The following is a 128,376-nucleotide window of genomic DNA, read 5'->3' on the forward strand; positions in this document are numbered from 1 at the left end:
TACTTCTATTTAACGATGTTTCAACCAGCTGTTTGAACGCTATCGCCACCTGCTGGCAGCACGTTTTGCAACTTTGGAAAAAGAAATAAAGAAAAAATATGAGAATCTAAATAATCGCGAGATATTTAAGCTGGTATCAGCACCGAAGACATGTCATCCTTCTACTGCTGCTGAAAATACACCTGTAAGTATATTAATATATATGCATTTATATATGACGTAACTTCTGTTTAAAACGTCACTAAGATGGAGCTGTTTAGTGTGTTTAGTGTCCATCGAACCATGCTCAGTTTTGTGGGCGTGTTAGTACGCCAATTTAGTGTGCATGGCGCACTAAATTTCGCATACTAAGAATTGAGACGCACTAATGCACTAAAAATACTAACTTTTAGTACGCTAGTATGCGATTTGAGACACAGCACTTGAGCAGAATCTTCTGGAAGGACAGATGGATGGAAATGGGGAGGAGAGACAAATATATTTTCATTTTATTGCTGCTGATTTTAATTTAAAAATATGATTTGACAGTGAATCTGCTCTGTTGTTCTCTGTTTCCTTGTTTAAAAAAATGCTTTAAATAAATAAAACGTCACATTATCAGCCATTCACAGCTGCACTCTATTGAGATAATTGAGGATCGAGAAACAAAGTGACCTCCTGTGTTTACCGGAGTGAGACTAAGAGCGCTCGCACAATTCCTCCCTTTGTCGTTTAGCTCAATTACTCCTTCCAATGACACAATAGTTTATTTTTGCTTATTGGATTTGCACCTGAGGAAATTGTCTCCCGGGTAAAAGCAACATGGATCTTATTGGACATGAAGTGAGGTGTTTTAATAAAGAACAAAAAAACATCATCGTTTTGCTAACATTAAGTGCAATATTTGTGTCGAGTGGGACTTTGAAGGTTTGAATGGCCTGAAGCGTGTTGGTTTCTTGAGTAATATGTCCTTAATTGAGCCTCTTTGAAAAAGCTCTGGTTGTGCTGCAGGGCATTAGCTCGCTCCGTGGTTCTCTCTTTCTCCCCTCACACGTTTATCACAACAATGTCAGACTATTTATAGATCACCACTAATGATATTTAATGGTTTCAAGTGTTGTGCCTTGAAGCACAGAAAAACACATCCATGAACACTTTTCTTCTTCTGTGAAAGTGATTAAGAAAAGTTGCCTGACATTTGTAGTTCATGAAAAAAACAAAAAAACATTGTTGGTCAAAGTAATTATATTTGTTTTGTTTAAGCGTGTAATTGATTCACTCTTGTGGCTCATTATGACGACATACAGTATGTTGTGCTTCAATGTGTACTTGATTTATTATTTCATTCATATTCCTTGTAAAACCCTTGTTTATCTGGTATTTATATATATTTGATCTACAATTACAATCATGCTTTTTTTTAAATTAGTTTCACTAAGCAGATCCAGAGTGATCACTGCCTTGACTATATTGTGAATAAACGTTTTTACTGAGTAGCTCCACTAGGACTAAACAAATAACGAAAAAAAAAAAGTATTTTGACAGTATTCTTGACTTGATAACTTCTTATCAATGTATCAAAATTATTTATATTTCAATATCCTTGTCATAATATAGCCACATATGTCGATGGAATTAAACAATAATAAACATTTTAACTATAAAATACATTAATAACACTGTTCAAAATCCATATTAAAAAGCACGAAAAAAAAGAAAACACCAATATTATACACAATAAATTTAAATACTGTATATGTACATAATCTTACTATGTATGACTTGTAATTTTGTATCGTTAAATACATTTTTTATTAATGTTACTTTATATCAACTGTTTTAACCATAATTTCATTTTCTTAAATGATGTGCAAATTGAATGAGTAGTCTTCTTTGTCCTCCATCCATTCTGGAGGCCCCTCTTTAGATTAGATTAGATTAGTTTAGATTAGATTAGATTAGATTAGATTAGATAGACTTCATTAATCCCTCTGGAGATCTCCTTCGGGAGATATGGTTTCCAGTTCACAGCAGACAATAGTTTCATAAAAATAAGAACAAGAACAACGTGCAAATGAAAAGAACAAAGTACAAGGGATGACAAAGTGCAAATATAAAGAGCGAAGCTCAAAGAAAAGGATACAAAGGAAAAATGATACAAATTTTAACGTACTGTAGAATAACTTCCTTTCAATCCACTCCGCTTGAAAGAGTTTATAACTTTATTTAACCCTTGGGTTATTCCAGGGTCAAGGTGACCCTAGGGGATGTCCCCCATGCCACGAACAAACTCAAATAATGGACGTTACCGTCTAGAGGTTCAACTTTAAAACTACAATTATGAACATTTCCTACATGAAAAACCAATTGTTTATTTTGGTGAAAAGGAAGTCACTAAACAGAACTACTTCGCCATCATTACTGAATAATATTTCTGGAACCTTTTAAGCTTAAGTATTGCAAACCAGTTCGTCAAACTAACGCTAGACGTGAATTTCACGATATAAGAATTTATTGAGATAAAAAAAATATTCATCCCTGTCCCCTCTGGGGCTCAGCACATTTGTCTGCAGACGACTCTAACGTCGAGAAAGCAGATGTTACTGTTTAGTGAGCAGCAGCTCCTTCCAGAAAATGTGTTTGCGTTCAAAGAAAGAGGAATCATGCATTGTTCTGTTCAGTCTGTACCAGCTTCTTTCAGCTCCGATTTATAAATCGATGTATGATTAGTCTGAACGCGCAGGCGTATGAAAATGGTTAAAGAAAAGGGTCAAATAGAGCGGAGCCTTGCATAATAAACACAAACCTAAAAAATAGAAATAATTAAAATTATTTTGAGTTGAAGGAAATAAAAGAAAACCTTGAATAACATCCATGACATAACAAGTCTGTTGACAATTTTGTCTGATTATTTTTTTCCTTATACAAATAAATGAAAAAAAATGCTTCTTTCAAACTGATTTTTTTTTTAATGCAATTACACATAGAGACACACAAAATACACTTAGAAAAACTGCTGTTTTTTGGTTTAAGTTTTAGCAAACATATGTTGTAGTGTTTTAACCTTTTAATTACAGCTTTAAATTATCCACATCATTAAACACAATTGTTTCCATTTTCTCTTTATCTTTGCCATCGACTTTAAATACAAATAAATAAATAAATAGTCAATGAATTCATTGTCTGACATAATTAACGATTATAACTACTATACAGTTTATTTCAACTTATTTTCGGCGACACTTTAAGTTTAACGTTCCTCTTATCGCCATGTCAAGCTGCACCTAAAATACATCTCTGCTCAAATCCCTCCATCATATCCACCCCTGGGCCTTTATATATTTACTCCTTCAATGTTGTGATGATCAAACATCAGTTTGCAGGCGGAGCCAAGACCGTAATCTCTGCACCTCCACTGTTTTACATCAGATTATCAGCGTCGGTTTTATCTTTTAGGGGAAGTGCTGAGAGAAATCATGCTACATCCTGATTTGTCGCTATGACGACACTGGAACAAGACGTGACAACCACTTGAATTGAGATGAAACAGCCGCATCTGGACTCATATCCACTTTGTTTCTTCCTTGACAGCTTCTCTCCATCATGCCACGCCCTCCCAAGCATCCCGGGTCCACTGTGCCGAGAGCCGGCCTGATCCTGGCCGCGTTTCTGATCCTCGCTCTTCAGGTAAGATTTATTCTGTTAAAAAAAAAGAAAAAAAAAGTCCTCTTTCAGGGACGGAGCTGCCCGAAACTCGTTCATGTTTCATTCTCATCTACAATTTTCAGTCCCTGGCAGCGGCGCTGGTCGCTCCACTCTGGGCTCAGACGCACTTTAAACCCGACTTTTTATGTATGACGGAGAAGTGATGAGTCAGATTTCTTGCATATTATCTGCACCTCTTCAGAGTTCATGCTGGAGTTATTGTTCAGTGGTGAGATGAAGCACCACTAAAGCTCTTGTTCTGGATTATCTTCTATTGTGAAAGGCACCTGCCGGTCTCACACAATGATACTACTATTCACATTTACATCCATGCATCGAGCTCTGTTGTGTGGAGCCTCATTTATAATGTAACACACTTGTGAAACTAAACAATTAAAACTACTCATCATCATTTTTTCATCTGAATTACCTGAAGTGCAGCTCAAGGTTAAGTATTGTTGCGCTCGTTGTTGTGATTGTTTCCATTATCTAGGGAAACTGAAAAAAAGTACTACACAATTGTTTAATTTCTGGAATAATTAATGTTCCGATCATATATGTAGTTACATTATTAACTACAAATCTTATGACTAATGTTTGTTTAGTCACTGTTTTTCTTCTAAATTTCAGAGTTTTCAATACAAATTTAGGAAAACTAAGGGGGCAATGAGTGAAAAATTGTGGAGGCACAAAGATGGTTATGGTATGGATGGACTGATGAAGCTTCATGAAACAGTGTCATGTTGTTTAGAGGTCAATAGGTGGCGCCATCAGTTTAAAAATGATGTGATGTTTCATTACAATAGTTGTCCAAAAAAAAGGAAAACAGTGCAGAGACCGCCATCTAGTGGACTCTGAAAATAATGACACTGCGTCATGAAGCTTCATCAGACCATCACTAAGTTATGGTGAGTTAGTGACAGGTTGCAAGTTGTGCGTCATGAGACTTACAAACAGAAAATAAACCATCAAATGCATTAAAGCACATTTATTTATACACTGTCATAGATGGGGTGATCAGTTCTAGCGGTGGTCAGGTTCATGTGGTGGAGAAAGGGACAAAACAGGAAGTAACTATACAAAATAAAACGACAATACAATGGAAGGATGACTAGTATCATTAGTTGTACCAGCCATTCAAATAATGGAGACGGAAGAAAAAAAGAGTTATCTTTTATTGTAATCACTCTATTTTAATGAAGGTGGTTTAGACTTCTCTGGTACTGATAAGAGGAACTATAAGAAATATTTTTGGATTCGAAAAGAGAAGAAAAAAAAAAGATGGCGGATCATTATGGTATCGTCAATGGATGGGAAACATCAACAATAAAAATAAGAGCCACAATATTGTGGAGGACAAATAATAAACAGGAGACTTAACCCTTGTTTTGTCTCAGGGTCAAGGTGACCCACAAGGGATACCAAGAAAAACATTTGTTTTCAGGCCTCCGGGGTCACCTTGACCCTGAGATGACACAAGGGTTAAATATTAAGACAATATTCTAAAATAAGCAATTCTAAATAATCTATAATTGATATTGGTTTTATTTTATATTTGTATTATTTTATTATTTGTTTACTTTGAATCTGAAACAAATAGGAATGTACAAAGCAGGAAAAAGAATAAATCCCAAATAAAAACTTTTCTAAATAATACTTTAAGAAGAGATTTTGTTGAATTGGAAAAAAACATTTTCAGTTATTTGTCAGAAACTTGATCTTAAGTTTTACTGTGACCACCCAGGCCACATTTTACTAAAATAAAAATACTTTTGTTCTGTTCAAAGAGGAGGTGAAGACCATCGTAGTAACTAGAGAAGACGATGGAGGTTCAGGTGGAGAAGTCGGACCTGCTGTGGGTATCCTTGATCTAGTCGTTCCATGGTTCTGAAAGAAACATTCTTGGCGCAGCTAATGGAAACTCTTGAAAATTCTAAATCAAAATAAGTAAAAACATACATGCATACAAAAATGTTTATTGTCATTTTGAGCATTGACACCAGACTATCCCGTCCACTCCATGTCAAGCAGGAACATTGTTTCTCTTCTTTTCTTGTGAAACTGAATATACACCTGGAATAATGATGCTCCCCCTGAGGTCGAATCGATGTGGATTTTGTGCGTTTGTTTCTCAGCGTTCAACACAAACACCATAGCTGGAGAATCATTGAGGCGCTCGTCATTGTTTCCTCCTTGTTCATCCATTCATCATGGTCGTCGACAGAATTTACAGTAGCGTGTCTCTGCAGGGCGACGCTCTCGCGGCTCCCAACAAGCTGGTCCGAACCACCAGAGTGAGGAGGCAGGCTCCGGCCAGGGATCCGCTCTCCTCGGCGCCGTCGAGCAACCAGACGCTGCAGGAGCAGCCGCTGGTCTTCAACCACGTCTACAACATCAACGTCCCGCTGGAGTCGCTGTGCTCCGTCGACCTGGACTCTTCGGCGCCACCTGGCTCGGGTGAGAATAGAGCAAGATGGAGAGAATCGCTGGTATGGGTTTTCAAACGATTTGTCGTGTTTGTAACAAGGCCCTCGTGCTGAGCTGGGATCCAAACCCGCCGTTGAAGGACCGTTGGATCCAGACATGCCGACCGAGTTCACAGAGCAGACGCTGGACGCTGATAGTCAGGTAGGTTTAGCTAGCTAGCTCCACGTTTAGTGTCTCACTTTGTCTTACATTTTGGAAACCGTTTCCAAAAGTAGAAAAGGAAAAGTTTTTGTCACATTCCTCCCGAAAATGTCCGAGGTTTGTCACTGCGTGTCATCAATCCAGGTAGTCTCCACCTCCAAGGGACTTTTTGTGTAAACAAAGCAGTGCCTGATCACAGGTGGCTGGAGGAGGAGTGAAGCCATTATTACGTCATAATGGACTCCGCTCTCATAACCTCTTGTTCGCTGAGATTTCAGACTGGGGAGAACTTTATAATTGTAATTCAATTTGTAATAACTTCAGGACATGGTCATAATTAGGGTCTTACTGCATCTTGGAGATGAAGAATTCAACATTTGCAACATGTGAGTCAGGAGATTTGGGTTTTCACATTAGTTTCCATATATATAATAATTACGAATATAACTTGTTATAACCTTTTGTTCCTATTTTTTTTTTACCTTGAGTAATATTAGAGTAATATTGACTTTTTTCAACTTAATTGTTTATATCATGGCATCCATTTAGAATCAAAATCCGAATCTGAAAACGTGTATTGCCAGTGTTGTAAACACAAAATTGGAATTGTTTCTGGTGCCAACATACAATTACATACATTTAATTTAAATAAAAATGTTGTTTTTTTGGAGTTATTCTAATTTTCCACTGTTGTTCAAACGTGTTAAAATTCAAGAAAAATGATTGTATTAATCTGTTTTAATGTGATCTATTCATTTAAATTACACACTTCATAAGGGGCCACACTATGGGCTGTGACTCTGGTTAGGGGCCGTACATCCAAATGAAAGAAAGGCCCCGAAGAAAAAGATCCATAAGATGATGGAGGAAAAAATATAATAATATCAATGAATTAAAACAATGACAATATGGAAAAATGAACCTGGTATTGCTTAAATTATACTCACTACTATTTTTTGTTTTTGAGGCACAAAATATAAAAGAAATAACTAAAGAAAATATTTTGAAAAAAGTTTAAAGATGCAAAACCAGAAGTTATTTGAGCTATGTTTTGGGATGACATTTTAAGACTACTAAAGATGATCAAGTTCAAGGTGAAGGAGGCTGATGGAACTAATGATGGAAAATAACAAGAGAAAAATAAGAAGAAAAGAGTCTCAAGGTTTGACACGTCTGATCTCTTCCAGGTGACCTTTACTCACCGTATCAACATTCCAAAAGCGGCGTGCGGATGTCCGGCTACGAATGCACTTCAGCAGCTGGCCACTAGGGTGGAGATGCTGGAGAGGGAACTGTCCATGGTCCGAACTCAGTGTGGGTCGGGATGCTGTGGGGACAACTCCGCCATGGGTCAGTATGAGTCAAATGAAAGAGTGGATGAAAGAAAACCATTAAACCGAATCGCATTCAAGCTAATGAAAGATGGACAGCAAGTCATTAGGTTCTTTTTGTCGGCGTGATTGTGAACGCGGCGCCACATTCAGAATCATTTTCGGCAGTAATTTCTGCTCCGGGAAGAAATCTGAGCTATTATGTGGAAATGTTCCACACAGCTGGAGGTGCTGCCGTGGTTTTTTTTAAAGAGGGTTGTAATTCAACAGAATGATTAGATGCATTACGGCTGAATGATTATATTTGGCGACACCCTCAACCCCAATCAAGTATCTTCAAAAAAGCCTGTGACAATGTGATTCTCCTCGGCAGACTCCGAGCTGAATGTGAATAAGGAGGAAATTCTCCGACGATTAGCTTTTTGGCAGCTTCGGAAGCAAGACGACATCATTTATCTCTTAACGCCACACAGTCTGTTTATGGTTTTTAAGATGAATTATAACAAAAATAAAATATTATAATGTACTAATTAGAGACTCTAATGGGTAAGGTATCGGGGCCAAATCTGGCCCATCAAGTCATTGTATGTGGCCCAACATCAAGTTGATAATGTTGGTAACGTGACGTATGAAGGTTCCAGTGGTGGAGCTAAGATAAGTAACACAGATTATTGAAAACAACAATTCCAACTGTTCCTATTGTTGTTCTGGAGGAGTTCCATTTTATGAACATTATTGAAGCAAAAAAAATTAAAAAGACACAAAATATATCAATTCTCTGAGCCCATTTTGTACCGCGACATAAATGAAAAAGGTGGGATTTAAAGAAGTACATCAGGTTAGTTCCATCTGAACTATTTGTCATCAACCTTTTTGGTTTCTGACACACAGTTCTGTTTTAACTGAAATATCAAAAAGAAAATTATCTTTTCAGAATCAGAATAAGAAAACTTTTTTTCGTAGAGGTATTACAGAATATAAAAGTGAAATTAAAAAGTAAATAACACACAATAAATTGAAATGAAATAAGAGACAATCAACCTTAAATTGGCATATGAATAATTAAAAATTAAAAATAAAAAAATACTAATATTATCATTTTATCTAATAAATAATATTAATGATAAAAACATAAATCTATGTACATATGGTAATGTCTAACTGTGTTGTTAAAAAGAGCTCTGAATAACAAACATGCTCAGTTTCTTGTCAGGGAACTTACTTTTTGTGTTGTCAACAAACACAATTCTTCAACCAGCCAATGTTTTATTAAATTTACAGTTTCCTGTGTCATGAAAAATGAGCTCCTTGGCGAAGGTATACTGCGTCTTAGTGCTTTTTTAGATGTTGAATGCGATCAATTGGTTACAAATAAGTGATTTGTTTGTTCTCCAGGACGTTTCGACTTCTTCCCCGGATGCAGCGGCCACGGCAGCTTCAGCTTGGACATTTGCGGCTGCATCTGCGAGGACGGCTGGTCGGGCAAGAACTGCTCGGAGCCCCGCTGCCCGGACGACTGCTCCGGTCAGGGGGTGTGCATCGAAGGCGAGTGCGTGTGCGACCGCGACTTCGGCGGCGACAACTGTTCGGAGCTGCGATGTCCGTCCGACTGCTCGGGACGAGGCCTGTGCATCGACGGCGAGTGCGTGTGCGAGGAGTCGTTCACCGGCGACGACTGCATGGTGGGACGGTGTCTGAACGACTGCTCGGACCAGGGCCTGTGCGCCAACGGCACGTGCCAGTGCCGGCCCGGGTACGTGGGCGAGGACTGCTCCCTCGTCTACTGCGCCAACAACTGCAGCAAGAAGGGAATCTGCAAGGACGGTTTCTGCGTTTGTCAGGAAGGCTTCGCCGGAGACGACTGCAACTCTGGTGAGTTTCTCTCTTTTGAACCTTCAAATCCATCCGAGCTTCAATGTTTTTTCTCAGCCTAATATCATCCCCTGACTCACAATCAAAGCACATCTGCCGGCTCAAAGTGTTTTTACAAAACTGACAGATGAAGGCAAAAGAGCAACAAAAACTTAAAGAAAAAAAATCAGACTCATGTATTGGAAAATCTTCAAAACAAGTTCAGGATCCTCTTTGCATGAAGAATAGGACAAACATCCAGAACACATATAACCTGCAAAAATATATTATGACATTATAGATATACCATTCTAACACTAGAGGGAGCCAGAAAGGCCATTTAAAATCCTTTTGATTGGGACTTTTAATTTTCTACCTGTACATTTGTTTCCAAAACAGTACCAAAAACAAAGCAAAAAAGTACAGATGCGACAACCACACAACAGACAAAAATAGAATGAATTGAAAAATGATTTATCACAATAGTTCCAAAAATAAATACATTTAAAAAAACGAGTTATATTTAAGGAAACTCAAAGCCCACCACAAGTCGGGCATAACATAACAACTCAAGGAGACTACAAATCAAAGAATAACACACACTTTGAATAAAATGACAAAAAGTAGAGTCAGGCACAATGAGGACTAAAACACTATGAATGAGAAAAAAGTAATCCACGAAGAGAGAATAGAGAACGTACATACCAAGAAGTGACGATTATAATCTGGAGCCTGTTGCTGCAGGAGAGGTAGCTGTAAGATCTGCTGTTGAGGTGTTGACTGTAAGATGAGCTGCAGCTGCTGTGAGAGCCACAGGCGCCCTGAAGCTCAAGAGGACATGAGCCAAGACATGACAAAGAAAACCTAAACCAAGACTATCAACCACTGAGACCGAGATAAGAACCAAGACCATGAAATTTGGTCTCAAGAACTACAAGTGCATATTACATGGTAATAAAAACTGCTGGACAGGCATACATTGAGATTTGATTTGTATTTTTAAATAAAAAATTGAATTTATGGACATACCTTTAATTATTATACATGGTATAATGCTTATGTTGGGTGGAAACATTCTGTTGCTGATTTTTAAAAATCTAACAGAAGTTAGTAAACAATAATATGTCCAATTTTTTACATTTTTACTTTACATTTTTTAAAACTCTTTTGAGAACTGGACTTGACACAAAATATTTCTCTAAGGGGCCCCATTATGTACTGTGAATGCCATGAGGGTTCAAACAAAATAGGTGTTAAAATAAATGATTACTTATAATAAAAGTATACAAAGAATTCAAGCTAAATCATTTCATTTTTAAAGCTCCTCAACATATCATAAAAATAAATAAAAACAGAAGCAGCTTTTTTAAAGTGCATCAAAAGTGGATGTACTTGAAAAAAAGTTTTCGCTCTTTGGTAACAACCATGTTTTGCTCAAAGTTGCCGAAAAACAGTCAGTTTTTTATGTGAAAATCTGACACCAGATGGTAGAGGGTTGAAAGAAGGAGACATGAATCATGGATATTCAAATAAGAGGATGTTGTCAGCAATCATTACATATTTTCCTAGTGTTGTCTGGGAGAACCTCTGCGCTGGGAATGCTGCAGGAGAGTGTGAGCGTGCAGCAGAAGGTGTAACAGCCTTCATTTGTCAAGAGTCACACTCGTTCTGGGAAGGGAGCTGTCGCTCCAATCTCACATGCTTTTGTTCAACGCCGGGCCTCCCTTCTTAACTCTCTGATCCTCTCCCACCACTGGGGGCGTCACTCACCAAGAGTGAGGGATGAGGGGTGACAGAAAGGAGTGATGAGTAGGAAGAAGGGAGAGAAAATCATTTGGCTTCAGTCGTCAGTGTGTCTTCTCCATATCTCCAGCAGGTTAGGGACTGTGAATTGGTAATTTTGTTCCAATTAGTGTCCGAAAAAATCCAAGGCACGCAGCAGAGTGAGCGGAATAACAGAGCAGCTCCGTCTCAAGAAAAGTATAGAGTCTGATTTTCCTTCAATTATGACGTTCTATAGTCTCCCGCCTGTCGGAGAGCAATAGCAGAATTTAAATGTGTCTCTACATAAACACGCTAAGTAGAGATCAAGTTGTTTTGAGGGGCGTTCTATCCTGACAGCGGAGGTATTCCACCTCCATTTTAATGACGCCTCGGTGGGAAAAGAGTAAGAAAACAAAACACTGACTTTCTCGTTTAATCTGTTTTGAGACAGCGATGTCTGGTGTTTATGTTTCCTAATAGCTCTCGAATTGAAATAGCGCCACCTAAGAAGAAGCTATTGGTGGATCAAAGGAACAGGCAGATGGATGATGGGAAAAATGCAGTAGTTCATCAGATCAAATGATTAAGTTGAAAGTTTTTACAAAGGTTTTATTGACATTATTTAGTTTATTACGATTGCTGGGAAATATTTTTTATCAGCAATATTTGTTTCAATGACCCCGTTTATCAATAGTGGATTGACTTCTTTGTATTGATGTTTCCGAAAATATTGAGAAATATCCTGCACATTTATTTAGTAATTTGTGGATAATATACAATAAATCTAGCGTGTGAGTCATTCACCTCAATTTAGAGGTCAAATAACAATCTAATGTATGTCTCCGACCTTTAAAAAGAGGGAGGTTCAAAACATGATATTAATAGAGCATTTCATTTGAAATTTTGACAAACAGATATATTTATTAAAAATAACTCTTCGTCATCTTCCACCAAAGTTGCATCGAGGGGTTCTACAAGGAGGCACACATATTCCCCTCCATGCTACTTCTTACAGCTCTTCCAGGGTGATCTGAGTCTTTGCCAGGCCAGCTATGAGTCTCTTTAGTGTGCACTATGTTTACTTATGGTACCTATAAAAGAAAAAATATCTTCAAATATTTGACCTGGAGGTGGTCGCAGGGTAGTGGGTTTTGAAATGTCTCTGGACACAGATTTGAGTACACAGAAAATACTATGAGACATGTCCTTTGTTAAACTTCCCATTGCACGTTTCCATTTTTTCGGAATACTTGAACACCAGATTACGATCTGCGTATACTACGTCCAACCACCAATTAAAGTTAAAACAGTTTTCAGTTTGTTAAAGCCCAAACTGAATAACAATATTACATTTTCTTATTTCGATTTTGTAGAGTTAATAGTCTGAGGTCTAGTGGTCGCATCCATGACCTTGTATGTCTTTTTTTGCTCTTCAGATGCTCAAAATAGCAAAAAACAGAGAGGGAATATCAGAGTGTCAGAGGACCCAAACACAAAAACAGTCTTAACCACAATAGCGTATACAAAATTCTTAAAAAAAAAAAGTATTCCAAAAATGCTAATCCAATATGGGCTACAACTTGGGCAAGTACTAAAACAGAATCAAAAATCCAGAACACAGCAGTCATGGTTACGGCTGGAATGGAATTCAGACCGGCAAGCTAAAAAAAAGTTTAAAAAAAACGTACTTAAACAGAAAACACTGACAACTTCAAGAACAGTCTCAGGAATATCCAAAATAGCCAAACCTGACCTTAAGCTGTGTCTCAAATCGCATTCTTGCGTACTTAAACTTAGTACTTTTAGTGCAAAGGTGCGTCTCAATTCTTAGTATGCGAAATGTAGCGCGCCATGCACACTAAATTGGCGTAGTAAAACGCCCACAAAAATGAGTACGGATCGATGGACACTTTTTACCCTAAATGGCCGCCATCTTCGTGACATTCACGTTGTAAGTTACGTCACTACCACTCAAATGGAGGCGGCAAGAGAATACGTTGAGAGCGACACCCCCTTGGTTAATAATTCATCTTTATACCGATGTAAGTTTTTCATGTCATATTTTTAGTTTCTCATATTTCTTGATCAAAACGTGCAAAACGTGCTGCCAGCAGGTGTCGCTGATAGTGTTCTTACAGCTGTTTGCAATCATCATTAACAAGTAGTAGAAGAAGAAGCTGTTGTGTCTTTTCTTGTTAGTGCATGGCGGCAGTGTTTGATTTCAGACATATACTATCTGTTGAGAATTTGCGTTATAGTTAGTACGTACAATTATCCTGATTCATACTATGCTAGTGCACTAAAATAAGTGTGCGATTTGAGACCCAGCACTTCGTCGGGAGATGCAATCCACTAGGGACCTCTTCCTGTTTTGGAGGTGAGACCTCCAATAATGAGCTCAGCCGTGCACACCCACCTCCTGCTATCAAGGTAGAAAAAAACAAACAACAGAATAGTAAGTAAACTAAGAAAAAAGGTATAAGGATCATGACAACTACTGCTTTAAAAATAAGCATTTTACTGTTATTTTGTCCCCTTTTTAATACAGAACTAGCATTGTGTTTTCAAAAAAAAGAAAGATAACTCTGGATACCTTGTAAGAAGTGACCTTTTTGTTTCCACGCTGCTAAATGTCCTCCTGGTGAACCAACGTTTAAAGTTACAGCTGGAGTTGACCTCAAACTCTGCTGGACTTTCAACAGTAACCGCTCCTCTTGCTGCCATGTTGAATTGTGTCTCTGGAATGTACACACAAGGACATAAAAGACCATGAACTGTAAATGTTGAGAACGACAAGTGATCTCATTATGTGCTTATTTTTAATCATCTACCGATCAACAGCATGTCCTGGTGTCACTAGGGACTAATCGTGTTTTTGTAACATTACTACCTGCCAAAGTACCGTCAGAAAAATTTAATTAAAATCCTTTTTATACCACACTTAGTGAAGAACTAAGAAGAGATTAAGAATTTAGAAGATATGTCAGAATTAACTGTTTGTCGGTAAAACAAACAAACAAACAAAAAAAAAAAATGGACATTTTTGGTAAACAATCAGAAATGTTGATAAAACATTTTGTTTTGTTTTTTTCCTTTTATTTGATTCTTGAAAGTCATCTGTATCCAAGACGATTTGGAATGCATTTCAAATGCTAAAAAAGTTTGGAATCATATTGAAACAAATACATGCCATAATACTGATAAAAACAAATACCATACTTAATAGTACTGTTTCATTGCATTTAGGGTTCAATGCTGTTGTTTTTTTTAAATCAGACATTTTTTTTATAATTTAAAAAAAGTAGCAGTACATTTGAACACAAGTGACTAACCACTAAGGTACTCTTACAGCAGGTGGTGGTGTGTTGAAAAAAAGAATATTGCAAATGATATGTCATTTAAAAAAACATTATTTAAGGACAGGTTATTCCAAGAAAAAAAAAAAAAAAAGATTATGTCATGTCATTAAAATGTTCCCTTGGACCTTATCAACCCTCACTTGTTCAGTTTCAGTGAGCTGGTTGAGCAAATTGGCAAGAGATTGTCCATTATAGGAAGTTCCCTGAAGGTAAATGAGTCCTCTGATGGCGTTCTCACCTCTAGTGTCAGCCGCACAATTCAAAGTTTGAGCTCACTAGATAGCACTCGTTCTGCCCGTAATAGAATACTGATTACATCTAATGAGACCTCTGGACTCCGGGCGAGATTCCGGAATAACCTTGAGTCAGTCTGTCTTTGGAAACAATAGCCCTGTTAGTTTTTCATAGTTTGGGTGTGAGGGAGGGAAGCGTCGGGGTCGATTAATCAGGAGCCGTGAAATTATTCCCCTCCAAAAAGTTCAGTTGGAATAAGCCACAGTAAGATTGTGCAGATGAATTGAATGATTCATTTTTAATTGAAAGTGGAATTTAATTATTTTTGTAAGTCAGTGGGGATAATGAATATGATAATTATGTTTTGGGGTGGAAAATGTATGAAATAATGCACGTTAAAATTATGTATGAAATCTATGTAACGTATGGAAATACTGTGATACCTAATCCTGATATTAAAATGTCAAAAATACAAATAATAAATAAACAATGTGGAGCAAGAAGTAATAATATTAAGAAATCATTTTGTTGCATTTTATAGCACACAGACAGACATTTTAAAAGAAAACAGTAAGGCAAGGATTTTAAAACTTAAGAGAGCTACAACAGTTAAAAACTACACAACATGAATAGACTAATGAGTATATTTTTGGGTGATTTTTAAAAACTTTTGTTGTTGATTTCAGTGGTTGGTTAAAATGACCTGCCTGGTGATTTTAGCTATTGCAATAAGATTAGCTTTATTCCATAAAATGAGTTTTCTTTAGATGAATATAATATAAACAAAATCAATAGTTAAAAAAGATTTTTTTCATTGATTTTAAAGGATTAAAAGACGCTGCATAACATTCATGGCGTAGATATATTTATTATTCATTTCAAGATGTTGCTTTCATCTTGACAGTTATCTCTTATTTTCTTAATGAGTCGTACTAGACATGTTTTCCACCGAAAAATCTATGTTGATCTCATGCCTCAGGAGCTAATGTTTGTATTTTCCTGCAGCTTCCCCCTCAACATCCACTACGTTGTCATTAAATCTCTGCTTCTGCGGCTCACATAACATCACCACGAGTTTTATTATTCCCCACGTGTACGAGAAGAGGCTCGGTCTGATTGATGAAATAAGCCAACTTAAGCGAATGCCGCTGGAGTTTTCCCCCGGTGTAGGTTCACTGTTTCGGACTACTTTCCAGCGCCCGGCCATCTGTCGAGTGCGTGGAGGCGGCTGAAATAGCCACTGAAGTGTCCAAAGAGTCTCCTGGGAGGACTTGAGGTTGTGCCGTAGAGCCGTGCATCACGGGAGGAAGAGTTGATGAGAAGGAGAGGTTGTTTATTACACATTTACACCTGCCTCCAAATCCTCTTTCGCTCTTTTCCTCGGGATTTATCTCTCTCTCCATAACACTGCAAATGTTCTTAATGTCCACTTCACGTGTTGAAGTGCCTTTATCCGCTGACTCTCTCTCACCTCTGACTGTGTGGATTCGTCAAGTTACGGTCAATCATGTCCACATGTTGTCCTTCAGTTTTAATGAGGAGGCGTCAGCAATTCAGATTATAAATAGAAATACACTCATACACATTTAAAACTCATGTTAAATCAATAAAAAAAGGCATACAATTGAATAAAAACCAACAAAGTGTTCCACTTATTTATCTTGATAGTTGAATAATGGAATTATAATGTATGGATATAATCCTCTGCAAGGAAATTCATCTTTAAATCAGATTTATGGTCTCTTAATGAATTGTTAATCTACTTATTTAATAGTTAATCGTACACTAAACTAACCTTTGGATCCACCAGAGTTAAATTCTTATCTAAACTGGCCCACATTTGATTTAGATTATATAGTTTTGTAATGTTTTTGTGTTGTTTTTATTTAATCTGTTCCATGTACTTATTCTCTTTTTTTGTACTTGTCCTTTGTTTGTAAACTGTCTTCGTAAACACGCGTTTAATAGATAAAATGTATTACTATTATCTTAACTATATAATCAAAGCTTTCTACTTTTATTTCTAAACCCTCTGATATTTTGAAAGATGGAGTCCCTTGTTCATCTCATAATACCTTAGATTGTTGATTCAGACTCAGGAGAATATCATGTCATGGGTGGCAAATGGCCTGCGAGCCACAAGTTTGGGACCCCTGTATTAAAGAAAGTAGGTGATATTTCTTATCCGACATCTCTCTGGCGTTCTCGTCCTGACTTCTATTCGTCCTTCTTTGGCCTTCTCCTCATGGTTTTCTTTGTGGTTTTTGTTAGCAGGGAGAGTCATAAACTCTCTTGTTTATGCTTCCACACTGACATTCAGCTCCACCTCCATGCTACAGATTCTGATTCAGTCACGTTCACACTCACGGTGCCACGAGCTGCTTCCAAAAAAAGCTTTCTAGTGTTTTTGTCTGAAGAAAAATGCTTTTATTTAATCATTCTATGATTAAAAATGATGAACATCTCCTCTCCCTTGTTTTCTTTCAAAGTGGCTCCTGTCATGAACGTGAAGGTACGAGGCGTGACGGATCAGGTGATCGACCTGGAGTGGGAGGGTCCAGTGGTTCTGACAGACTTTCTAATAACATACACGCCCAGCAGTCCTGGAGGTGAGTGTGTTTTTTAAAATTAATATCATTTTAATGTTGTAGGATACACCCTTCTTTATGATGTTACTGTGTTTATTCTATGTTGATGCTGGACTTAAAACTAAATAATAAATTACAATTATAATAGATCGTAGAATCTCACTTTTTCACTTGGTTTAATACATAATCATGATTAATCTGGTTGAACAAATCAATTTAATTGGTTTACCAACAGCAAAAAAAAAAGTAAAGAAAAAAAAGAAATACAAATTCCCCCCCGCAGTGTACTTTTGGTCGCGGTGAGAAAGTAGAGCACAGACCACCTGTGGAGTAAAAAGTAGTTCTGCAACTCTTGCAAAAATGAGCAGTGCAGGTGTCCTTGTATTTACTGCAGCAAGACTCACCAACAAAATAAAATAAACAACTCAATAACCTTTCATTTTGTCTCCTGGTGTGGTCATGTGATCAATCATTTCCTGTGGTGCATTCAAAAAATGGAATACGTTTGCGTTTTTGGTTTTAAAATTTAAAATTATTTAATCATTTTAGTGAATCTTTAGTCGATAACATAATAACATATTTTGAAAGTATCTTCATCTCTTTGTGAGTCTGTTTTTGTAGCTGGTTGATGCTACTAGCTGTGGATAAATATTCCCTTCTGTCTGGAATATTAAACATTTATGGAAATGTGATAAAAATGAAAGAAAAATGGATTGTCAAGCGTGTCAGAGCACTTATCACAGTTAAAAAGCTCACTGTCAAAAGTTCATGCTACATTTTCAGTCTCGCACCAAAAGTGGTAGCGTAGCTAAAATATGTTTGGTTTTCATTCTATCTGATGTTTATAGGATCGTTCAGGCAGGAAACGAGTGATAAAAGTAAGTTAAGTTAATTTACAAAATAAAATAACTTTTGCAGATGATTAATTGCTTTTAATTCATAATATTACTTCATAATCAAGGGGAGTTGACACGCAAATCCATTCGTCATGATGCCCCTCGCTTCTCAAAAACCCAAATCAACTGTTTTAATTGACAGCTGACAGATCCAATAATATTTTTTAATCAATTTGCGAACCTTTCGACAAAGAAGGGGGTCCGTTGGTTTATTTTCTTATTCGTGAGGGGCTGGTCCAATCATCTGGACTTTCACAAACATCGCTTCTGTGACTGTGAAGTGTCAATTACATTTTAAATATTCTTTTATCTACACAAGAATAATGTTTCAAGCGTCATACAAAAACTTTGGATTTATTTTCTTTGTCTGTCAGGTGTGCAACTGGAGCTCAGACTTCCTGGAAACACCACCACATGCAGCATCTCCGGCTTGGACGCGGGACTGGAGTATAACATCAACGTGTTCGCCGTCATCAACAACAGCATCAGCGCTCCGGCCAGCATCACCGTCTCCACCTGTAAGTTCTTCCAGTCTCACGAGTCACACAGATTTTAATTTGCTGCACAAAAATAGTCGACTCGCTCTCCATCACCGGTGCCCACAGAGGAAGAGACTCGGCAGCTGCTCTCTTCCGACTGGTTGCCGTTCCCTCCTGTATCGCCTGCTTAATGTCACTCAAGCTGCAACACACACATGAACACACAGAAAAACTCCTCTTGTCTGAGCAGTGTGTGTTGATGTCAGGTCAACTGCTGAAATATTTATTCACTGAATGAATGTTCGAACTCCAGCCTGACTCAGCGCCTTCCAGCAGTAGTTAACATATGTAGCCATTAGATCAGCTTTGGCTCCTATTTGCAATCTTTCACTGAAGAATTAAGTTCCAGTGTTTAAGTGAAGGCAGGGAGTAGTAGTCGAACGTGCTGCTGTGATTTAATGCTGATGTAATGAAGTGGTATCTAGATTTAATGATTTATAGTGATAAAATACACAGAAACTTCAGAAAATATTGTGGTTTTAACTGTTTTTCATGACTAAAAAGCATAATTGATTATACCAAAATCATGTGTGCACTAATTCAATTTAATATGTAATTTGTTTTAATGTAATTGTATTGGGTTATTTGAGTGTAAAATGAATAAAAAATATATGTATTTAAATTATTATAATATACATGAAGTCGCGTCAAAATAGAGCATATTGACATTTTGTGTATTTTTATAAAGTATTTTTGCCTTAATCTTCACGGTTAAAATTTTATTGTACACTCATTAATACAATATCTTAAATTCATTTTTTTTAAACTGTTTTTATTTCCATTTGATGCTATCCATTTAAATCGTATCATTAATAAATATATATTTTAACTTTTCCCTTTTTTATGATTCATTGACTCTCATATTACTATAAAAAAATGTTATCATAACGTAATCCTTACTATTTATATATGTATGTATATATACTGTGTATGCATTTTTTTTTTTTTTTTTACCAGTTCGCTTGGATTTACTTTTATTATTAGTTCTACTAGTAGTAGTAGTAGTAGTAGTAGTAGTAGTAGTAGAAGTATTAATATTATTAAAATAAGTATTATTATAAGAAAACTATCAAATACCATATATTCGATACAGTATTGTATTCCATTCCAAGTTTTTTATTATTATTATTATAGGAAAAAAATGTTTAGGAAATTTATATTTAAAAAATTTGATGACTGCTCATGACAGAACATAATATGGAACTCCAAAAAGAAATGGTCCAATAATTGGTAAATAATAGTAAATAATAAACTCTGAAAATGGAGGAGCGATAATAAATTGGGTCAACAATTGCCATATACAGAGAGGAGAATTAAATGCAGCAGAGAGGACCCGTGTCTTGGAGGCGAGAGAGCAGTGATTTATGGGCTGTGGGGGTCACAGTAGAACAATAATACATCTCAGGCTTCCTCTCCAGACCTCTCCAATCCAGACGGTTTAGTCTTCAGATCCATCACGGAGACGTCAGTGGAGGTCCAGTGGCAGCCCTTCTTCTACTCGTTCGATGGATGGGAGATCAGCTTCATCCCAAAGGTAGGTTCAACCAGCACTTCATCTAAATGTGGCTCTTCAAGGCTGCTGATGTCGTTTCGGAGCAAGACGTGGCTCTAAAAGTACAGTTGAACTTTAAACCCACTTCAAATTAGACAGGCGGATTGTCTTTAGCTTTTTAGCTATTATGCGGATCATCCATTAAATCCTTTTTTTTTTCAAGAGTAACCCTTCACTAGACTCAAGTGCATCCAAATCCAGAAAGGAAAAACCTTTTCCTTTTTAATTCGGGCCAGAAACTCAGGTAGTGTTGGTACTCTAATCTCATGCCCTCTCGCAGTAATTGGTTTTCTCCTCTGGGGGAGATAGTCTTTGTCATAGCTGGCTGAAAGCTCTAAATCTGGTATTAAGATCACTGCCTTATTTATTTCAAGTACTTTCAAGGATTTAAGTTTCTGAACGTGTGACCCTTAATTTCACTTCAACCTCCCCTTTCCTTTGATCAACAATATTCTTCCTCTCCCACCACACACCGCGCTCAACCCTTCACTCCTCACCTTTGGGCTCTCTTCTCTCGGTTACGCTCTCTTGTCCTGCTGTGAAGGTAACCTCCAGCCTTTTTCACAATCCCTCCTTTTGCTTCCCCTCTCCACACCGCCGTATATCTCTCCACACTTTTTTTTTTTCCTCTCCTCGTTTCAGCCGCCGGGGGAAATCAAATTATGAGTTGGCTGTTCTGCCCCCTGTGGCTTTAATCCCGCAATGGGGATTGTGAATTTTTTGACAATCTTGTAATGGAAGGAGGCATGAAGGCTGAGGCTTCTGTGTGCAAACACACGGCCGGCTGCCTTAAAGGAAGGAACCAGGCTGGAGAAGAAGAGTTAGAAGATATGCTTGGACTTAAACTTTCAACCCTTTCTTTCAAGCCATATGGTGGACTTAAATTACTACATTTTCGTTTACTAGAAAGTTAGCGAAGCGTCGTGTGCTGCTCAATTACCGATTATTAAAGGTTAATTGACAACCACAGAGTGAGAAGGATTCATTTTTTCAACCATGGCATATGTTGTTGTGGGTCAACACATATTAATTAACTTTAAATGTGTCCGTGCATTTCTTCTTTCACATCGTTTCTACATATATCTTTTCTAACTATTTTCCCATCATTATCTTGACTTTAAATTGACCAGAATTTTAAATAAATCAAAAACATTGTATAGAAAAACAATATTTAGTTTTACTTTTTGTCATGTTAGGAATCTGACCTAATGCTTTCACTTAGAGTCACATGTTTTACTTGTATACAAGAGAGAGAGTAGAACAGAGTTTACATGTCCGTCTGAATTCTGTCTGAAGCATAAAGCTGTTAGTTCGCTGTTATATCTTCTTCACAGTTTCGCAAGCCGTTAATTATCTCACTCCAAATATTTCAACCGAACACACACTTGAATGAGTTATTATCCTCAAGGTCGTGTGGCTTTTACTTTTTCAGAGACCTGCCACGAAGACATCTATACTCCCACATTCCTCACTCGCGCAAACAGAGATGAAAACATTCAATCACATGTGTTATTATATGGTTTATTAAATTAAAACATACTTTAGCTAAGCTATCCCTTCACTTCACTTCACGTTTTAAGAAAGAAGAAAATCCATATCAGCTGATACCGCTGTCATTAGTGGCAGTTGTTATTGTACAATCACTCCTTATGGGCCAATAGGTTCCAACTACGTCTCGATGGACTCTCAAAATGACCCGGGGGGCCACCTGTGGACCTTTGCATTTATTCATACGGCCCTCATTAAGGCCTAATTGAAACTATGAATGGTCGTTATAAATGTTTTTGACAACCGCCTGTTCATTTTTAAATTTTTAAAATGAGTATTCATTACTATTTAAACCAAAAATTAAAGCAAAATATGTTTCTGTATGTTGCCTACATTTTCTATTCTAGTTCTTGTGTCTTGTGAAAAAATTGCTTTTATATTTGTCCGTAGTTATTTTATGTGTTTATATAAATAAAAGTAAGTATATACAATGACAAAAAATATAGCTTGATTTTATATTGTCTTTGCACAATTGCAGTTTTTTAATATAATTTGACAGTAAATTGAGGCAATTTTTTTTATTTATTTTATCTTTTGTAATGACTGCACAACAACCATTTTTTCTTGATTTTTTTTAATGATCAAACAACGATTCGGTGACCTTGCTATGGCGTTTCGTTGTCAAGATGTGTTCACTGAAATAGTTTTTTTATAAAACAGAAGCCTAATGGTCCAAAAGTGGAAGTTACTACATAAGAATACATAAGTACAACAACAAGTTTGGTGAAGTACACGGGGAAGCATGGCTCCATGATTTGTGATATTTGAGATATTATACATTATTTACATAGATGCTATATCACAATCTCTGTTATTGCTGCTTCTTTTCGCCTTCAACACTGCAGAAACTGACCAGAAGCTGTTTCCTTCCTTTTGTGTCTTCTTGTTTAGACTATTGAAACAGTTTGTTTTTGTGACCAAACAAGGAGGCGCTGTCTCGCCTGCAATTAATACAAAACTGCAGATTTCTGACCCGCTCTAGTAGAAGAACTCACATTTCCCCGATCCTTAAAACTCTTCACTGGCTGCCATTTTCTTTCAGGATCAATTTTAAATTTCTGGTTCTTACTTTAAGATCTATTCATGGTCAGACGCCTCCTTACATCAGTGATCTGAGCCAGCCTTATAGCCCAGCTCGGGCTCTGAGGTCTGTGGATCAGAATCGGCTGATGGTTCTTGAACACACTTCCGGACCAGAGGAGAGAAATCCTTCCAGGCTGTTGCTCCTAAGCTTTGGAACGATCTTCCTCTCTCTCTCTGTTTGATGGATCTACTGACTCCTTCAAGAAACATCTTAAGACTTTTTTATTTGTGCAGGCTTTTCACAGACTCCTTTATTGTCTTATGTGTCTTGGCCTTTTAAAGTATATATTTTAATTGTGTATTGTTTTTGATTGTCAAAGCGCTTTGTGACCCTGGTCTAGAAAGGCGCTTTACAATTAACAAATAATAAAAAATAATAAGTTACTTACTTACTAACAAATCTCTTCACAGGCGTAAGAATTGTGTCAAACTGATCATCACTACAAAAGAAATGTTGATTCACGTTAACATATCGTGTTTATCAGAGAGATTCTAAAAAAAATGGATTTCCACCCACAACAATCTCTTGAGACCGTCAGTCAGAAAAATAGAAGACGGCCAGTGAGAAAACTCTGATGAGGTCAGAGGAGAACGGCTAAAATGGTAGAAGAAGATGGTCAAGCGGCAGCAAATTCAATTACCCTGTTTTAGATCGAAGGTCAAGAGAAGAGCGTCCCTGAACGCAGCATGTAAAAACTCCTACAGGTTGTTTTAAGTAGCGAACATTCACCACTTGCCAATAAATAAATAGAATTGGATAGACCTGGACTTCTGGGAATCTAAATCTTGTATCTACAGGGATGCCGTGATCAAGGTTCATTTTTTTGGCGTACTATTTTTTTTACAAGGGACGTCCACAAAGTCGGAATCAGCTTTCATTAGAATCTCTTCAACGCTCCACATTTTCGAGGTCGGAGAAGAGGGTTGGAGATTCGGTGGAGTAGCAACATCTCACCATCAGTGTGAAGCTGTAATGCAATACAAAGTAAACAATGGTCTGTTTTCAACTTTTGTCCAATCTTCGCTGCAAAATAGTCGTTAAATTCTGGACCACTTATGGGGAAAATATAGCCAAGTTACAACGTCGACCCTGATGCAAATGCTAGCATTAGCATATTTAACTTTTATTATCATTTTAAAATGTCCATTATAAGAAAGCTGTTAGTAAAGCAACCAATCCCATGATCCCACTGTGACTTGTGCCGTTATTATTTATTCCCCTACATTATTTTCCAAATCCTTTGGTTCTTCCTTGCATTGTTAACCTAAATCTAAAAAAAATACATCTAAAAACACAAAAAACAGAGGTCAAAACACTAAAACAACAAATTAAGGAAGAGAAATACTGTTGCCCAAGATTAACTGTATCTGTAAACGTTGTTATATTGAATTATTATTTTAAATGACAATTCAAATTGAGCTGTGACGTACAGTAGGTGACTGTAGTTTTAGAAAAACGTTTATTCATTCATTCATCCCCAGAGGGGAAACATACTTTTATGGAAAATCCTGGATGTACATGATAGTTTGTAACACTATCAAATTTAATCATGTGTTCCTTCTTTCTTTCCAAGCTTTTTACTTAACAATTAATGGAAATCTGCTCATCCATTGTCGAGGTATTTCGCTAACAGACAGTGAGACAAACGAGTAGTTTCTTGGCTAATAAAAGAGTATTGCGTTGAGAGAAGCTGCCAAGATGCATAATAATTAACATGTTTGATTCATATGTGAACCAGGCAAAGATCAACGGTCGCGACATTAAGTGTTGCTTGTTTATATAAGAGTTGCGCTATATAATCCACATCTGCATCAATGAGCAGTTAATTCACATGTGGAGCAAATTAATCCACGTGTTTTAAAGTGACATTAATTGTTCTAATAATGTGGCGCCACAATTACATCGTATATATTCATCTAATTAGGCACTTTTATAGAATATTAATTCACAATGACACAATCACCTTCCATATTTGATGGCCGTGTAAATCTCAATCACCTCGTCGTCTTCAGCTCGATCCCTCCGGCCCGTTATCAAAATGTTTTAATTGCTAATCAAACAGTTTCACATTCTTGTCACCTTTCGGCACTACTGAGGAAAGGTGATCGCAACACTTAACCAAGCAATCTACGTTGTCGTTCTTCATCCGAGTCACCTTGTCGCTGGCAGGAATTACATTCAATTACCAGCAGAATGGCTCAGGAGGATGAACACGATGTTCTCTTATTATGACTTATGTGGTGCAATTGAGCTTTTTATTCCAGGGGTTTGTTCAACAGCACTTGTTAAAAGCAACACAACATTAGCAATGTTGTCGCTCCGGTAATTTGGTTAAAGCGATTACAGGGATTACATGTGTAATTACAAGCTGCTGCAGGTTCAAGTTTGCACTTCCGCGGCTTTTTTGGATCTTCGGAGGCGCGGTAGGTGTAACGCCTGTCATTTGGCAGGGAGTTCATGTACAATGCCAGCTCCGAGCAAGCAGCTGGGAAAAGCATGGACTCCATATGGATGAATGTCACGCCTGTGGAAAGGTACAGCGCTGCTCCTGCAGAATTAAAATCAACAGAGGATATAGAATGATTTATGAGCAGCAGCTGCCGTTTGACGTTCATACGGCAACCCATCATCGTTTTGACGATTGATCTGGTACAATTCAGTTGAATAATGTTCTTCTAGTTCAGTGTTTTTCAACCACTGGTCCGTGGCACACTAGTGTGCCTTGAAATTGTACCTAATATGAGTGAAGTTTGAATTTTGGGTGAATTATCACTTTAACCCAGAAACTCAAATCCAAATGGTTGGATTCAACTTTACAAGAGTTGAAAAAGTTACTTTTTTTTTTTTTTTCAAACACTCAAAAGTTCGTTTTTTGAACAGTAAAAATGAATGTAATATTTTTTTGTATAGAAAATGATGAATCTTAATTGGTTTTAATCATTTCCAATTGGAAGATTTAAAGCTCATTGGATGCATTTTTCTTTACACATAATTTGAAATTCCCATTCCAATAATTTATAAAATAAAGGTTCTTCATTTCATTTCATTTTATTTGTAGCCTTTTAAATTCAATATAAAAATGGTGGTACAATAGTGCCATCTTACCAGACAGAAATGTTGGTATAAAAATCGAGGACTTAATTAAATTGACAAAAATCATAAATTCCACCATTAAGTTACAATAGTTGAAATCTTGCTTTGAAATCCTACATAATTATTTGACACACCAGTGCTCAGTACTCTTTTCTTATTGTCTGTTTGCACTATTATACCAACATGTTGTACTGGATTAAAAGGCTATGAATTAAATAATATTTAATTTTGAATTATTTGAATTAACATATCAAGCTCTGAAAATGTGAAAATGTTTTACACAATATTCACATGACTTTAATAAAAAAAAATTTAAAAAGGCTTTAATTATACAAGGTCATTATTTCAATTATTCAATAAAAATCACTTCAACCTTTAAGCTTATAAATAATTGAAATCAATTATTTAAAAAGAAAAAAGAAAAACAATAGTTAAAAACAATAGCAATAATTCAAAGTTTCAACACTTGAAATTTCACCATTCAATCCTTTCAAGGCACTGATATACTTCCATACGACACTTTCTTCTCTTGGTTTTTGTAAATGGTTCCCATAACTCTTTAACCTTTAAGAATCTTTGACTCTTTCAAGAATCATCTTAAGACGTTTTTTCCTTGATTTTCTGGAACTCCTGTGTTGTTCTCAGTATTATCTTGACCTTTAAAGTATATACTGTATTGAATAATGTTTTGATTGTTTAAGCGCTTTGTTACCCTGGCCTGGAAAAGCGCTATATAAATACAAATTACTTACTTACTTACTTAAAATGGCACAAATATAAATATTAACTGATATTGCAATTTCATTATTTCCTCTGCAGGACAATGATGGAGGGATGACGGCTCAGCTCCCGAGTACCATAACTTCCTTCCTGCAGACCGGCCTGAGGCCAGGAGAAGAATACACGGTGAACCTGGTGGCGCTCCGAGATCAGGGCCGTAGTCAGCCGGTCACTGCCACCGTCACCACAAGTAAGAATCTATGTTGAGTCGTTAGACAACTTTCAAATGAACATGTTTGCACTTGTAAACTACATTATATTTGTAAATAGAATGACTTCACACGACGATTTTCCCTTTTTTTCCCAAATCTTTATGAATTACATCATCATTATTTTTTTAATAATAATTTTTGCCTCCCTGGTTTACTAGTTTACTTCCCTGGTCATCTTACGCCCATTGACCTTTCACACAAAACTTGTTTGAAGTGCCAAAAAAAATACTGAAAGAAAGCATCTCAACAATAAGCTGAATCAGCAAGATTCTTAGACTGGTTTTCTTTTGATAAGATTTTAGGATTCAGGGTTAGTTTTTCAACACATTTTCGCACGTTTTCTGGTCTTTTTCCTTTTCAAAAATAGACATTTTGACATGTTAAGAGTTATGAAGATACATATCTGATGCTACAGGTATTTTGGACTTGTACCTCTCTTACTTGATGGGCTGATGAAGCTTCATGAAGCAGTGTCAACATGATGTGATGTTTCATTAGAACAGTTGTTTGAAACAAAGGGAAATAGTGCAGAGACCGCCATCTAGTGCACTCTGAAAATAATGACACTGCTTCATGAAGCTTCATCAGACCATCACTATCTTTTACCTGCATAAAGGCTATCTTAAAAAAAGGCTTGTATAAAACAAAATACTATATATATATATATATATATATATATATATATATATATTATATAAATAAATAAATAAATAAATATGTATATATACAGTATATATATATATTTATTACTTACTTTATTTTTTCAATTCATTTCAAAGTGATCTATTGTGAGTAAATATAATTGTATTACTTCACCTGTTGTCTGTGCTTTTTCTTTTGTACGCTGAGCAGATCATCATTGATCATTACATTTGATAATTAATTGTATTTTTATTTTTCAAAACAAGCTAGCTCTTTGTAGTAACACTCCAATACTCATAAAAGGCAAAGCTCGACCCTGCTTGTCAATCATTTACCTGTAGTCAAAGAACAGTTTGATGACAGAAGTCAATGTGAAAATACATTTCTGAAACCTCCGATGATGAATTGATTCATCAAATGAAGAAGAGGAGAATTGCCAGGAAGACGGTTCAGCCACAGACACGAGGGCTACACCGGGAGATTATCTCGAGAGCTGATACTTAAACACTTAATCATTTGTTGTTCTCCTCTCATGAAGGTGATAATCTTGTGCTAATCCTATTCATTTCATGTGATGCACTTTCTATTCCAAGTGCTTATTATTCAACACATGCTTATTAGATTCCTGTCTTTGTACACCCACACTACCAAACAGAGTTTTTTTTTTTTACTTAATATCAGTCTTTTGTATCATAGTACATAATGTGTGAGTGAAATATCTCCTTTTATTTTCGGGTGAAACCACTACTTTGTTTTGACAGGTTGAGTCATACATTGTGTTTGTTATTGTTGTATGGTTATTTCCATTCAGAGATTGGAATAGCAAACCACTGCTGACTTTCACTAGAATAACCTAAGATATTCTATAGTGATTTTTACTACATAAAATGAAGGGAAATATCTGGTTGGTTCCTGTTTATACTGGGGTTATGATCGAGAAAAGACCACCCCAATGGGGGTGCGAGCATGGAGGAGAGTGTGAGATACACACCTAAGGGATAAAAAGCTCTTTGCTGGCTGAAGGACAGGGCAGCCCAGTAAAGTGTTAGACCGACAGGACTGACTTCAGAGCAGTGTCACGGTGGCAAGCTGGAGGCGACCTAAAGAGCTGTTCAGGGCAACTGCCAGCACTGTGGAGAAGCAGTAAGTGGTGGAGTGGAGACAGTCCTGGCTATCATAATGGCACCGGTTCTGACATGAATAAATAATGTCTTCTACAAAGGTGAGAATGTTTTAGAATGGAAACAGTAGTTCTCTGTTAGACATAAAGAAACACCGCTGTGTTTTAGTTTTGGGAGACATTTTACGTAAGTCCTTATCGCCAATAATAGCATTGTTATAAAATTACTTCTCATAAAAGTTTTTTTAATAGATTAACTAATGTGAAAAACCCATTTTTTCCGACTTACTCACATGTTTCAAAGGTTGAAGACTTCTTCTCCAACATGCAGTAAGTCTCTCATCATGACAATGTTTTGAAGTAATACTTTATAAAGGTGTCCCTCAAATATCAGCGAATGAGTGGTTACGCGAGCAGAATCCATTATGATATGATAATAGCTTCACTCCTCCTGAAGCAGTGATGAACACCCTCCTTCTAAGTCCCTTGGAGTTGGAGACTTCCAAGATTTATGACGCTGCGTGACAAACCTTGATGCTTGACCAATCACAGCAAAGTGGGCGTGGTTATGATAAACAAGATTTAGCTTGAGAAGAACCAAGTGTTTTCAGTGGGCGGGGCTTAAGCCCATTTTCTAATGTAAATATTTCAATGAAAAGAGAGGTTTGTACAAACAGACACAATAGAGTACAATAGAGGTACAATATCTATTTAAGACACACTTAAATAAACGCATTAGTTGCCCTTTAATATAACCTAAAGAATAATCACCCCTAATAATTATGTTTTAATTCATTTTTTGTAATACTAAAAAAAAAAAATTTATAACATAAACTTTCATACAACACTTTCTAAACAGATGTCGGTGAGGTTTAGTCTATCTCCAACCAAACAGAAGGAAATGGTATGAATTGTTTTTTTTACCACAATAGTAAAACAAAAAAAAGTTTTCAAGTGTCCACATCACAGTCCAAAGGAAGCTCAAAGTGCACCACAAGTCGGGCGGAGAACAAAAACTCATGGAGACTAAGAAGACAAAGAGAGCAGTGATTAAAAAAAACAACAAGAAAATAGTGCAGAGACCACCATCTAGTGGACTCTGAAAATAATGACATTGCTTCATGAAGCTTCATCAGACCATCACTAGTAAATGTACAAACCAGGAGGAGACGATTATAATCTGGCGCCTGTTGCTGCAGGAGAGGTGGCTTAAAGCTTTGCTGCTGAGGAGGTGATTGTTTGACGAGGTGCAGCTGCTGTTAGAGCAACAGGCGCCCAAGGAACTCAGGAAACAGAAAGGATTTACAAATTGATTCTCCAAGAATACAATATCACAATCTGAATCATACTTCCTGTCAAAAAAGAGTTTGGTCATACTTCCTGTCCAAGAAAAGTTTGGTCATGCTTCCTGTCAAATAAAAGTTTGGTCATACTTCCTGTCCAAGAAAAGTTTGGTCATACTTCCTGTCCAAGAAAAGTTTGGTCATACTTCCTGTCCAAGAAAAGTTTGGTCATACTTCCTGTCCAAGAAAAGTTTGGTAAACATTCTTCGATATGGACTGTTAAAAGATTTCGGCCCCTGGAGTTATAGAGTTCAACACCTCTGCTTTAGGGCATTTAAGGCAAAGCCCAAATTCTGGGAAGGTATCTACGAAGGATTGCAATGTCCTGGTCAGCTGTGATAGATGGATTCTGAAAGTAATCTTCCGTAATGTTTGACATCAGCCCCAGTCAAAACATTTTCTCTTCCCTGGCTTCCTTTTGCGACAAGTAATTAGATAAGCATCAATAATGAATGAAAATCTCTCATGAATGTTTCACGGCGGCTCACTCACCGGACAGTATTGGATAAAGAAATAGAAAAGACAAATTTGAAGACGCTGAATTATTTATAGCAAAGATTTATTCAACCTTGGAGACATGAGGGACAGGAGTCAAAGAAAAAGTGCTGCTTCTTAGCAAATGTCCACCTCAGGTGGGTTTTTTTCTTGGGCGACACTATAGTGGGCAGTTTCTAATACATGGAGGATCAGGCTGGCCTAGAGGATTGTCGATATCTGAGCGGTTTTTCATCTGCTCCTAGTGGAGTAATATCCCATTCTGTTGCAACTTCCTGAGCAAAATAGTGCTCAGTGCACAGCAAAAGTTGACAAAGTTAAGGCAACTGTTTCTAATGTTTAATGGATTACATCACCTTAAAAGAAAAAGAAGTTAATGCTAAGATAACACAAATCTTATAAACCTTATGTCAATGGAATATAAAAAAGAAAACTAGATAAAACTTCATAAAAAGTTACGAGTGATGCTTTTTGTCTAACTTTACAAATCCCTTAAATATTGTAGTGCAATATATTGGGCAAAAAACACTTCGACCAGTATCACTGACTGAGTTCCATCATATTAGTAAAGTCATATACCCAGAGGGCAGACACTAAGGACTTTACCTTTTTCAGCAACTTAGTTAGAATACGTTTAAGGGTGGTGAATTGGTTATGTTGATTTTTGTGTTAGACAAAGTATTCTGTACTGAGTGCTGCTTATTTATAATTGGTATCTCTGGGTCAAGGTGACCCGGTGGCCCGAAAGACACAACTTTTTCTGCACCGATCATCATATGCAATGGATGCATTCGTGCAAAGTGTAAGAACAAGTCTGGAAAACACCCATTACTTAGCGTTCCTTCTTAATGGAACTCTTCTTAACATCCTTAAGAACGATCTAAACTGTAAGAAACTGCCATTTTATGTAGAAATAAGTGTTAAAGCAGCAATAGGTTACATTTTGAAATTATTATTACATTTCATGTTTTGTGTAATTATTTGTTTTCTTTCAAACTAGTCATGACTAACTCAGTGAAAAATGCTCTTGACTATGTATCACAGAACTCTATCCCAGAAAGTTTATGGATCTTGTTTACAGCAGTTTCTGGGTTAATATTGTTGTTGTCAAGTACTAGTCAAAGACACGTAGAGCCTTTTGGAAATTATGAGGGAAATAACACCAGAAACTATAGGAACATCATTGCTGTTGCACTCTACCTACACTAGGAGGAGCCAGAAACAATGTTTTCAATCTTTTGTAGCTTTATTGTCAAGATGTACTCGTATAAGAAAAAAAAGAAGAAAAAAAAGAGGAAATAAGTCGGTATGTAAATAAAGGTAGCCATTTATCCTTTAAAAATATATGTTGAAATTTTTATGAGGAAAAGTGTAAATTTGAATGTTTTCCTTCACATCACTTGTCTTCCCCCCTCACGCTTGTTGTACTTGGAACCATTCCTGTCTAATTATTGTTTTCCAGTCATCAACACCTTTAATCACAGCTTATGTTTTTCACTTCAGCAAACTTTGTTTTGTGTGTTTTAGTGCAATTCTCTGGAAAATAAGCATTTCTGATCCAGATTGACTGAATCAAAATGCCTTAAGCGACATGTGTCTGAGTTCCAACTGCCTGTGTTTTGGTTTTCTATTTTGGGCTCGGATGTAGAAGCAAAAAAAAAGCACCGAACTGGGATTTTAATGAAATTATTTTTTATTCCAAAGTTACTGAAGAGCAACAGTTTTGTTAAATATTGATCGATATTTGTTCACCATTTCTGAACGAATTAAAATAAACAAAATTGTTTCCTAATTATACTGATGCAAATTCATTTCCAGCCTCTGGCGTCTCATTTGTAGCTCTGCAACAACATCTTCTTGTCTGCAAATAAATAATAAATCATTTGACTTATAATTACTTTCAGTTGAAATTTACATCTTGAGGCTGAAAACATTTTTCAGAACTATAGGCGCTGCGGCGAGAAAAAATAATTTGCTGGACAGAAGATAACAGTTGTTTTGGATTCTCTGGGTCATTACACCAAAACAGGATTTGTTTTCTTTTCAAGTTCTGGAGCCCTCGAAAAAAAGTAGTTGCGAGTGAAAAAGTATCGAAATAAAATAAGATCGGAACTAAGTTAGGTGTTGTTCAAAACACTATGCATGTCGATCAATGTCAATATACAGTAAGGTAAGGTCAATATTAACAATTGTTTTTTAGTAAAATTTACGTTTTTTGCATCTCACACTTGGACAGTGTAAAACTGTGTTGGCTATGACAAAGACACTGTTTCTTTGCCACAACATCTAGCAGGAGCGACGGCCTCAAGCTGGCTTATTCAAAACTTTTTCTCTCTTTTTAGTTGACATATCTGTCTAAAACTTCCCACACTGTAACATGTAAAAATATAAATTACAATGTATAATAATATATTAATAACTGAATGTACAGTGAATTAAATGCTAGCTTAGCTCTTGAATTATACATTTAAATGAAAAAACCTACAGTTTCTAACATCATTATGGATTTTGGACGCTGTAATGCTACCAAATATCTGCTTTAAATTGTGCTGCCGTTGTTATTTTATTGGCCATATTTGCTCCCTTTACCTGGTATAACTACCACTTCGGTCCTGTACGTGATTTCCTCACATGCTGTAAATGTAAAGCTCCTAATGAAAGCTTATGAAAACTTTAACTGAATGACTGGAACACATTTTGTACCACACATAAAACATGTATATTATGTATATTATTAAAAAGACGCACATAACTTTCACCCCAACAAAATTTTTAAGGACTACATGTGACAACGACGCTGATTGGCTGATGACCCATGTCAGTTTTTTATACATTTCAACATTTTCCCTTTTCAAAATAGAACATTTTGTAATCCCTGTTAGTCCCTTCAGATTGCATTGTACAGTTACCAGTGACTTATTTTTAGTGGAACCCATTTCAGCCAATGAGCGGTGTCCTTACATTGGGGTGAAAGTCACATGTGTTTTCAGACCAGGAAGTGACAGAGCGGAAAATGATCTAATTGAAAAATATGGTATTTTTACACAGTATCAGCCTGAATCTCTGCTACGCCATCTACTGTTGGGGAGGTGTGGGTGTCGTAGTTTACATTAAAAATCGTTTAGGTTGAAAAATTATGTCAGAGGTCAAAAGATTGCGATATATTGTACCGTATCTGTATTTCACTACTGTGAATATTTGACTGAAAAATCTATTTTTTTTTCTGCTTGAAACAAAAGTGGTTAAACTAGTTCAGTTCAGGTTTCTGTCTTTATTGTAAGGCAGCAGTTTTTTATGGTCAAAGTGAACATCAGAAGACAGCGGTGCCGACAGGGCAATAGTAAAACACCTTGATGAGTATCTGTTGGTCCTGCAGTGATTGATGGTCCGACCCAGCTCATCATCCGGGACGTGTCGGACACGGTGGCGTTCGTGGAGTGGACCCCGCCCAAGGCCAAGATTGATCAGATCGTGCTGCGTTACGTTCTGGTGGGAGGACAAGGGCCTCGGACGACCTACCGCCTGCAGCCCACCCTCAGCCAGTACTCCCTTCAGGTGACTCGCCGTCACAAGAAAAAAAACGTCTCAAAAATGACTTGATGACGATGTTTGTGTTCCTCAGGTTCTGCGTCCAGGCTCCCGCTACGAGGTTTCTGTGAGCGGCGTGAGGAAAGGGAATGAGAGCGGATCCATTTCCATTGAATTTACTACCGGTGAGGGCTGACAGGAAGCAGATGTGTTGTTTGTCACTCACCCAACACCCTCAGACCCTCGATCTGTCTCCGCGACAGTTGAGGGCTCCGAGCCAAGCGTTTACCATAGTCTGTCACAACCACTAATTGTCCTTCTGTCAACGTTTATTAACCAACATGCATGTGTTTAATACTCTTTAAACATCCACAGTAACATTTTCAAATGTTGAGTTTTGTATCCTAATATACAGTATTTTCACATCATGACCATGAGTTTGTATAAAAGCTTGTAGAAATGTGTTTATAATGACAATTCATTGATTTATTTGATACAATTTGACTATGAATTTGTATAAAAAAAAATCGTAAAAATGTGCTTTTAAGGACAAATAATTGATTTAATTGATACACCATGACTATGAGTTTGTTTCAAATATTGTAAAGATGGGTTTCTAATGACAATTAATTGATTTTTTTGACTCGTCACGACTATGAGTTTATATCTAAGCTTGTGAAGTTGTATTTATAATGACAAATCATTGATTCATTTGACACAATTTGACTTTGAAATTGTATAAAAGTTCGTGAAAATGTCCCTATAATGACAATTTATTGATTTATTTGACACAATTTGACTATGAATTCATATAAAAACTCATAAAGTTGTTTTTGTAATGACAGTTAATTGATTTATTTGACACATCACGACCAAGAGTTTGTATAAAAGCTACTAGAAATGTGTTTACAATCACAAATAATTGATTTATTTGGCATAATTTTACTATTAATTTGTATAAAAGATAGTAAAAATGTGCTTATAAGGACAATAATTGATTTATTTGAAACACTATGACTATGAGCTTTTATAAAATATCGCATAGATGGGTTTCTAATGACAATTCTTTGATTTATTTGACACATCAAGACTATGAGTTTTTAAACATGCTCATGAAGATGAGTTTATAATGACAACATATTATTCATTAAAAAAAATATGATTATTAGTTTGTATAAAAGCTCGTAAAAATGTGTTTATAATGAAAATTATTAATTTATTTGACACATCACGCCTATGAGTTTGTAAATAAGATCTTAAACATGTGTTAATTATAACAATGTATTGATTAATTTGATGAATACTCATTAAATACTTTAAATTCCATGTATTTATGTTTAAAGAAAAACTTTTTGCAAAGAACGTAAAAGGTTTTGAAGATAGAAATGTCATTTATTTTTCTTGATGAGCTTCATAACAGTGAATAATGTGTTGCTCTGCAGCTTATTAATCATGGAAAATTACGAGGCGCACTTTCACGCATACATTTAGGAAATTGTATCATCGCAGAGTAGAGGATGAATCGTAATGAGAAAAACAGGTGCAGCGTTGAGTCTTGTTTTGTGTGTTTTGACCACAACCTTCCCTGACGATCTCAGTCTCAGTGTCCCCAACTTTGTCAGCTTTATCGTTCTTCTCAGAGATCGACGCCCCAAAGAACCTGCGGCTCCTGACCAAGACGTCCACCAGTCTGGAGCTGGAGTGGGACAACAGCGAGGCGGAGGTGAGCGGAACAAATCTCCACATAAATCCTCATGGTTTTAAGTAAATGATCAATATAGGATACGCAGTTGCAAGACATCACACCAACAATAATGATGATAAAACAAATAAATATATTCTTTATTTATTGTTTTCCCAGGTACTCTGAAGTTTAATTCTGTATTAATTTAAAACGGGTTTGAAGTTTCGAAATGAAAGTTCAATGATTCATCAAACTAGTTAACAGCAGCTGGTGTGACTTTTTTTTTTTTTTTTACAGCAGCTGTTTTTGATGCTTGTTGGCCAGACAAATATATTCCATCTGTTTTATTCAGCGGTGTTCCAGCAGAGGTCTGACGTCACTGTCGATGCAAAACAGACAATTTATTTGGTCCTCCAACTGTGCTCTGCTTCAAATATATTCCGGGTCTGGTTTAATTATTCCCTTTTTCTCATTTTCTCACTTGTCTTTGGACTTAATAAGTGCATGCAGGGCTAACGCTAAATAGCAACATGCTAGCAGATCTTCTTTTTTTTTTCTTCTTTCCATCACTTCCACAGCTAAAAGTTTTCTTTGAGTGATAGAAACACACTTCAACGTGACTATTTCAATTGAACCAAACTGTGTTTCATTTCAATTCTGCATTAACGAGAATACCCACTGTTTTTACTGTGTTTAAATATTATAAAAGTTCTTGATTTAAATATTCTATTTTAATAGTGTATATCCAGAATAGACAAGGGCCGGACCTAATTGCTGATGCCAACAACCAAACAGACAAAAATGGAATGAGTCAAAAATGTTTAATCACAATAGTTCTAAAAAAAAAAAAAAAAGATCAACTGTCCATATCACACTCCAAAGGAAACTTAAAGCACACAACAAGTCAGGCAGAGAATAAAACCTCAAGGAGACTGAAAAAACAAAACAAAACAAAAAAAACGTATCCTGGATAAAACGACAAAAAGTAGACTCCAGCACAGGGAGGACAAAATAAATATAAACAAGAAAAATGTAATCCACAAAGAGAAAACAGAGAATGTTCATACCAGGGAGTGACGATTATAATCTGGCGCCTGTTGCTGAAGGAGAGGTAGCTTTAACCTCTGCTGCTGAGGTGTTGATGGTTTGACGAGCTGCAGTTGCTGTGAGAGCAACAGGCTGACAATATGCTTTTAATATTATTTTCAAAAACATATAACAATAATTAAAGAGATGAAAAAATGTAATTAAAAACGCTCAGATCTCCTGCAAGGTTATTAATTTATCCACACAACAAAAATTAAAAAAATCAATCTAAGAGTTCAAAATGGGTTGTTAGCGAATCTTAGCAATCTTATTTTTGGATTGTTTTTGTGTTTTTGTTATTTTGTTATTTTGTCGGCCCACAATGCAAAATTCAAGTAAATCTAAATTCAAGTAATCTTTTAACATATAATTAATTCAATTTTATTTATTTTGTTTAGTACTTTAATCTGTATATCTTATTATTTGGCCATTTCTTTTCTTTTTATTTGTGACTTGACTAAATACAAATTAGCATGATCTGAAAAGGTACAGATATTGTTGCCAACATTAATTTGTACCTGCATTTTTTCTTTACTCGTGGTCATATTGTAAACTGTTATCCAGAGGGAGGCATTATGATAATCAAGTTATGGTGATGTTGCTATTCATTCCTACATCCTTATATAATCCCAATGACCATCTATTATAGTGTGATCTTATTCTGATGCGTTGATGTCTCATTTCTGCTTCAGTTCTTTGTAAAAATAACCCTCAGTCTTTTATTAAATAGAGCTCTCGTTGTTGTCTACAGGTGGAGGTCTACCAGGTGGTGTACAGCACCTTAGCTGGAGATATGTACGAGAAAGTCATCGTACCTAAAAACGAGGGAGCCACCACCAAGACCACCCTCTCAGGTAACAGAATATATAGCTTTTTATGAATAAAATGACCTTTTGTTTCAACACCTTCACTTGTACTTCAGATAGTTCAACTGAAGAATGTCTGTTTTATTAATATGGCTGAAATAAATCTCACTTTATCTGCTGGCGACTCTTCATTGAGCGTTCAACAGACCAAATAAATGGTCTTACACAAAATTAAAAAGTATTTTTTCCAAAAACCTGTCTATCTTTTTAATGGATTAAGCTGCACTCCGTAAAGAAATATAATGTATTTTAATGGTTAATCATGTTTTAAAAGGCCATTAGATTTATATTCCTGCTCCCTGATGAAAAGCATGATCTTATGATGTTTTATTTAGAAAATAATAAATATATACATAAATATTATTAATATTTATTATTTTGACCAACATCATATAACAAGCACCCAAAAGGTCAATAATATAAGGTATAATTCAGTATTGTAAGTACTTTTATTTGAGTTAAAATAAACATGATATATACATTTATTGTAGCAATTCGTCTTAGATATATATAATGTTCATATTTTTCCCCTTGTCAGACCTGCTTCCCGGCACCGAGTATGGAATCGGCATCTCTGCCATGAGGGGCATGAACCAGAGCACGCCGGCCACCATGAACGCCAGGACAGGTGAGACTTTATCTCAAAAATGGAATATCGATCCACTCAGCAATCCTCAGCGCTTTAGTATTCTGAATACGACTGAAAGTTTCTGAAGATATTGAAGCGCTTCATGTTAAAGCCAAAGTTCCTCTTTCAGCTTCTCTGTCCGAAGATAATGTGCAACGCTTCGCTAATGGCTCCTTTATAACAGCTGCACTGGATGATTGAATGTATTCAGATTTGTTTGGCCGAAAGAAAGAAGACTGTGTGCGTGTAATGGCCCGAGTGCACATAAGTGCAGCTCTAATTGTTCCCATCATGTCATCTACGAATACATTCTTGCTCCATTTGCAGTTATTCTAATTGATTGAAGGAAAGTGGCACCTCCGTGTGGAAACATCTCTTCCTACTTCATGCACTTCTGTTGAACTTTGAAATGATATTTTTCATGTTGAACACTCTTCAGCTCATCATCATCATGTATCACTAGCCGTTGTAACTACAAGTTAAATATCAATTTTATTTTCAGAGTCCACTGGATGGCGGTTTCTGCACTATTTTCCTTTTATTTCTTTTCTAATGAAACTTCACTTTAGTTTTAAACTTATGGCGCCACCTTCTGAACTCTAAACAACATGACACTGTTTCATGAAGCTTCATCACTAATAAAATATGATGCTTTTGTACATCAGTACTAAACCTAAACTGAAGGTAAAATATTAAGGATTTCAATATATATATATATATATATTTTTTTTTTTTTATTTAATTGCAATTTTTACTCTTATTTTCCTTTAAAACCTCTGACTATACCCCGTTTAATTCACAAAAATAATTATTGTTTCTCTAATCCATTAATTTTTTTTTGAAATTCAAATCTTCTTTTTTTTTTAACTAAATCTGACCTACTTGACAAAAACAAAATGTTTCAGTGTGTGTTTATTATTTATTATTTTAAATTTAAGGATTATTTTAGAAACTATACAGATAGTTCATCATTTGGATTGAAATTAAAGGCCCAATTAATATTATGAAAACTCTTATTTCTGGCTCCCCTAGTGTTAGAGTAATTTAACTGCTGTATAATTTTTTTCTTAACACTGTGTATGACCCATTAATGTATAGTAGTTTGTTTGTCACGTGACACTCAACTACATGGGTCTTGGCGATGCAAAATTAAACCATCATTACAGGAAATATAAAAAGACAATATTAAACTCAAAATGTAACACGGTGTTGATTTGATATAAATGCTAGAACATACGTGTTCATGTCTTATTGTTGAACTTGCCTTGTTAGTGATGGTCTGATGAAGCGTCGTGAAACAGTGTCATTATTTTCAGAGTCCACTAGATGGCGGTCTCTGCACTATTTTCCTTTGTTTTGAACAACTTTTCTAATGAAACATCACATCATTTGTAAACTGATGGCGCCACCTACTGACCTCTAAACAACATGACACTGCTTCATGAAGCTTTATCAACCCATCACTAATATTTGCACCTTAAAGCTGATGTTCTGTCGCCATGAGATTTGACAAATATAGTACGTAAGTAATGGTAATTTGTAAAGCGCCTTTCTAGACAAGGGTCACGAAGCGCCTGAACAATCAAAAGCAATACACATTTAAAAATACCTACACATATTCAAAATTTGAATTTCTTCACACTGCAGATCAGGTGACTGCTCCTCAGCCAAAGAAGAGAGCTCCCCCACTGCCCTCCCCACTCCCACTCACTATGTTCCCTCCTGTGGTGCGACAATTATCGCTTTGTTTACATAACAAAATTAGTGTCCACGGGGGGATTTTAGCCAATCGGCTCTTGGCTGCGCATGAGAGGGCAAAGCTTACGCTCTCTCAATCTGCTGTGAAACAAGACTTGACATCCAGACACATTAACAAAAGTACTCTCGACTTCACACAATGGAAGCCTCTTGAACGTGAAGGTTTCAGTGGATTGCAGCAGGATGTTGAGTGTAAACATCAGCCTTTTGTACCTACACAAAGACGTCCTCTTACCGGCATGTTTCCTCCTTTCTCTCAGGCCTGGACGTACCCATGGACCTCACTGTGACGGCCTCCACAGACAACAGCATCACTCTGGCGTGGGGTGTGGTTCAGGGTCCCATAGACCACTACAAGATCACGTACACGTCATCGTCTGGTCTTATATCTGAGGTACTGAACGGACTGACCGTATGAGCTCAAATCACACGGTTGTTTATCCTCTCCCTCTCAAGGAAACTGTCCCTAAAGACATCACCAGCATTACTCTGTCGGACCTTGAGCCGGGCACTGAGTACACCGTTACTGTTGCTGCCAGAAGAGGAAGGCAGCAGAGCACCGCCGCAACCATCGACGCCTTCACAGGTAAAATTCAGGATTAGAAAGCTTCTGTTGAAGATAAAGAAGATCAGAAAGACTTGTAGGTTCTAATCCGTGGATAAGAAGGAGATAAGGCAACTTCAAGGGCAGAACAGAGTCAATTTCTGGGGGTTTCTTACGATAAAGACATAAAAGATGGACATGTTTAGAATAATAGTGGGCATTATCGTGGATGTAGAGAACAGAAGAGGTAAATAATTAAACGCTGCTAATGAGCTCCTCTTTTAAGACTTATTTCACCTGCTTTGTTTTTGTCTGTCGACTTAACCCATTCTAAACAATTGGAATTGTAGCTTTTCAATTCCCCATCATGCATACCTTCATCATTCAATCATTATCTCCATGTCCAACATGTCAAATACACAATTATGACAGTCTTGATTGAAGGTTGGTAGTTTTTGAAACTGTCTAAATAGATAGTGTAAACCCTTGTGTGAGCTCAGGGTAAAGGTTACCCGGTGGCCCGAAAACAAATAGTATTTGAGGTATCCCTTGTTTGCCTCTGAGTCAAGGTGACCCAAAGGCCTGAAAAAATGGGTTGTCGTAACCCTTTGTTTTGCCACTCACCCTGACCCACGGACAACACAAGGGATACCACAAACACATTCTTTTTCAGGCCTGTGGGTCACCTTGACCCAGAGAGAACATAATGGTTGATAATATATTTAATTTAAAAAAGCATTTTATTGTTTTGTAGCCTCAGAATGTAATGATTTGCAGATGATGTGCTTGTGTTAGTAGTATCTTATCTGAAAGTTTCACAACTTTTGTGTGTAATGTTTGGTTAGAAATAAAAAGTCCAAAACTCACAATTCAATTAAAAAAAACGGTCACGTCACAGAAATACTTTTTATGTGTTCCATCTTTGGTTCGAGGGGGAAGATGTCGAAGGGCCAGGACACGCTGTAGATACTATTTTTCTTGGTTTCTTTGGAAAAGAAGGTTCTTCTCACTTGATTTATGTTTCCTAAATTGTACACGATCAGTCAAAATTAAATACAGTTAAACTTGTCAAATCTGATTAATCACGTGATTAGTGTAGGTTAGTTTTCATTTATGAATCACAATTATTTTTCAATATATTTTAATCATGTTTTCAAATAAATATAAGAAAGAAGGCGATTTATAAATACAAGTAATAAGAAAATGTACCTTAAACTGAGTATACAAACACTTAGAAATGTTTATGTTATTGTCTATAGCATCTATAAAGTTGTTTCATGAAATAATACATTGCTTCAAAACCGGTACTTTTAATTTTTTTTAAATTTAGAAAACCTATTTTCTTTGTTATTCAAACGCTCCACTAGGATCACGATATCCCTGACTGTACCAGTGAGGGAAACAACAATCTTTCTCAAACTAGTTTGGTTGATTCTTGACTATTTTCAGCCATTAAAGCTCTGATGTCATGATATCAAGCATTCGATATGTTGTTCAGCCCAGTTTCAATTTCTCACTCTCACTCTCCATCAACCATCAAGTTCTCTGTTCATCGATGCTTGACCGCCTCATCATCAGCCGTCGACGTACACTTGTTTGACCTCTGCTTCCTTCCTTGACGCTCTTCATCTGTCTTGTCAGAGATACAGTAAACGTGAAGTCAAATATCAAATTAGCCTTCATCTCTCTTTCCTCGGACACATCTGTGTGTGACATCGACTCCTAGTGAACATTCCAAATATGATCAGTCGCCTCTCTTCCCATCGCCTGCTGCCTGTCCTTCAGTGTTATTGCTCAGGAAGCAAATTGTTTTTCCAATAAAACTTCGCTCTGCTTACGTTGTCACTGATTTAAAAGAAAGTGATAAAGTTAATATACTTGAAAAGCGAGCGCAGACCTCTGCCAAGCCACATTCATTAAGCTCATGTTCAAAACGTGACACCTTTTTTTAGCTTTGAAAATTTTGTTGATAGAGGTAAGCTCAATTTGGCAAGCATGTTCAAAGCTCCAACAACCAGCAGTAGATACGAGCTTCTTACACTGCAGCTCCTTCTGCACCACAGTGATTAACAGATCTTCACTAAGCTGTGGCTCCAGATATGAATCCGGAATTTCGTCTGATCTCCATCTGGGAAAATCGGAATAATCATTCTTGAATTCTTGCCGCTACTGGTTCCTCTCATATCCAGTTTGACTGTTCTTCATCATCATCATCATCATCATCATCATCATCATTATCACTCTTCATCCTTGGGCTTTCAGTCTCATCACCATTCTTGCCGCCGAATAATCTCCATCTTCACTTCCTTGTCATCGCTCTAAAGACTACGGCTGGTTTTCTACGCTGTTTTGGCTGGTGTTTACCTGTCCGGTGATCTTTGACCCCCGTTCCTCCAGGGATCAGGCCCGTAACACACCTCTACTTGTCAGAGGTGACTTCCGACTCGGTGTCGGTGGCGTGGAATGCTCCGGCGCCACCCGCCGACCTCTTCATCCTGAGCTACAGCTCGGCTGACGGGACCGACACCTCCAAGGTGACGCTGGAGGGCTCCAAGACGAGGTCACTGGTCCAGGGTCTGCTGCCGTCCACTCACTACACCGTCAGTTTAATCACCATTCAGGGGGAAGCCACCTCTGAACCCATCACGGCGTCACTTACGACAGGTGAGCCGCAACAAACTCACTGACGGTTCTCGCTCAGTGATGGAGTACGACGTGCGAGAGAAACAAAGTGTTTAAACGTAACACCTTGTACTTAATTTACTGATAAACTGATAATTAACTTCTCATAGTTTTCAACAGTTTTTTGTAAAGATTGCTCAGACAGTATAGAAAATAGCAGAGGGTTGGAAAGTTGAAAAACGCTCCAACTCAACTCTTTTTTTGCAGAAAGAATATAGAAATGTCTTTGTTTTCATACGAGAGATGTTTCCCTTCAGATCATCAGGTACTTGCCTTGAGAAAAGTGGATTTTAAATGTATCAGATGTTGAAATTGATGATGATGATGAGGATTAATATGATGATGAGAATGATGGAGATGATGGTGATACAGATAAGAATTATTTGAGTCTTAAGGGCCATATTATCTATTTTGACTGTTGTCAGGGGCCGTCAAGCCAAAATAATAACATGATATGGAAGAATATGATTTGAACGTTACTATTAGTGAAGTGACAAGAAAATAAATAATCAAAATGACTAAAATTAAAGCGTAAATATGTCATAATAAAATAATTTGTAATTTCGATTTTGTTATCTTAGGGGCCACAATATTTATTTTGACTGTTGTCAGGGGCTGTCAAGCCCAAATAATAATACCAAGTTACTCCTTTTTTAAGCGACAAGAACATAAATCATCAAAAAGACTAAAAATCAAGTCTTAATATGTCATAACAAAATAATATAATGTAATTTCGATTTTCTAGTCTCAGGGGACACGTTATTATTTTGACTGTTGCCAGGGAACGTCAAGGCAAAGTAACAATATAATATGAAATAATATGATGTGAAAGTTACTACTTATTTAAATGACAGCAAAATAAATCATCAAAAAGACTAAAATTGAAGTGTAAATATGTAATTACGAAATATAAAAATGTTATTTTAGTTTGTGTAGTATTAGGGGCCACTTTATTTATTTTGACTGTTGCCAGGTGTCGTCAAGCCAAAATAATTATATGATTTTATAGATTTGATTTGAAAGTAACTACTTAGTGAAGTGACAAGAAAATAAATCATAAAAAAAACTAATTTAAAGTGTAAATATGTCATTATAAAAAAAGACAATATTATTTATTGGGTTTATTTTATAGTATATTATACATTTTATTTAATGCCTTCAGTCAAAAACATGATGTAAAAAAAACATTGTATTAATAATTTTGAAAGATCAGTGACAAAAGAAGTAATATATATAATAAAAGAGTTAATAAAAGTTATATTTTGACTTTAAGTGGTAATTGATAGTAAAAAATAAGTCCAAAATTAAATTCTATTTTTTATCTACGGAAACATTTCTACACCATCATTCTTTGGGAACATATGGCACCCTTGACCCAGGCCTGTCTTAAAATGATTCATCTTTATTAAATATTATTTTGAAATGCATGCTTTGAGTGATACATATTATTCATTATTAGTTAGCAAGTTGAAAAAAATAACAGCAATAAACTTCAAGTTTAGAGTTAAAAAAAAAAAAGATTTAAAGTTGAAGCATACAAATGCAGTGAAAATAAGGAACAAACTTCAAGGGACGGCAACATATATATAAATATATAAATGACAAATTGAATTAAAAATATATAAAGATATTAAAGTATTTATAAATATAAATGTTGAAAATGTCCAAAGGCTTTTTAAATGCAGCTCCACTCAAAATAGCAAGGGAAGCAAACGTTGTATCTTCTGACCATGTTGAAGTAGTTATTAACTCCAATCCTCTCCGGTGCTTTTAAACGTCCTGTATTGATCTCCAGCCTCCTTCTCCGAGCACATCCATCCTCGTGTGATGATGGAACCGTCGAGTGGTTCTCAGACAGATGTGAGCGCCCCCCCGCAGCTGTCTCTGGTCATTTGCGCTTCACCCTGACAGTAGAAAGGAGGCGCTGAGGAGAGGCCGCCCTCCGGATCAACTCGGATAATTAAGCAGACTTTTAGCCCGTTTAATGCTGCGTTGGCTTCTTTGAAAAGGAGCTGAATGTCTGTAAGTTTTAAACACAGTTAGAGGAGGATGATTTATGGGGAGGGAGAGCTTTTCTGCCCAACAACTGCAGGAATCTGTTGGCTTAGAGAGTCTTATTCTATTAAGAAGTTCTTAGAAATGCCTGAGATGAAGGTTAAACTCTTCAATTGTCTTGATGACTTATTCATTACTTACTCATTCAGACACTAAAAATATACTTACAAGACCATACATTTGGAAATATACATCATATAAAGGGAATACAAGTAGCTGAAACAAATGATTAACAACATTAATGCATTCAACAGTCTGTGAGATAAAAAACAATCATAATATAAAATATAACATGTTAAAATATATGAATTATAAAATAAATATTATTGAGTATGAATAAGCTGCAGAAATATTCAGTTTTGTCGTTTTTTTTCAAACATTTATATTTCATATTTATATTTATAATCAACAATTATTTGGTTTTAGTTTTAAATATTTGGTTTTATTTCAAAATTGTTTGATTATACTTGATAATTGTTTTATTACAGTTAAAATTTGTTTGATTATAGGTAAACATAGTTCGATTATAATTGAAAATTGTTTGATTATAGTTGATAATTGTTTAATTAAAGTTGAAAATTGTTGGATTTTAGTTGAAAATTGTTTGATTATATTTGAAAATTGTTTGATTTTAGTTGAAAATTGTCTGATTATTGTTAAACCTTTTTTGATTACAGTTGAAAATGGTTTGATTTTGGTAAAAAAAAAATGTTTTAATTACAGTTGAAAATGGTTTGATTAGAGTTTAATTGATTGATTGACTCCTTTGAAACACCCATATCTTAGCTCTACCTTTACCTGTTCTTAAAAGTCTTCTTACGTCCTTAAGAACGTTCAAATTTCGGAAAACTCAACCATTATCTATGAACGAGCGTGCAGAAGATAACACATTTCGCAGTTTGTACATCCTACACAAACTCCCCGGGACAACATCCAGCTTTTACTGCAGAGAGAAAAGAAAACGATTTAATACCTTTCCAAAACACTCTCCAGACTCGATAATGTCTTGGTCTCGGTTGGTGTGATCTTGACTACGACACTATAACGTCTTATATCGAATAAATGTATAGTTATATGTATAGTTAAAATGTATGCTTGTATAATACTGTACAAATATACTGGACACTGATAAAGGGATAGGATGAGATAGAAATGTACCAAAAACAATAGATACATTCAAATCCTGTTGGCACTTACTCATCTATATAAATGGTTCAAAAGAACCACTCAATGGGCTGATAATAGCAATATCAACTCACTAATAATCATTTAATTTGTAAGACACTTTAGAAAATCTCAAAGTGCTAATGATTTTTAGAAGCTTATTGTGTTTCCCCAAACAGAACAGGTGTATTTGCTGAGGTGATTATTCATAAGTAACCTTTAGCTCCGAGATATTTCCTAATTAGGAAAATATCTCTGCAGGAATAATCAACGGTTTGTAACCCAAGAAGAATTTAAATGAGTTTTTTTTTTTTCTTTTTTTCTCCCTCAAATAATGGCTCGCGCCGCTGATGAGTTTTTCCTAATGCACATCGTGCTTTCCCGAATGCATCTCATCCAACTTCAAGTGCTGGAATAGATTCCTAATCTTTTCGCCGCCTCTCTTTGTTCCCGGGCCTGTCGTTCCTCTAGTCAGTGGCGACCTGCCATCAGCCTAATTGTTTGTGCACATTGTTTTGGCGGTAACCTTTCCCGCCGCCGCTTCACCGTCTCCGGAGACACATAAAACAAATCAACCGCGGGAGAGAATTCTCCTCCGTGTTTGCCTGGATAGTCATGAATCTTTGAAAACTTTGATGGACTCTAATGTCCTTTGAAGGTGTCTTTTTGTTTTTTTTGTTTTGCCGCTGCGCTGGAATTAAATGTGATTTCACAAACCAAGGACGAGTTATGTAAATGAAAACAGATTAAAAACAATGATTACTGAAGCAGTTTTTTTTTGCTTTCAAGGGTGCTATTCTCCAACGTTTTCAAAGCTAATTCATGCACTCACAGGATAATGGTCGGCGTAATCGTGCTGCCGGTGTTTGAACGCACTCGACATTCAGCCGCGGGTGGGAAATGGTCCTTGTTAACTCTCAGCCACACTCCTCGTTCCAGGCATGGACCCTCCGAAAGAGATGACCGTGTCGGCTGTGACCGAGGATCTGGTGACCATCTCCTGGATCAAACCGCTCGCTCCGTTTGAGTACTACCGGCTGTCGTACCAGTCGACCAGAGGTGATGTGTGTTTGCATGAACATGTATTTTTGAGGAGGAAAAAAACGTTTAAAAAGCCAGACCTTGTGATGCTGATCAGAGGTGACACAGGTGCTGCTACCTTTTCAAGACGGCGTCTTCGCTGTGCTGACCACAGGTGTACCGCAGAAGAATGTTACCACGGCAACGGCTACGTGCCAACTCACTTTCGTAGTAGCTTATTTTCGTTCTTTTTTATGTCAGTTCAAGTAAGTAAGTAAGTAAGGGTTATATGTAAAGCGCCTTTCTAGAGCAGGGTCGCAAAGTATATATACTGTATATATAAATATATGCTTTAGAAGACCAAGACCCATAAGACAAAGACAGGAGTCCCAGAAAATCCGGGAAAAGCCTGCATGAATAAAAACGTCTTAAGATGTTTCTTCCATCAAACACAGAGGGAGATGAAGATCATTCCAAAGGTTAGGAGCAACAGTCTGGAAGGATTTCTCTCCTCTGGTCCAGAAGTGTGTTCAGGAACCATCAGTAGATTCTGATCCACAGACCTCAGAGCCCGAGCTGGGGTGTAAGGCTGGATCAGATCACTGATGTAAGGAGGAGCCTGACCATGAATAGATCTGAAAGTAAGAACAAGAATTTTAAAGTTGATCCTGAAAGGAACTGGAAGCCAGTGAAGAGTTTTAAGGATCGGAGAAATGTGAGTTCTTCTCTTAGATCGGGTCAGAATTCTCACTGCAGAGTTTTGTATTAACTGCAGGTGAGACAGTTTGTTTGGACACGAAAATAAACTGTTGCTATAGTCCAAACGAGAAGACACAAATGCCTCATAATCTTCCTAAATTTAGAGATTTTTCTCATTTGAAGGAAACAGTTTGTGGTCAGTTTTCTGCAGTGTTGAACTAGAGACATGTCTTTGTAAAATACAACACCCAGGTTTCTCAGGCTCAGTTTGACAGACTGACCTAAGTCACCCAAGTACTGACTCAACCCTGGAACCTTACCATCAGGAGCAATAACCATAGTTTCAGTTTTAATACATAAATAAATATACATACAATGTTTTGCCCAATATTATTGACATATTGTACTATATACAGTTGTCCCTCGTTTATTGAACATGTTGACAAACAATTATGAAAATACTCTGTTCAAAATTAAGAAGAATAATATTATGAACATACCTAGCTAGCATGACATGTCAAGAATGTAGTGAACTTGTGTCTTCGCAGCAACAGTAACAATAAACAGAATCCACAAAGAAGAAACCATTCCATCTTTCACTTGTTTAATTACTTGCAAACTCAACATTGCTTTGCCGCCCAGCCAACCAATACCAACCAACCACAACTGCTGATCTTTTTTAACGTAGCAACATAGACGTAGAATTTAAATACAGTATTGTAGTGAATCAGCTGTCACTAAATGTATCAGTGTGTAGAGAGGCATCATGGGAGTTTACAGTTTTGATGGCAGCATAAATAAGGTGGTCGCAGTAATTGTCTTGTCTCAATAAGTCCTGAGGTTATGTTTTTGTTTCAGTGCTGTTTAAATATATCATCTGTTTATAATAGAGAGAGAATGACGAGGAGTTTAGTAGTTACTACAGTTTATTAAAGTATGCTTTGCTGCATACGAAAAACTTAATCTGTGAATCAGCGAAAAGGCGAAAATGACAAAAGTTTTTGCCTACACTAACTCTCTGCTTCTATATTGAGTGTTACGTTTGTTTGTCTGGGAGCTTTCGTGATGTTTATTTTGGTTCTTGTGCTGTTTCCTCCAGGCCGGGTGGACAGCATGGTAATCGACAGTGACATCACCAACTACACCTTGTCCAGCCTGTTTCCTGCGACTGAATATGAGATCAGTCTCAACGCTGTCAGGGGGAGTCAAGAGAGCAAAGCAGTCCGCACGGCTGTCTTCACAGGTGGGAGCAAACACTGTGCCATGAGCTGATGCTGTCGCTGCTGTGAGGGAACTACTGGAAAACAACTGTTCATGACTTCAAGTCAATTACAAATAAACAAATTGGCCAAATTAAAGATTTCCCTAAGAAATCACTATAAAATATTTAAAGTTATGTTTGAAACATATCAACATTTTTGCTTGAAAAAAAAGTTTTGGAGCAAATTCAAAAAGCAAAAACAGTTTTGTCTAAGTTTTGTTTGGCTTTTTTTTTTTCAGATATATTTTCCAATTCCTTCATTCGTTAGATTTACTTACATAAAACTTTTTTTTTAAGTATTAAAAAAAGAAATCGTGATTTTAACAACTTTTTTTTCTCGGGGCAACATTTTTATTCGTATATAAATAGAATATAATTAATATATTTTTGTTTCCCCTAACAATTTCAACATTTAATTACTGAGCACCTTTGTACATTGTTAAAATATGCTGTTTTTTATAAACCCAAAAACATATGAATAATAAAGAAATACTTGTTCATAACACCCTTTTACACCTTTTCTGCCCTTAATATATTTTATAAATACTGCTTATATTCAATACCGTTTTTTAGCACTTGAACCACTAAAATTGCACAGCCACATGCAACTTTATGAAAACGAAAACACCATATGAAAAATAAAAATGATAAAAATAATAACAAAAAGACATTCATTTTATCTAGACAAGCACTTGTTTACACCTTAATACTAAAATATAATTTATCCCTAATTTGATTTAATAAATATTATTCAGTTTTTAAGCATTTAACGAACACAGCAGGGGGCCCTTGCATACTTTAATTCAACTGTACAACAGATAGAAGTGGTGATAAAGAATGGGAGCTTTGGCTGCAGCTCTCACATATCCTCAAAAACATGTGTGGATCCACATGGTAATCCAGAACACCACTTGCATTAAATTGTTTGTTCCATTATAAACATTTTCTAAACGTTATAAACTCATTTTTCGATCAAGTAACCACATTGAAGTGCATTTGTTCCAATAAGCAACCGTAGCACTGTGGTGGTTTGAAATTCCGGAAAAAAAACACTCTCCCATTATTATTTTTTGCTGAGTTGGCAGTTTATTGCTTTAAGTTGTGGGCTCTCATTGTTCGCCATGAAGACATCCAGTAATACGTCAGAACCAGCAGTGCATCGCTGCTTATTGAATGATTAGAATCGCTGAGATAATGAGATAAAAAGTCGAAGATTCACAAAGTTTTTATTTGCCATTCCATGTGTTCCATGACGACATACACCATGAACAACATTTTTTGTAATGTGAAAAAACGATTGCGAGGTGTTCGGACGAATTGTATGTTGAAGAGAATTTGAGGCTACAGCTGACATCGCAGGAAGCACAATCTTCTCCGAGCACAAGCGGAGACTGCCCACTCCATGACCCAGTAATTGCTAACCTGCTCTCGGCTCCATCTCACCCTCGCTCTTTCTCTTCCTCGCTCACGTTTTACCGTTGTTTCTTCCACCTCTCATTCCCTTCTCTTCAGCCCTGCTCTCCTCCGTCTTTGTTCTTATTACGCACACTCTCTTCTTTATGTGTGTCTTCGTGTTGTCTTCTGGATTTATCTTAGTTGTGTTGACAGAAACTCTTAAATTAGAAGCAAATCATAAAAAAAAAAACTCTTCTTCTGCACATAAATTAAAGAATCCAATTTCTCTGTGTGGAAGTTCTGCTAACCAAAGATTAACACTCGCTCCCACTGGCTGTATGCATAATGTTTGTGTGTGTGAGTGTTATTGAATAGCAGAACAGAGAGCAGCAGAAGGTGTGTTTGCATGCCAATGAGAGAAAAAAAAAAAAGAAGGGATTTTCTTTCCCATCTCTGCCTTGTTCTGCCCCCGCATTTTTCTATTATCGGACCATTTTTTTTAACAATCCCAGTGTGCTCGCACAATAAGCGCCGCCGTCGGGGCCGTAATAGGCTGAAAAGAACATAACTCTGAAGTCAAGCTTGTTAGAAGTGGTAAATAACATTTCCTCACTCCACACAATGTGCATCCGGGGACAGTTTAACAGCGCTTTTGACAACATAAACAAGGGATTTGGAAGAGTAATCCTACATTGGAGAGCCAAGTGTGTAATAACTTGAGTAATGCTACTTTATTTTCTTTAATCAGTTATTGTCAGCGGGGACGAGAGCGTAGAGAGACACAGCAGGTGCTGTTATTGTTTGATAAATGGCGGCATGTTGTCTCTACGTGGACTGTGTTGAGGCTTATTTGAGGTAAGCTCCGCTGCTCATTACCAGTGGGTTTGGACCGCAGTGGCCTTTTGACGCCAGTCAAAGTCTGCAGACCAATTAATACAAATACTCACCTTTATAGGATTAAATTGGGTTTTTGCAAAAGTGAGTTTTGTTTTCCCGCGTGGTAACGTCTGACTTACAAAGCCTTGAAGAAACACTATGTTTAATAAAAAAAACACTTTTACTATTAATTATTTTGAGGAATCATGACTCAACGTAAAACTCGCTATTATTGCAGTTACACTGTATCAACACAGAGGGGCACCAGAAACACAATTTTAAAAGCCACAAACAGGGCTTTTAATGATGCTAAAAACTGCTTTCCCTGTGAAAATAATAATTTATTTTAATCATTTTCATGGAAACAAAAATACTGCCAAAAAACTGCAATTTATTATCTCGAGGGGAGATTCTGTGTGACCAAAATAGACACAATGAAGAAATAATCAGCAGATATTAGTTTTGACCCGACTAGGAAAGTCCTCAGAACAAAGTTTAATGATAATAATACACTAAGATATTACCATTGTCAAGAATATGAATTGGATTTTTTTTCCTGAAGAACCAGGCATACAAGTAATATAACTCCATAATAAGAAATATAAAACAGTCAATTGCTCTAACAAGGTAACAATATATATTAATTTTCTCCGTCTAGATACTCCACAACACTCTTCACATGAAAACTCTTTGAATTTATTTATTTTTTAATGGAAGAGGAAAATAACAAATTTGTATATGATACAAGTAAATTAATACAACATTTAAAAAAAAAAGCTACAATCTATCAAACAAATTGACTATTTATCTGTAAGAAAAAAGAAGACAAAATGTCTATATGTTAAAATGAAAGAACAAACGAGTAATATATGAAACAGAAATCACATAGAGTCAGAAGCAAAAGTGTAATGTTGACCAAATATATTTAAACAGTTGAAACCGTCTGATGATATCAGACATCTTGAATTTTGTTTTGTTTTTATTGGCATGCTTTGCAATAAAGACAAGCCATCATCCATTGTTGAACTTTTTTGAAGCTGCAGTATTTCTTCACTTGAAACTCCATCTTGTTAAATAAACTGTGTATGTCTTGAAAGAAAAATGTAAAGTGTAACTTCCATTTGAGTCACAATCTAGCTTTGACAATGTTCAGGAAATGTTGCTGTCAGATACTGCAATCAAAGCACCTCATTTCCTTAGCTGTGATATCGAAACAAAACATTGCCCTGTTAAAAAAAAGGCTGCAATACATTTGTCTTGTCTATTCTTTATTTTCATCTTTCCTGCAGAAGACTGAATTTTTCTACTGCTGTTTAGATACATAAATGGTGCATCACATTTATCTAATGTTGCTGCCATTGGCACAGATCACGATTCTCACCAATGCATAGGTATTATTAAAGGACGAAACATATTCTACTGTTCTCCAGGATATAATCCACTGAGATGGTTGGTTAGTTCCTCCCTATAGCATGAAAGAAGACCTCATGAACCTCAAATAATCGGTGAAAACTGGGCAGCACACCGAACGGTCGACACAGTCTAGGTTCAGAAAACACTAACGAAGGGTGACTGAAAAGGGTTTCTATGGAGCGGGCAGACATTTTCTCTTGGCAGCAAAGGGATTTCTAGTGACAATTTATTTTCTCTACTTCACACCACAGTTGCAGAGAGAAAGAGGCGTCTAGCCGGAGACACATTTCAATTTCCATGTTTTGTTGAGTTTCTTTATTCCTTAGTAAGACAGAGTCAGATTAATTTACTATTGTTAGTCTTTGCTACTGGTTAACACCCTGCGTGTAACTTTAGGGTGACATTCCAACATAGAAAAACACAATTTAACGAAAAGTTAAATGATGGCAGAGAGACAACTTCACCATTTAGTTGATTCAGTCGCCTGTATCCTCTCGTCCTTGTCCAGGATCAATGTTCTGAATGAATAAAAAGGTATTTATTGTCATCTCCTACATATATGATTTGATGCTTATCTTACCACTGATCATGTCTGTGTTTTTTGTGCTGTCAGTCTGAGAGTGTCGCTGAGATAATCACATCTACAGCTTAGCCTTCAGGGACGATAAACACATTTATCGTTCAGCGAGACTAGAAGATGTCATTCAAAGTGTCAGTCGGGGGTCGAGTTATCGTCTCACTGATGAGGAAGTGAAGAAAACACTCATGAATAGAAAGTAGGACATCGCAGAGAGAGCCATCATAAGATGTCCTCAAACCGCCATTGTGATAGTTGTGTCATTCATTATAGATTTACAGAATTTATAAAATATAAATTTAATGAATAAAGAAAAAGATATAGGTATGTATTTTTTAAATGGCGAAGCATCAAGGTCATGGATTGAACAACGATTCTGGTGTCAAATTGGATGGAAAGGTGTAGATTTATATTCACCATGACATTAATTATTTAATAAAAAAAACTCAAATTTATATTTTTTATCTTTTTAACCCTTGTATTGTCCTTGGGTCAAGGTGACCCGAAGGCCCTCCTCTAAGTAAAAAGGAATTTCAGGAAGCCAGGGAGATCGTCCACCTTGACACCAACACAACACAAGGGATACCACAAAAAAACGATTGATTTCAGGGGCATTTAAAATAGTAAAACATTCACTACTTTTGCCTTTAAGTACTTGGGTGGGGAGGACAATAGAGGAAAAAGTTATATTTAGAGCTGAACTAGGATTTAATGAGTATAGCGTTAAACAAAAAAACTGACAAACAAATTATTTATCACATGAGGGGTGCATAAATACATTTAAATGGTTCTCTATAGAGGTATAACAAATACATAATAATAATTAATTTATAATATATGCTTTTGGCTTTCAAATCATATTTGTATCATAGCTATTTTAGGGTTTATATTTCAATAAAATGTCATTTCTTAGATTTCATTTATTTACAAAAAATGTGCAAATTCCTAATTAGAACGTTTTTTGTTGCAATTTAACTTCAGACCGCTTGATGACAGCAGTCATGTGAGAAAAATAAAATCCTGTGAGATCCTGCGAAGACTGAGGACGAGAGGATACAGTCTTTTAAAGCTGATGTTTGGACTTATTTTGGTTTGAAAAACAAATTAAACGTAGTATTGTGTTACGTATCGTAATTATTTTAAATAAACACACATACTGCATAAACATATACTGTCATTACAGGGGAAAAAATGTATTCTAAAGCAATTTCATAATTTGTCGTAACCTTACTACTTGCACTTATTAACAAACACATAATGCATTTGTACTTAAAAAAAAAGAAGATATATACTTATCTAACTTCATATGATCTAGATAGTAAGTAAGTAAGTAAGTAAATAAGTAAGTAAGTAAACAGGGACCATGGTCAAAAGGTGCTTTAACAATCAAAACAATATACAGTTAAAATATATACTATAAAGGGCGAAGACACATAAGACGAACACAAGAGTCCCAGAAAATCAAGGAAAAGCCTGTACAAATAAAAATGTCTCAAGATGTTTCTTGAAGGAGTCAGTAGATCCATCAAACACAGAGGGAGAGGAAGATCGTTCCAAAGCTTAGAAGTATTCACTTAACTTCACATAAAAAAACGACTTTATTGTCCTCAAGCAGACATTTTATTCCACTGAACTTCCCTTGGTGCAAACAGTAGAATCAGTTTCTAGTTCAGTTTAGAATCACTCTTTATTAAAGCAATTATTAGTGGAGGGGGTCCACTAATTTGTGCAACAGCAAACATTATAGACTAACATATTCAAAATACATGTAAATACAATTTACAATTTGACTATAAATATCGTGAAAGTACAATTAAAGATTTAAGTTTTAAAACAGGTTTGTAGTCTGATTGCGGAGGGAATGAAGCTGTTGTTGTGGCAGAAGGTTCTGGTCTTGATGGAATGCAGTCTCCTGCCTGATGGCAGAACTGTGAGGAGTCCAGGGTGAGGAGGGTCGGCTGTGATCCGACCTGAACTTGTCTTGGAGATATACAGGTCTAGAAGAGACAGTGGTCTATATGTTCACCCAAACACACACAGATCTCTCTACGATCTCACAACGTGTATATACTCCTAAAAAAAAGGCAGAGAAATAATATTACTGCAGTACTTTGATTAGGTGATTTCAGGGTCGATGTCAGGGTCGTCACTGAATAACCATCTCCTGCTCTTTGATTGTTGCAAGTGAAGAAGGAGAGAGCAGTGATGGGACTATCACACTCTTTGATAAGAGGAGGGTCTCCTCCATCAAGCCCTAATCAACCAGCCATCTTGAAAAAATAAAAAGTTTCTCCTCCTAACAAGCCCTCTTTCAATGTGACGAGGACACGGCGACATTAATCACCCCATCTGCGCGTAGATGTGGAGCACATGCTGCATTGTGCTGTCGTGACTTCCGCTGTGCCACGCAAAAGCTGGAGGAAAAATTGGGGTTGAAACACCGGGGTTAAAGGTATAATTAAATTCAAACTCAATTTTGGCATGTCCAGCAGTCTGAGTACGAAATGAGGTAAAGGTTGCGGCGAACAGGAGGATATTTGAGACTTTGTGCTGCATAATGTATGACATCATTTCGGTGTATATGTGAAGGATGGCCGGTTCATAAATACATCTCACGTTGTCCTTATCTGCAGTTCAGTGGAAACAGAGAGACTTGAGCATATGAATCAATAACGTGGTAATTTAAATTGATTATTCATATTTAATTTTAAGCTCTATGGACTTTACATCAGGTCCTTTTTTTTCTATGAATATGTTTAATTTAAGTGGTAATTTTGGGGGTAACTGAAGGCTGTAGATGTCAAAGAAGCGTAACTTACTCTGTGACTTCATAGAAACTATCGCTGTATTAGGGAACATTTATTTGGTATTCAATGAAAAGCTAGGACCGATGGCAGTTACACAAGCTTTAACTTGTAAAAGCTTCAAAAATACTAAGGTATCTAAGTGATGGACTGTACCTTCACCTCAGTCATGAACCTACATCTCCGCATGTACAGCATCAAGAACATGGATACAGTGCTTCTGCCATGTATTAAAACATAAATAAACAACTTTTTGAAAAGCTCTTCTGAAGTGAAAAGGGAGCATTGCTGAAGGTGTAGAATACACTGATAAAGCTTCATAAACAATATCATGTATTTCTGAGCTCAGTAAATGGTAGTGAAGGTCTGATGCACTATTTTGCTTTGTTTTGAACAACTGTTCTAATGAAAGATACGAGAAGAGTAACCGGATGTTCCTTTATTGAATAAGGATAAACCAAAGCAAAAAAACACTTTTATAGCCCAAAATGGGCTATACAAATACAGTTTTCTTTGACATTCAAAACTGAAGTCCCACAGTAGAATAAAATATTAAAGGATGCAGGAGCCTCCATGTAGGCCTGTATACAATGAGTACTAACAACTCAATCAAATCAATGAAAACTAACACATTTATTTACCAGTGCATATTTGACTTAAATGCTCATGCATATTGACAAAAATAATTAAAAACATACTGGTCTCTAACCAGCCAACATCTGGGAAGATGGCAGCATTGTCCCAGTTTAATTGTGATGGCACTGTAGGGGGCGCTCTTCTTCAAGGCACTGAAAGCCTTCAGTAGCCAAAGTTCTAGGTAGTGCAAGAGACAAACATTTCAAGAGTTGTCAGGGATTTGAACCAATGACCTTCCACACCAAAAGCCAGGATCATACCACTAAACCATCAAGCCATGAGACACAAACTCTTTTTTTTTCCCCCTATACCTTTAAATTCACTTTAGAAGCATGAGCCAAATATGAACATGGTTTGACTCAGAATTATATTAAGCAATTGTTCCTGTTCTTTTAATTGTGTCTTTGAGTTCTTCATAGGCTTCTAAAGAGATGTCTTGTTGTCTCAGTGCATCAGTGAATCTGTGATCGATCGCAGGGTCTAGTTGAGGAAGCCGTGATTTGCATTTAACCAGGATTGGTTTCACCTGATCAATCCGTGCCTGCTCATCTTGGTCTTTGATCAACCAAGTAAGCCTGGACGCTCTTGTTTTTGATTTATCAAACCCAGCTTACCTACTTATCCTGGATGTATAAATCCTACAGGCCTCAGGTAATGTTCATATATAAGGCGCTCCGGATTATAAGGCGCACTGTGGTTTTTTAAAAAATTAAAGCATTTCAGTGCGGAAAATATGGTATAGTTTTTTTTTAATCGCTCGTGTTTAGACTGTAAATAAGTTCTACTTATTTTTAGGGTTTCCTTGTTTCATATGAAAAAGGTACGACGTTGAAAAATAGCACACCTCTACGATACCTATTCATTGTAAATGAGAGAAAATTATAATGCAGCTTTTGTCTCTCGGTCACTCACTCACTTTTCTCTTTGCTCAGTTAAAACTATTCTTATAGTCTTTCTGTTTAAATGCATTTTTTATAGTTTAGGCTTTTATTCAACATGTATTTTGTGACTAGATTAGGGTTGAAGACATACACTTGTGTTATCTCAGGGTGATCCGTAAACATTGACCCAGAGATAACACAAGGGTTAAGTGTTTTTCAGTTTAATTCCCCCTTCTAATATGTGTTATCAAGTTGTTTAATTGTTTCCCAATTATAGATCGAAGTATGCTATTAACAGAGACCTTAAAAAAAAAAGGCACTCCTCTGGGTCTTGTTTTGAACTAAATGTGTTTTCTGTGTCCGTACCTGTAGCCATGGACATGCCATCTGAACTGACGGCACTTAACATCACACCACAAGGAGCCCTTCTGAGGTGGACCCCGCCACTGTCAACTGTGGACAACTACGTGCTCACCCTCACCCGGAACCAGGGTAGGTCCAACACGTGTACATGCATATTTTATGAATATACTTCCTTTTGAGGTACATTTATATGTTTGCTTTCAGTGCAGGGCAATTGAGACGCGCATTGAAGATGAAAATGTGCTCATACCATGAAGCTATTTTACAATTTGAGATCGGTGTTAGCGTCCCCGGAGATGATTCAGGTCTATTTATCTTGTTTCCGGAACACAATCGTTGTTGGTGCAGCGCTAAGCCTCAGTGGAAAAATTGCTGTTATTAAATCTCACGTTACTGATTCTGCTCGCGCACTGAGATGGTTTATAGATGGCCCACAGCTGGTTCCTTTTATGATCTGCTCTCTGAACTACAGAAAGTGGAAATTGGCCGAGCCCTTTTCCTCCAAGGGGATATAGATCACTCAGAAAATATCTCATGATTAGAAATCAAAACTTTATGTCGAATCGTGTCGCGTGATTTAATCTTCCGTTATAGAACTGAATAAAAACAACTGGCTCAAACATGTGTCGAGGAACATCCTAATGGTACTATCTCACTTTTTACAATTCATGCTAAAAGTTTTACTGTCGGCCAATATGACCGGCCGCTCTTTTAAAACCCTTTAATCCAATAAATTCAGATATAAAAACGAATGACATCAAATATTCCTTTTGTCTTGCATAAGCATTTATGAATGGGGCGTCTCAAGTATAAACAGAATAGGAAGATCAATGTTTATAAACTTTAACCCTGCAAACTTAATCGTTAGATCTGCTTTAATCTCTCGTGTCCTAGCACTGAATAATATACATTCATGCTGAGAGATTATCAGTAATTTAAAAAACATATCATCAGGATTTGAGTTTTGTTTTGTGCTCTAGACAACTTTTCCGAGCCAAATGATTCACTAGAGTTTACTACAAACTCAACTATTCATCACCTGTTATTTGAGTATTTCAACGTTTTTTACACATTTACAGAGACATTGTTACTGTTACGGCGGTTGGTTTATCTTCAAATATTAATCACAACAAATTATAAGATACACATTTAAATCGTTCAGCCGTTGATCACGGATGATCTGTTGGTCTTTGGAAGCTTCAGGAAGCAACAACACTAACTTTTCTGCGTCGAGTAATAACCCTCTGTCATTTATCTACACGACGTTACAGTTACACATCTTAATATGTATCAGTTAAACATAAAAATCACTCATTCTATTACTATAGAAAAGCAGGTCATTGTGGGGGACATTAACCCACAGAGGGGGGACTATGTAGGGGTTTCTTGCTGGTTTATGTTCCAGAAAGAGTGTACATGTGGACAAAATGACTGACTGAACTTGTTGACTCCTGAAGGTCTAATGAGTTTAATGATCTGTTTTTTAACCTGCTTTTAATCTAATGAATTGGTTCAAATATTTTTGTTCAATATTCTTTTTTAAATTACTTTATATTAGAGATCTTTTTTCAGCAGCCTATTCTATTCTGAAATAAGATTAAGGGGCAAGGTATTCAATGATATCTCATTGAATTCCAAATTATATAAAAGTGAGAATACAGCAAAATAAGCAAATATTAAAAAAAATAATAATAATAACACCAAAATATGAATAATATCTCACCTTGTTAAAGCCTGCAGAGTCCGCTAATGGTCGGCTGTCGGTGCAAATCCTAAAAAGTTCTGTTATCCCTCATCCGTTTGTCATCTTCTTTGGTGTTTTCTCTCTAATAATCTCTAAACAATCCTTTGTACCCCAAAACATATCTCCACTTAATCTAAGATTACACACATGAGGACTCTAGTAAATCTTAAATTCACATTGGATTATTTTACAACCGTCAACAACTTCTGAAGGTTATTAGTTTCACTTAGAAAGGCGGTTAAAAGCCTTTACATGCTGATCCTCACACAAATATCGCTCACATAAAACGTGATGAAATGTAGAAGAGTTGGAGCAGTATGAATACTTTTTCAAGCTACTGTAAACCTTGGTTCTCTCTTAACGCCCTACAGAAGAACTTCTCCAACAGCTTTATGCTGCAACACCTGGCAACGATACCTTGATTTAAGGGTATTTTATCTGTAAAGCAGAAAGTTCTTTAATATTTAATCTGCTACTAAACTATATCTGTTAATATTTTATGAGAACACATTTACAGAGTTTCAGAGTAACACAAAAAAATCAGTGTGTTATTTCATTGGTTTAATAATATTACATTCATAAACAACAATAAAAGAACTCTTATTTAAAAGGGTATTAAACTTAATTATGTTAGGTTGTTGGAATGAGTGTGTGAAAATGGAGGGCAAACGAGGCACAGGGGGGAAATAACTTCCTGTTTTCGTGTTTACTTACTTTACAAGAAGAATTGTCGTTGTTGTTAAATAGTCTTAACATCATTATAGTTTGTATTATATACTTGTTTTTGTTTTTCGACCATGTAGATGCAAGTTCATAATGCGCCCACATTGTCCTTGAGTTTGATTCCTTTGTTTTAAAATCGCTCTTTTCATCTGTCCTTTTAAAAGAAAGAAAATATAGTCTTTAATGTCATTATTTGGAGATACAGATACAAAAGAAAGGTGTAGTAACAGCATTAATTCTGCACCAAAATAGCGACATGCTCTTCTTTCTAATATGTTTCCACTCATCTAATCTGGACAAAAAACATTTGCACTCGGCTCTCAGTGCCAATGCGCAAATTACACGCTGGATCTCCGCCAGATGATTTCAGATATGGTATCTTAATGCTGGACACATCTTTGGAATCCAACACCAGCCAGGGTTTAGAAGAGCGCACTATAAGTCGTGATTACATTCCCTGGAGTATCAGTGTATTAAAGTGAGGTCAACCGACTTCATATTTCAGTCGGCTCTGCTCTGCATCACTAAATAAAACATCAATTTTAGAAGATGGTTAAGGTAGGTCGACATGAGGAGTTCATTTCTGGCCAAAATTAATTCCATAAACAACTGAAGAGCTGTACAGTACTTAAGTCTGTGACAAGATAACATGTGAATGTGCCATGTTTAGATCTTAACAGGACAAATGGTTCAACACTGGATTGAATTTTTTTTTTTTATAGACATTCTATCTTTAAAGACCACGTTAAAGAAACACGTTTTTAAACACGTTTTTAAACCTGTTTTTGTGTTGTTTTTTTCCGCTAGCCAGTCTGTTTGGGTTCTGTTAAGGGTTTGTACAGCCAAAGGGGCTGAAATTAGTAATGGTCTGATGAAGCTTCATGAAGCAGTGTCATGATGTTTAGAGGTCAGTACGCGGCGCCGTCAGTTTAAAAATGATGTGATGTTTCATTAGAAAATTGTTCAAAACAAAGGAAAATAGTGCAGAGACCGCCATCTTGGGGACTCTGAAAATATTGACACTGCTTCTTGAAGCTTCATCAGATCATCACTACTATTCATTCCTAAATTCTCTCTTAACAACAATGCATTTACTAACGTACTGTTGTCACAGTCCATGTCTATGATCCTGAAAAATAGTCTGTCACAAGATGACAAATTACTATTCTATCTGAAAAGGACATACCAAGGCAGCTTAGTGTAAACTTGCGAGGTCGTTTTCAAAAATACTGTACATTTACGTTGGCTTATAAAGTTCACAAAAAATGCAACAGCGACAACACAAAAAATAAAGCCATGACCAGTTGGGTTAATGCAACAGGAGACAAGATACTTAACCCTTGTGTTTTCTCTCGGTCAAGGTGACCCACTGGCCTGTATACAAATGTGTTTGTGGTATCCCTTTACCTTGACCCAGAGACAAACCAAGGGATACCTCAAACGTGTGTGTTTCCGGGCCACCGGGTCACCTTGACCCAGAGACACCCAAGGGTTAAGAACCAAGCACTAAATGACGCAGAGTATTTGGAATGAATGAAGTTGATAAGGTATGTTTTCCTTTTCTGGCTGACATAAATCCTTGACATTAAAATTGTTTTTCTGCTTCTTTTCTGGTAATCAATAAGCAAACTTAAGCAAAAAATGTTTCAAAAAAGTTCATGAGAGTCTGTTACGTTTCAAAGAATAGTTGTCATCTGAGTTGTCATTCTGCAAAATAAAAGCAAAACATATTAACAAGCTTGAAATGGCGTTAAGCTAGGAAAGCTTTATTTATATTTATAATAAATTAAGTCTATTTTTTTAGTGAATGCCATACTTAAAATGATGATGTGTGTGTTTCCAGTGATGGCAGATACGTTCCTGGTGGAAGGAAGCAAACAAGAGCACCAGCTTTCCAACCTGCTGCCTAGCACCGCTTATTCCGTGGCCCTCTACGCCTCCAAAGGACCCCTCACCAGCGGCACCGTCATCACTAATCTCCAAACACGTACGTTTTCATTTCCTTAATCTCCTTTCAGAGTTTCCTCACCTCCTCCTCCAGGTCGAGCAGGAAGCTTGCTGCCCTTCGGGGACGCTCTGGTTTTATTGACTCCCCCAAAATATCCGCGTGCAAGGTCTTTCACTTTGACGAAGGGTGAATTGCTACAGCGTCAAATTGTTCCCAAAAGCAAGAGGAGTTTAGATTTGGTAAATCAGAAACAAAGTCGGCTCCTCTGGGGTTTTCTAAAGAAGCGTGTAAAAAACGGTTTGGGTAGTTTTCATCTTGCCTGATGCATCATTACATTAAGTGGTTTTGAGTTGATAAAAAGCTGATGAGGCGGAATTATGGGACAGAAGATAATACGTCTCTAAGTGAGTTGATGTGTTAGCTTTTAGCGCCGCTTCTCTTGATCGTGGATTCAGGCTTTGAATGGTGAATATTTAGCAGTGTAATGCCTTCAATGATGCTTTGATTTCATGACATCTACTCAAGCTGTTTATGGATTTTTTTATGTGTCATGTGGTGTGTGTACAGAAACGTGGTGTTTACAGTTGAAGTAATACTGCATATATTCTTTGAACATGCACATGCACTCTCCTTCTGGTGTCTGTTTTTGTTTGGTTGTTTTGGCAGTTTCACAACTTGACTGACATTTTATACCTTTAGACCAAAATACTGATGAAGTTTTAAGGAATAGATGTCTTGGATACTGACAAAGAAGTGTCTCAGAATCTCTTAAAGAATAGATTTCCCTGCTTCTTTTTATACATATAGATTTCACAGTGAATTTAAAGTGTGATCTAAAAAACAACGATCAATCCAAACCCAAAGTATTGAGATATATTAGATATTAAGAAAATGAAAAAAGCTTGTTGATGTCTACATTCTATTTGAGCTTAGTGTTTTTCTTCATCCCTTTGCTGCAATTACAGCGTTAGTCAAAGGAGGATGTAAATTTGTCAGACAACAACAAGCCGTTTCTCCCACAATCTTGTTGCCGTGGTTGCATTTTCGCAGATGGACACAATTTTTAATACATAACTGGTGAGTACTTGTCAGGCTTCTGAAAATATGAGCGATAAATCTGTGCGAATTGTCTCGGTTTCTAAGAATCAATCCGTCTCGACTTACTCTTCATATATATTGTAGCTGTATCTGTCTTCTTACTATCCATCTTTCCACCCATGGGTCTATCCATCCCCCTTTCCAGCAGTCTTTCCTATCGCCTATTCATCTGTCATCCATCTGTCATCTATCTGCCATCCTTCCATATGTGGTTCCGTCAGTCTGTCCATCCATCTTTATATCCATCAATCCTTCATTCATCTATTCAAGCTTCCATCCATCCATCTGTTGATCCATCCATTTATTTATCCATCTGTCCATGCACACATCCCTACATCCATTTTTCCATTTATCCAACCGTCTGTTAACCAATTAATCTACTATCCATCCATACATTCTCCCTCCTTTCATCCATCCATCAATCCCTCCCTCCATCAATCTGTCTATCCATTTAAATGTCCATTAATCCTCCATCCAACTGTTTGTTCATCCATCCATCCATTCATCTCTCTGTGCATCCATCCATACATTCCATTTTTCCACTGAACCGCTGAGATAACCAATTCTTTCACTATGCATCATGAGCCTTCATCAACCCATCCATCCATCCATCCATCCATCCATCCATTCATCCTCCAACCTTCCATACATCGTTCCGTCAATCCGTTCATCCAACCGTCTGTCCACACATCCATCCTCTATCCTGTTCAGCTATTAATTCATCCATCCACATTTTTTTTTTCTGGCCTGTCCTGGCGCTGAAAACGTGAGAGACAGATGTCAGCCATGCTCTGGCGTATCTTCATTAAATTACCAGGGTTTCCAAGCAACTCTTTGATGAAGCAGTCACAAAGCGGGTGGCGGAATATCTCTTTCCCCAGAATTTAGAAGAGTTTTGCATAATTAGTACCATTTGTCATAGTTATAAAATGTTAATTCTCACGTCGCAATGTTTGAGAAACCAGAGTAAGAGACACTGCAACTGTGGCACGAATCTGCGGAAACTTACTAGGAGCTAACTCAATATAATTTTCCAACTTTATGATGAAAAAAATAAAATGCATATGAGAGAGTGAAGTATCAGTAAGGGAGAGGCAACTTCTCCATAAGTTTTTGATAATCAACCATAAAATTCATAATCTTACCTCAAATCTAAGATGCACTATTGCTTTGAGGTTTTAATGAAAAGTTAAATTCATAAGATTCAAATCCTTAGATGTGAAACTGTAGTTAAATAAGAATCATCTGCTCAATGTCAAGTGTTTAAATGACGATGACAATTGAATATTATTACATTCAGTCTGATTCTCAGCTGAACTGAGATGCTCTTTTACAGGCAGCGTGAGATAAAGTCAAGAGTTGATGATGTGTTCCACTTCAGTTCGCCCGCAGCACAGCAAACTTTTTTTTTTTTTCTATACAAGGAATAGAAAAAGTTTCAGTCAGCAGAGGAGTTCAAGTCCCTGAAGAATTACCAGAGCTACCTGTCCTGCACTCGCAGCGAGGATGGATTACAGGGAAGGGAACCAAACCCGGGCCACATGTTCGCTGCAGAAACACATAAACGAGGCTCCAAACATTCTATAGCAATGATTGGAGACAAGAGTTAGGCTGAGAGGGAGATACTGTCGTGTCAAGGAAGTCTCGGATACTCCTGGAAATGGAACAAATCTATTTTTGTATTTTTATTGAACAAAATGATTAATGAAAATTTAATGAAGCTTCTTTACTCTTGTTGTTTTGTCCATGTCTGCACCAAACTAATTTAAGCTTATGTTTCAAGCTAAATTATATTATGATTTAATATAGTATTTAGATGTTTCTTTTCTAATTCTCGCAAATGGTACCTCCAGAATTTAATTAAGTTAATTTGATGACCTAGAAAGTAATGATGAAGCTTCATGAATGGTTTCATCATTTTCAGAGTCCACTAGATGGCGGTCTCTGAACTACTTATTTTTGTTTTGAACAACCGTTCTAATGAAACATCACATCATTTTTAAAGTGATGGCGCCACCTACTGACCTCTAAACAACATGAAACTTCTTCATAAAGCTTCAACAGAATAGAATGATGCCTGTGTTTAATATAAGTTAAGGAACATTGCCTAAGGATGACAACCATAATTAAGAGGTTTCAGTGAAAGAGTCTTGGTAGAGGAGGACAAACGCAGGGATCCTTAAGAAATATTGAGCCTCCAAGAATAAAATATCGTAACCAAATTCATAATTAACGTAATGGACAGTTTTGTAATTATACCTTTTGTTCCCTCAATTTGCACAGCTAAACGATTTTAGTCCAAGGGATCTGTTACATTGGACATTTCTGGAGAACACATCTGGATTTTAAACACCCAACAATTACATGAATACTTATCTTTTAACAATAGAAAATTACTGTAAGAAAACATTTTAAGTGGATTACTGTGCCTCGACTCAAGTCAATCATTCACTCGTTTCTTTTCGGTGCCACTTAATCCCTTATGGAGGTTGTGGCGGGGCTAGAGCCTTGTGCCATCTTCTTCGGACAATGTGGTGGACACTGGTATAGGACGCCAGTCTATCTTGGGCACACAAAGACAAGACTCACAACCATTCACACACACTCCTATGGACAATTTCCCCGAGTCTTTAATCAACCTCAGTATTTTTTGGAAGAAAACCAGTGCCTTGAGTAACAAACTCTAAACAGAAAATCACAATTTGGTTCCCTCATGACCTGGAAGCAAACCAGCAACCTTCTTGCTGTGAGGTGCTAACCACTGCGCCTCCATGTGGCCCAGACTCTAGACATATAAAGTAAAATTATTGGATATTTTCTACTCAAAATTGTGAGAATACTCTGTAGCGCCACCAAGAAGGCAAAAGGAGGTAAATGCTTGGGATTGAGTGAGACTCTCCTGACTCTAGACTTGCATCAGGTTGGTGCCGCAGTCTTGTTGTTGCCAGCTGAAAGTATGTTGTAGCAGAGAACGGGACACTGGAATCTTAAACCTCTTTAGCTATTGAAGAGATGATGATAGCTGTTTTTATCTACACCCTCAACTTCAAAACCATTCTGGAGAGCTATCGACCTCTCATCCACCCACGGACTCTTCTCTTATATCAACCAGACATTTATAAAATGTTTCTTCAAATAAATCAAACCACAGAGGTCTATATTGTTCTTCAAGTTCAGTTGTGTTCAGTCAAGTGCCATCAATGGAAGAAGCAATATTCTTGCTTCCTAATCATAATCTCTGCTGCAGAGGTTCGGAATTATCTCCACATCCTTAGGGAAGTGTTGTCAGATGAGCTCCTCCCAACAGATGCTTCCATGTGTGAGACAGATTCTGACTCCTCCCAGCAGGGGGCAGCTCGGATCTCCTGACATCAGAGGCATCACCCTAAGCTGTTCATTAAACATCCTAATTGAAAGTGTGTTCAACTCACAGGCTTCTTTTTTTTTTTTCTTCTTCCTTTAACAGCTTGTTTTTTTTCTTCTGCGTGTTCCACTTCACTTGAACATGTCACAGTGGGAACAGAGTGTGAGAGGAAAACAGGATTGAATAGATTGGTCTTTGTCATGTTTCTCTGATTTGGTCTCAATCAGACTCCGTGGCAGGAATGTTCCCTTAAAAGCAGATGAACGTTCTGATCTTATTAAACCGCTGAGCTTCAGTCGACATGAACGGTTGCACATGTGTGTGTGAAAGAGTCCTCTGTCATTGCTGTTGCATTTCAAGTTCAAGTGCTGTTGAAATCCCGGAGCGTAAAAGGTCAGCGGAGACTCCAGCTGTCAGATTTTGTTGTTTTACGAGGGGATTGGTGGTCCTGTGCGAGTACAGAAACTCTCGGGTCTTATCAAAATGTAGCCTTGTGGTTTTTACCAGCAGCAGCCTTGTTGTGTTGTTGTACCCGCTCGCCTCAACAGAAGCACTCGGCCGCCCTCCCCAAAGGCTTGCATTTAAGTTACAGGTTTGGAAAATACAGGATATTTGTTGTGGCTCTCTATAAACTCCTCTGCAGCCTCGGTGTTCCTCTCCTATCAGAGGATTAACTCATCAAAGATTTCTTGGCCATTTTTTAAAGCACAGGTTGAGTTGCATAAACTTGTTTTTGCCACGTTTTCGACAAAATACTTTCTTTAAAGAAAAATGTAATCTTGATATAGACTAAACCTTGGCTCCGGCGCCACATGTGACCCTTTTTGCAGTTTTTTTTATGGGGCCCTCAGGAAGTAATTTAAAACTGGCTACTTTACGTCGTTAAATATATATTTTTATTTTTCAATAAAATCTATATTAAATTCAATCCTCCTTATTAGTTATATTATATACAGTATATATACACTGTATATATATTATATTATATTACTTATATTTAGTTAGAATAAAACGGTATCAAATGAACATTAACACATTTTGCCAAAGACATGGAAGTTGTTTTGTTGATTTGATTCTATGCTGTTGACTCAGAAGAAACCAACCTGGGATTAACCCTTCTTAATAATATTGGATCCTGATGGTAGTTTGGAACGCCACCAACTAAATATTAGCATCTTTTTAACTTGAAAAAAATACTAAAAATATATTGAAATTCAGATTGTTATTATAATTATTTCTTGTTTCGATTTCTATCCGTCTGTATTTCCGTCCACATAGGAAAATAAAGGTTTCAAGATATTTGGTGAGAAATGTTAGTTAATTACAAACAGAAAACGTTCAGGTAAGATTAGTAACTGAGGCGGGTAAACAGTCTCAAACAATGTAAAATGTAAAATTCCATAGTCTCTAATATCAGGAAATGTTCAATGAAAGGCATTAATCCAAAGGCTGATGAACTAAAACTGTAAAATAGTACATGTGGCTTTTCTATATCAATAAGTCAAATAGTAGAGAAAACAATGTGCACAAACAGGAATTAACTGAAAAAATATAAAACAAAAACTCAGGTTATGGGAATCTATTGGCGTTCTATTGGCAAAATAGAGTTAAAAGTGTGACGGAAAAGACTATATTTGGGGGTGTTTTTGAGTTCCTGTTTTGAGTTCTGGCACAGACTTCTACAGCAAGCTAATAGATAGCAATGATGTTCAGAAGTATAAATAAATGTTTCTTAAGGATTTTAAATCCGACAAGCAGCTGAGCTTGTGTTGCAAACTTGTGTCCACACCAATGAATCATCATGTATTTTGCATATTATTGAGCCTCGATAACTCCCTCGGCTTAAGTCATCAGAGTGTCTCTGTAACTCCTTCAATCACAGCCTCTTGGAGGATTTACTTCCCTCATCCTCACTATTGGACAGAAGCTTCCAGCCGATATTCAATCCAGCGACAGATGTACATCAGTCAGCATCTTGCTGCTGTTTATCACCGACTGTGGTGTAATCAGTAGATTCTGCTGCCTCCCCCTGTCAGATGGCATCTATCTTCCAGTTAGCCTCCACGCTCATCCAACTTTTATCTCTCTTCCTCCATCCTTCTAGGTCTGAGCCAACTTTCTTGGCCTCTCTTCCATTTCCAGTTTAATTAACCTGCATGGTCTGGTATCAGATGAGGGTTAGTTCCAAAGATTTACTTTAAAAGTGAGATATTGAAAGCTCACTCCTGTCGTGGAAGATAAGAAAGTAAAAACACATATTTATGCATAATATCAAAAACGTATGGGATTCTTGTGTGTGTGGCTCAAAAAGATAGAATGGTGGGAATGAAACAGGTCCACAGCAATTAAAAAAAACCTAACCACAAGTGTTAGTTCCAAAGCGTACCTATCATGTCATGACTGTAATATAATAGTCGAAAACCCGGAATTTACTTGACCAAGGTGGGCGTTAATGTTCATTGTTAATTGTAAGAAACAAAACACCTGACAAATAGAAGAACGGAAAGCGTCACCAAACTGGAAATTTGGAAATTAAAAAACAAACGATATATTAAACCAAAAATCACATGACCTTCAACCCAATCCTACACCACCTTAGAAAAAAACGAAACTGACAAAAACTAGGACTGGAATGTACATTGGAAGGTATAATCAAACAAATCTAAATTCACCAGAGAAAGCACTAATACAGGATGGAACATGAGCATATAGGAAACCCTAGGAAATTAATTAGCAATAAGGCTGATCTGACACCACGGACTGTAACCAGGAATCTTGAATGGCAGCAAATAACTCAACTCTACTGATTGGTTAATGAAAAATAATACCTTTGTGGCATCACTACTTCATGCAAGTTTGAGATTCCTAAAATTAAAAGTTTTTAATATTTCATAGAGAAGTCCTTCAAAACGTACCACCAAAGATAGTAAATCTGTAAATCAAGGATTATGTCAGCAAACCGAAATGCATTTTTTATTTCAAATTTCTGAGAAGGTTCCATTGTGCAGTTTTGTATGTCAGGGGTCATGACATCACATTTCCCAGCCTCGGCCAATCACAATAAAGGTGTCGTGGTCATGGCAACGGCAGCAGAACTCAGGCGTGGGGAAGAATATGTTATGTAAAGAAACTTGCTTTAAATATTCACTGGGCTCAAATATCAATTCATTCAACTCTCTGTATTTGCATGATATAGAACCTTTTTTCTTTTCACTTCACAATCTTTAATAACATACACCGTTCTTTTGAGAAATAACCAGATGAAGTGAGTTATACCTTACCCTGTATATATGAATTTTAAGATGTTAGAAACCTTGACAAAGTTGGATACATCTGCTTCCTCTAACTCAAAGTGGAATAAATGCATAAATGATGAACTCCCCAAACTGCATTTTTTTCAATGGACAAAACCAGCAGTTGTGAACTTTGGGAATTTGGACTTTGGAACTGTAGGAAGGTCACATGATTTAATATGCTTCACTTGGTAGCTCTTTAAATAAGGACACCTTTCTTTATATCATCATAACCTTTTATACTGATCACAAGAAACCTTTAACTTTTAGCTCGACTGACAATGAGTCATCACTGTGAAGTTCTGGGAGTGAAATAACCTCCGGCTGTGTATAATGATCCAGCCTTGAGTCGTGGCATGGGTAATCAACTGTGATAAATCGCCTTTTAATTCAGAATTTTGTAGTCTGGGCTCGTCCCGCTCATTAAATCTCCTTCATAATGGTCCAAACGTGACATTAGCCGAACCAATTAAGCGCACGCGTGTAAATGACTTATGTCAATATGATCCTGAGGAAATTTTTCTCTTGCAAATTGCTGGGAGAAACTCCTGACATCCAATCTGAAATGTGCTCGCCTTTTGTCTTCTTACTGAAAATTACTGCTGCTGCCCTTTCCCGTCTTCCGCCGCCTTCTTCTGTCACTTTGCTTTTGTTTACACTAAGTGTTAATGAGACATAAAATGAGGCCGCCGCTCCCCGGCTCAGTTGAGTTGTTTTAAAAGTCATCGTCTGAAGAGTTTCCGAGGAATCTCAGACAACATACCTGCTTCCTCACTCGGCACGCTGGTTTAATTGGAAGCAGCGCAACAGGGAAAAAAGGACAAAGACGGATATAATTGGAGAGAGAGCAGAGGCAAAAGATGATACTGAGGAATTGTTTAAAGTCTTCCTAGGTCTTTTATAATTCTTAAAAAACGAATCCAACACACGCAAGGAAATCTATATTCCGGTTCTCGCTCTTGCTGTTTGAGTGACAACTTGTCACTAAAGCAGCAGAAAAGATGGGATGGCAAGTGGAGTCAATGAGAAAGACAAGAGCAGACATTACAATGAGAGCTTGATAGGAAGTGGAGAGAGCCAGCAGGTCTATTTAAAAATTTACATCTCTTTTTTTCACTTCTCTCCTCTTTTTTTTTTTTTACTTAGAACTGACACAATCTTTTTGGAAGTCATCATGCTGTTAAGTTGAGTGACACACACGCTGTCTTGCACTTAGGCCCCTCTGGGGGAGGGGGTTACTGTATCAACACTATTTTTCTGTCTGTTTTCACACTATTAATGCACTTGGTTTTTAAGAGCTGCACACATGTACACTTCAACACGCAAAAAAGAAACCCTTTGGCTACTCGCAGGTAACCCTGGTTCTAAGAATAAGTGCTTCGGCTCATAATGAGCTTTGCTATGGCGAAGCCTGGTAAAGATAAACCTAACTACAAACCTCGCCTTCGCACACAAAAATAGCCTTTACGATGAACAGATAGTTGGTACAAAATGCACACAAACACCTTCCTCACACAAAACCAAACCTACAAACACAAACACTAATAAAAAAAATAAGGACATATATATTTAAAAACACACACAATTACATATTCAAAGATTATTACAGTATAGTTGAAATTAACACACACACATTTCTCAATGGATCAATTAAGTCCTACCTATCTATGTACACAAAAATGTACAAAAAAACAACATTGTTTTCACCTTACCCTTAAAAACACAAAGCTTTGTATAGAAATAAACTCAACACAACAATCATAATGGAAGCACAGCATAGGATAGACTTTCTCCAAAACAAATTCCCACATAAACATACTTGCACACAAACAGAAATCCCAGGTGCGAATATATGGATTAAAATGAATGATCAAGAGTCAAACACACATGAACAGAACATCAAAACCATAAACCCACATAAACAGGGTGATATACTACACACAGAGAAGGGACCCTTCGCACAAGAGACGCATGAAACTACAGCATGTGCATAGAGTTTAATAGATGTACAAACAACTTACTCCTCACACGGACATGCATCTACATTTACACACACTAATCACAATCATGCATGGGAACACAACTGTCCCCACAAACAACACACACTAATGAATAAGTGCTCTAAACCACGGTAACACATGCACAGTCACACACTCACTCCGAGACATGCTGGACGGACACAAACACAATCTTGCTCTTCTCAGTATGACGTCTGAGAATTAAATGTAAAAAAAACAGATTCATGCGGTTGCATCGTCTTCTGAACTTTAACTTGTGTTTAGCGTCCCTTTCGTGTTCAGTCGTCAAACAATGTTGGTGAACCAGAGTCCTGACGTAACAGCAGGTAAGGGGCTCACCTTTATAAAAGTGTCATCACCACGCTGTAAAATAAGGTTACAGTGTGTCGCATGTGCCGAAGCAAAGGGGTATTGATTCTTGGAGTGTGATGTAAGGTGAGGAAAGTGAGGCGACTCTCCCCGTTGCGGGGTTAAAAATATCACAGACACAATAATAAGGTGGTGGTTGAGGTTGTGCTGAGGCCGCGTGATGAAATGTGTGGTAAGCTCGGGGTGGGCTTGCTTATCTCGGGGGTTAACTGGTGTCAAAGGCTGTAGTAGAACAATCCTGACGCTGCAATCGCAGTCGGGTGCTCGTTTTGGTTGTGTATGCCAGACATGCAGGGAGATAACTCATCGTTATTCCGAGCGCTTTCAGATGGATTTGTCTCAGTGCTTTAAAGCCTCGTGGATGAACTCATGATGCTGTGCTTAGTCTACTTTAGTAGATGAATTGATGCATTCTGAATAACACTTTCAAAGTCCTCGGGTTTTGTTTTTTTTATGCGTCTTTTCCTGCTTAGCCAAATATGAAGGGTAAAGAAGGTTCAACCACCTCATGGTCGCCTCATTCTTCCAGCATGGGATCATGATTCTTTCAATAGCGCTTTTTGAGTTAACAATCATTCATTCATTTTCTGTGCCACATATTCCTTTATGGGGATATCAGGGGGGCTGGAGCCTTTCTTCAGGCGTGAGGCAGTGGACAAACGACATATGCCTTATAATCCGGAGCTCCTTTATATATGAACGTTACCTGGTTGGTGACTTGTCTACAAACACTTTCATGACTCTGAGCCGACACGCCATGGGCGGAATTACGTCTTTGCGTCATCACAGAGTGGGATTAACGACGCACGTCACATCATGGTGGACGGCTATGGAGTGAGATTACTGCCACTGTTTTGAGCGAGTGTGTCTTGGTTGTTGTAGACTCAAAACACTTTTCTCGAGCAAAATCACTCTGCTGCGCACTCAACCAGTCATACACGTGCGTTCAATCAGTCATACACGTGGGCTCTAGCTGTCATACACGCGCTCAACTTGCTGCTCACTTGACATTTGTCAGCTCACAATTTTCTTTTAATCATCATTTGAACGAGTTAAATTGTCTGAAGGCTTAATAAAGTTTTACTTTATCTAACTGTTTTGTTGACATTCCCTTTAGCACAGCTTTTTCTAGTGGATGCATAACGCAACCTCAGTCAAACGTTGATGATCACGCTATCCACTGCGCCACTTTGCGCCTTATTTAAGTTAACGTCAACGGTATAAAGTTAATGATGTGATTATTGGAACTTTAAAAAAAAAAAGAATGTCTACATAACCGTCTTATATTATTCGGAGAGTTCTTTCGAAAAGAAGTTTGGGCTTATGCAAATGTACAAACTTGTTCACCAGATTTAATTTTTTTTAATTTCTGGCAAAGTTCGACATGATCATCTGTGCTCTCCAGCGATTATTTCACTGTGTCTGCATCTCAGCTCGGTAGAGACAGAGACAGATAGACAAGTTGTGGAACATGCAAAACTCATGGAAAAGTGTTTTCGGGGCATAGAATGTGCAAAGTTTGACTGTGTCTTTGGGGTTCTTAAATTGCTTCAGCTCACATATTTAGTCAGTCATCATTCTACAGACCATTCTTCAGGATCTGCTTCACACAACGAGAACTTAAGCTGCACAATTATCGCGGTAGAGTACCGATGATTGATGGATGGGTTCTCCTCTGTTGTCTGAAGTTGGTTTGTATTTTTAAAGGACACCTAATGTGCTGATTTAAGTGTCTCTTAAATTGTTCTAGGACCTCTATTATACTCATCAGCATGATTCTTTTTGCACAAAACTCTCATTTAATAAAGATATTAATATCATAAAATATGCTAAAAGCTGAGACTAATGCTGTGTCTCAAATCGCATACTTGCGTACTCTAAGTTAGTATTTTTAGTGCGTAAGTGCGTCTCCATTCTTATTTTGCGAAATTTAGTGCGCCATGCACACTAAATCGGCGTACTAAAACTCCAACAAAACTGAGTATGGTTCGATGGACACTATCTACCCTAAACGCCTGCCATCTTAGTGACGTTGTAAACGAAAGTTACGTCATATATATATATATACTTACTTACAGGTTCATTTTCAGCAGCAGTAGAAGGATGAGATGTCTTCTGTGCTGATACCAACTTAAATATCTCGCAAATATTTTGATTCTCATATTTTTTATTTTTCCAAACATACAAAACGTGCTGCCAGCAGGTGTCGATAGTGTTCCAACAGCTGGTTGCAACCATCGTTAAATAGAAGTAGAAGAAGAAGCTGTCGCGTCATTTCCGGTTAGTGTGTAGCAGCAGTGTTTGATTTGAGACATCTGTCGAATTTGCGTACTAGTTAGTACGTACACTATCCTGATGCATACTCATTTCTAGTATACTAAGAGAAGTATGCAATTTGAGACGCAGCACAAATCTCGTCCGAGCAACCACGCCCACTCTGCTCTGATTGGTCACAAAACACGAAAAAAAAGAATAAAAATAAGTTTTGCTGCTTAATGTACACATAAAGGCAGAAGTAACACTAACCATGTATACATAAATATTTATTTTGTTTCACGATTAACATGTAGGTACTAAACTGATTTAGGGCTTCCAGGGGAGAACACCTCCACCAGAGTGACGTCAGAATTTTAAATTTAAACCTTAATCTCGTTTGGCGAGATTCCAGACTGGAGAACTTTATTAAGTAATCACTTTAAAACGGAGCAGCGTTATGATGAATGACCTACTGCACTTTGAAGAAGACCACTTCAACATTTACAACATGTGAATAAGTCAGGAGAGTTGGGTTTTCACATTAGGTGCCCTTTAAAAGATTGTGTGACATTTTGGGAAAGAGAATTTTTTATCATTCAGTAGCAATTGAAACTGTTTCTATATGATCATTAAGGTAAGGTAGAACTTTATTGATTGAAAATTGTTTTCTTTCCAATAGCCACAGCAAATACAGCAATTTTTCATAAAAAAATAAATCAAAATAAAATAAGAACAAGAACAAAGAGAAATAAAGAGAAAGAACAAGATGATACAATCTAAGTCTAAAGATAAAGGCGTCACAGAATATCACCAAAGTTCTTATTTGACTTCTTAATAGCTTTTTGTGAACAGATATCCAATTATTTTGTGTCAAAATATGATATAATCTGGTTTCACCATCGTACCAGGGACCCTTCAAGTACATTCCAAAATTGCAGATCCACAGCTAAGCCCTGTTTAGCCTCTATTAAACTCCTCGAACCTTAACTCTACAATCCCATGTTTGACCATGCATGCCGTTCCGCATGTTGTCTGGAACTGGAAATCTGGCTTCTGTTGCCAAACCCACGAAACAAACTTAAACAGTTCTTTCCCTTTGACAGCCATGGACGCCCCGCTCAACCTGACAGCCAGCGAAGTGAACCACCGCAGCGCTCTCATCTCCTGGCAGCCACCAGTCGCTGAAATTGACAACTACATGCTCACCTACAAGTCCGCCGACGGCAGCAGAAAAGTAGGAACTTGACTCCACACTTTAACTTTATTTGTCTTCTCGATTTCCACTCTGTTATCTAAAGGTCAAGTGTTTTCTGCGTCTGCCTTCCAAGATAATGTATATCCTGATGAATATTCATGAGAACGTGTCAGCAGTATAATCCATGATTATGAAAATGAGAAGCTGCAGCTCTTGTTCCTGGTGTAACCTATATTTAATAACATGCTCAATTATTCATTTCAACCTCAACATCCTTGAGTTTAGCCAAGCAACTTTATTTTGCAGAAACTCAACTTCATAAAAGCATTTGAGGGAAATTTGTATTATTAATGAATACAATGAAGAACTGAGCCTGCATGCCATTCATTAGATATCACTCAAAAATAAAAAAAAAGGTAAGATCATTATGAACATGTTTTTTCACTACTATACACAAGCACCAGTTCATGCATTCTTCAAGGACAACTAAATAGATGTTGGGCCTCTATTATATCATCAGTATGTGTACATTTCATAGAGTCATTATCTTGATGGAGTCATTTGCTGTGCCTGCACTCTTAAAAACTTCAAATGGAGGGCCACAGACTATCATCTAATTGGCCAGAAATGAACCACGAGCTGTTAGTATTAAAACAATGTATTAGAGGTCGTCATGTTTCAGCTAACATTAGAAAAAAAATGTTTATGTTAATAATGAGATATAAAAAGGGAGAGTGTTTAAAGTGACAATATGTAATCCCTAGATATTGTTTCTGTCTCCCCCTTGGGACAGAATAGTTAACTGCAATTGAGTATCATAACTTCATCAATTTAAGTTTCACCAAAGGTAATTACATTAGATTATAAAACAAGATAGACATTTATTTTGGGTGGTTTTATGGTTTTTGTCTTCTTAAGTTTAAGGTTTTTGTTGACTTAATCTATAATAACATTATAATATAGTAAAATATAAGTTTTACTACATGAGTCATGACTGTTCATCAAGGGATGCCGACCTTTTTTGCACCACATACCAGGTTAATGTCGGCAATGTATTCACAGACTGACCTTCAGATAAATACAGTAAAATAAATCCTATACAGTTTATGATTGACCCATTTTTTTTAAGAGTATTTCTTTAGTGAACTCGACTGATAGAAGTGTCTGGAAGTGTCACAGGCCAATGTTACTTCAGAGAAAATATGATCTTTTTTTCAAAATAAGACAGAGCAGGACATAAAATAAATTGTATTTTCTCTCAATACAGCCTGTTATAATATGCCTCACAGGCCGGTACCGGTCCACTGGACCGAGGGTGAAACTCATCATTGTGTTCTGATTTAATGTATTAAAAATATGAGCCTGTTTAACCGGAAGCAACTCCTTCATATTGTTCAGGATGAATTATTCTTTTACTTTATTGAGATCCTGTCCTCAGTTGACTTGTATACTGAAGCATGTCTGAAACTTATGTGTACACATTCAAATATTAGTGAGGAAAGATTGTTTATTTCTTTTAATTGAGATGATTTTGAATATGATTTGACTGATTCCGTTAGTATATAGAATCATATCTATACCCTGCAGCAAAGCAGGAAAATGTCCACTGAGTCAACTAGACACCATTTACCAGCTGCTCCCTGCATAATTCACATGGACACATTGGCCTGGAATGTGTGGATTTATTCCCTAAACTTGTTTAATTTTTAATCCGCTACTTGTTCATATTTCATGTGGATGAGAAAATCTGTTACCGAGCGTTTGCTGATTCACACTTATTGACGTCCTTGAAATACTGTTGTTGGTGCTTTTGGGTTGTTTTCTTCACACAGTAATGAAACATTCATGTCTGATCTTTTCTTAAAACACAACAGATGTTTTCTTGTAACAATGAGTCTTATTTTTCTGCAGAAAATTCACTTTGATTTATCAAAATAATATATAGTCCACAAAAGAATGGTTATTTTAGTGGATGACGGTCTCAAGTTAATGAAAAAAATGTATTTCGCAAATGTTATACTATAATTACATAGTTTTTTTTTTGTTGTTTTTGGCTAATGATACTGAAAAATGAAGTTGTTTATCTTCTTCTGTCTTATTTGACAGGAGTTGATTTTGGATGCGGAAGACACGTGGATCCGTCTGGAAGGCCTGGGCGAGGTCGCGGAGTACACCGTGAAGCTGCAGGCGGCGCAAGGACTCGACACCAGCGCCGTCGTCTCCACCACCTTCACCACAGGTTTCACTTTCTTTTTAGTACAATCCTGATCTTTCTTTTTCTTTTTTTTTTTGCACAAACGACAAAACAATTCTTTCCTTTTGGACTTTATAATACTGAACCGGACACAAATAAGCAACCGGGTCGCTGTTTTATATTTCATCCTTTAGGCAAATATGGATTTTTGTCGTAAAAAAATAATTGGAATATTGCTATAAATGGGACAACGATTTGCGATGAACAAAAAAAGGAAGGGCTTCGAGACAACTTTTATATCCGATTAGTAGTCATGGTCCGATGAAGCTTCATGAAGAAGTGTCAAGTTGTTAAGAGGTCAGTAGGTGGCGCCATCAGTTTAAAAATAATGCAGGGAACGCCATCTAGTGTACTCTGAAAATAATGACACTGCTTCATATAGCTTCATCAGACCATCACTACCGATAAGTCATTTTATTCTCTTAACTTTCAGCTGAACATTTCTGAGAGTAGATTCAAACATTAGATTTCTTCAACTATCCAAATAAAATAAAGTATAGCTTCTATATCAAATCAATTTCCCCTTGGAATCTAAAAAAGATAATAAATAAATAAAAAAGAACTATTTTATTTAAAAATAAAAAAAATACACTAGAATATTGTGCACTCAACTGGTTGTATTCATTTGTTTTGTTGAGTAACTTCAATATTTCCAACATTTCTTTTATTTAAAAAAACTCATCCATGTCACCTCTTATCTGAAAACACTTTGTGTTCTTCGCCTGCAGCTCCCAGTTCCTCATCTTTTAATTCAATGCACATAATCTACTTCATTTTCACTCCCGTTCTTTAGAGTAAAAATACATTTGACAACAATTGTTCTTTTCACAACAGCCGTGACGTCATTACCCAGAAGCCCATTGGCGTTGTTGCAAATTACATTTTTATCATTAAATTAAAAAAGTCAAACCTTCATGGAGATGATATGGAAGCATATCTCCTCATCATTGAGGCTGTATTAGAATGTGTGGAAGTATTGAGTGTAGCAGTGGATGAACTCTGTGTCTCACCTTCAGGAGCAATTGAACCGATAATAATCGTGTTCGCATTGAACCTGTTTGTGTTCTCAATGGAGGTCACATCAACTCATAAAGCGCCTGCTTAAAGAGAAGCTACAGGAATAAATACGATGATTCATAAATGTAGAAGTTAACCTTTTAATAGTAGTTATGTTTAACCCTTAAACGTTAAGGAATGTTTGAGATTTTAAATAACGAAATGATCTATCAAATATTTACTCTTTCTTTAATTTGAATTCCCTTTATTTCTGATATTTAAAATGCCCTCCCGTTTAATACATCTGGACAAAATGCACTGGTATGAGCTTCAACATTGCTGGAGATTATATTTTAAATATATTTTCAATTCATGAAAATAATGTACATTTTGAGCTCTTTGGATTATTGTGAACTAGAGTTTCAGACGTTACTTTTTAGAAGTATGGTAGCTGCTGAGGAGAATAAACCGAGGAGTTTACAAGTTAAATACACTAGAGACATTCTTTAATTCTTCATTTTTAATACACATTGGTATATACATTCTTGGAATACTATTATAGCTGTCAGAACTACAGAGGAATTACACTACTCAACAGTACAAATATTCCGCTTTGGGTCTCAACTGATTTGATTTTCTGTTTTATTTGTTTTATCGTGCATATTTAGAGAATCAGACGGCTTTGCAATGCACCAGTGTGTCAATTATGTTTCCCCCTCCAGGCCAGTAAAAGATCCTGCTCAACATGGAAAATCTTTTATCTAATGATGTCCTTGAAACAAACGTTTTCTTCATTTATTTATTTACTTAAAGATGAGGTCGGGGATCTGGAAGACTTTTGTTGGATCTCTTAATCTGCTTGTCATAATAAATTAAATGTTGTGACACAAAACTGTATCATTTCAGTCACCAGTGGAAATGTCTTACTGTGAATTTCAGCAATTATTATCAATAAGAACATTTAAGATTCTCACAGTTAAATACTCTTATACATGGTAATATTTTTGTCAAGATGATGCATTTCTCACAAGCAATGTATGCAATGTAATGTTGTTTTTTGGGGGAAATTATTATTATTAATTTGTGCTTTCAATTTATATTCATCAATAAATATATAAACTAGGAAAGTGACAAAATATGTATACACTTATCAATAACTCTTAATTACTTACTTATATATTGCTATTTTTTCTCCAAAATACTGTATCAATAATGAACAGCTCTGTATTGTTTTTTGTTAATTTATTTTTATCTAATTTTTATGGTCAACCAATAAATAAATTGTACAACAAATTAAATCATTAGATTTTATTTTTTTAATTCACAGTCTTTTCTGTTTCTCAATTAAACTTCCGGTCACTAGATGGCAGCAGTCATAACATCTTCTGCAGCCGAAGCAACGATAAAATCTTGCGAGATCCCCTCAACGACTGAGGACGAGAGGATACAGCAGACTCCAGTTGAAAGCTGATGTTTTGGCGTATTTTGGTTTAAAAACAAATCAAAGCAGTTATTACTTTGTCAAGAGTGATGTTGTCTGTAAATACGTCAGAGTCAAGAACTTGGACAATAATAATATAAAATATATTTCCTACAGTATTGAAATGTATTGTGTCGTTGCCCCTGTATCGTGTATTATCGTATCGCCCCTTTATTGCTTACACACCTTAATTGTTGTAGCTTTTTATACATCATAATTATTAATAAGGAGTCTTCAATTAAATAGTGTTTTTAAGATACACAAAAACTTGCGTAACTCAAGATTAGTCGCCAGCAGGATTCCAACCTGCCACCGCCTTGCTGTGAGGTTGCAGCAGAACTACGGTGCTGCAGCACAAAGTGAACTCTTGCTGGGAGCGTTTGTTGTTTCTGGGTCACTGTCAAATCAGGTTCCAGTCAACAAGCATCTTCTTCTTAGCTAGCGCCCGCAAAAGTACCTGTCTGTCTGAGTTGGTCACAGGAGGGAGCTTCTTTAGATCTCTAGCAACCATTCATAAATGATATTCAGTTGCCATTAAGTTTAAAACCTCATTCCTGAAGAAGAAATAAGAGACTATTAAATGCCTCCGTGCCTCCTGTTTGACTTGTATGTTTATCATTCTTGTTATTAGGCTTTAATTATGCTATTGTAGTTTCATTTTGGATCATAATTAATATATTTTCATGAATTTAAATACATGTACACAAGTGTACTACCAAAATAAAAGTTATTCCCTCACTTGTCATTTGAAAGCAAAGAGAATTCACATCCTCTGCTCGTCTTCAGGGTCTCGTCTGTTCGCGACGCCTCAGAACTGTGCTCAGCACCTGCTGAACGGAGAAACGATGAGCGGCGTCTACACCATCTACATCAACCGGGACCCGGGCCAGGGGATCCAGGTCTACTGTGACATGACGACCGACGACGGAGGGTGGATTGTGAGTCACCAACAACGATGGTTTAAAGCTGCCCCAGACTCCTGACACTTCTGTCCTTGTCTATAGATCTTCCAGCGGCGCCAGAACGGCCTCACTGACTTCTCCCGGAAGTGGAGCGACTACAGGGTCGGTTTTGGGAATCTGGAGGATGAATTCTGGCTCGGTAAGACACTTTAATGTCATTGTGTATTATTTAGTTTCAATAGGGGATCAGGAGTCATCGCTGATACAACTCATGCCAACTATGACACTCAATTTTCTGACACTGAAACCTGCCATTTTTAAACTGAGAGTTCCATCTAGTGGCCCTTTAAAAGTATGACACTGAATCATGATTCAGCTCAACAACTGATGCTGCATCATGAGGCCTCATCACAAATATATACAGTTATACACTCTTATACATGGATATATTTTTCCATGATATTGAATTGTTATCCTACTTCACTATATATATATATATATGTTTTTGGCTTTCAAACAATTTAAATTACTAAATATATATTTACTATGGGTGTCGATGGGTGTCAAAATATTGATACATTTACACTTACTCAAAAATATTCGTTGCCACGAACAAAATACACATGTAATATCTCTCTGACAAATCGTAGAAATACGAAGGTAGTACATTCTGCAGAATAAACTCTCTGGTGTCTAATATTTTCGAGAGTTGGAGTTAGTTATTCTTCAATGTTTAGTTATTCCTCAAAACATTGTCTCTTATTGTGGCTAATGCCAAACTATATAAATGTCAACATCACAATAGTTTCTAGAACAATCATTTAAAAAGGACAATAACTAGTCGGGGTTCTAACCTGGGATTTCGGGTCTGAAGCCATGACTTTTCTTCTTTTTTTTTTTACCATGTCTGGTGCTCCGTACATTTCAATAAATTGTATATAAAATGTTATAATTTGATTTTGTTTAATTTTAATTTCCAATTATTTGCAAAATTTCACGACATTTCTGTTTTAAAATAAAACTTCTGGCTGCTAGATGGCAGCAGTCATAATATCCTCTGCAGCTAAAGGAACAATAGAAATACTGCAAGATCTAGACTGACTGAGCACGAGAGGATACAGTCGACTCCAGCAGCTTTTAAAGCTGATATATGGCATATTCTGATTCATAAACAGATAAAAAGAAGTTATGACTGCGTGGTCTGCAAATTCTGCAACACCAGAGTCAAGTACTCGGACAATACTACAAATATATCATTCCTAAAGTATTGCAATATATCTATGACCATGTATCGTGAAACGTATCGTATCGCCAGGTTCTCGCCAATACACAGCCCTATTACATTTAGCTTTTTTTCTACTCGTACAGTTTGAATGTAAAGTTCTGGCAATAAACAAAAATGGCGGTTGGATTGATACCTGCCCTCCCTTTAAACCCATATAAACAAGTCATTGTGCTCCCTGGTTTCCATAAAGGAGAATGTGTTGTGTTGATCCTGAAGGCTGCATCACTCGCTTTAACAACACACTACTTCCCTGATTTAATGGTCCAATCAATAGATAGTCAAAGCTCCTGCTCGCTCTGAATAGATACATCTATTTTATGGCGGGAAAAGATGTTTCAAATGTCTTGCGAGGGCAATAAAACGTCAGGGAGTTTCTTTTGCATTAAGATGTAGAACCCTGCTGAGAAATATTTCTGTATTCGTTTTCTTCTCTCCTCTAGCAGTGTAGTCGCGGAGATTCATGACTGGACTTCCTAAGCTTCTCTCTCTTGAAAAGTGCTTTATAATTGTAGTGTAAGCTGGACTTTTCATGGCAGACTAATCTCGTTGATCTTTTTCCTTTGCTCGTTTTGATTTATCATGAAATAATTCATTTCAACGTTGAAGAATTAAATGGTTCTTTAATCAGTCTGTATTTGTAATTTAAATACAGTTTGATATATTCATAATCTTTGCATGTGTTTGTAGGTTGTTTTCTTGTGTGTGTATGTTTTGTAGGTGTTGTTTATGTTTTGTAAAAGTGTGTGTGGTCAGCATGCATGTGTGTTTCCATATTCAGTGTGTGTATGCGTGTGTTTTTCTATGTGTGTATGTTTTGTAGGTGTGTGTTTTTGTTTTTGTTTGAGCGCATATATTTGTGTTTTTTTTACTATTGGTTTGTGTATTTGTCCGTGTGTATGTTTGTGTGTTTTTGTATGTATGAGCTTGTATCTGTGTGCAAGTGTTTTATATTTGTGTGTAGGTGTGTGTGTGCATATTTGTATGTGTTTGCATGTATAGGTGTGTGCTTATTTATTTGTTTTTGGGGTTACCTCTTTTTCTATGTGTTTGCATGTATGTTTGTGTGCTTGTGTACATGCGTGAGTTTTTGCATGTGTTTGTGTTTTTGCAGGTGTGTGTTTTTGTATATGTGTTTGTGCTAGATATGTTTTTGTAAATGTGTACGTGCGTGTGTGTATGTATGCGTTTGTTTATAGGGGTGTGCATGTGTGTGTGAGCATGTGTGCATGTGTGTGTTTGTGTGTGTGTTTAATGCTTTGTTGTAACCATGTAAGTGAGGCGATGCTCCATTAGAGACGAAGCGTTACATTAGCAGGCTTACACCGCCACACAACATATCACAGTATAATCAGCACAATAGCTGGAGATGTTCCCTCTTAATCTCTTTCCGAAGCTTTATTTAAACACACTTTATAGTAGTGTGGTCTTAAGCTGAGCATGAAATCAGCTTTAGTGCTTGTGTACAACACCTCAGGGAGGACGTATAAATGTAAGGCTTTATTATTTTATCACAGTAGGGGATGTTGGCGCAACAGTGTCTCCTTTGTGTGTTGCGTTGATGGTCACCGCAGTTGTGTAGCTGCAGCTTTGTTCCCTGAAATTACACGCGTAAATCCATCATGCTGGTGGAGACGAGTCATCGGGGACTCTCTGAGAAAAGGTTTTCTTTTATTTGTGACAATTGTAGAGGAGAAAGAGAATCACAGAAATGGTGTGGTGTTGAGGACAAGTCAGACGTGGGCGACTATGAAATTAAAAGTATAATAAAAAGTAAAATGAAATTCTTAAAACTGTGGTATTATGAAACACTGTTTTAAACTTTGTTATGTTGTTTTGTTGTAACACATAATCATTTATTTAAACTTTTTCTACTAAGCACAATGTTGGCAATATTGACCCCAGAGTAGGCAATTACAAAACCTTTCAGGAAAGCTTTTGTTTTAAAGATCCAATCCACAGGATATTAGAGATATTTCTGGCTCCCCCTTGAGTCGGGAAAGTACAACTGCAATGTCTTAAATTCTCTTTTCATCCAATTACCTCGTTTGTGAATGATTACAAAACAACAAAGTATCTTGTAGTTTATCTTCCTTGTAAGTTCAATCAAATCTCAGTACTTAGTATTAGAATTATGTCCTCGACCCACTGCTGTGTTGTGGTGGTCACATGACACAAAGACACTCAGGGCAGAATATCAAGACAAAGTTGCGTTAAAGCGTTTTTCTTTTTTTTTTTTAGTTAAAGTCCCATTAAAGTAGAATTATTCATGTGAATTCATTGTTTTTGAGTCAAGTTTCATGTATTTTGCTAGTACTGAATGGAACAGGGAGTATAATCAATGGTGGTTAGAAGCCATACAAGTGACTGACGACATATTTAAAAATGTAGATAGATCTACAGAACACAAGTAACATTTCATTGAAGTTATGTTAATCATGTTTTGCAACTGAAATTATTTTGTGACTGCTGCCATCTAGCGGCTGGAAGGGTAATCGCAACACAAAAATTAGCATTGAAATATTTGCATGTTAATTGTAAAAAATAAAAATAAATAAAATATAATAGTTTTACTTTACAAACAGTTTTTTTTAAATATTAACCATACAATAACTATAATTAATAATTTAATATGATTTGATAGCAAAATAATATCAATATAGTATTGTGATAGAGAAATGTAAAACTATATGTTATAGTTTGTTTTTTTTCTCAAATATTTCCAGGTCAGGTCACACAAGAAATATATTTTATTTAATTTTACACAAATCCTGTATAACATTTTTTTTTTTAAATGCCATGGTATAGTGCAATGCATTTATGTTTTCATAGAAACATAAAAAAAATAAAAATAAACCAAAGCAAGTGATACAAGCTGCTGCTTAAATTCGCATCAGCTTCATCATTACATAACCACCTTAGCAGATGTATAGATGCAGGAGTTCCACTCAAAAGTTTGACCTCAAAATCTAGTAAAAACATGCAAAGAGACAATCAAAAGCAGGACATTTTTAAGTTCAATTTTTCAACTTGTTAAAGTATAAATTTTAACTACTTGGCCACAACAAAATACTCTGTGTGTTTTGCTGCATCAAGGTTACGATAAACTCCAACTGAAGCCGAAAAAGTGAGTCCTGGGAAGCTAAGGATTGTTTTGTTGCTCTTTGAAAGTCAAGATGTCTTAGAAAACACAGCAATAAGCTGCTGTGGCCACTGAGAAAATATCCACAGCCTTTCAGCTTGCAGCGAAATATTTCATAAAAAAAAGAGTGGAGCTCTTTCTACAAGATTTCCTCTGACCTGTTTCCTTCAGCTGAATCAGCAATAATCTTGCCCTTCTCCTCTCCCGGACAAATAGAACATCAGGTCACCTCTTTCTGGAAGGTCTGGCTTTACTTTTTAGACCCCCCCACCCTCCTTCCCTGCTAGCCTTCCTCCCCTCCGACACTCTCCTCTCTGTATAAAAGCAGCTTAATGTCACCTCGGGGTGTTGAGCTAGTCTTTGCTCCTGTAAGAGCTGCTCCACACGGGGCCGCATGAAAAGTGAGCAGCGAACACGAAGCATCCGTGTACAAGATGTCGCGCCGGTCGCATGTGTTCTCGCAAAAAATAGCTGTTGTTGCGCCAGGTATTGTGTGGAGGCTCGCTAAGGTCGTTCAGGGAATGATATCAAAGTTTGACATTTTTAAGTTTCACTTGAAGGTGTCACGATTAAATGAATGGTTCGACCTTGTTGGAGTGAAAAGTAAGGTTTTGAATATGTTTTCCCTTTTTGCGCACTAGGGTTTTCCATTTCCACTTCTGTTCAAACGGCCGATAGCAACCAGACTTTTACACATTCTGTCCTCGCCAACTGTTATTGTAGGCAGGCATGATGGGAAGATTGAACTGACGCTCCCATAGCAGTGGGAATTTAACTTCAAAAAAAAAATCTCTTATTTAGAATGTTTTTTCAAATTACTTTTTTTCCCCGTTTTTTTTAATGAGTAGAATTACACCCCTGTTGTGAAGAAGGAAGTGTTTTGAACCAGACACCAATACAACAAGAGCATTTATCTTGATGCAAATACATTTATATTATGCTAAGAACAAAGGAGTTATGTTACGTTTGCAGTTACACTAATCTGACTCATGGGGGAGACAGAAACAATAATTAAGAACTGACATATTGCTGCTTTAAGGAAGATAAAAGCAAAAACTGACACATGTGTGGTATTTTTTTGGAAAGGTTCTGCAAAATTTCAGTGATATAAAACTTAATATATGTTTTATATATATATTTATTGTCTGCTTTACATTATATTTTTAAACTGTTCAAATATGCAAAGCTAATACCCATCAAAGTATAACAAATTGACACCATGATTTAAAAGGCTTTTATGAATAGTTATTGTTAGTTGTTTTTATTTACAAACATCTTTCATGACTTTACCTATGAGAGCCTTCCCCTGCAGTGCATCACTGAGTATAACTGTGAGTATAACCCACAAAGGACAGCTAAAAATAGGTGTCACTCAACTGTGAAATGTGTCTTTTCAAACACATCATGACCGCAAGGCCTGTACTAGCTATTCCTGTAAAATATCAAAGTGTTATTTCCTGGGCTTTATTGCAGAGCTGTAAAGTGTTAAGAGCATCTGTTGTTGAGAAAATATACTTTAATTATCCAAGTTATTGTTTTTAGTTTATAGCGGTTGAACTTTTTTAATATTATTTTCGCATACTGCTGCCAAAGAGAGGATTCTGGAGATTCTGAAGTCAGCATTAAAAAAATATGTAACCCATTTATTATAATATTGTATGTTTCTTTGCATTATGTTTTGTGACCCTGGTCTCCAAAAGCGCTATATAAATAAATATTACTTACTTACTTATAATATTGTATGTTTCTTTGCATCATGTTTGTCTGAAAGAAGCCCATATATGTGTGTAATAATCAGTTGTTATTTCAACATTTAATTAGAGATGGATTAAGACGGAAGAAGATGTATTTGTTCAGCTGCTCTGGGAACACAAAACATCTTATTGAGAAATGTCTGTAGAGATTAACCAGTTACATAAAAAGACTTGAAACCAGGAATTGACAGTCCTTGTTAGTGATGGCCTTTATTTAAAGGACAAGCAGACAGATTTTGACATTGAAACTAATGTGAAGCTTTAAAAATATTTTAAACTTAGCCGATAGCCATAAATCCATGCAGTTACCTAAAAAACAAACTGAGGAAAATCATAAGAATAATTTCACTTTTTGCATGTCATGCTAGCATGTTAGCCCTAACAGAAGTTCTGGCTTTATATTAAGAAATGTTTTTGTTGAGCATGAAGGTGTTTTTTTCTCTTAATTAAGCCACTGTATTTTCTTTTGTTTTATTATTATATCTACGCATTTAGTTTAACTTTGAAGTCCAAATCTCACTCTGTAAAGTAATTAAGTAATATTTCTAGAGCGCTTTTCTAGACCAGGGTCACAAAGGGCTTAAACAATCAATACGATACCCAATAAAATAAAACTTTATTATTGACAAAATAGAAGAAGAAAAACGTGCATTCATACATACAAGTTACAAAGCAGCCGTCACATAAAGATAAAAGAACATTATTTTGAGAAGAAAACAATGAATAAAAAATGTATAAAAATATGTATTGCTTATTAACTATTTAATTATATACAATTTACAAAAATACTTGAATACAAAATAATACACGGATACATTTAGTTAAAAAACATTTTAAAAATCCCCCAAAAATTATATTTTCATTTCATTTTTAGACCGTATTGGATCATTTCACCCGGGCTCTGTTTTGTACAGTAATGTGATATTTGAATGACACAATCTGGGTTAAATATATTTATCGAGCACTCTAAAATGATAGTCACATTTCCTTGTCAAAGCCAACGGCGTTCCACAGATGGTCACAACTCTGACAGCCATTAAACCCTCCACCAGTGGTATGTTAAACAGCCGTCCAGAGAGTCCAGCCATTAACTTTGTCACCGCCGTCCACAGCCGACAAAGACCATCCATCGCACAGCGTGAAAGCATAAACATGCCCAACTGCCCAGCGTTGTTAAAAAATAAAAACGGAATCAAGCTTTTATCATTTCAGTTATAGCTTAAAACGACCATTTTTATAGCTGTTGTAGAGCAGTGGAGTCCTGCCGAGCACAGGATGAGTTTCATGATGGAATAACAGAGAGAAATCATCGCAGCTGCGATCATTATCTCGTCCACCCCTCCTCTCTTTCATTCCTGCTCGTGTTTCCCGAGTAAGTGTCGGTAATGGGCAGATGATAATATTAGACGTATAATATTACACCGCTGTAACAGTGGCGCGTTTTAATCACCGCACATTCGCGCAGAGTTGTGAGCCGCTATTAATCCAGCCAAGGTTGTTACCATCGCCGAGGCTGGATCTTATCACTGATGAGCAATAATGACTCTCGCACAGCGTTTTGTCATCTCACTTGTCGCACCCTCCATTTCATACGCCCTCGATGGCTTGTTCACGTTTATCAGCGGCAGGAAAGTTATTTTCTCAACCTGCGGAAAGCTCTCTGAGGACTGGAACAACTGACGGGTCTGTTGGAGGTTGCACAGAGATCCTCGGAGATACCGAAGAAAGTCCTAATCTCTGATGTCAGCTGTCGGGACTTGGGCTATCTTCTACACTGGAGATTGAGGGCGAAGCGAGTGTGTGAAGAGAAAAAAAAAAAGCTACAACTTGAGGCTGCAACTTTCACAATTTAGTCTAAAAGAAAAGTAGGAAAAACAAAAAAAGGATAAACAGACTCTTAAATCTCACAATAGAAGATGATTTACCGCCGCAAGTTCAATTTCACGACTTGTTCTCTTCGACACTTCACGGATAAATCCCCAGATTCTCAAACTTGAGGCTGTTTGAATCATACAGTCAGTTTCTATGGCTTTAAACATAAAGTTGCTTCTCATTCCTGATAGAAACAATATTTTTTGGATGCCATTACAGTGATGGTTCACCCAAAATTCAAGCTTTACAAGTTTTCTACTCACTCTCATCTCAACTAACCGTTGCGAGTAATTGGTTCTTGAGACTTTTAGAGAAAAATGTATGTTCATTTTAATGTATTGACTGGAGCCCAGTTGTTCAAAAAAGATGCACTTAAAAACATCCAAATACCTCCATGGTGCTCGTCTGTAACATCTTGTATTGAAGCCTCAAAGAGACTAATTGCTCTGTAAAAACTTAAATAAGTCAGGATTTTATGGGGGGGGGGTTTCGGGAGCTACAATCCTTACAGCTTCTGCCTCATTAAAACACATTGCAAGTGTCAGTACGCTCATGGCCTGGTAGCTTTCGCTTAAAATATTCTTATTTAAGTTTCTTCGATACAAGATGGACATTACAGACAAGCACTTTGAAGGTATTTGGATGTTTTTAAGTGAGCAAGATAACTGAGCACTAGTTGCTACATTAAAATAGACAGGTTTTCCTATAACTCTACAAAGAGACGGATTCATCCGAAAATAATCCCAACCCTTAGTTCATCCGAAATGTACTCGTATTCCACTCACCATCATGTTGTCTATCACTTTAAATAACCGTATAATAATGTTAGCGTGCACAGCTAATGTGCGTCAATAATGGGTTGTTTCTGTCTTCCAGGTCTGGACAACATCCAGAGAATCGCGGCTCAGGGTCGATACGAGCTGAGGATCGACATGAAGGACGGGCAGGAGTCGGTTTATGCGAATTACGACAAATTCTCCATCGGGGACTCCAGAAACCTGTACAAGCTGCGGATAGGAGAGTACAACGGCACCGCCGGTATGTTCGGCGTCGGTTCGGCGCTCATATGGAGTGAATGACGGGAGTTCAATCATGTTTAATCAGCAGTGGAAACTTAAGAATTTATGTCTGCTTTGTAATCTGTCAAACTGCCCTTTTTTTTCCATCAACTTTCTCTCCACTTGCCATATGTTTCCTCTCCATCTCTCCTTCTCCTGGGCGTCTGAGATCTCTCTTTTTCATAATTTCTGACTCTCATCCTCTTCCCTCGCCGTCTGTCAACACCACCATATGCCAGAATTACCTGTCATCTCCTCCTGTTCGTAATTATATTCTCCCTTCCAAAATAAATCCAGCCAGTCTTCAGCTGCTGACTGACTTCCTTCCACTCATGTCTCGCCTCATCGTCCACTTTTAGTGTGGTTATCAGGATCCAGCCAGATGCCGGCGTGATAACTTTTTCCCTCTCCTCACTCAGGCGACTCTCTGAGCTACCACCAGGGGCGCCCCTTCTCCACGAAAGACCGGGACAACGACATCGCCGTCACCAACTGTGCCTTGTCCTACAAGGGCGCCTGGTGGTACAAGAACTGCCATCGCGCCAACCTCAACGGCAAGTACGGAGAGTCCAGACACAGTCAGGTGAGTCTCCCCGCATTACAATTATACTGCTTTTATACTGCATTTAATTTTTTGATGGAAATGAAAAATAAGAAATGAAATGCCTAAATGTATTCCTGAATACAATTACAGGATATTAAAACAATATTATTGCATACTTGAAGTAGTTTCTTTATAATTCACACTATATTTCCCCTAAATACCTTCAGTTATTTGTCATGTATAACAATAACTTGTCGCTTCGAATTCCTTTTCTTTTTTCACCTGATATGGTTGCTCTACGGTTATTTATCAATATATTTGAAAACTTAAATGCTACAATTTTGGTAAATGAATACATCCAGGTGATATATATATGTCACAGTACAGATTGGAATCCTAATAGTACAGATTGGAATCCTGCTACTGAACTGGGATCCTAATGTTGATATGGGTTAGGCTAAGGGTTAGGGTTAGGTTTTGGTTTCGAATCCGAATTAGAATTGGAGATTGTCCTGGTAGAATTTCCGTTTTGTCCTAGGACAGATTAGAATTCCAATATTCAGATCCCAATTCAGTAAGAGGATTCCAATCTCTCCTAGTAGAGATTTGAATTCACTAGTAGAATCTGGAATCCTACTAGTACAGATTGTATTATTGATTATTACCTTCTGAATATGTGTTTTGTTTTGAGTGAAATTAGCGTGAATAAGTGTTAATGCTACAATAGAGTGACTTGGCTCATTATTATTTTGAGCTCTGTAGCTCAAATATTAAGTAAGTTACAGCCTTTTAAAAGTCACAAGACATCCAACGTTTTTGACCATTTTTCAGCCTTTAGCAGTCGTGTTGCTCAAAAGAATGAAGCTAGCACACTTTTAAGTCCTGCATGCATGTTTAACTGACCATAAATATTTCAAACTAAATTTCATGGCCTTTGCATTTATTTATTTTTTAATATTTTTGCAATGTGTTTTATAAAAAATCCCCGGTCAACATCGGGTCCATCAATTAGTTTGATTATGTAATAAAGTTAAAACAGATTTCATGAAGAAAATAATAAAATTTACAAAATTTACAGTGAAAACAAACAAACAACAAAATATAAATCAAATTTGGATCAAAGACATGCAGGAATAGCTGCTGATAGACTTACAGTTTTGACAAGAAGATCTAAGGAAATTATTTCTGGAAATGTCACTAGATTTCAGAAGGAAGAGTAAGAGTGAATTGGAGAAAAGGCTTGTTGTGTGGCACTTAACCTTATTCAAAAATAAGATTTTTTTTTTTAATCAAAGTCAGAAACATTTAGGTCTCTTCCTGGTTTTAGAGGAAGTATGTACTGTTTGCATGATCCTTAAATGTGTCACTTTAATGTTTAATTATGTGGTAAGATCAAGTCATTCTCTCACTGATCGTGTAACTGTTTCATACGCTCATAATTTGTTTATAAACTGCTGGTTTCGCGAGTGAGAAGAACTTGACTTTTACTTACTCTGAGACACCGAGACTGGTTCCTGTGGGATCCTCCGGCACTTGTCGTGGAATTGAGGCTCTTACTTTGTATGATTCGGTGATTCGCGTTGTCAAGTGCTGCGGTGGGAAAGGAGTTTTGACATGCAGCATTAAACATCTACTCCAGAGGGAGAAACAAAAACTAAACGACGACATAAATCAAGTGTTGACCTTTTTTCAGCTTCAATTTATCCACCAAACCATCAGTTGGAGCCCTTAGATTGTTGTTGATTATGGTCTAACGTAGAATCTTTGGAGAACATACAATCTGCTTAAATGTACTTGAATTTGCTTAAAAACAAATGCATATATATTGAGAAATATAAAGTTTAAAAACAAGAATACCATCATCTGTCATGCAGATTTTTTTTTTCTTCCTCCCCCGAAACATTGTCAGCGGTGGCACCGGGACTCAGATGTTGAGTCATCTTCTCCTGTGAAGGTGTTGATTAAAAGACACTCGACAAATCCTCACTGCAACATCTCCAGCACTGTTACAGGAAGATGAAGACTTCTTGTGGATTCTTTTTTCGAGCCTCCCCCTTGTTGTTGAGGAGAATAAACTATTTATTTCAGGAAAAAGAAGATTAATAATGAAGACGGTGATGGTGGAGGCGCTGCAGCTGCAGCTTAAATTATTTTTTGCTTGTTGTTTTAACCCTAAAAAAACTGCTTGTGAATGACGTTTGTGATTTATAATTTTGTTTTCATTTGACTTTGAGCAAAAAAAACAACTATTTAATCAATTAAAAAGATAATGTCAGGACACTGTGATTGATGCAATACATGGTAATGGTTTGATGAAGCTTCACAAAGCGGTGTCATGTTGTTTAGAGGTCAGTAGGTGGCGCCATCAGTTTGAAAATAATTTGATGTTTCATTAAAACAGTAGTTCAAAACAAAGGAAAATGGTGCAGAGACCGCCATCTAGTGAATGACACTGCTTCATGAAGCTTCATCAGACCATCACTACTACAAACTCTCAAGCTTAAATATGATTTTAGAGTTTTAACTTTTTTATATATGTCTCCTAAACAAAGCAATTAATAATCTAAAGTACTTTGACTTAAAGCTCTGGAGAAACTCAACACAATATACTCAAGAACCAACACGACGTTCTTCATTCACTCCATGGACGATAGCGAAGGTCAGCAACACCAGATTAGCAGTCCAGACCAACACAGGGGTGGAGAGGGAGGACGGGGTCAAGGGGTCACGATCAGGATTCAGGCAGGCAGACAAAGGATCGTTGGAGGGCAGCAAGATAATGTGGAGGATGGTATAAAAGGTAGTGAATAAAAAGACTGAACTGAAGACCGGTGGGTGGAGTTTAGATTACGTGTAGATCAGAGGAACAAGATAAGAAAACCATTTAACCACCGACTCAGGAGGTCAAGTCAATCAATCAACTGTGGAGGAGAAAAAGATTTGAAAGTGGCAAAATGTACAGAAACAAATGTGCATAACATTTTGAATATTATATACATGAATTTTGAAAAAAGTATTTTTAAGAATGTAGATTTTAAAAAAGGACCTACTTAATAGAAATAATTAGAAATGGTTTAATTTTAAGCAGTACATTTGTCAGACAAGACTTTGTCAAATAAAAGCAAAATATTATGAAAGGGCTATATTGCATTTTCAGTTATTTACCAATAAGTGGAGAAAAGGAAACTTGGACACACAAAATAAAATGGGGGACAAACCGTACTTAATTAAAAATATTTTTATTAGAAAGAAAAACTAAAGAAACATTAAATATGGTATCATTTTGTACATATATTTTCTCAGATTTGTACAGTATTTATTTTTGCCATGAAAGCATAAGAATGACCTCATAGATACATGAGCTAAATTCAGTCTTAGAACAGGAAATATGTTTTGCAAACTTAGCTGTTGGTAGCTGCTATAGAAGTCTTTTGCTGATATTCCTTGTTGGTTGTTTATTTCATTCCTGTCCTCGTGTCTTCACTGACATGTGTTTAATCTTGTGATACATCACAACAGGATGGTACAGGAAGCGTCCCTAGACGTGGCCCCATAGGTCAAAAATCAGTGGATATAGTTTAGCCTGGGAACCCAGACGTGTAGTCCATGTTGCACTTTCATTAGATTCATCCACTATCCTTAACAACCCTGATTGTACCTCACTCCATTTCCCAAGGGCTTGAAATGACCCTCCTGCTGCCCATGACCAGTGAGGCGGGTGGTCGTAATGTTATGGCCTATTACTTTGGAATACAGATTAGTTTTCTGGGAAGAGGGAGGGCAGTGTCCAATCACTGACAGTAAGTCAGTCATTGGTTCTCCGAGGATTACCAAGCTCATTAAAAACGAAGTAGAAAAATGTCTCTCAGCTCATAGTCGTCAGCATAGAAATTAAACTTTCATGTTTCTCTGGAGCGTGTGGCGTGAATCTCAATTGTTGCAGTCGAAAATTTGAATTTCTAACGGTGAAACAAAAAGTCGGAAATGCATTTTAGAGTCAGTCACTTCCTGTGAAGTCTTGCTGCTTTGCATAAATACATAGAAATATCAAGATTAACCTGACACAAACATCAGGACATGCTCGTGGCGCTGAGAGCCGGACAGACTCTGGCGGATGGCTTTTCGTGGAGTCGGCATTTTGCGGTGATTAGAGAGGACGGTTTTATAATTAAAGGTCAACAATGCTAATTCAGAGGAGCTTATATGCTTTCAATGGAAAGTGAGCGCTCAGCACAGACGTATCACTCCTCATCAGTGAGTCGACCGATAGAGCTCGGGCGATGCTCAGATGCTGCACCAGATGTCCACGTGGGATTCAACTTAAAGGATATTTATTGATCCTCGGTGTCTGCGTCGCCTGCTGTCGATGGAACAGCTTCGAGATGGATTCGGTTCATGTCCAGCCAGGTGTTTGAATTGACTTGAGATATTAATCACACTCACTTATATTAAGTCTGGACCACACAGTCGCACTCGCATAGAAATGTGTTTGAAACAAAGCAAACTATCATTTTTACTTTACTTTTTTGACATATACCAAACAAGCATCTCAAATCGATCTATGTTTTCCAATTGGAAAAGCACTCAGACAGCACATACCTCCCCCATGGGCCTTGTTTCACATGGCTAAATGGAATCACAACATGAAATAAAACAAATAGGATTAAAGAGATTGTAATGGCTAGCATATATAATAAATAGAAATGGAAATTTTGTTGTTTTTTGACTTGGTAATTTTTACAAGCTACACGGTGAACACAAGTGAAATTAAACAGTTTAAATTTCAAATAAATTTAAATAACACCAAATAAGTGCATTCCATTTTTGCTTTTTTGAATACGTTCAGAACATTTTTGAGCTATTTTGCTAACAAACAGGCTTTAACAGTAAAATATTATGTATGTATTCTATATATAACATATAAGCACTATTGTTAACTTATTAATATTTATATTTTTTATATACATCTCTCTGCAGTTTTTACGGTTGCCAGATAACGACATTTCGTTGCCAGTTTCACTGCTGTGTTTTCTGTGCAATGACAAAAGAAAGTCTAAAGTCTAAAACATGAACGTGTTTTTTGGGGCGTCATAGCTCAGACTATTGACAGGATGACTTGTGACTTAGAGGTTGCTGGTTCGACTAGCTCCAGACATAATAATAATAGTACTAAATCACATTTATATAGCGCTTTTTAGGACACACAAAGATACTTGTAAAGAGGACCAGACTGAGGTACAGAAAAAAAATTGCAAGTATAAATTTTTAAACAGCTGTGTTTCGAGGCCTGATATGAATGTTTCGAGTGAATTCCTGATGGGCTGAGGAAGTGAGTTCCAGGGAGTGGGGGCGGCTGCAGAGAAGGCTCTGTCCCCCAGGGTTTGTCTAGAGGGGAGTGAGGTTGTCTTGTCCCTGAGCAAGAAGATTGTCCAGATGTTTGAGCTTGTCCTCTGCGTCACAGCCTACTGCCATCAGTTGGTCAGTGTGTCTATGTATTAGCCTTTTACTAGCGGTAGCCTTGTTAGCTGTCAGTGCTAGGTATCATAGTATTGAGTCAATCACCTCAGTGGTCCCCAACTTTTTCCAACTCAGGGCCCACTTTTAAGTCTCAAAAACCTTTGCGGCCCACCTCCGACCCCATAAATACGAAGGCAATATAATGTGTTCTCATTTCCTTGTAACATGTTTAATACTCGTGAATGAAAAGAGTATTTTAAAATGTTTAATATCCTTTAAACTTAACGACTTTTAACATTTAAAACATCATTATGTGTATTTTTATTTTTATATAATTCTTTTTTATAATCCACCCTCCCACAAAAAAATTATACCATTTTGGAAACGATTTTGCGGCCCACTTGCAATACCCACAGGTTGGGAATCACTAATTTTCCTGATGTGCTTAGACTCAGCGTGAAAACATCAATGAAGAATTGACGACTTGTTAGCATTGACTTTGGACTTTACTGGGATTTGCCGACTGTAATTACACAGTAAGCCTTTGAAAACAACTTTTTTTTAACAAACTTCTGACATTATCTTTTAGCCCAGACACAATTCATACCAAGGTCACTCGTACTGTTCTTAACATTGAGCCGACGTCATAACACACCCCTGTGAGTGATGTTTCATGTACCCCCTGTATTGTCTCCGCAGGGTATCAACTGGTACCACTGGAAAGGACACGAGTTCTCCATCCCCTTCGTAGAGATGAAGATGAGGCCGTTCAACTTCCGCAGCATCAGCAGCAAGAGGAGGCGGTCCGCCGAATAAGCCCCTCCCACGACTGCGCCTTCTCCAGCCCAGCTGCCGGTCGTAGTGAAACTGAGCTCTGGGTCTGCTGAGCCGCCGACACAGAGTAAGCCGCTCGAGACTAAAAAGAGACTAATATTTAAAAACGACGTCGTAAACATCGCTAATGAACAAAGACAGCAGAGCTCAGTTTTTCTTCCGCGCGGCTTTAGTCGTCTTTTCCTGCTGTTCTTCTTCCCACGAGTTAGAAGACAATGTATGTAATTTAAGAAACCTTTTGAATGACAATTATTCTAAAAAAAAGTGGCTGTAAAAAAAGGCAAACAAAGACGCTTTTTTTCCCCTGTAAGTCTACGATTTGCCTTTTCCCCGGGGACGCTCCAAAATACCCGGGAGCGTTACAAGCTTATCTGATAGAGTAGTACGACTTTTAACACAAATCTGCTGTTTATTCCCTTAAATGAACCCTCGACTGTAAGATATATATATTTTTATAACTGATATTGTGGCAGAAATCCATCTATTTAGTATCATTTGATTGCCTTGTTTCTGAGCTTTTATGATGCTCTTGTAAACATCAAGAATAACATCTGTTCATTGACACTAATTCAAGCAGAAGTCGGTGCACCAGCAAAAGCTTCATCCATTACTTCCATGTTTCCGTGTTCGATTCATACAGTTAATTACCAGCCGTCAATATTTATTGTTCTTGTTCTAATGTTTGCACTGAGCCAGAGTTCCAGAGCAGGGGAATGCTTTCATGTATGAGAGGAAAACACACAAAGTTAAATCTGTAAATAAGCAGGAATCAGAAGTCAGTCATTTTAAGAAAGTGATGATCTTATTGAACACTTTCATAAATATTCCTTCTGTGAGCCTGTGATCAAAACTGATACATTGCAAGTTCCACAACAAACATTCAATTAAAATTCCCAAAATGTTACACGTTCTTTAACGTTTTGAAAAACAATATTATTTTGAATCTTTCGTAAATGTAGGATTACATGAAATACATCAACACTAACTTCAGCCATTTGATGAAAGTAGAAGGACATAGAAATTAGTGATGGTCTGATGAAGCTTCATGAAGCAGTGTCATGTAGTTTCGAGGTCAGTAGGTGGCGCCATCACTTTAAAAATGATGTGATGTTTGTTGTTCAAAACTGAGGAAAATAGTGCAGAGACCGCCATCTAGTGGACTCTGAAAATAATGACACTGTTTCATCAGACTGTCACTACTAGAAACATTTTCATAAATAGCTAAAATATATGTTTAACAATAGGTGACCGCGTTCCCTCTCTGTTGCAAATCTACTACTGTATATTAATATTTATTTATTTATGTAAACGTTTTGTTTTTTTGTTCTGTTGCTTGCAGGGATAAAAAGAGAAAAGTTTATTTTCTGCTGCAAAAATGATTAATTGTGTAACCATTTGCTTAAAAAAAATACACATTGAATTAACAGTTTTAAATTTGAATACAATATTAAAAACTAGGAAGGCAATGTGAAATTTCCCCAAATATTTTATATTAAAGTAACTATATAACTATTTTAGTATTTGAAAACTGGATAGTCTGGAACTCACCTGCACAACACACAAAGTTACAGGTCAAGTCCGTGCAGATTCTGCTGCATCCCTTAATGAAGTGATGAATTCTTCAAAAGATTGCTGGATCCAGATGGTAACCTGGAAATTTCGGTAGAATTTAAACATCCGTTTTTAATGAAATTTCAGTTAAATCTGCAGATACTTATTTGTAACAGATGGACACACACTGGAGATTCAATAACATCCTCATCATAAAGCCTTTAACCCTCGGAGTAAAGAAGGGAATAGTTTGTTGTGTGTATTATTGTAATTCCGCGCACGTGTCAATCCCTGCTGTATTTTTGATACACTGTGATCTCTGAATTGACGGCGGAACAAAGTCAGGGTGGTATTTGGGCTCGGTCGCGCTTCAGGAGACGTGAACAAAAGCGGAAGATGGAGCGAAGCCAAGTCTTCTTCCGAAAAGCTCCCAGTGAAACGACACAATCAGCAAACACGGCTGAAGCTTCATTCTTCATGTTGCTGAGCTGTAATCCGTGAGCCGCGCTTCTCCGGAACCCTCCCCGGTTAACAGTCTAATTTCCTGTTTAGCGGGCGGAGACTGACAATGACTTCCTCGGGCTTTAGATTGAAATCAAATAATTGTCGAATGTTTCAATCCCTGCAAGCAACTCCTCGCATTATTATCTCAATATTTAATTTAGCCAGAGGGTCTGATATTTGTATCTATTGTTTTCCCCCTGGTCATCAGTGACTCTCCTTTAACTGAATAAACTCAAGTAGAGGTAGATGACGTGTTTCATCCTTTCAGCCCATGCCATCATCTTAGCAATAGTTTCCTCTGATCGTGGGTTGAAAAAAATAAAATTCCACCACAGAGTTTGCAGCTTTTGTGATATCACCTTGTTTATGGAGGTGCAACGGTCTCCCTCATCTCCCTGAAATCTTCCACAGATAGAAGATAAAAAGAAGCTTCTGCTTTAACAGCTTTTTTTTTAACTTAATTTACTGACTAGTTCCAGATATTTCTGCTCCTTGTAGTTCCAAACATGACCACAATCTCATTTGTTGAAAAAGGAAAACACTGAAAAAGGAACTTTATTGAAATTGTTTTGCCTCATTATTATAAAAGTTAGTAATAATGTGCAGTATTGTAGAATAAACCATTAAAGCAGCATATTGTGAAATTAAGTTAAGTTATGAGTAGATTCTTCTTTCTGACTAGCTCACAAAAGTCAATATAAAACTATTGATTTACTTTAATCAACAGTTATTTTGAGTTTAAGTTACATTTTTTTTATGCTTTTTTTGTTTATCGTTTTGTAGTAAGGATTTTTTTTTTATATTCAGATTTTGTTTATTATTTTTTTTTTTTTTCTTTGATTAATTTTATTATTATAAATATTGGACATTTAATTGAGATTGCTGTGACGCTGCAGGATATTTAAACAGAAATAAAACACAATTATAAACTGAATCAGGAAGTCAAAAAGTTGTCCTTGTTTCAGTCAAAGTGGAAGAGTCTGTTGTCATGTTTTGAAAATGGCCTTTTATTTTCTTGAATTTTGTTTGAAATTAAGCCACTGTGTCCATAAAGGATCATTCAAGTATTATTATTTAATTATTTGATACGTGTATCCCACGTACATGAAACAAACTCTAATAAAAGCGCTGACATTTTAATATCATAAAGTTGCAGAGCTGGAGAGCACCAGCAGGGCGGCGACAATGATTTCTTTTTTTTCTTTTTTTTTTTAAGCCACTTTCAAACCTTGGCTTGTTCAACTAAAATATGTCTGCTTGTTGTATGAAAAAACTCCTGATCCTTATTGGCTCAAATCAAAGCAGCCTGTGTTGTATATTGTATAGATCTTTTCATGACTTTAGAGACCACAATCATCACACTAACTGTTTTATCATTAACTAAGAAACCGCCCACACATTAATGTTACATTTTAGAAAATAATTCATACTTGAATTTTCCTTTAATCATGATTCAAATGCACCTGCTACTTGATTCCATCATCTGCTGTTATTTTAACAAAGTAAGATCATCTCTACATTTTTCTTCTGTTTCCTTTGTTCCAAAATAACATTTTCAAATTTCTGCCTTGTAAATGTGAACAATTCTATTAGTTGGACTGTTTGAAGACAAAAAAAAGAAGCCACATGCTGTAATGAAGGTTTTATTGTTGGATCTTACATCCAGTTTAGCTTGGAAACATGTATTATATATTTCCTTTTTTAATACATTTTCTACATATTAATAAAATATCCAGATAGTCTGAACTCTTGCTGTTGAGTCATTATTGAGTCTTTGTTACATTTGAAGGTGCCATTTTACAACAATATTTTATATTTTTATATTATTATTCCTTCATATTTTCTGTAAATATAACTGCAACAGCGAGAACACGTATTAACAACATTGCAGTTGCGATATTTCGACACTAAGAGGAGCTAGAAACATATTTTAAAAACTTTTTATTGGGCCTTTAACACATAATGCGAGCTGACCTGCTATTTAGATCCTCAGCTTTTCCCGGAGAGTTGGTAAGTGTTTCTCTTGATTTTATATTTTCTTATGTCGTAATAAGTTCAGAACGTTGTTTTCTTGAATTGTGAAACTAGCTAAACATACTTTTGCATGAAATGATTTGCAGCAAATAGCAATGAATGCCTGGATGGATTAAAATGATATCATCAGAAACATGTTGTACTTTATATTAAATTTTGGGGATATCATCCAAGGAACAATCTGATGCTTAAATGCTAATATGTTGGCATTGTGCTAATCTGAGAAAATTTATATGTGGATATAACAAATGTGTTTTTGTGGGTGAAGTCAATACTTACCTTGGAAACGTATATTTAGCATTAAAAAAAAATGGTATTAAAAATGTGAACCCCAAACATGATATAATGGGGCCTCTCGTCTTCTCTGAGTCTTCACAGAATTCCAGCCCCTGAAGTTGATGGGAAGTGTCATGAGTCTCCCGTGCTCTCCCAACGACTCTTTTGTTTCACTGAACCCCAAAACGTAACGGGGCCTGGCAGGCATTTGAATAAGAGGGAGGCGCAGCCCAGATTCTGAGTCTGACTCCCTCTGATCGAACGGTAAACAACTCAACGCCTAATTGGGCCATTTTTTTTGGTGAATGGCCTCATTCTCATGTCGCGTGTGATGGAGTTCAAAGCTCCATGAGGGGGAGTTGAGGAGGAATTTGTGGGCCTCATCGAGCGCTGGAGTTATTAAACAGGTAAGAACCGGTCCAAGCCCAGGTTAGAACTGAAGCTTTATATTTTTATAACTGAGACGAATGTTGTAATGAGTGGAGACAATGGTTAAAAGGGGAGTTTCATGAAATTCTTTTCATTATGGAATTTCAACTTCGGGTAAGTTCCCCACAAGTTAACAATCCATACGAATAATATAAAACTAATAAAAAAGCTTTAACTTTAAATACATTTTGAAAGTTTGTTCCTAAAGGTCAACCTAAGTGAAAATCTAACCTTCTTTACTCCCTCACAGTTCAAACGTTGAAGTCTTCCTCTCCAAGATGCAGTAAGTCATTCATCATGACCATGTTTTGAAATTATTACTTTATAAAGTTATTCCCTGTTTGAAATCTCGGCGAACGAGAGGTTACGAGAGCAGAGTCTATTACAATGAAATGATGGCTTCACTCCTCCTCCAGCCAGCTGTAATCACGCCCTCCTTTGTTTATACAATGAGTCCCTTGAAGGCAGAGACTTTCTAGATTGATGAAAAGTGGTGACAAACCTCGATGTTTGACCAATCAAAGAAAACTGCGTGTGGTTATGGTAAACAAGATTTCATCTTCAGAAAGTGTTTTCAGTGGGCGGGGCTTAATCTAATTATCTATTGTTAATATTTCAATGAAAAGAGAATCTTGTACAAACACATACTGATGATACAATAGAGGTCCAAGATCTAAACTTAAATCCACACAATAGTTGCCCTTTAAAAGTATGTTTTTTAAACAGAAATCCTTGGAATAATACTCAGATAAATGGTAAATACTAGTGATGGATTGATGAAGCTTCATGAAACGGTGTCATGTTGTTTAGAGGTCAGTAGGTGGTGCCATCAGTTTAAATATGATATGTTTCATTAGAACAGTTATTCAAAAAAAGTAAAATAGAGCAGAGACCGCCATCTAGTGGACTCTGAAAATAATGACACGGCTTCGTAAAGCTTCATCAGTCCATCACTAGTAAATACAATATAATCATGCAACAAAATTAACACACAAAAGAAATTATGAAAAAAAGTAATAATGATAAACCAGTAGAATTTGGGATTATTTTTGTAGATTTATTGTTTGAATGATAATTATTCAGCAAAAAAAAGGCAATTCATGTTTAACAAAACATGGTTTTGTTTCTTCCATAAAACTCAAAACTGAATTACTTGCTATAAGTTAAATTAGAAGTTACATAAAAATGTATTTTTATAATCATTGCATAATATTCTATCCCAATAAACTGAAAGCAATTTTGTCAGTTGTCAATTTTTATCAGTAGCTTCATGTCGTCCAAAATTACCCTTTGTGTGGTTCTAGTAACTCCAGTCGCACTTATCAACAATAATAAAATCTTGTCTGTACAGAAAGCATAAAAGGGTTTCTTGGACTCCAAGTCCTGTATAAAAAAGTTTGTCTTCCAATAAAAAAAAACTCATCTCATACTCTGAGAAAGGATGTGTGCTTTAGAATCAAGTGTGTTGAGTTAGTTGAATATTATGTTCCAGTGTAACAAACCCTGAGAGAAGTTCTTCTTCCAAAGTCTGGATCTCCAGTTTAATTAAGGCATAAACATCGTAAAATGTACCAAGTATAAGGGAATGTTTACAATTCTTAAAGTAGTTTAAGAATTCCTTGCGTTGCCTCGAGACGTTAATTAGATGTGAATAGACGGGAAAAGTCATCACACTGAGAAAATAAGCAGGAAGAGAAGATGAATTCACTGTCTCATCGATGTGTATTGAAAGTGAGAACAGAGAGTTACTTCCACCATCGTGGACTGAAAACATCTAATTAAAAGTGTCTTTCGTGTCATGTTCTCTGCAAACCGTAAATGAATAGTCGGCTTCAGGCTAAATTGTTGTCCTTATCGTTTAGACTGCATGACACAGGCGGTGGTGTGTTAGCATCGGCGTTGAGCACACAACACAGGAAGTGTACTTTATCCTCCCGCCACAGGGCCTGACACTGGCGGCTTTCCATCACTCTTTTAATTTAAGGACAAAGTCTGACAGCTGTTGATAAAGACTCGACAATCCATCTGCATTGTTGTTGCAATATAGAGAGCTGTCATCTTGCGGCTCAGGTTGTATTGAATTCTCCTAAAAGTGTGACTCATTTATTGTCTTTTTCAATTCCTTGTCATTTTGACACTTTGTTCCACATTTTTTAAAGCATTCTTTTAAAAATAATGTGTCGGTGTTTCTTCATATAGTCCGTTATGAAACAAAAAACACGACTTTCTTCCTCACAACTATGTTCTGTGTGATGAGTTCTTGAACTCTACTGCCACCAGGGGTTTGGGACCACTGCTCTATGACCCTGCCATAGAGCAGTGGTCCCAAACCCCTGGTCCGGGGATCGGTAGCCAGTCCATGGAACGAATGAAAGAAAAAAAAAACAATAAATAATCTGTTTGATTGATTATAACCTGCCTGGAAAGAGTTTTATTTAAAAAAAAAAACATGAGATTCTGTCTGAAATAACATTAGTATGTGACTCTTGGCTAGTGAAAATGAATAGAGCAGAAAATATTTAGAAAAAAAAACCTGTTTCAGAGCTCATATAAATAATACTAAAACACATACTCACACATTGGCACACAGTCTCTAAAAGCTAAGAGACGCACACATACAAAACACCATCGTCAGCATACAATAAAATATGTACATGGATGCAAAAACACAAACATCTTGTTGTAACCAGTCCAGAGTTCTTGCTGATTCGGCATTATGGTTTTTTTCATGCACTTAATTGTAGTTTTTTGCAGGTCATGCTATTGTATTTTTATTTTTCATATCTTAACGTCGGTCTGTGAATAGAATCCTGATATTTGAACCGGTCCATGGTACAAAAAAAGGCGGGAATTCCTGCAATAGAGCATATTTTTAATTGATTATTGATACATGAGATTTCAAATGCTTGAAAAATAGTACTTGGTTTAATATATGAAATAGATTTACAAGGAAAATATCGTCATACGTTGAAACTTTGCTGTTTCTTCAGCAGTAGTTTTTGGTCACATGACACAAACTCAACAATCTCCTTTAAGTAACCGACTCTAGGCGTTGATGAAGTGAGTCATGTCTGGGTTGAGCCCCTGCAGTCTGAGTCACATTCGGAAAGTGTGAGTCATTTATTAGAGTACAGTGTTTTCTTCTCCCCGCTGCCGATGTTTCTTAGTAATTGGGGTTTACTTTACAGTGAAGTTATCTTAAGGCTTCTTGTCTTGCTCTTCTTTTTTCAAAGTTATCATCCTCATTCAGAAACTTTACTTGCTGATGATTTTTCTTAGAGAATGCATATTGAGGCACTAATTATTATTATGTATTATTTTTAAAGGTTTTTCTTGAAGTATCAAGCTGCCATCAAGATGGACAAATTGTATGTATTTTGTATTATTTCTCATATTTGAAATCATGTGTGTCTAATATGTAATCTTTTTTAGATTCTATTCCATTGGACCTTCAAAGTTGTTGGTGAAAGTGTCTCAACTAATATCTACCACAAACGTCAACTGTACAAATGATGAAAAAGCTTAAATTGATACTTTAAATTCAGAGTAAGGGGGAGAAACAACGTAACCATTCATCATAATGATAAGTTTTCCAGCAGCCATTAGTCTTGATTATGGACTGAGTGAAGTTTCTAAAGAGACGATAAACAGACCTCTTCCTTACATAGACTGATCGATGACAACGCTCTTGTTTTCTCTATACAGAAGTCGAAACATATTTAAAGTACTTAGTCATGGATTTTTCTCAGAGGAGGTCTCGCGTAGTTGCCAGACTATTTCTGGACACTGGTCGGATTCCACTAAAACAACCCTAAATCACTTCTCATAATCGCTAGCATTGAGGGAAAAAAAAAAACTGCAGACTTGAGATCATATTTCACTGTTTGTGTCCTTCACTCTGGCTGGAACAGCAGGTTGCAGTGATTTGTGATGCTTTGCTGCACGACTGGCTTATCCCAGGAGGCTTTAGGTAATGCTAGTTCTAATGTCACACCCGTTTTTTTTTTTTTCCCTGTCCTGCAATCATGAGTCTGTGGTCAGTGATCCGGTGTGAGCTCGCTGGTATTTCCAGCAATTTGTTCAGCTGCGGACTTGAGTTGGATAAAGCGAAATATTGTCTGAACCTTCCCCTGGTGATCTGCGAGTGAGGTTTTTGTTAATGGCCCATTATGGCACGTAAAGTGCGAGCGAGGTTTTCATCGGAAATACGAGGGACTCTGCTGTGAGAGTTGCTCAGAGGTTTGTCGTCACAATGGATCCATTGAAGATCGCGCTCAACAGTTGGACATATTCAAGTGTGGTTTAGTTTGATGTTTTTACACAAGTACAGTCACTATTTCACGTTGGTAATGGGAAAATGTGATAAGAAAAAACATATTTGAAAATAATAAAAGGACAAAATGCATATAAAGGGGAAAAAAGAGCAGTAAATTATCAGTTGATATTCTTTTATATATTTATTTAAATGTATATCGGTGAGTTGAAAGCAATTTTAATTAATGTTTTTTTAATTTAACTTTCTAAAAGTTAACCCTGACCCTAACCCTTTTAAACAATTGAATGTAATAAAAATGTTATCATTAAGAGCAATACTTTTTAGATTAAAACTATAACAACACTTAAAATGTTTACTTGGCTTCACTCTGATCTAATAAAGGGCTGCTTAAATACATGTACGAGGGCCGCATTTGGCCCCCAGACCACACCTTTCTAAGATCTGATTTTGTTCATTATGGAGCCAATAAACTTTAAATCGGTAACTTGTTGTCCTTTTTTCAGAAATATGCACTTGTGTATATATAATTACTGCTCGGTAGGTGGCGCTATCTAGTTCATAATACTACATTTATTTTGGTGAAAAGATATTTGAAGCCTTAAGTTGCACATTTATATTCAGCCTCCTGAAAATGTTTCCGAAGACAAAGATGAGTATTTTTTAAAGGTGCTGTCCTAATATGCTTGAATGCCTTTACATCATTGTGTCAATACAATCATTTCACTATGTAGGGATGCTGACCATTATACAAAGCTTAATGAGTTGTGTTAATGTACACGTGTGTGTGCACGTGCTTGCGCAACACAACCAGACACGTGTCGAAGCTCGTCTCATCAGAACACTGGCCCTCAGCTATAGAAACAGTCAGAGCTGCAGACATTCTTGCGTTACATAGTTCGACTGTGTTTCATCCAACGGCTCCTGTGCGTTGTCATGTGACTCAGGTGAATGTGATCCGTAATATGTCTCCTCAAAAAGACGTGTAAGAGACAGCGTTGTCTTTTGTTCATTGCTTTACCTTTTACGCAAAGAGCTAATACCAAAAGAGGAGCAGACGGGGATTAAACTAAATTTCCCAAATCAATTATAGGCTGTGATCCTCAGTTGGCCTCGTAACAATCCATCATGGTGAAGAAAGAGCTGAGCCAGAAGACTACGTTCTCGATTTATTAGCGTTTTAAGTTCCTTCTTTTTTCGCCAATGGTCACTTTGGGAATTGATTGAAGAACAAAATGACTTTCTTCACAGGGTGTCTGGACTTTGAGGAGCTGAGTCATTTGGGAGAGACTCAGGGTAGAACCACTTCTCCTCCACATTATGAGTTCCCAGTTGAGGAGGCCTCCTTTGCCCTGATTGCTACCCCCACGACCTTCGACAAGTGGTTGAAGTTGATTCAAGCAGTTTGAACTTCTCATTAAGATTCGACCATCGTCCAAACACGGGTAGAAGACAAGGGGCAAACCCAGGTCTAGCTGTAGACATCTCTTCAGTTAGGAAATAAGCTATTATGATATATTTTATTTTACTATGGGCAACATAAAATCACAGCTAACATTTCCATTTCCCTTGCAAGATTATTAGCTCATGGTCAAGGTCACCCGAAGGCCTGAAAACAAATGTGTTTGAGGTATCCCTTGTGTTGTCTCTGGGTCAAGGTGAACGACCTCCCTGGCGTCAAGTAATACATATTCAGTGGTGGAGGTCTTACACATTGACCCAGGGTCAACACAAGGGATACCTAAAACACTTTTGTTTTTGGGTAACAAGAATTGGGAGTGACTTAATGTGGAAATGAACATAGTAAATTTATTTTCATTTAAGCTTAATTTGAAGCTTCTTTGGATGTGATAACTATCCTCATTAGTGTACATTAATTAATTGTTAGTCCACAAAAAAGGTGTCTGAACTAAGGAAGAATAGTACAAATATACTTTTATAATGAGTTGCACTGGATATTTGTATATAAAATCTGGATCCATTTATTTCCTATGACGGTCACGGTTGACTTGAACACCAAAGGTGTAAAAATGTTGACTAAACTACTCACAATTAACTTAAAATGGTGATCGTAACTTTCATATATTCGGGAAAACAGTTTGGCTCTGATGTAAAACTCATTATTTATGAGTGTTTAGGTTGTAAATCTTTTTATTTCTGACCCTGAACACCACATTCTATTGTATTCATAGTCATCAGATGTATGTGTTGAAGCTCAAAGAGTGCCTTAACATCTTCTCTTAGTTCAAAAGGATAGATTGAATTGTGACTTCTTGTTTTTTTTTTTTAAAGAAGATCCTCTTTCGCTTGACCGGACTGAAAGCCCACTGACCATGTTGCCACAGGCTCCGTCCACTGATGCTTTGTGAGTCTGCACTCTTCTCTCCTTCCCTCTCTTCAGCCACCTTGTGTTACAGATCTCTCACTTCCTCGTCGTGTTGACTGTCTGCACAAATGTTGTTGAGCAATTGGCGCATTAACAGAGAGCTTTTGTGCTTATTTTAAGAACCCGGCAGTCGCGTGTAGCCAGGAGTTCTAATGGAGCCGGTGTGACATCACCCGGTGTGAGTACAGTAACCGCCACAAGAATCTGTTGCAGCATGAGCACAAACAGAGAGGCCATTCTTACAGAGTGGGCTGGGTGTGTGACGTACAGACCCAAACACACAACCCGGAGGAGGGGGGGGAACAGGCAGAAGAGGAAACGGGAACAGAAAGTGAAGACTTGTCAAGATGTCTGGGTGAGGGGGGGACCAGAGCCGAGGCCGGGCCGCGACAACAGTCAACATGAGTTGGGAGTGGATTTAAGCAACCGGAGCTTCGCGAGGTGCCTGCAGGGTGAGATGCTGCTGCTGCCAAACTCTTCCTCCCTCTGTGCGGATCACACCTTCCTCCTCCGTCCTGTCTTTAGACTAAACTAAATCCATGTTTCTGCTCAGTGATCATGTGATCATGCTGTGGATCTCCATCTGAGAACAGCATTTTTCAGGATAATTACATTTTACTTGCTTTGACTGCAAGAATGTGTTTGAGAGGAGCCGAGATCGAGTCGGCACAAGTCTCAAGTTTATAGCCCGTAGACTTCTTCTTTTTATTTGATATTGACCTGACCTGCGAGGGCATGCACTTGTACATATTTGTAACGCATGCAAACGATTAATTCTATCTGGAAAAAAAGTTATAACGTAAGTGGCGTTTTAATAACATTAATTTTGTTGAACTAAAACATTTACCTCTTAACAGTCTTATGTAGGTAAAATCTTCAAAGGAAATATCACTTTATGTGCTTTCTTACCTTTTTTATATAAAATGCAAGTGTCGGTCAATGTCCTTTGAATGTATAGAGTTCCCAAAATATTACATTTTACAAATATATTTTTTTAAATGTCTAAAATTGTGAAAAACATTTTTTGACCGCATTCATGCAGCCTACTGCAACAAAAAGGAGTTCTCTGTATTAAAGTATGCTCACAATCACACAAATGGGCATTAAAAAAAACAAAGAATACATTTTACAATTTATTTTGTATATTTTTTTCTTGACCATGTATTCACTCTCATATGGACATCTCAAACCATATATATTTTGTTCACCCTGCATTACATCTCATATGTTTTTTCTATAGAATAATAATGTATTAGGAATCGTCCCAGTATTTAAACATCAATAAGAGATTCAGAATTGAACCTTGTTTTATTACAAAGTTGGCTTATTGAAGCAGGAATTGACAGGTTATTGATTATTCTTATGGTCTCTGTTTTGGGTCTGGCATGGTGAAGAAAGAGCTGAGCCAAAGGGCAAAACTCTTGATTTACCGGTATGTTCTTAACCTTATCTGTCATCACGAACTTCGGGTGGTCAATGATGGAACAAGATCGTTGAACATGTGAGCCAAAATGAGCTTCCTCCAACTCGAGGTAAAACCACTTTTACATCAAGAGGTGATAGTTGAAGGATGACCTTTTAAGGATGATTCTTGAACGCTTCCAACGTGAGCTGTGATGCATTTGTCCTTCTAGGAAGACATGTTGGAGGGACAATGTCTCCTGTATGGTCTGGGAATGCCTCTGTATTCTCATAAGGAGCTGGGAGAGGAAAATATCAGTTCAAAAGTTCTCTGTAACCTTATGAAGCAAGTAGAAGTACCAGGAAGTATATCTATTTTAGCAGACAGCTGAGACGCTTTTTTTAAAAATCCACTTTAAATCTGACGACAAAGATAAAGTCTTGAAATATACAAAGGTTGACTTTGCTTTTAGAGACCCTTAGGACCACTACTGGTTTCATCTTCGACACTGGTCACACTCATTTACAAGCTAGGAAGGATTGTATCTCCCAGGGACTGGCATGCGTTTACTGTGGAAACTTCTTGTTTCATAATCTCATGAAGGGTTTGTTAGTGTTGCTGTGAGAGTCGTACCTTGAAGACAACTGGGGACACTGAGCAATCTAAGACGCCTGGATGGCTAACACGGTGCTTGGCTAACATCATGTGACTGGTTTCTTTTTAGGATCTTGCTTGGAAAACGTCTAATGTTTAGATGCTAGTCCTTTGTTCCCTTTTTTTCCTTTTGTGACTAAGATGTTGACGCATGTATCGTTGCAAAATACCGCTTTTAACTTCTTCTTTCAGTGAAGCTCCTTGATTACATCATTTCATCACAGTAGAGACAAATACAGTTTATCTTATCTTTCTCGTCCTTCCTTAATTTAACTCTTATCTCCCATATCCACGCGATTTTCAACATAAACAGCCATTTCTTATACCTAAAGCCATTCAGGTTAATGAACATCAGTGTATAACTCACAACCTCTGGTCGTCTCAGCCTCTTGTAAGTAATCCTTTATAAACGCGTTTTATTTTATTTATTTGGTTCAGTAGTTGTTTATTTGTATCTAAAAGTGGATGACCATAGATTGATAAAAAATGTTCAAGTCAAGCGACCACTAACAACACGTTCTAGATCTGTTTGTGTCATAGAAAGAACAATGTCATCGTTTTTGCTTTGGGGAAATTAGATACTGAGTAATGGGAGCTTTGTTGAGTTGAGTCAATGACATATTTATATAAATATTCAGGTTATTTTAGATCCAAAAACAGTGAAACACTGGCAAAATATTTCCTAAAAATAGACCTAAGAAATGATCTTCAACAATTCCTGCTCGGATTGAGTAGTCGATCTGTGCAGTGGTACAAAAGGAACATGATTTGGGTTTAGCTCTAACAGTGAGCCCGGGGCCACTCATGAAACATTCCTGCGATGCCTTCTGTCACAACTTCGCCTTTTAGGTCGCATATGTTTCGCCTCCATCCCCCCAAAAAAAGCATCAGGGGCAACCAAAGTGCAACCAGGACATTTTTTTTTCTTCTCTCTCAGCCCCTTCCTGCCTTTGTGTGCCCCAGAAATGTTCTTTTCCTGTATTTGAACGTCTCCAGGAGCTCAGTGTGTCATGAGAAAGTCAAGTTCAAGAATGTGAGGAATGATACAGAGAGGTTTATAAATACACCGCCTGACAACGTGTGACAATATCAGCGTTGATTTGCCTCATGAGAAAACAGTTTTCATTTGCAGCCATCAAACTTGTTGATAACCTGCAAGACCTCAGTTGCATCACTGCTTGTATCTTCTGTGTGATCGGATGTTCTCACCACATGACCACAGCGACACGTGAGAACGTCGTTTGTGCATGTGAGAAAAATGAAGTTCATCAGAATTCATCGTGAGTGGCATTTCCAAAAGTAATTCTGTTAAAGAACTGAAAACTGTTGATTGCTCTGGATGATTCTTTCATTTAATGTCTTTCTTTTAGAGTGAGTGACAAAAACGCGTAATTTTATTTAAATATTTCATATTTTTAGTCTTATCTAGAGTCACAGGAAAAATTCTAGATTTTGAATGTTTGAAAAACCACCACATAACAGTATGAAAGAAAATGGGAAGTGTTTTTTAGATAGTAAATGGTTAGGAATAAACATTTTTAATAGATGCGTATAATAATATTTGAAATATAGGGCAGGATATAATGGTCCGCTAATCAATAATACTGTGTTTTTGGCTAATAATAAGGGTTTGTATGGGTGAGCAAAATAACCTATAATTACAATATTATTTTGTAAAGACACAACATAGAAAGGCTTTTGTTTTAAATTCCACATGTCAATATTAATTAATAAATATGGGAGGTGTTAAGTTAGTCTTTAAAATGCCGATTCATTACGCCAACATTTAAATATTACAAATATTTATTGCAGTGCAGAAAATAAAATATATAAAAACCTGATTGGCATGAAATTCAAAGGGAGTTTCATAAAAATAAGTTTATTTAATTAATTTACAACTAATTTAAGAAATGCGTTATAGAAGAACGATAATAAAAATACAACTTCAAATTAAAAACAATTACACATTAAAATATTATAGGAGGAAATTTAGTGTCAAGCACGGTTATCTAAGGCATAAATCGCCAACATCATTGATTTGATCTCATCCACTAACAATCATCAAGGTCAGACTTTAAAGAGAAATCGATGTCTTTCAAGACGGGAAAAATGTGTCACGAGTGTAGCAGTTGATCAGTACAAAGGTCTGAAGTACCAAAACATCCTGTTCATTGTTTGTGTACCGTCGTTGAAAATGCATAGCGGGACATTGTATTATGTTGACTTGCATTCCATAAGTGCTGCGCTTTGGGGAGCGTCCTGCTCTCACTGGGATGTTACCTTGTCACCTTATTAGAAAGTGAATGCGAAATGATTGCTTAAAAGAACGCTGAGTAATGGAAAATAAATGAGCTACTATTAGAACTTCAAGGGGTCATAGAACGGTTTTGCTGGCATAACAATTACAGACAGGTGGTCTTATAGATCACCAGCAGTATATTGGACTTTAAATCCAAATACATGCTTGACATCCTGGTTGCTAATTCAATCATTGGAGTCATTTTTCACTAATACAGTTTGCTGAATTTTGAGGAGCAGTTCAAGGCTAACGATTGATATGAAACAATGTTCAGTGACGCCACATCAGATCAGCTGAGGTTTCACTTCTCACCTCCTGAAGCTGGTTTCCTGTTGACAAGAGAGGAGTTAGCAGGCAGACTCGCAGGTAAACCAATTTCACACTTGAAGTGCGGCGTCTCTCCCATTTCATTTGCTCTCCACCTGCAGGTGCGGCGCTCGCTCTCTGCCTAAGAAGCGGAAGCGTGTGATATGAAATAATCTTTCCTCCTGTTACTTAAGTACAGAGTGAAGCAGGTCTCAGGAGTCTGAGCCCGGCTGGAAGTCCAACTTCAGATGGTTTAAGGCTTTCAATGGGGGCTTTAGAGATATGAACGTGGTTTTTAAAGTCAAACTGAAGAGTGGAAACAGCAGACATGTCAGAGCTGGAGTGTTTGATAATGCTTGGCTTTTTTATAATAACTATTAATAATACTAGCATCACACTAGAACTAGTCATCCTTAGCAAAAGTGGTATACTTCATTTTATCAAGTATACTTACAACTATAATTCAAATAGTTAATTTTAATCTTTAATAGACTAAACTGGATTTTTTAAAGCTTTAGGTAAACATTGAAGTATACTCATCTCTTTACTACCATTGGAAGTACCAGGTATACACTATTCTCTATACTTACAACATACTCGGTACATGCTTCTCGTACGTATTTCAAGTATACTACTTCAATTTCAGTATAAAGTAATGATCATTATATACTTCTTTTTGCTAAGTGCAGTACTTAAGCTAAAAAAATGTTTTAGCTTAAACACGCAACAAAGAATTCAAATATAGGTTTTATTATTATGAATCTAGAAGTTCTAGCTGAATGCTCTGTCTACAAGAATAAAATCACAATGTTTCATTAGACTCTATAATTCAGGGGCTATTGAGGGTTATTTACTAACTACACCACATTTATTTAAACTCATCATTCATGTTTTATTAAGTCTTTATTAAGCAGGTTCATTTTAGGAGTGAGTCTCTATTCTGTCAACGTGTGTAGCATTCAGGAGCAGTTGAAAGTAGTCAATTAAAACCCGATTAAACTGTTGTCGTAGAAGATGAAGAAGTGCTGCAGTTATGTATCACTGCAGCAAAGTATTTGATGATTGTTGTGTTTAAAAGCATGAATAACAAGTGCTGACCGGGAGAGGCAGCAGGTTTACGGGGACCTCTGAATGTGCTGTGATATCTGACACTGAGGCGACACCAGCGGGAAATCTTAAGCTGAGAAATGTCATCACTGATTTGGAAGAGCTTATCTTTCTCATGATGCCTTACTTGGACTGAAAACGATTGAGTTGTATGGATCTACTCCATGCAACAACACAGTTGCACCAGTTACAATAATCAGGATTTGTTTCCTGATGTCACTAAACGGAAGAAACACTCTCCATACCAGGTGCATCTCGGAATTCTGTCCATGTAAATTCCACCGGGAATCTGGATCAGAAACGACTTTATGAGCCAATTATATCAACAATAAACATGGACATTTCTCTCTGACTGACCAAGTGTTTCTTTAGGGATTTGCATTGTTGTGCAGGAGATGGAGTAGAAATAGGAATATAATTAAAACAGTGATTTTTCTTCATTCAGCTGAAACACTTTTAGCTCATTTGATCTCCAGGAAACTGACGATTACACAAATAATGCAGGAAAACACAAGAAGCAATCAGAAAAAGAGCCACAGTGAAAATACTACGTCCCGCGGTGAACCTGTCAAATTCTACTGCGTACCTGCTTCATTATGAGCTAATTTGTACAATTTCGCTCTGATCGGTTGATTGACAGCCAAGTTATTATGTGAAATGATCTCATTATATTATAAAACTCCAGTTTGAACAGCGCGGAGCTGATAACAAACGGTGTGAAAAAAGCTTTGATGATAATTGTCATTGATGCTGGCGGCGTTATGGAGCCAGCGTGACTCCTGCAATCACACGTTTAGAAAGAATATTTTAGACTCCGTCCTGATGTTGTACTAGCTTACTAACTAATTTATTCATTCATGTAAATAACATCTTTAGAAGTTAGTTATTTTTGATTTGGACTTTTCAATCATATTCACATTTTTTAACTTTTTTTTTACTAGTTATATATGCACATAAATAAAATTGAATAATATATAATTACAATCCTTCCTAGCTTGTAAATTAGTGTGACCGGTGTCTTGGATGAAACCAGTAGTGGTCTTAAGGGTCTCTAAAAAAACAAAAACTTTATTTTGTCATTATATCCTTACTGCAATTATTCCTCTCTCCTTATTACTTTAATATTTGTATTTCCATGTTTCTTAATGATATAAAACCCATGTTGCATCATTGAGGACATTTTCATTCACGAGGTTTTGGTTTTGCAATGAATGCGATTCACGTTCTTTCCTGGAACCTTTTTAAAGGCCCATTTACTCATTATTTATTCATTGAAGGTTTGTCAAGAAGGTTAGACCAACTTTTTTACCACTATTTACGATTGTTTTGGTGTTTTTTGCAACAACCTCCATAAGAATAAGGGATTACTGAAGGACCAGTTCAGGTGACAACAGTACTAGGGTTTCAGCAAGATCTTTAGTAATCTTTAAATGTCAAAGATACAATGATTCATCAGAAAGAAAAATGGCTTTAGACGACTTAGAAATACAATAATAGTACTTAAGTCTTTAGCCCATAGCATAAGCAAATGTTCATTTGAGTTTCACCATCACAGACAGGTGACATTTCTGAACCCACCTACTTCATTAAGCAGCATTAAGTAGAATTATTTCATAGTTTCATGAAACAGTGTTGTGTTGTTTAGAGGTCAGTAGACTTTTTGAACTTACCATGAAAACAAAACCCCAAACTAACATGTATCTTGTTTTTATACTGTGGTTATATTGTAGTTATACTGTTCTGACATTGTAGACAAAGACACATTTTTTTACTTTTGTAATCCTGCTTTAAATTTTAGAATTTAAACTATGGCCTAAAAAAACACACAATTTGTAAAATTTGTGTGATAGGACAGGAAAGACCATTAAGAGTAGGCGATTTTGAAGTTTTGAGGAATGATTTGAAAGTCTGGAGTGAGTCAGTCATTCCTGATAGGTTGAGGGAGGGAGTTCCAGAGTGTGGGGCGACAAGGTGATATGTTCTCTGAAGTTACATCAGTTTGTGACTTTTGACATGTGAAGAAGCTCGTCTCAGTCAAGTTTAAGAGAAAGAATGTTTTTATATAAAAGGTCGATCCGTGAACATACATGGACCTGTTTTAAAGTATGGTGGCATTTTATTTATGCACCAAATGTCAGATAAAAACTGTAAAAGTTTGTGTTTTACTCATTTTTACTAGTGTACAAGTTTGTTTGTTTTTAGTACACTGGAGTAAACCGAACTAGTTATAATTTACAACAAAACCAGTTGAATATGGTAATAATTAATAAACTACAGTATATAAATGTTTTTTTTTCTGTGTGGCCCAGTAACAAATGCCTTATGTTAGTGATGGTCTGATGAAGCTTCATGAAACAGTGTCATTATTTCAGAGTCCACTAGATGGCGGTCTCTGCACTATTTTCCTTTGTTTTGAACAACTGTTCTAATGAAACATCTCATTTTTAAACTGATGGCGCCACCTACATGACACTGCTTCATGAAACTCCCTTAGCTCACCACTTCATGTACAGGGACCGGTTTTGGGATTTGGGAGCACTAAAATTCCGCGATCGTCTTGCCGATAATGATCAGTTGGAGACTGCCCCCTGCTGTCCAAAATTCCGCAGCATCAGTACGTAAATTCACGATCATGTACGACGTTAAAGCTCCGGCCCTGTAATTGTTCTTGACATTTTTATTTCCGTGACGAACACGCGAGTGGACAGCCAGCAGACTGTTGCTGAATCCAACATTATGTCTCACATTACGATCAATCAACGCGTCATTAAGAAAGCTGCGGGATAAAAAAAATAAAAAAAAACCTGATCATTATTCAAATGATTCAGCCGGGACCCATTAGCTGCGAATATATAGACCGAACCACAGCGTTCTTGTCGGCTGTCATTTTACTTCTGACTTCTGCGTCCGACTCTCTCTGGTCTCTGCGGGGCTCTTAAGGAAGATTGGTCACCTCAGAAACAATCCCCCCTCTTTTTTTTCCACGCTCTTCCATCGCTTTCTGACAAAGTCTTTCCTCAGTGGGACGTCTGGAGATGTGCCTCGAATTGTGATCGGCCCCTCTGCAGTATTAATGAGAGGAAAAGCTGAAAATCTGACAGAGACGTGAAACGAGGAGGAGGGAGGGATGAGGCAGGAAAACACGTTTCTGTCAATACTTACTTTTTCTCTTTTTTCTTTTTACTTCACAGATTCAGCAGAAGATGTTGAATCACTGAGTGCAGCGTCTGTGGTCAATTAAACAATCCAAATGTGGGTGTCTCCCGCGTCAGATTGACTTCAGAAGATTCATTAAAACCTGGCAGCCATGGAGGAGGGACTCGACGGCGTCAACGACTTCTTCAACAGCTTGTGGAGGTTCACCGCAGACAAACACAACCAGGGCGTCTACAACACCGTCTGCCTGGTGGTCCTCCTGACCTTCCCCCTGCTCGTCCTGATCACCACCCTGGTGGTGTGCTGCCACTGTTGCTGCTGTCGCCATGCCGACGGCCGTCGCTGTTGCTGCTGCCGCGGCTCAAAGTCGGACGCCAAGAAGAAGAAGAAAGGGTCGACAGATACGGAAGATTTGTGGATTTCTGTGAAGACCAGGCCGATGACCCCGGACTCAGTCGGGCTGGCCATGATGTAGAAGGACACTTTCTTCTAAAATGTCTCGAATAAATCATCGGTTTCTCTGGACTGAAAAGTGTAATTTCTATGAGCAAAACTCTTGTTTGTTGTGTGCACATATTAAACTGTTTACAGACCATAATATTTTGAAAATGTTTACAGTTCATATTTTTCAGTTTATAAATATTTCCAGGAGTTATGAGGGACAAGAAAACATATTCCTCAATATATTTTTTTATGCAATTTCCCAGGAACAAAACACAAAAATCGCTAGGTTAGCATTGCTGTTAGCTTAGCTGTGTCTCAAATCGAATACTTGCGTACTCAAAGTTAGTATTTTAGTGCGCAAGTGCGCCTCAATTCTTAGTATGCGAAATTTAGTGCACACTAAATTGGCGTACTAAAAAGCCCACAAAACTGAGTATGGTTTGATGGACACTTCTACCCTAAACCGCTCCATCTTATTGACGTTGACGTTGTAAACGGAACTTACGTCATATATATATATATATATATATATATGCATAAATGCATATACTTACAGGTGCATTTTAATCCTGCAGTTGAAGGATGAGGATGATATTTCGTTTCTCATATTTTTTCTTCATTTCTTGATTCAAAACTTGCTGCCAGCAGGTGTCGCCATTATTGTTCCTACAGGTGGTAGCAACCATCGTTAAAAAGTAGTAGAAGAAGAAGATGTTGCGTCATTTCCTGTTAGTGCGTAGCAGCAGTGTTTGATTTGAGACATACTATCTGTCGAGGAGTTGCGTACTAGTTAGTACGTACACTATCCTGATGCATACTAACTTCTAGTATACTAAGAGAAGTATGTGATTTGAGACACAGCTCTTGAGTCTGGAAATGGCGAGCTAGCTAGGACGTCTACGACTACACAACGATGACGTCATAGGTCGCTGGGGAAGCGTGAGCAGCTGCGTCTTGACCCGCAATCAATGATCAATCATTTTATAAGTGAATTCAAACACCTGCTCCGTCGCTATTAGAAAGTGGTCGATGATGTTATTAAAAACTAATTGAACAAATTGACTTCATCACGGATTAGTTTGCAGATGGATGGACTCATCGTTCAGTGTCAGCAGTGGCCAATGTTAAATGCTAATCTTGTTTTCCACCTTCAAGTAGGAATATTATTAATCTGCTCGCCAATACTTGGTTTAGCTTTTCCGCTTGATTTTTAAGTCAATCAAATGATGATTTATCTAAATTAAAATTCAATTTAATTACTGTAACTATTTATTTTTTTTAGTTTAAGTTTATACTTTACTTACTTTATTTTATTCCTCAATAGGCTGCAAGATTATGACCAAAATTATACTACACATTATTTTTGATTGACATTGTGATAAGGATTATCAACCATAATTTAACATCTGTGTTTTTATTGCGTTAAAACAAAGCAAAATGTAAACGGCTTTGAAGCTTTTCAAATTTAAATAACATGCAACTGGCACAACATCCTTCTGATATTGTTCATTCTTTGCTTCAGTGGCTTGAGGTTAAAACTGCTACTTTGATCTTTTAGTTGTTTTTTTCTAAGCTTTTTAATGATGTATAAACCATGACTTATACGCCTAGATTTTATTGATTTAAAATGTTGTGAATTTTCCAGCCCCCCTGAAGACAATATAATAACATGAGAATAATGTGATTTTCTTTTTTAGTTAAATAAACTTAACCATTCTGTGATAGTTATGCAACTATCACAGAAGTTTATCAGGCGTAGTTTTTAGAAAATGTTCGGCTTGAGCTTTTGTTTTGAGCTTTGTGTGCTCACAGAAGCCTTGTGATGGCACTGCGATATTTGACATGTATATATTTGGGGAAGACTTTCATTTCAAACAGCTGGAGTGATGCATGAGTCACTGTTTAAATTCAGAGAGCTAAAAAGCCTTGGTGTATAAACTCATGTTCAAATGAGACGGACTGGTAAGACTCCATGTAAACACAGAATAGAAAGAGTTGCATAAGCCCACTTAATTCAGTGCATTTTTTATTAATCTTAACTAGATTAATTTAATTGAATCACACAATAAAGCTGTACTGTAGCTGCTAACATCTAGCAAATAATAGCAAATTTAGCTTAGCTGATCAGACTAAGACTTCAAATTGTGACATTGAGAAAAGTTACATTTTAATATCATGCATAGTTACGTTACGGGAAGAAATATCTTTTGCCTTTTTTTAATGTCAATTTAAACCTTAAGATTGATATTTTTAGTTCCATGACATCACCATCATTGACGATACCACATAGCTGAGATTGCAAAACATATGATGAATTAATTATCAATTTCCTATATAAATGCTACATTCAAATATAATGATACTGTGTAAAAATAACAGTTTAAATCCTCTAGAAAAGATCTATGGCAATCATTGATTTTAACTCACAGAAAGTATTGATTTTTCGCCTTTAACTTGCCAACTTGAAACAATATAATCAACAATAACAAAGAATAATTAATTAGTAAAAACTTGCATTTTAGTTATTGTTGAGTAGGTTTTCTTTCTTAAGCCAGGATGGAAATTAATGCAACCGTCTCCGACCCACTGTCGAGAAGCAGTTTGTTAGTATCAAGAGAGCTTTATTGCGAGAGCTGTAACTGTTAGAAATAAAACTGGTCAGTACCAAAAATAAATAAATGTCAATGTAACATTGTTCCTCTTTAAGATTAGCCGTTAGCAATAGCATTATGCTAGAACTGTAAGGGATGCTGTTCTGTTTTGCTTAACCTACAATTTAATTTCTCGAATACACCCTCAGATATAAGTTCAAGAAGAAAATCAATTCCATTTGTCAAATGTTCTAAACAATGAAGATTGAAATTAGTCCCAACTTTAAGAAGTAGAATTAAAACTTGAAGTAATTCCAAAATCCAGGCCTTCTGAGAATTGTCTGTGATATCCCAAATCTCTATAAAACCATTAGCGTCTATGCAGTCTGTTGATCCAGTTTCAGGGAAAAGAGGACACGCTTTGTTAGAACATGAATCTCCTGGTGGAAATTAGGTTTTTGTCTCTTCTGCCTTATGTTCAAAGACGAGAAATCTTGACTTGTTGGGATTAATTTGGAAGCGTGCCTTGAGAAATAAAAGCTTCCGTATTAATGCATGATCACTAGCCGGCGCCGAGACACCCGGCATGAAGAGCTCCTCCACATCTTCCATCATTAACATGTGCGGCAGCTTCTAAGGCGGTCCTTGTTGTCGCTCTCTGGAGTCCAGCGAGGATTTATAGCCCATTACCAAGAAATGAAAAGGATTAAATGTTCAACAGTTTTTCAAAAACGCTTGTTTTTGGGGGGTTCATTTCTCACATTTATATTCACCCTGGAGTTGGAACTAAAGTCTGGAAATGTGTGCGAGAAACGATAAAACCAGGAGTAGAAATTGATTGGAATTTAAGAAAATGAAACAAAATACAGACTAATGATCCTATTTTAGAAGAAAGACCAGGTTTTGTCTATTGAGTTGAAATAATAATGGGTCGATGAAGCTTCATGAAGTTTCTTTGGAGAGCCCACTAGATTTCCCACTATCTTCCTTGAACCTTCTGAGATCTAGTAGGACACTGCTTCATGAAGTTTCATCACCCCATTACTAGCTAGAACTCCATGTGATATGAAGTTGTGTAACAAAAGTTAAACCCATTTAATGATAAGCTCAACCCTTTTGGGAAAAAGAAAATCACCAAATTGTATGATGGAACTAGAAGAACAAACAAAGACTTCAATCCTCAAACATAGCCTTCAAATGTACATTATTAACATTGATAATTGCAGATTAATTCATCTTTTACTAACTATTTAAGAGCATCAATTTACAAACTTAAGGGTTCACATTCTCCCAATTAGATGTAATCAACTTTAAGACACAAAACCAGGGGTACACAAAATCTGGGGACCATTTGTAAAGCTTAATCATATTTCAGAAGGCCAACACTAGTGTTGTTATCATAAAATCCAGGACTTTAAATCAGGGGCCCAAACGTTTAGCAAGAATGCAGTAAAGTGTTGGGATTATTTGTAACACATTTGTGAATTTTCAGAGTAATCTGTTCCCTTTTAGCCTTATAGGCAAAAATGTATGTTCATTTTAATGAATTGTATTGAAGCCTTCACATGAGAAATTGTTCCTGTAAATTGAGACAAGTCTTTATCTTTAGGTTTGTTTTTAGCATATGTTCCTAGGCTAGCTTCTAAGCTGACTTCGTCTTTGTCCAAGAAGACACACTTAAAAACATACCTCTGTGGTGCTCGTCTGTATCGTCCCTCTTGTAATGAAGCCTCGAAATTAAATGAGAAATTGTTCCCAAAAAATGTGCACAAGTCTATATTTTAAGGTTGTTTTTAGCAGACGCTGCGAGGCTAACAGCCTAAATCTTGTCCATGCGCACAGATTATATAAATATATTATATATTATGTAAAGTATGATTGTATATAAATACAAATGACTTACTTACTTACTTACTGACACTTCAATAAGGAAATACTGTACGTCAGGCAGCAGCTCAGAGACTGATAATGTCCAAAAAAAAATATAGACTTATTTGAGTTTTTCCAGAACGATTTCTCATATATAAGCTTCAATACAAGACGGATGAGCACCATGAGGTATTTGGAAGTTTTCACTGGTCATTTTGAAAGAAGATAAATACGATTAAAATCCAGTCACTACATTAAAATGAACATACAGTTTTGCCTATAACTCTTAAATAAAACGGATTACTGAAAATAATCCCAAACCTTAATTAACATGAGTAGAAAATGAGTGAAATTTGAATTTGTCAAATTTGTCAGACCTTCAGATAAACCGTCTGAAAGACCCCCCAGCCAGAATTTGAGACCCCTGGTTTAAATTAAGGTTAACTCTTGAATTCATGTTCGTGTTGTTGTTTAAACATGGCTTACATTTATGTATTTGGACATCCGTGCACTAAACAAGATCATAGCAAGAGTATGACTGTTAAATCTGCTTCCCTTTAGCACTTTGTGAATGATCTGATTTATTTCTTATCTTGTGGTGAAATCTGAGCAGCGGGAACTAGACAAACATGCTGTTTTCATTCTCTCCGAGAGAAACAGGCGTTTTGTGTTTTACAGCTCAAAAGGTTGTTTTTTTTTACGATTATGTAACAAGACTTTGATGGCATAATTAATCCTGAGAGAAACATCTGAACGAGGAGCGCTCTTGTAAAATCTATGTTTGGACGTCTCCATCTTCCAACGAGTCTGTTTGTTGTGGGAGCTTGAGTCAATATTTGTCGGCTCCTGTTTCCAAAACCCTCTCGATTTATTTGGCCTTGCTCACCGAGACCAAAGAAAGTTTGCGTAAAGTTCTGCAGCTGTCTCTTTTACGGCCTGCAACAATAACGTCTCACTGGAGCAAAGAAGTGTGAATCAGCCACTAGATTAAAAGTAAATAACGATGACAACGTTAAGCCTCTTGAACTGAAGTCATTAACATGCTCTCCTCCCAGCGGTGGTTCCAAAAAAAAAAAAAAAAAAAAAGAAAAAAAAAAAGCATCGACTTCGATTTGATCACCGTAACGACAGAGTCTGTGATGCAGGTAATCGTTTTAGCTGGAGGAGGCGCTCATCTCTGACAATCGGAGAAGAAGCTTTGACGAGCACTTTGGCGAATTTGTTCCGTCTCACGGATCCTGGTTTGTAACCTCGGCTGGAGCTTCGGCTTGTCAAGTCATTAGCATAACCCAAATCACTGCGAGTAAACATGTTTGTTTATACTCATCGTTAAGATGTTTGCTTCTGAGACACCGTTCAGAACTTTTTCTTCTTGTTATTGAGACGTCAAACTGTTCCACAGCTTCTGTGCACTTCAGGGACTTGATAGCCATGTTAGCCCAATAATAACATGTGATAATTGCAGCATCCTAGCTACCGTAGTCAGGAGCGATGTTATCCCCATTGTATGCTAGCTTTCACCATCAAAACATAACACAACACAAACCATTGGATCCGGAAGCTCAAGTTGACCCTGTTATTCTTGCAATATGAACTGTTGCCATAACAACGTGAACATGATTGCCGTCATTCCAGATGGATGGACTGGTGTCAACAGGGCGTTTAAATTTAAACTGTGAGCTGGCGGAAGCAGTGGACGACAAAGACCCCCCCCCCACTGAAGATGAAGAATGAACTGAAAAAATTAGTGTAATGTGTTGGATTTTATGTTTTAGAACTGACAATTTTGAAAGTTATTTTAAAGTACCATTAGCGTTTGACTCTTGACTAGTGAAAACACACTTTTGTTTCAAGGTCCTCATTCCATATAAATAATGCTGAAACACAAACTCACACCAATATTGGCACAAAGTCTCTAAACACTAGGAAGGAGACACACACATACAGAACACCATCATCGACGTGCAATAAAATATACATAGATGCAAATACACAAACATCTAGTCCAGAGCTTTTGCTGGTCATGCTTCTGTATTTTCCACTTCTTTCTATCTGAACATTGGTCCGTGAATATAATCCTGACATTTAACAGGTCCAGGGTCCAAAAAAGACCCCTGGTCTAACGTTTTTTTGCTTAATGCGCCTGATATTCTGGTGCGTTTTATATATGAAAATAGTTTGAAATCAAAGCATTCATCGGGTGCCTTATAATCTAGTTATCAATATAGTGTGGAAAATACGCTATATTTCTTTACATTACATAAAAAATGAATTCAAAGACATCTTTGTTTCATATTGACAAAGTTGGTTGATAGCTATTTAAATATTTGTAGTTAAATAAAATGTATATTAAATGAAATTATACACACAAGAGTTCTTTTTTTTTAGTTTATTCCTTCATATAACAGCTATTTTTTCCTTGTCCCTTCTTTCTTTGAAACCAATGTTCCATCAAAACACTATTACAATATATAGTGGTACCTGACAAAAATTGAATTTGATTGAAGATTATTTCATTTGAAGAAGTTATTGTGTCGGGTTTTTGTTTGCACCAGTCCTTACTTCAACACTTCAGTCTGAAAAAGTACTTAAGTGAATTGATATGAACCAGTGAAGCCCAACAAACAGAGAGTCAGAGACCAGTGTTAGGTCTTCTGTTGGCCACTGTCCACTGCATTCACGGCCCAATGACCGTGTGGGTACTGGTTCTATAAATCAGTCAGTGCTGTGTGTCGATTCTCTGTGACTCTGGTGACGCCAGAATAAACCTTCTGATAGTTCTGGACTTCTCAAACTAAGCTGAGATTGCACAAAAAAACAACATCCACAATCAAAAGTCATTCAGAGAGAAAGGGGAACATGAAAAGGGCAAACCTGTCTTTCACCGCTCTTTTGTGTTTCATCCCGACACGAGTCGAGCCACTTGCCTCTCAGAGCGACGGCGGGAACCAATCTCCTTGAAGCAATTTGCAATCACTGTGGCTGAAAGGGCCTCATGCATCAGTGAGCTTTTGTCAGACATTCCATTTCAGAGTTGAAGTGAAACGCTATGATAGAAATATCTGTTGCAAATTTCAAGCCTTCTCGCGTCCGCGTCCCACTCTGAAGAATAAACAGTGGTTAAATGGATGGTTTCCCTTTGAACCGGGCCCTCGGAGAGACGTTAAGGTCCGACCGTCGACGGAATAAATAGGACTTTGTCTGGATCAGATTTTTATTACACAAATGGGTGACTGTGCTGAGAGTGTGAAATCTCAGACGCCGGTGAGACGTGATTGCGACACTGATCCCCACGAGACACTCGCGGTGATGAAAGTTGCATTACGCAAATAGATTTCTTGACATTTAAGTCTCTCAGTAAACAAAAGTCTGTACGTTTGGTCTTTAAATGAGTTTTTAAATAGACTGTAAAAACATTAGAAACAACACAAAATGCTTTGTCTGAAGTTGCTCTACTTTTGATCAATGATGGAATGTTTAGGCCAGAATAGAGCGCCATCTGTTGGACTTCTATAACAAGTAAAATGCTTCATGAAGCTTGTAATGACCTGCAACTCTTGACCGATAAATCAAGAGTTAGCCCCATTTTACTTTTAGGGTGTGTTTATGTTTTTTATCTCTTAGATTCCTCTTCACTGCCATCCACTGGTGTAACAATTGTATTGCAACATATAAGACTATCATTTCCCAATAACTTACTTGTTGAGAAAAATGAGTTCCCATTCCACTTTTTGGGATATATTTTGAAATCAATCTTTTGAGAACTTAAATATTTAAAAAATGTACTTCACTTGACTGTTTGTATTGCACGGCTTAGATATTTCCATAATTCTGAGTTTAATAGTAAATGGTGTTGTAACTACTTGAAAAATTAGCCTCTCTGTTGTTATATAGTGATTCCACAAGTGGAGGGCAGTATTTCTCAGCATTACTTCTGTGATCTTAGCGAGATTTTTTCTCCTGACGTAAAACAAAATGGCTGCCAAACGACCGCTATGTCGACTTTATGGCTAGGTACATTGTGACATTGATCGGTTAGAAAGCTTAGTGGAATGTAATCGTTTTGCAAGGTGTATTTTATTTGTGAAAGGTTTTGAATTACATTTCTTCCTGCTTTAGCTGTGTTGAGGAAAATTTGTGTTGGACTTTGACAGAAATGTATACTTCGTAAATGCACTGAGGAGTGTTGCAGAAGGTTTAAAGCTTGTGTAAATTGCCACTTTGATAAGAACAGTTGCGTTTCTTGATGAATCGCTGTAATTACACTTATCTTCTTTCCCCCCCAGCCGGTCAGAGACTAAGTGTCCGGTTCTGCTCGAGGTTTCTGCTGGTTAAAGAAAGTTTTTTCCTCCCTGTCGCCATAAAATTTAGTTTGAACTGCAAGTGGATTGAGATAACTATGTTACGATTTGACACTTTAAATTTAATTTAATTGAGTTTCATCTCTCCATAAGGGTGGATATTGAGAAAATCTTCATGCTACTTTTTCCCTCTATACATCCATCAAACTTTGCTGATTGAGTCCGAAAAAATCTTTAAAACTTCATCCATAACCATCTACAAATCGTGTAACTGCCATGGATAATTGGAAAAAGTGACTTAACTCTTTTTTTTACTTCCAATTATCTGCATTTATTCGATGTTTGTGAAGGGATTACCTCATGATAGCAGGTGCTGGCGGCGAGATCAGATTCAAAACTACTTTTTCAAATGACTAAATGCAAAAAGTTATATTCATTCGGCAGTGATTCCTCGTTAAAAATGATTGCTCTTCCGTTATAAGTCATAATTTGATCAAAGGTTTCTTTATTGGAAGCAGTAAATCAGTGGTGAGATAAAGCAGAACTGT

General features: G+C 36.9%; 2 protein-coding genes across 4 annotated transcripts; both read left to right on the forward strand.

Annotated features, from left to right (window-relative positions):
• The first annotated feature begins 6,247 nt into the window (after positions 1-6,247).
• tnr (tenascin R (restrictin, janusin)) lies at positions 6,248-102,047 on the forward strand. Of its 2 annotated transcripts, none has more exons than XM_087810789.1 (26): positions 6,248-6,312; positions 7,500-7,662; positions 9,039-9,515; positions 17,341-17,460; positions 18,710-18,853; positions 20,293-20,408; positions 26,971-27,121; positions 34,120-34,298; positions 34,366-34,456; positions 35,894-35,994; positions 37,793-37,895; positions 38,446-38,535; positions 40,554-40,687; positions 40,750-40,879; positions 43,235-43,501; positions 47,678-47,797; positions 49,557-49,700; positions 58,673-58,792; positions 62,974-63,117; positions 76,580-76,710; positions 78,778-78,910; positions 82,188-82,339; positions 82,406-82,502; positions 91,230-91,391; positions 91,831-91,994; positions 98,112-102,047. In XM_087810789.1, exons 1-26 carry the CDS (start codon positions 6,268-6,270, stop codon positions 98,226-98,228), a joined length of 3,795 nt encoding a protein of 1,264 aa, XP_087666915.1. In that variant the 5' UTR covers positions 6,248-6,267; the 3' UTR covers positions 98,229-102,047. The 2 variants fall into 2 exon arrangements, with proteins under 2 accessions (XP_087666915.1, XP_087666916.1); XM_087810790.1 differs by having other exon boundaries at positions 35,912-35,994.
• Positions 102,048-110,011: 7,964 nt separating this feature from the next.
• kiaa0040 (KIAA0040 ortholog) lies at positions 110,012-119,155 on the forward strand. Of its 2 annotated transcripts, none has more exons than XM_087810793.1 (2): positions 110,012-110,151; positions 118,659-119,155. In XM_087810793.1, the coding sequence occupies exon 2, from the start codon at positions 118,775-118,777 to the stop codon at positions 119,096-119,098; it is 324 nt and encodes a 107-aa protein (XP_087666919.1). In that variant the 5' UTR covers positions 110,012-110,151; positions 118,659-118,774; the 3' UTR covers positions 119,099-119,155. The 2 variants fall into 2 exon arrangements, with proteins under 2 accessions (XP_087666919.1, XP_087666920.1); XM_087810794.1 differs by lacking the exon at positions 110,012-110,151 and adding an exon at positions 111,360-112,146.
• Positions 119,156-128,376: the final 9,221 nt, after the last annotated feature.

The sequence above is a fragment of the Callionymus lyra genome, chromosome 16 (genome assembly GCF_982586985.1).
Source record: "Callionymus lyra chromosome 16, fCalLyr1.hap1.1, whole genome shotgun sequence".
NCBI lineage: Eukaryota > Metazoa > Chordata > Actinopteri > Syngnathiformes > Callionymidae > Callionymus > Callionymus lyra.

Excerpts from the sequence above, each read along its gene's own strand:
- tnr (XM_087810789.1), top strand. The coding sequence starts at position 6,268 with ATGCCGACCGAGTTCACAGAGCAGACGCTGGACGCTGATAGTCAG. Across the intron at positions 20,409-26,970 it reads AGATCAGCTTCATCCCAAAG|GACAATGATGGAGGGATGAC; the intron begins GTAGGTTCAACC and ends TTTCCTCTGCAG. Across the intron at positions 34,457-35,893 it reads TTCCATTGAATTTACTACCG|CTTTATCGTTCTTCTCAGAG; the intron begins GTGAGGGCTGAC and ends CAACTTTGTCAG.
- kiaa0040 (XM_087810793.1), top strand. The coding sequence starts at position 118,775 with ATGGAGGAGGGACTCGACGGCGTCAACGACTTCTTCAACAGCTTGTGG.